Here is a 133,131-nt window from a genome sequence, read left to right as displayed (position 1 = left end):
AGCTTATTAGTGGTGCAACAATAATGAAAAATCCCAAATAAAGAGGAAAATCCGCCATTGAAAAACATAAAAGTGGCCCAAGTTTCTGTTCCGCTCATGCAAAAAAAGATCCAATCAGAGCCAGAAAACCAAAACTGGTTGACAGTGTAAATATGACCGGTGTATGAACGCTGAATGTAATGCATCAAAAAATGTCTTATTTGAATAGCAGGCTGCACTGCTGGCTCTCTGCCTGACTGTCTTTGTGTATTGCTGAGTTTCATTTCGCGCGAGAGATCGAAGCTCTTCTTTATGGCTTGAGTGCGACCTTTGTCAACCCCTGTGAATTAGCTAGAAGCGTATCAGCTGCGCCGGGCTTTTTCTCGACCGTCCTATTAGCTGAGTAAAGCAAAGCGGGGGTCACCTTTAAGTAACCTTATCTTGTAATTGGGTTCAAGGTTAAGTGACCTGGGAGCGGAGAGGTCCAGGGTTAAGGTTGGGGTGACGGGGAGGGAGGCAGCATTTAATCACATATGGGGGAAGAAATCAAGGAGCAGGATTCAACTGTCTGGGTCAGACCCGATCTGACCGCGGGGGTGAAGGGAAGTTGTCGAGCAGCCCGTATTCAAGCCAAGGTCCTCGAAGCTTTTAACCTTAGCGCAAATCGATACGGCCAGCGACGGGCTAATATTTATCTTACAGATGGGAGTATTAAACGAGGGCTTCGCCAGAGCTTCCCTTGGCCGACCAGTAGCATCCCAAAGCTCCTCTAATTGAAATGTATGCGGGAAAACGGGCGATGAATGAAAAACAGCCCTGACAGCTTTTCGCTCCAGCGACTGCCCCACATTAGCTGCCCCGCGAGGAGATGAATGACCAGCGGCGCGGGTTCAGCCCGAGCGACCCATAGACCCGTCCACTGCCAAGGACAAGGAAATTGGCCAGATTAAAGAGCTTGTAAATAACAAGACATAAACATCTGCCTTATAAGCTCGTCCGGCCATGCGGGTCTCCATCTAGAGATGGAGTTTTTCATCTGGCCATTGAGCTCTGGGATAAATTGAATGTGCCACAGTATATGTTGCATTTTTTTCCTTCATCCTTTTCTTTAAAATTACTATTTGTACTAGTTTTACTTTACTTTTATTATTTACTATGACAATTTCATACAACTGTGAATATTTCAGTCATCTACACATTTTTTTTTTTTTTTTTACGTGATTAAAACTGATTTATGTCTATGCATCAGTTCTTTTTTTTTTCTGAAACGTTTTATGCATTACACTTACAGCAATACACATCAATACACCATTTTTAGTTTTACAAAAATATAGGTAAGTTGATACTGCTTTTTATGGTTATGTATTATGGTACTAGTAGTACTAGAAAAATACATAGACCAGGCCAAATAATCATTTTCTTGGCCTTTGATAATAACTGTGCCAGCTTGATCTATTTACAAATGAAATTAATATAATATAATATAATATAATATAATATAATATAATATAATATAATATAATATAATATAATATAATATAATATAATATAATATAATATAATATAATATAATATAATATTATTTTAAGTGTAACTGTTTCTTTGATATTCAGCAATTTTGTGTCTTAACATAAAATTATATAATGCATATAACAGCATTAAATACCTACTAACTAATATATATGAATAAACGAACTCATATAGTGACCAGAATTATTATAGTTAATTAAAACTAAATCCATAAAAATGTTTTCATTACTTGAAATAAAAAATAAATGTTAACTGACATAAAATAAAATATATTTTTTTTATTTCAGCTAATTGCCAAAGCTACATTTAGGCCCTATGAAATCTGTTTTATTTTTTCCCCAAATTCATTTTTTTTTTTCAAATTCTGTTTTATTCTTTCTGGATTCAATTTTTTTAATTTTTTAACAATCTGATTTAAAAAATATTAATCAAAAAGCATGTCTAAATAATTGAAATCATGAAACGTACACAACTTAACAGCAATTTATTAAAAGTTGATCGAAAATTAAAGTTTTAAGGCCCAATGAAATTTGTTTTATTTTTTTTTCTCAAATTCAGTTAAATTTTTTTTTTTAACCAAATTCTCTGTTTTGCATTAATTTTCTGGATTCCATTTTAATGTTTTTTTATTAGATTTTAATAATCAAAATCATGTCAAATTAATTGATTTTATAAATAAATGATTCCACAATTCTGTCTGCGTTTTCCACATCCCAGAAATCATAGGACCCTGAACATTTATCATTTATGTACTAAAATAACTAAAACTTAAATAAAATTAACAAAAAATTACATAGACATATTTTAAATAATAAAAAAGACAAAAACACAACATAATTAAGAACACAAAATGAGAAAGTAAAATGTTAAAAACTCATTCAAAAAAGAAAAACTATAATATAATATTAATGGTCCTGAACTGCTATAATACTTAATGAAAAACAGCTAATGCTGTTGACATATTCAGTATTTTAAGATTTTAGTTTTGCATCAAACCGTGGTTTGGTCTAAATTACTACTTTTACAGTACAATGTACATGTGTTTGTTGCACCTAATGTCAAGAGTTGATATGCATGCCTTGTACTTCTAATGTGTGGATCTAATAAAAGATGTGCTTACTTTGTGTATGAATATATGTGTTGATAGCACTCATATAGCTGCTGCAAGGCATGCAAAACTGAATGCCAGCTAAGAGCTTTAAGAAAACACTTATTGATTTTATTGAAATTCACACTATTCTAAAGACACATTCCCTATGCGACAGCAGTCTTACCTTTATGCACATCTGCAATGCATGTTTACTGTGAAGCAAAGTTATTGATTGTTGTGTTTAACACACATTTAATTGTAAACTCTATTACAGGCTCTATAATCCCATAAACCGTTTAATAATTCAGAGATGCTGTTATGTTTGTGCAAATGCAATACTTTCAATTATTCTGCCCTCTGACAATTTGCTTTAAACACCCTCTCCCTTCTTTTTCCCCCTTCAATTTATTGGCTGCCATCTCTGACCCAAAGAGTGACCCCTATCTTAAACACATTTCAATGCAGCCAACAAAATTAATCGGACAAATAAATCACGGTCTTACAAATGGCGAGGAAGACAAGGTCAAAGTCACAGAGGGAATATAAAATTAAGCTAGAATCAGAGTAGCATTATAAAATCTACTCCATCTGAAAATATCTGAGGTTAAGAGATGAAGGTACAGATATTCTGGACTGGTTGTACCGGTTCGCCGTCTGCTGTCCCTGCTCTGTTAATAGGCCGGGTCATTTTAAACAGCTAGTACAACCAGCAGCTGATTTGATTTGTATGACAAGTCAAGCAATCGAGCATATTTTCAATGACCTTTGAACTCCAAGCTTTCCAGTTGGCTGCCTGGGGATGCCACCTTCACTTGACCCCTCACCCTACACAGTCATTTCATGCTCATGTGAGAAAACAGGGCCCACACAGCACGTCAAAAAGAGCCTGTGTTTATCTATAAACCTGCTTCTATTCTTTAATACGTTTAGCACAGACTGTAAAAAAAAAAAAAAAAGATTTTTCAAAGGTTTATATAAAATAAAGATCACTGGAATACATTTTTACAAGAAAATGTTACTAGGCTTTTTTTTTTGCAATTATTTGTGAAAATTATTTCTGACTGTTATGTATATTTATTTTATTTTATTTTATTTATTTGTGTGTGTGTGTGTGTGTGTGTGTGTGTGTGTGTATGGCTGGACTTAACTGTGCCAGCCAGTGTTATTTTAGCATTTAATTTGTATTATTTTATTAGTTTTTCATAATCTGTTTTATTTCATTATCAGTTTAGTTTTTATTGCTTATTTTTATTCCATTTTTAGTTTTAGTACATCAACTTAATTAAAATGATGAAATAATTTATTTTAATAATTTATTTTAATAATAATTTAATAATTAACAAGTCAACATTTATTTTATTTCAAGTAATGAAAATGGTTTTTAATGCTTTTAATTTTTTGTATTTTTTTTACTATAATAATCAATTAACATAAAGTGAAGTATAAAACAATATAATAAATATATAATATAATATAATACTGTATAATATAATATAATATAATATAATGTAATATTAGAGTAACATATTTTAGTGAGTTTTACAAACATTTTGTTAAACTTTCTTTGATTATTAGCAATTTTGTCTGCCTTAACATTAAATTATATAATATAACAGCATATTATTCTAGCATATAACAGCATTATATTTGAAAATCAGTCAACTAAATTATAAATATAAATAAATATGAATTCTCAAGTACCATTTAATGAAAAACAGCAAATGACAATCATTTTAATCATTTTCAAGATTGTTACAGATTGTAGTTTTTGCATTAAATGGTCAAAATTGTTAGTTTTTTTTTTTTTTTTTTTTAATCAGTGTACTATGGAAGCCTGTTTCTGCCACTAAATAAAGAATAAAACTGTTTTTATGACTTTTTGTCTCACAATTTTGACTTTCTCTCTCACAATTGCAAGTTTAGATCATGTAATTCTGACTTTTTTTTCAGAACTGTGAGAAATAGTTGCAATTCTGAGAAATAAAGTTGTGGGATAAAAAAAAACAGAATTCTGTGCTATAAACTTGCAATTGTGAGGAAGAAAGTCAAATTTGTAAGATAAAAATTTGCAATTGCAAGAAAAAGTCAGAACTGTGTGATATAAACTCACAATTACTAGAAAGTCAAAATGATGAGATAAAAAGTCACAACTGCGAGAAAAAAAGTCACAACTGCATGATACAAAATCGCAATTGTGAGAAAAGTCCGAATTGTAAAATAAAAAGTTGCAAATGTGAGGAAAAACTCAGAATTGTGTGATATAAACTCACAATTGTAAGTCATAAAGTCAGAATTGTAACTTTATAAATCGCAATTGCAAATGTATATCATGTAATTCAGACTTTTTTCCTCATAACTGCGACTTATAATCATGAAATAAAAAGTTGCAATAAACTTTTTGACAAAATTGTTTTTTTAAATCATTGTACTATGGAAGTCTGTTTCCGCCACTGAATAAAAAATAAAATGGTTATTGTGACTTTTTATCTCGTAATTTGGACTTTTTTTCTTGCAATTGCGAGTTTCAGAATTGTAAGAAATAAAGTCAGAGTTGAGAAATAAAAAGTCAGAATTGCGTGATATAAACTCTCAATTGTGAGGAAGTCAAAATTGTGAGATAAAAAGTCAGAATTGCAAGAAAAAAGTCAGATTTTTGTGATATAAACTTGCAATTGTAAGAAAGAAAGTCAAATTTGTGAGATAAAAAGTCAGAATTGCAAGAAAAAAAGTCAGAATTGCAAGAAAAAAGTCAAATTGTGTAATATAAACTTACAATTACTAGAAAGTCAAAATTGTGAGATAAAAAGTCACAATTGCAAGAAAAAAGTCAGAATTGTGTGCTATAAAATTACTAGAAAGCAAAAAGCAAAATTGTGAGATAAAAAGTCAGAATTGTGTAATATAAACTCAATTACTAGAAAGTCAAAATTGTGAGATAAAAAGTCACAATTGCAAGAAAAAAGTCAGAATTGTGTGCTATAAAATTACTAGAAAGCAAAAAGCAAAATTGTGAGATAAAAAGTCAGAATTGTGTAATATAAACTCAATTACTAGAAAGTCAAAATTGTCAAAAAGTCTGAACTGCATGCTATTAACTCACAATTGCGAGAAAAAAGTCAGAATTGTAAGATAAAAAGTCGCAATGGTGAGAAAAAACACTTAGAATTGTGTGATATTAACTCACAAAAAGTCAGAACTGCAAGAAATAAACTTGCAATTCTGAGAAAAAAAGTCAGAACTTTATAAATTGCAATTGTAAGTTTATATTTTGCAATTCAGACTTTTTTTCTTGCAATTGCAACATTTATTTCACAATTCTGAGAAAAAAAAAAGTCAAAATTGTGAGATAAAAAGCTGCGGTAACCTTTTCAATTTTTTATTCGGTGGCAGAAACTGTGCATATATTTGATGCACTAAATATCCAGACAAAGTCTACACCGTTTATTTGTGTATGCAAAAGGCTTTATCTTTATATTTCATTGGCATTATTTATAAGAATGCTTTGTACAACTACGCATAAACGCACACATGTTTAGAAGTCATATCAAATTTTAAATAAATAAAACTTCTGCCTATTTTTTGACCAAGCCATTTGTGTGATCTATTCCAAGTCTTTAAGATGATGTGCTGCGATTAGACAGGACTGTGCGCAGCTACTGTTCAGCAACCCAAGGAATATCCTCCTCACTTTACAGCTGGAGGGATTAAAGGGGCTTCCTGTCCCATGACTGACCTTAAAAGCCAATCCAGATGTCCTACAGCCCTCGAGACAAAGAACTCAGGTGACATGTCTTATCTTGAGGGCACTTGAGCTCCTCTTCTGAAGAGGCGGTTCTTTTTAGTGCTCTGTCATTCTGGCAAATACCTTTTCAATTATTGCACGAGTTTCTCGCTCGCTTGTCTGCAAACACCGTAATTGTTCGGGAGACAGCATTATGCATTCAGAACGGCTTCAGAGGTTTTTCTGGGGTTAAAAGTGGCACATCTCTGAATATTAGATAAAGGGAAAGGCCACACAAATAGAAGCTCAAAGAGCGGTTAATGCTCATGAAGAGATTGAGGGATTAGGTGATCCTCAGGCTCAGGTTTTATGCTGAGCTCATGGTATAGTTCTTAAACCTTCAGAAGACTGACAAATAGAGAACAAAAAAGACAAATATGTAGAAGCAAATCTACAGAATCTGACAAATTACCATTCAAATGTTTGTGGTCAGTAAGATTATTGAATATTTTTGAATAAAGTCTCTTACGCTCACCAATGCTGCACTGAATACAGTAAAAACAATAATATTGTGAAATCTATTTACTAATAAAAATAGCTGTTTTCTATAGAAACTTTCTACCACAGGATAAAAAATAAAAAAGGTAGTTGTGACTCTTCATCTCACATTTTTGAGATTCAGAACTGTGAGATGAAGAGTCACAACTACCTTTTTTATTTTTTATCCTGTGGATAAAATATTGTGGATATGTGGATATAAATTCTGAATTGTAAAAAAAAAAAAAACATATTCGGGACATAAACTCAAAATTGTGAGATATAAACTCAGAATTGTGAGGGGAAAAAGTCAAATTTGTAGGATATAAACAGAATTGTGAGGGAAAAAAGTCACATTTGTGGTATATAAACAAAATTTTGAGGGAAAAACCAGAATTGTGAGAAAAAAAGTCAAATTTGCAGGTTATAAACTCAGAATTGTGAGAAAAAAAGTCTAATTTGTGGGTTACAACCTGAGAATTGTGAAAACAATTTTAAAATTTGTGGGATATAAACTCAGAATTGTGAGAAAAAGTGCCAAATTTGTGGGCTGTAAACTCAGAATTGTGAGATATAAATTCAGAATTGTGAGGGGAAAAAGTCAAATTTGTAGGATATAAACAGAATTGTGAGGAAAAAAAGTCACATTTGTGGTATATAAACAAAATTTTGAGGGAAAAACCAGAATTGTGAGAAAAAAAGTCAAATTTGCAGGTTATAAACTCAGAATTGTGAGAAAAAAACGTCTAATTTGTGGGATACAACCTGAGAATTGTGAGAACAATTTTAAAATTTGTGGGATATAAACTCAGAATTGTGAGAAAAAGTGCCAAATTTGTGGGCTGTAAACTCAGAATTGTGAGATATAAATTCAGAATTGTGAGGGGAAAAAGTCAAATTTGTAGGATATAAACAGAATTGTGAGGAAAAAAAGTCACATTTGTGGTATATAAACAAAATTTTGAGGGAAAAACCAGAATTGTGAGAAAAAAAGTCAAATTTGCAGGTTATAAACTTAGAATTGTGAGAAAAAAACGTCTAATTTGTGGGATACAACCTGAGAATTGTGAGAACAATTTTAAAATTTGTGGGCTGTAAACTCAGAATTGTGAGATATAAATTCAGAATTGTATGAAAAAAGTCAAATTTGTGATATAAACTCAGAATTGTGAGAGAAAAGCCAGAATTGTGAGAAAAAAAGAGAACTGTGAGGAAAAAGGTCAAATTTGCAGGATAAAAACTCAGAATTGTGAAAGAAAAGCCAGAATTATGAGAAAAAAAGTCAAATTTGTGGGATATAAAAAGCCAGAATTGTGAGGAAAAGAGTCATTTTTTGGGAAATAAACTCAAAATTGTAAGATATAAACTCAGAATTGTGAGGAAAAAAGGTCAAATTTGTGAGATATAAAGAATTGTATGAGAAAAGCCAGAATTGTGAGAAAAAAAGTAAAATTTAAGGCATATAAAGTCAGAATTGTGAGAAAAATGCCAAAAATTTTTTTAGAAAAAGTCAAATTTGGAGGATATTAAAAATTTACAATTGTGAGAGAAAAGCCAGAATTGTGAGGAAAAAAGTTACATTTGTGGGATATAAACTCAAAATTGTGAAAGAAAAGACAGAATTGTGAGGAAAAAAAGTAAAATTTGTGCATTTATTAGAAATAGAACATTTTTGCAACGTCAATTTTGTCTTTTGATCAATTTAATTAATCCTTTCTGAATAAACCTCTTAATTTCTTTTTAAAAAATCTACTGACCCCAAACTTTTGAACTTTCCTGCCTGAATTCTGTAAAAGTTTTAAGGTTATTTCCTAGATCAGTGGTTTTAGATGCATGCTTCATGGAAATAATTCAATGCATCTAACCACAGTTCACATATTTTTAGTGGACCTATCAAAGAATGTAAGTTAATTTCAATTGTTTTTGATGTAAATTTATAAGAGATCAACAAGAACAGGTTGTGTGATGTGCCCTTGCCTTTGAAAACATAAACAAAACTAATCAAGAAAAAAGAATACAACCCAAACTACAGTGAGGATAAACATGGTTGACACCAACCACAAGGTTTTTTTCAAGATTCATTTAGAAACCAAAACCGTGTTTTACTCTTTAGTTTGTTAATGCTGTATTTGAATATTTAAATATATAATCACAGTTACACAGTTCATATTAATATTAATAGTTTTTTTGTTTCAGTGAACAATTTCGCTTCCGTTTCGAGTCGCCACTTTAAAGCAAAACAAGTTGACAAGACACTGTAATAGTCACTGTACTTTTTCCCATCCCACATATTTCCATTTTCCCCGGTCCTTCAAATTCCCCTTGTTCAGTTCATAACATCATTCTACCCCTCCATTTCTCCTCGCTTCTCAGTATAAGGCTGTCAGAGTTTTTTGGGATCCAGTGAGCTGTGAAATCGCACAAATTGCTGTTGCTTTACGTCTGGCCTGGTGACAGAAAGAGAAAGAGGAGGAGGAGAGAGAAGAGAGATTTTCTGCTCCAACACTTCTGAACCTTTCCTGCCCCCCGTAATCACACACAGACACAGAAGCACACGCACAGCTGCAAAACTGCATCACCCATAACCCCCCCTCCACCTCCATCTCTAATCCACTCTCATCATACAAGACCCCCCTCCACCCCTGTTCCCACTCCACAACACCTCCGCCACTTTGCTTTAGAATCCGGGTCACTTCACTGAACAACCACGCGAAGCCTCGAGAGTGATAAAACCTTCTGACATGCTACTGCATCCTCTGATAAAACCAACACTTTCACCAACTACAAGTGTCACTAGCACTAAGACTGGGGAAAGTGCGATGTTTCAGACTAGCATTTGCACAAACATTTGTAAATAATGAGGCTTTTGGTGTGTTTTGAAACTATATAAGAATTAATTAACTCAAAAAAAAAAAAAAAATTATTCAACTCACTCGTTGTTTCAAACCAGTGTGATTTTTATACACTACCAGTCAAAAGTTTTTGAACAGTATAATTTCTTTTTTTTTTTAAGTATTGTCTTCTACTCACCAAGCCGGCATTTATGTGAACTAATTTACTATTTAAAATAACTTTTATTTAAATATATATTTTAAAATGTCATTTAAAAAAAAGACAGAAAAAAAGCATCATTTGCGGGATATAAACTCAAAATTGTGAGATAAAAAAAGTTGCAAACCATTTGTTATGTTTATTAAATAAAATTAAATAAATATTCAATAAAATGAATCCTGTTTTAATAAATTTTAACATGTAATTTATTCCCTCAGGTTGTTTCAAACCAGTATGACATTTATACACTATCGGTCAAAAGTTTTAAACAGTAAGATTTTTAATGTTTTATTTTCTTTAAAGAATTGTCTTCTGCTCGCCAAGCCTGCATTTATGTGAAATATTTTTACTATTTAAATAACTTATATTTAAATATATATTTTAAAATGTCATTTAAAAAAGACAGAAAAAAGTAATATTTGCGGGATATAAACTCAAAATTGTGCGATAAAAAAGTTGCAAACCATTTTTTATTTTTATTAAATAAAATAAAATAAAATAAATATTAAATAAAATGATTCCTGTTTTAATATATTTTAACATGTAATTTATTCCCTTAGGACGTTTATACACTACAGTCAAAAGTTTTTGAACAGTATGATTTTTAATGTTTTTTTTTTCTTTAAAGAATTAAAAAATTATCAATTAAAAAAAGAATTTAAAAAAATTATCTTATCTGCTCGCCAAGCCTGCATTTATGTGAAATATTTTTACTATTTAAAATAATTTTTATTCAAATAAATATTTTGTAAAATGTCATTTAAAAAAGACAGAAAAAAGTACGATTTGCAGGATATAAACTTAGAATAGTGAGAAAAAAGACAGAAAAAAGTATGATTTGCGGGATATAAACTTAGAATAGTGAGAAAAAAGACAGAAAAAAGTATGATTTGCGGGATATAAACTCAAAATTGTGAGATAAAAAAAGTTGTAAACCATTTTTTATTTTTATTAAATAAAATTAGATAAATATTAAATAAAATAAATCGTTTTAATATGTTTTAACATGTAATTTATTGCCTCAGGTTGTTTCAAATCAGTATGACATTTTTACACTACCAGTCAAAAGTTTTTGAACAGTATATATATATTTTTTTTAAGTATTGTCTTCTACTCACCAAGCCGACATTTATGTGAACTAATTTACTATTTAAAATAACTTCTATTTAAATATATATTTTAAAATGTCATTTAAAAAAAGACAGAAAAAGTAAGATTTACGAGATATAAACTCAAAATTGTGAGATAAAAAAAGTTGCAAACAATTTTTATTTTTAATTCAATAAAATAAATATTACATAAATGAATCCTGTTTTAATATATTTTAACATGTAATTTATTCCCTTAGGTTGTTTCAAATCAGTATGATGTTTATACACTACCAGTCAAAAGTTTTTGAACAGTATGAGTTTTAATGTTTTTTTTTAAAGTATTGTCTCCTGCTCACCAAGCCTGCATTTATGTGAAATATTTTTACTATTTGAAATAACTTCTATTTAAATACATATTGTAAAATGTAATTTAAAAAAGACACAAAAAAGTATGATTTGCAGGATATAAACAGAATAGTAAGAAAAAAAGTAATATTTGCGGGATATAAACTCAAAATTGTGAGATAAAAAAAGTTGCAAACCATTTTTTATTTTTATTAAATAAAATTAAATAAATATTAAATAAAATTAATCCTGTTTTAAAATATTTTAACATGTAATTTATTCCCTCAGGTTGTTTCAAACCAGTATGACATTTATACACTACCAGTCAAAAGTTTTTGAACAGTATGATTTTTATGTTTTTATTTTGGAGAATTCTCTTCTGCTCACCAAGCCTGCCTTTATGTGAAATATTTTTACTATTTAAAAAAAAACTTCTTTTAAAATATATATTTTAAAATGTTATTTATTCCTGTGATCAAAGCTACATTTTCAGCATCATTACTCCAGTCTTCAGTGTCACATCTTTCAGAAATCATTCTAATATGCTGATTTGCTGTTCAAGAAACATTTATTATTAATATCAATATTTGAAACAACTGAGTATCTGGAATTAAAAACTTTTGTAACATACAATTTACCATTCCAAAGCTTGGAGCCAGTATAATTGTTTTTTGGCAAAGAATTTATAGAAATTACTAGTTTTATTTAGCAAGGATGCTTTAAATTGATTAAAAGTAATGTTAAAGACATTTAAAATGTTACAAAATATTTCTATTTCAGACATAATGCTGTTCTGCTGAACTTTCTATTCAACAAAAAAACCTGAAAAAAATCTACTCAGCTGTTTTCAACATAATAATAATAATAATAATAAATGTTTTTGAGCAGCAAATCAGAATATTAGAATGATTTCTAAAGGATGATGTGACTGTAATGATGCTAAAAAAAAAACACCTTCGAAATCACAAGAATATATTATATTTTAAAATATAATGAAATAGAAAACTATTATTTTAAATAGTAAAAATATTTCAGAATTGTACTGTTTTTGCTATGCTTTGGATCAAATATGTGACCCTGGACCACAAAACCAGTCTTAAGTCGCTGGGGTATATTTGTAGCAATAGCCAAAAATACATTGCATGGGTCAAAATTTTTGATTTTTCTTTTATGCCAAAAATCATTAAGAAATTAAGTAAAGTTCATGTTCCATGAAGATTTTTTGTAAAATTCCTACTGTAAACATATCAAAATGTAATTTTTGATTTGTAATATGCATTGTTAAGAACCTAATTTGGACAACTTTAAAGGTGATTTTCTCAGTATTTTGATTTTTTTGCATCCTCAGATTTCTGATTTCAAATAGATGTATCTCGGCCAAATATTGTCCTATCCTAACAAACCATACATCAATAGAAAGCTTATGTATTGAGCTTTCATATGTTGTATAAATCTCAGTTTTGTCAAATTTAACCTTATGACTGGTTTTGTGGTCCAGGGTCACATATATGCAGGATTGGTGAGCAGAAGAGACTTCTGTAAAAAAAAAAAAAAAAAAAAAAAATATATATATATATAATAAAAAAAAATATATATATATATATAATAGTAATAATAATTATAACAATAACATTAAAAATCTTACTGTTCCAAAACGTTTGACAATGCACTTGTGTCAAAAAAATAAATTATGACATTTTCTTTTCCACACAATGAAAAGACTGTAAGACTGCCATAATGAAGCATATAGTAGATACATATATTATTCATTGTTCAGCACCGCATAATGTATTGGCTAAGTATTTACGTCTTTTGTTTGTTTGAGTATGAAAAGTTCAAACGAACCTGAAACAGTCGAATGTCCGTGAGCTAGTCAGCTTTGTGTCCACTGCTGTTTGGTCGGATGTATACTTCCCTCTTGTGGTGGATTGGCGACAATGCAATTTCACCTTTTTCAAAATTTCCAAAAGAATATTCCTACAGTATAGGCTGTTAATTACTTCATCTCTGATGTTCCATTTCCCCAGATTTTTTTTAAAAGAACGTGTAGAAGAACACAAGAGTACCGTTTCTTGGTGGCTACAAGTAGCCTACGGGAAAACACACTTATAGCTTACTTAAAGGAGGCTAGTTTTGCTAACTGAGGTTTAGAAAGGTTTTAGATAATCTTACCGTTGTAAACTCGTCTGGCTTTTTTGTTTTCGTTAGTGCCTTTTTAGAACGCTAACGTTACTCATCACCTCAAGAAACGCGGGAACATCTTGGCGCGCAATGGTTTTCACTCTGTTTGAGCTTTTATCTACATTTGACGTATATAAAATCAACTTTAACCCTTTTCCTTCGTGTTGTTTATTGTAATTTACAACAGAAGTTTTAAATATCCAAAAGTGCCTCTTTCTGGTCGTCGACAGTGCAGCACAACGTTCTCCACTGTGAGGCGCTGTCTTGTGAACGTGACACCTGGCTCTGATCAACGGAAGAAGAGGGATGAGAGAAATACACAATTTTTGAAACGACGAAATCGTAGAAATTTAGATTGTTTGAATAGCCTAACTTGCTGATTCTAATAAAACGACATATGGACCAAATCAGAGCTTTTGGTTATAGATACAGAACGTAACCTACTAACGTTTGGCTAAAACCGCGTTCATTAACGTTACATAAAGAGAAGTTCAAGTTTATCTGCTTCAAGTTGGCGCCTTGATACAATGAAAAGACTTGAGAACCTAGGACTGCTATTGGATTTCTTTACTTAAAATGACTTCTTATTCAGGTCCCGGAGAAACAGAAGACGAAGCTTGAAGACAAAGTTTAAGATGTATTAAGAAACACAAAGAAACGTAAGAAGAAAACTAACTTTAGTGCATTAAAAATAAAAAAATACTCGCCCTATATTATCTAAAATCAATTTTGTCGAGAGCTCAGAGTCCGCGGGAACTGTTTTGTTCACTAAGTTTCGTCAAAGAATAAGTAATACGATGTTTTGTTGTTCACTTTGACATTGTTGCATTGGAAATGTTTTGTCCGTCCAAATATATTATTATGCTTATGCTATAATAGAATGCTAGAAAAAAACAGTAGAACGTGTCTATATACGTACATGAGCTCTGCACTTGTGAATTTTGAAAACTACTTAACAATGGTGGATTTTCACTGCAGGCTGGTTCATTTTATTTTTCAGTGACTCTGGGAACGTGAGGACAAAATAATCAAACTGACAAATCTTAGGTAATCTAACAGATATAAAGAAAACCACACTGCATGATCTTCCCTACCTATACACATCCTAGAAAAAAAGATGGAAGTCACAGAAATCCTGCAGCACCATGGACAGTACCCAACACAGAGAGAACTCCCGTTATCTGGCTGGGATTTTCCAATTATGTCACATGCCTCAAATGTATTAGTATACTGTATGAGTGAGTGCTGAAGAAGTCTTAAAAGACCTTCTTCTCTGTTTGAATAATGGGACTGAATGGGACATATAATGAGAAGTCAAATATTCCCTGATCTTTTTCCATTACAGTTATGTTACAGTCATAATAAGTACAATATATACTTTTTCTTAAACATCAGAAAAACATTCTAGTACTCCAGATTCTATGTAATACTGACAAAAAAAAGAGATATGGGTAAATACATAAAGGGTTTTGATGAACAGGCATAACACACTTCATATGTGGGATATTTAATCACGTTAAATGCACAACCGACAATTTTATATGCAATTTTTACTTAATTTGTATATCCATGTTGTTATATTATGTAATCAAAACCTTATTAACATTAGACACATGAAGTAAAAGTGAAGACAATAACTGCATATAAGGTGGAACAGGCTTTATTTTGCATTTCACAATACAGCATGTCATGTGTCAGAATAGTATTTATTATAAAACACATTTTAACTCAGCAGTGTTACACAGAGATACATTTACTCACCTCTATGATTATTCCTGCAATTTGTTGTTGAATATAAATGTATCCAGTGGTTTGGCTCTATTGACAAGATGGTGTCAGAGGAAAAGTGTCAATTTCAGTCAAAACCTTTTAAGGGTATTCAAAACATTTTCAAAACAAATATAAAACATAAATGCATTTTTAGACTTGATACTTAACAAAAAAAGACACTTTTAATATCTTGCCTACCAGCCTTTGGGACTGTTAATGAACACTTATATCTATATATTATGCCAATACTGTATTTCTGTCAGAACAAAGACAAAATGCACATTAGTCTGCCCAGTATAAAGTTTTTGAATTGTTCAAAAAGTATTGCACATTCTGTAAAAAGGAGAAGCTATGTTATAAAAAATAAAACATACCTTAAAGAAACGGTTAGGATTTTCCATTAACGAAAACACAAAACCTAAAAATAAATAAACAACTCATAAAAAACACCCAATTTTGAATGTTAGTATGTAGATATACTTCATTTTACTCTTAATTTCAGCTGTAAGCAGTAAAAGAATCTTTAATGCAAGTTAGGTAATTTCATTATATTTATGTATAGGATTTAATAAATGTCTGACTGATTAAAGTTTGTATTAGGTTTATGTACATACAAATACACCCAGTTCATTATTTAAATATTAGGATATAGAATAAGGACACTATTACAGAATATAGAACACTTCATACCATTTTTACAAATGAGGACGTCTCTGAAGGTAGATTTTGGGAAATTTTACCAGGTTTTGCTCACTTCTGTGTACAAATTGTGCATTCGGTTTTAGTATTACTGCGCTGAGGTCCATCAAAATGACGGACAGACGCGACACATAACAATCTCAGAAAGCAATCTATGAACATCAAGCCTGTCTGTGAGTCTCGGTTTGACATTATGTTTTATCGTACCTTTATCTATGTTGTTTTAATTACTGGCGTCATATCAGAATAATCATTTCCAGACGATTTTGCTAAGTTTCGCATTAGATCATTAGATCTGTTTTCCAGGCCGCGTGTAGCCTACCTGTATTGATGGCGCACTATTGTTTGTTTAGGATAACAACACATGGCGTCGGGCCGTTAACGGATGCCTGTCTAAAAATAATCCTACCCTCAGATGTTGGATGGTGCTCATCCCGATACTTACACATTTTAAATGTTTAAATTACTTAATCCAATGTAAATATTTCCAATTAAATATATAAAAAATCCCACTGCGGCTATCTGGATTGGTTTGGCGCACCTGACATTTTCCTTCAGTTTTTGCGCGACACCGGTAAGCGTTTTTATTATTTAGTTCATTCAGTTTTGTTTCTAAGCATGCTTCAAGATAAAGTGCACACTGCTACTGCACATATGAGTGAAGTGACAACACCTGTTTACCCAGTTAAAAACCAGGAACGGGGTAAAATCACTCATTTGACCACCACAATTTTGGAACGTGTGAATTTGCAGGTTCTTATATATATATATATATATATAAAACCCACATAAGGTTTTCATCTTCATGCTAAAAAACAGAAACTTAATTGCTGAACAGATTGGCAGGGTTGTAAGACCTACCAATGTATTTTTTGGACTCAAATAAATGCACAACATGAGACAGTGTGTATAGACTTAAATTTGACTAAACTGTGAGAATGATTACACCCTAGTCAGAGCCTTTTATTTGCTCTTTTGAATTGAAATATCTTCTATATGATTACCATTGAATCAAATTGGTGATGGAATAATAATGATTTTAAAGCAGTATACTTGCATGCTTACCACAAATGATGTATGCAAAATGTATTTGAAATACAGGCCATCCTGCTATTGAGACAGAATTATAGCACAATCAATCTCTGTACTTGACATAATCCAAACTGTCAATTTATAAAACTACACTAATTAGTAGATAAATATGCAAATATTATATTAAATGTGGGACACATAAAAACAATCTATGCATATGCCTTTTAATACCCATGTCTTCCTTTTTAACAGCTGTGACCTTATATACTCATCCTGTGGCTTCACAGCTTTGTGCACTCAGCTAGATTTTTGCTTCTGCTGGAGTTATTTTTGGTTTTAGCAAACATCATAATGCGAGATGTCAGAATATTCTAGCCATCACAATCAAAACACACATCCAGTGTTTGCACCATTTTGCAGACAAAATGGCCTGCAGTTGTCTGTTTGTAAGTCTAGAGCAAAAGCAAAGACAGTATTTGCAAGTTACAGCACAATATGAGGCATAATCCACAGAAATTCAACTGGTTGTTTATGATTTCTTATTTTATTGAATGATTTTTGTTATTGCATGCTGATTCTTACATTACAGAGATTAATTGAACAGCTAATTTTAGAGCATTTTGTTGTCTTTAAAGGAACAGTAGCTTGGGAATGTCTGCCATCAGAAATGAAGATACAAAGGCGTTTCATACTGATATTAAACAGTGATTCAACATTTATTGTACTCTAATTTATACATATATACCTGTTGATCATTGTACCTTAAAAAATATATATAATTCCACTGCTAAGGCTCATTCCAGCTTTTTTATTACAGCTAGAAACAGGTGTCCTATTTGGAAACACATTGCCACCATTGAAAATGTGTCCTTTTTAACTCTGCGCCAGTGTATGCATTAGATGGCTCATATTTCAGTCCCCCATGTTAATGCATTTGGTTCATTCTAACCTTTAATTAATTATTTAAAGCCTTATTTTTATTAAAAAAGTCCCCTATGAATAGCTTGCACCCACTGTAACTAATGGCAGAGCTTGGCAGCTGGCCTCTTTAGAGATTGTCTGCGCCCTCAGCTGCCTCCAGAAGTGACAGTCGGCTCTCTGTGTAGACTATCTGACTGTTGGAAGCCTGAAATATTTGAATGTCACTGGGGGAGGTCATCTGTGGCTTGAGGAGGTGGCTGGTCAATAGGGGTTCATATATGCCTCTGCAATGGAGCAAGTGGAGACTTACATTATATAGTGGCCAAAGGGCCCTTTTTGAGGCTCCAGGGCCATCTGTACACCAGTTTAAATGGTATAGTCCAATTTGAACACCCCTCCATATTGAGCTAAAATGGAAGTGCCTCTTTTGCAGTGTTTGCTGGGAAGAAGAAGTACAGTCGGGATAGGGACTTTGGAGAGGAAGGTAGCAGTCTGAAGAGGTAAGAGGAGCTTGTTCTCCAATGGCCAGGCCACTAATGGATGGATGGGCTCATTGGGATGTAAATTGGCCCTAATGCATGTCAGTATATGGATTTTTACAGGTCTTGGCCTGGTGTCTGTATAGGGTGAGAATAGATATCATGGCTAGCATAACAAGGAAATATGGAAGGAGCTGCTAGGGGGAGCTATAACAGGGCAGACAGCAGCTGGCTAAAGTGAGCTACTCCAAATGGGCTGTTGACTTTTAAAAATACTCACATTGGTTGGGAAAACACAGGAAGATGTTGTATTGTTGTGTTTTGGCTTGATAAAGATGGTCTGCAATTGTTGTTTCTTGATCCCTTGGCTGCCTGTCCAAGGGAAGTGGCCAATTTGGCATACAGGCAATGCTGTGCAAAAGAAGAGAGGAAACATGTTAATAAGGGTGCTTGATGAATAAAACACACTTAAATGTACTATAAACATGTAAATCATAGATATTATTGTGTATTTGTGTGATTTTGCAAGATTATTTTGACAAATTAGCTTGTCTGAGTGAACTGTTAGAGAGCTTTAAAGATGGCCGCTCCTTGGAGTAGTGAATGCTGTTGGGACGGGTTACTTCCTGACTCACTCGACACACTATTTTGGTTATCACGGTGCTAAAGCATGTATATCTGTTTTCAATAGAACTGCATGAAAAAAAAAATTCAGTTAAGTAATTAATAACTAAAGTTACGGTTAGTATTGCTAATTTGAAGAAACCTTTAAGAGATCAGATTCTGATCTGAACTAAGTGAGTGTGGAGTGTAAACATATTTGAATTGCTTTTCTAGTTAAGCATAGAGTTTTGGACTAGTTAAGCATGTACTGTAGTATGGACTAATCTCTGATTAGTCTCTTCAAATGGCCCTTGTTTAAGTTTTGATATGGGCTAGTTATTGCAAAGCACAGCTTTTGATTATTTATCCATTCATATAAAACTTTATAGAATATAAATCCATATCAACATTTTGCTGTTAAACTGGTGTTGGTGCAGATGACCTATTAACCCTTTCATTTATGCTCATATTAATCAATAATGATTTACCTTTTGATTGTATATATCTCTTTCTTGTTGAAAGTGAGGGAAGTTGCATTATATTTAAAAAAGTGAGTAATTTAGTCAATAGAAATGAACCTAATCATATTTTTAACACAAGGTAAGACCGATAACCCAAAAGGGTTAAATACTGAAAGAACAGAAGAATGGAGGATGTAGGTGCAACCTCGCTATTCATATCCTAAAACCATCCAGCATTTAAACGGTTAAATTTTAGTCCTCTTGGGGGCATCAAACTAAGTGGCACCCTTTTACTTTGTCACAGCCTGCTGTTTTTATCAGAAATCTGAAAATGTAAATTACTGCCCCCTCTGGATGGATCAGGAACAAGGGTCTGCGTCTCTAATGGGAAAATGAGAACAGTAAACATGTGCACCCATTCTCTCATTTAGAGTTGCAACCCTTTTACTTTTGCTTAAAAAAATTGGTCCTCCAAACTCTCAGTACAGTCCTATCAAAGACAACAGTTCGACACTCAATGAGTTTTCAATCCCTAAAGGCAGCTGCATTATAGCTACTATCAAATTGCAAGACATAATTGTTCTGTGAAGTTTAATTCACACCCTCTTCTCTCATAAACTAACTGCTAGAACAGAACTACTACTAAATTTTGTCCCATGCACAAGTGTAAAAGTTAAACTTCCCTAGTTGAGGATAATTGTGAGTGCATGAATTTGACAAAACTTCATACAACAGTCTCTAATCTGTTTAAAAAGGATGCTTTTTAAGTTAACATACATTACATTTGACATATATATGACCCTGGACCACAAAACCAGTCATAAGGGTCAATTTATAAGCTTAATAAATAAGCTTTCTGTTGATGTATTATTAGGATAGGACAATACTTGGCCGATATACAACTATTTGAAAATCTGCAATCTGAGGGTGCAAAAAATCAATTGTAATTCTATTCTTTTGAAAAGATATATCTTTATTGGGGCCATGAAGTGATATAAAAACTTTGATGACCTGTTGAATTGATACTATATCTTGTTTTAGTAGCAGAGATTTTTACAATGGACACACACAAAATCTTTGCTAGTAAATGTTACTTTTCGTCACAGTTTAGGTAGTTTTCAGTGTCAGTGGAACTCTTTAATTGTATCAGATTTATTTTAGATTTCAAAATCTAAAAATGAAAATTTCTGCCCCCTCTGGATGGATCAGGGGGGAAAAAATTTGCGTAGAAGTCAAAATTGTGGGACATGAATTTAAAGTTTGTCATGGGGCTTCCAGTTTCCATAATACTAGCCTGTTGGTTCTCTGAAAGTGCTTTTTGAGTTTTAACAAAAATGAACTATAACTAATATATTTTTATGGCCATACATGATATTCTGATGAAAAGTCATTATTTAATAGGCCAGAGTGTACTTTGACATCAAAAAACATTGTTAATATGTCACTGTTTAAACCTAACAGAGTTCTATGAGGGGCAGGAATGAATTATTTTTGAATTATAAAAAATACTTTTCTTACTTAGATTTTTTGTCTTGTTTCCAGTAAAAATATCTAAAAATTCTTAAATCAAGGAGGGTTTTCTAGACGAGTACAAATTATTGTCTTGTTTTCAGAAAAAACAAGTCAAAATTAAGTGCGTTTTTGCTTGAAACAAGAAATAATCTTGCTTAATTTTTTTTTCTTACTTTTTTTCTTGGTAAGTGCTGGTTGTTAAATTGTCATTTTATTTGTTAAATATGTTACACTTGTGAAATTTATATTGTATCTCTCTAATTGTTTTTAAATATTTATTTATTATTAATATATATTTTTTATTATTATTTCTCCTTTACATTTTGTCTTTGTTCATTGTTATTATTTATATAAAAACAAAATAAAAAATAAATAAAAAAAGCAATTAGCAATAAGTTTTTTTCTCTCAAAAAAAAGTAAAAAAATAAATACACACCTTTTCAGGAAAACGATAGCATTCGGTGTGAAACATCTGATAACATTTTAACTGATAATAATGACTAACAAGATCATCACTAGTCATTCTTACAATTTCAACAGACAACTGACTCGAAACTTTCTAAATATGCTTTTCACTAAAAACTCTTTCCTTTTTTTATCTGTTCTGCCAGGCACTTGAAAAGAAAAGAAAACAAGATCTCCATTTGGGACATCCTGCAACGTAAGACTTCAATTTCCTGTCTTAACTGGTTAGAGGCGACACTCATTCTCTGTTAAACAAAGTAAAAATGTGACCTTTTCCTCCAAGTATACAATGCAGATTTCGTTAGCGATTGAAAAAAATCTGCCGGTACTCTGTTTACAAAACGAACCCACACAAAGCCCATCTCACAGCACGCATCTGTCATGAACTTGACTCTCATACAGCTGTTCAAATGACAGCTGACATGCACAGTTGCCCGACAGCCTCTCCTTTCACCCTATATTCATTCTTTGTTTATGCTTCAGTGGGTTTTTCTCACTTAACCAGAAAAGCCACAACAGGACATACCTGCTTCCTAAATTTTTACACACTCGCGTCTCATTCATGAAGCACGAGAGGAATGAATAAAACCTTCTTATGTAATTGTTGCATTTAAGTGAGTGTAAGAATGTGTGTTTGATATCTGAGGCCCTTTTTTTCACACACACGTGCTATATATATTTTTTGACTCATGCATTAATATTAGATTAGTCAAAGTGAGGATTTCCTCTTTTTTTTATACACAGACCAAACATATGTTCTCTAATTTACTCATCCCTAGTTATTCATTCTTGTCTACAAGTGACAAGATCCATAACTGAACTTGGCAAAACGCATTGCAGCCATTTTCCATCCAGGGTGTGTGTGTGTTCTTCAGAAAGGGGATTGCGGAAAAGCTGCATACTTTTTTTCCCTCCTAAACCAATCAGCATTGCTTTGCTATGAGTCACTCCCACACCCTACCCTTATATGACAAAGATGGGAGGGGCTGTTTCTCAGACCGGACAGTGAAATGGTGGCTGCTTTTACAAAAACAGCAGCAGCACCATTAGGAACTGAGCAGCTACAGACGCATTTACAGGTAAGATCCGTAGCTTAGAACATTATCCTGCTTCTCGGGTTTCTATACTTGCATCCTATGACATGGATATGAAATAACAACGCTGCTTTATGTAACTGAACAATGCTGTTTGTGTAACCTCCCTTTTGAGCTAATCGTGTTAGCCTGTTTACAAGCCATCCTGTCATTCATTTTAGAATCGGCCTAGAAACCTATTTTACCAAACCGATGAACTGAATGTTATAGAATTTAGAATTTAAACTGTTTTGCATTTAGATTATATTTTCATTTATAGTAAGGAAAACTTGAGTGAAACCTCAATTATGACATCATTCATTATACCATGTGGTTTAATAGGTATGTCAAGCTCAACATGCTTATCAGCCGCATTGTTTTAGTTGTAGAATTACTAGTTTTGTTTGTTTTCCTGTGCAAACCGGTTTACTATTAAATGTTCTGACATTTTGTGTGAATTTGAGTCAACACTTCCTGTAAACTTGCTTTCTGAATGCACAAAAACTTGTAAATAAGATTAAACGCTGTATGTAGGTTTAGATCTTTTATGGTATGTACTTTGTATGCTTAAATATTTAATTTTTGTTACTTATTAGGTAAAACGATACAGTTGAAAACTAGCACTACCACTCAGGACAGAGCAGATTCAGAACTGGACAGCAGCCTTTTACCCTCAAAGATAGAAAATATCATCCTATTAGAAAACCTACACCTGTTTTTTAAGGTAGAATCTAACGAGAATTAAACCTTACGGCCCGGTTTCACAGACGGAGCTTAGACTAAGCCAGGATTAGGCCATAGTTCAATTAGGACATTTAAGTAATTTTTATAAACATGCTTAGAAAAAAAACATTACTGGTGTGCATCTTGAGACAAAACAAAGGCACTGATATATTTTAAAACCAATCAGTGCAATTTTATTTCAGTTGAAACAGCTCAGACTTACATTTTAGTCTTGGACTAGGCTTAAGCCTTATCTGTGAAACTGGGGGTGAGAGTAACCGATATGGGAAACTACATGGGTGACTCAAATAAACCCACAGAAATGACTCACAATTGATTCCAATAGAGATTGATGTTAGTATGTTGCTAAGCTAACAGCATGATACTCTAATATGCAAAGAAATACAAAATTTGTGCAAATACACTACCAGTCAAAAGTTTTTGAATAGTAAGATTTTAAGTAGTCTCTTCATGCTTACCTAGCCTGTATTTATTTAATCCAAAGTACAGCAAAAGCACTAAATTTTTTGTAATATTTTTACCATTTCAAATAACTGAGTTCTATTTGAATATGTGAAAATTTGAAAATTTTATTTATTCATGTGATTACAAAGCTGAATTTTTAGCATCATTACTTCCAGTCTTCAGTGTCACATGATCCTTCAGAAATCATTCTAATATTCTGATTTGCTTCTTAAACATTATAATTTTTTGGTTAAACAGCTGAGTAGAATTTTTTTCAGGTTTTTTTGATAATTAGAAAGTTTGGAAAAACAGCATTTATCTGAAACAAATCTTTTGTAAGGTTATATATCTTTATCATCACTTTTAATCAATTTAAAGCATCCTTGCTAAATAAACGTATTAATTTCTATAATTTATTTCCCCACGAAAAATATATAAATAAAAATATACCTACTCCAAGCTTTTGAATTGTATAGTGTATAATGTTAAAAAAGGGTAAAATTTCAGATAAATGCTAATCTTTGGATCTTTATATTCATCAAAGAATCCTGAAAAAAAGTACTTAACTGTTTTAAATATTGATAATAATAATAACTATAATAAAAAAAAATTTGAACAGCAAATTAGAATTATTTCTGATGGATCAACTGATAAAGAAATAAAGACTGGAGTAATGATGCTGAAAACTTAAATTTGATCACAGTTATAAATTATATTTCAAAATGTATTCAAATAGAAAGCATTTATTTTAAATAGTAAAAATATTTTGAATCAAATAAATGCCGGTTAATAAACAATCTTCTGGTACCTGGTTGTGTATTATGTAAAATAGTCCATTTTGAATTGTACTTAACAGTTTTATAACGTAGTACTAAATGGAATGAAAGTTTGCATTTAAATTTAAAATATAAATGTATACTCGATGTAATATATCAGTATAAATTTATACTCAAACAGAGAAAGCAATTCCACAATGCACTTCTCTATTTAGACATCCAAAGTTCAGTGTCACAATACTGAATTACATTGTGGAATTGCCATTTCTGTTTTCATTTTTTCCAAAAACATGATTTTTTCAAAGTAAATACAGCTTTTTGGAGTATGTTTCACAAGAATTGTTTAATTTAATGTGTTGCTTGCCACATTTCTAAATGAAAATAGTTCTCAATCCATTTTTTGATATATAAATGAAATCAAAAATCTAAGGGAGCATGCCAGTTTTAAACTTAAATGTTGTTTAGAATAGAAGTGTTGAAGTATCATTATGGCCTGTGCTGTTTTCATTAGTTTCATTAACAAACTGTTTTCCTTTCATTTTAGAATCAGCCAAGACTGAAAGCCTAGAAGAACCCAAGTCCAAGATTCAGACCCATCTATGGCAGAAAAACAGCAGATCAAAGTGACTGCGGTCAAAGTGCTGTGCTATGTGGAGAAAATCTCCTCCTTCGCCTCCAACATAGATCCTCTCTTCGGGATTGTGACTTCAATAGTCGGGGTTGTCAGAAAAGGCCTCGTGGAGGAGGAGGACAATGAGATGGCAAAGGACTTCAAACAGATCCATGAGAAGCTGGAAACCATCTCAGAGAAGAACAAGCAGACCCTGCGACAGATCCGCATCGACGAAATCAACGAGAACTACGGTAAACACGAGGAAATCATCAAGCATCAGTATAACGCTTTCAACACCATGGTGGAAAGAGTAAAACTGGATCCTGAGAACTCGGATCGTCACGTGGACGAGTTTGTGAAGATCTACGAGAGGGATGGGATGGACATGAGCTTAGATACGTATTACCGCGGTGTGAAGGGTGCCACTATGTTTGGGAAGCCCATCCTGCAGGTTTACCTGGAGAACTGCCAAAGAAACAAAAAGGTGATGGAAGCCCGCTGCTCGCACATCGCCCACCTGTTCTACATCGGCCTAATGGCGCTGATGGCCTACTACGCCGCCAGCGAAGATGACGAGGACGAAGTGAGAGACAAATGGGCCCCGAGGGTTATTGAAATTCAAGCCAAGATGCAAGAAGTTCTGGACCAATGCACTGAGGAAAACTAAAGTGGGAACGTTGCACTGAACGATTGCTGAGACAATTCATTTCATATGATACGCTGAAAGTTTAAACGTTGTGAGCAATCTTGACATAGGAAGTTCAAATAAATCGTGTGGGGTGGAAAATGGGTATTTTTTTTCTTTCCTGCTTGCCAATGGACTTTTCAATGCAATACCAAAGTAGTGCAAAGCTCTTAATACAGTATATCAGTTTTGTTTGTTTTTTTAATATATATAAATGTATATTAAGCATGTTTGGTCATTATTTTGACTGAATATATTGTGAAAAGTTATTTCTGATCATATGAGCCTTTGATGTGAGTTACGCGTTATTACGAATTATTATATAATTGTTTGCTTATGTTTTATGTTTTGTGGAACAACTCTTACTGTTTGCACAATAAATGAATCTATTTTTTCTCTCAATGTTATGGTAGTCTCTTCATTTGTCATTTTATATGAGCAAATGTGATTTCTGCCTAGTTGGTTCATGATGTGAACACTAAAGACTGCAGATTGCCGAATGCAGGTGAATATGGAAATGGCTTTGATTTGCATTAAATGCAAACTTGTCGACGTTTCAGAGGCAGAATGCTGTGGTTGGTCAGTCTAATCTGAAAAATATTTTTAAAGAAAAAATTCCAGGTTTAGTAGAAGTTAAGCTAAATTTATGGCATCACGTTGATTGCAATTTCCACTTCTTTCGTTCTAGGTTACTGCCATTTAGTGCACAGTGGAAGTGAATGAGGCCAATCCTTGCATATTTACAGTATATACTCACTGTTTTAAAAGTAAAGCTTCAAGTCTTAACAGCATGCATGTTAGCAGGATTTTAGTGTTTAAAGTGATATCAATTTTTTTGTCAACATAGTCATTGACAACAAAATGCCTAAAAAATTAAATATTACTTTAACAGATTTACAACTCAAATAATATGAATGTTTTAACAGAATTAATGTAAGAACTAAATTAAAACGCTTGACATTTCTGCTTTCAAATACTCCAAAAATTGACCTCATTCACGTCAGTGTAAGTGTTTGACTGTAACTTCATTTTTTTCTTTTAAGAAAACAAGGAACCAGATTATTCTTGTGATAATCAACATTGCACCACAGATGCTGATTTAGCTTAACCTGTATTGAACCCTGGTAATCTTAGTTTTATTGAGATACTATTATAGTTCATTATAATTATTTAATCAAAAGTAGTTTTACTAATATTAGTTTTATTCATATTTTAAATCCGTTTTTATTTTTTATATATTTCATATTCTTTTAAAGTTTTAGTCATTTTGTGTTTTTGTCTTTTTTTCTTTGTCTGTATAGTATTTATTCATTTTTATTTCAGATTTTAATTATTTCAACACACCAAATTAAACTAAATGAAAATTAGAAATTAGCTGAAAAATATTTCAAATAAGTCATTTTTTGTTTTTAGATTTAGTTTGTTTTTACATTAATTTTTTTAATTAGTTTGTCATTTTGTGTGTTTGTAATTATTAGGTTTTTTTGTCTATATAGTCTTTATTTAAGATTTCAGATATTTTAATACATCAACTTAAACTAAATTAAAATTAGAAACTAGAAACTAGAAACTTAGAAACTAGCTAAAATTATATATTATATATATATATATAATTATATTTCAGTTTATGACTTATTTACTTTCAAATAAGTCATTTTAAATGGTTTTAGATTTATTTTAAGTTTGTCGTTTTGTGTTTTTGCCATTTTTGTCTATATAGTCTTTATTCATTTTTATTCCAGATTTTAGTACACCAACTTAAAATTAAAATTAGAAACTAGCTAAAATTATATGTATATATATATATATATATATATATATATATATATATCATGTTTATTTTATTTCAAATAAGTCATTTTTTGCTTTCAGATTTATTTTCAGTATTCACATTTATTAAAGTTTGTCATTTAATTTATTTCAAATTAGTTGTTTTTAATAGTTTAAGACTTAATTTCAGTTTTGAAAATAAATTAAAGTTTGTCATTTTGTGTTTTTGTCATTCGTTTTGTCTATATAGTCTTCATTAATTTCTACTTTTTATTTTAGATTTTAGTTATTTTAATACACCAAGCTAAACTAAATTAAAATTAGAAACTAGCTAAAAAATAAATTAATACTATTATTATTGTCACTTACCATTTATTTTTATTTCAAGTAATTTTTTTATTTTATTTATTTTTAGATTTACTTTTAGTTTCAGTTAACAATAATAACCTTGATTGAACCTAGAATGTGTTACAGTGATACATTGTAAATAAGTATTTTTGCTAGAAATTCTAACTTTTAAGATTGTAATCTGTTTCCTTCTTCAGGTGAACTAACTGATAAGACTATCCTACAATCTTCCTCCAAACAAAATGGCTGACAATGAAATATTCGATGACCCAGAGAAGCTGAAGAGAGGTCTGGTGAAGGTTCTTGAATGTGTGGCCACCATCTCATCAGCGGCAGCGGTGGTCAATCCCATCTTCGGCGTGGCTGGTTCTCTCATCCGGGTGGTGCTGCACCACGTGGACGATGAAGACATTCAGAAACTCAAACGGGAGTTTGGCAGCGTGAATCGAGCCCTGGACGAGATTTCACAGCAGAACCGTCAAGCCCTGCTGCAAATCAGGAAGGATACCCTGGACAAACAGTACCACGAGGTGGAAGAAAACATTCGCAATCAGTTCCGCAAATTCATGGAGATCGTGGAGGCCAAACCGGAGCAGGTGCAACGCAAGAAAGATGATTTCGTAGAGAGTTTCATCAATGATAAAGACGACCAGAACATGTACACGCTTTACGACGGAGTGATGGGGAAGCGCAAACTCTTCAGCCAGCCCATCCTTGACATATACATGAAGCATTCGCAGGGTGACCAGCGCATCATGGAAAACCTCTGCACCCGACTCGCGTACCTGTTCTGCATCGGTTTCATCGCTCTGATGGGCTACTACGGCATCCTGGGTGATGACTTGGAATCCCGAAACGAAGAGTGGGAAGAGAATATGAGGAACGTGCAGGAGAAAATGCAGGAGGTGCTGAGGAGTTGCAAGTGATCGTGAAAGCTTTCTAGACAACCGACGCTCTTTGTTGCCTTCCTGCTTTGCCTTTTCCTTTTACTCTAATAGACTTCATCGACCTGCAGCATCTAATGCAGCTTTATCTTCCTGATGACCGTAGATCATGCTGAAGTGTACACACTCATTTCCTGTAATCCAGTTCTTGTTTTATAATCACACAATCACATTTCTTCATGCCTTGCCTCAGTTTAACACTACATGACCACGATATTTCACACTAATCTACAGAATGCTGGTTGTGGTTATAGAAATATTATTAAAGTTCATAAGCATTCATAGGCAGTGTCATCTTGAAAATTGTTTGTCAAAACTACACAACTTGTTTCCTGAAGTATATACAATTATAAAATATATTCTATAAAATCTATCTATCCATAAATGTTGCAAAATAAAGAGCGTACAATGTACTGTCTGTGCATACTAAGAGCGAAATTTCTGACATTTTTGTGTTTATGCATATTTTGGCACATTAGTAATAGATTTAAGTGTGCATTTAATTGTATCCTATGTGTCTTCATTTTTTTTAGTGCCATTTGAAAAGATTATCAGAGCATATATTTTATTATGAGTGGTGACATCTAAACTGAAGGTTACTTTTTGCATTCCTTTGACTTTTTTTTTCGGTCACTGTGCAGTGCTGCACATTAAGTTCATCTATATAATCGTGTGTTTCACGTTTATCGAAAGCACTCGAATATACATAAATGTTCCTAAATTATGTGTTGATATAGTTTTTGAATGCCTCAACGATTGCAACACATTGCCTTCCTAATCATTATTAATTTTTTTTTTTTTTTTTTTTTTGCTCAGTCTTTGGAATGCTGTTGCACTTATAACGCTGTACAATATTGTTACATTTTTCAATAAAGTACAAGGAATGAAAATAAGTATTACAAGTTGTTTTGATTTACATTGAAACACTACATAATACAATAAATAATTTAATCATATATCTATTTAGATTGAATTTAAAGATATCCACCTTTTTCTTCAATGAGGTAGAAAGCTTATGGGTGAAACTTCAGGTTCATTAGTCGCTATAGGAAAATAACGAGAAGAATAACAACATGCTGTAAGCTGTAAAACTGTTAGCACTACAAACCAGTGTGGTCATAATTAAGATTTAAAAGGTAAGACACACCAATTTGCAAAACAAGCTGTTTGTACAGCTAAAAACAGCTGGACATGGATGAGACCAATCCAGACCCATAAAATTTACAAATGGCTCCATCCACTCTAACGGTAAGGAAAAGGGTGGATTTTTACAATCTAAATATGTAAAAGGGTTAAACATTGGACGGAGAGACCATTGAAGGGACCTTTTCCTTGTTAAGTGTTTTACTGCCACTAGATGGCAATAAAAGTCCATAAACTGAGCTCAGCCTTTAAACCTAAAATATGACTGCTTAATGCATAGTTTGTATAGCATAGTTTTGATAAATATTAAAACAACATGCACTATGCAGCTAAAATCAGGTTAAACTGTCATATGATCTCACTACGGTATCATTTGACTACTAAAACTTGTTATATTGCATTTTTAAATATATTTCATAAATTTTGTGTAAAAAAATCTACATACAGCCTTTTATTGTACTGTGAAGATGTGTACATTTACACATCTATGCATCAAATGTAGCAGACATGATATATTTATATAATATGTATGTATATATATATATATATATATATATATATATATATATATATATATATATATATATATATATATATATATATACATATCATGTCTGCTACATTTGATGCATAGATGCTTCAAATGTACAGCAAAATTAAAAGGCTGTATGTAGATTTTTTTTTTCAGTATTTTTGCATATTTTGAACCCTTTCCAACAATGACTGGTTTTGAGATCAATCTTTTCAAACTGAGGACAACTGAGGGACTCATATGCAACTATTACAGAATGTTTCTCACTGATGCTTCAGAAGGAAACACAAAGCTGGAGGGTGAAAACTTTCAGGGTAAGATCAGGGTAAATTCAACTTATTTTGTACAGGTAAGTATGTTCTGTAGCTTCTGAAGAGCAGTACTAAATTGAAAAATAAATATATTTAGGCAAAATAAGAAAAATGTACACATCCTCATTCCATTCAAAAGTTTTTACCCCCAGCTCTTTAATGCACCATTTTTCCTTCTTGAGCGTCAGTAAGCTTTTGAACCTTTCATAATAGTTGTATATGAGTCCCTCTGTTGTCCTCAGTGTGAAAAGATGGATCTCACTATCATACAATCATCATTGGAAATGGTTCAAACACAAAAATGCTAAAAAAACAAAAAAAAACAAATAGGATTTTTCAGAATCAGAAGAACAGCAGGCAGTTTAACTGTTCAGGACAAATGATTGACTCATGAGCAACTATCGCAAAACAAAAAACAAAACAAAACAAAAAACAGCTGTGGATTATTCAGGTGACAACACAGTATTAAAAATCAAGTGTATGTAAACTTTTATTATAACTATTATTTTTCCCTAGTGGACTATACGTAAACATCTTTTATGTAAAATGTCTTATTCAGGTCAGTACTAAATAAAAAATACCACACATTTAGTATGATCCCTCTTATTTTGATAAAAAAATAAGTAACTTTTTGCAGATTCTGCATGGTGCATGTAAACTTTTGACCGCAACTGTATAAGTTCCGACAAAAAATTGACTCTGGTAAAACATCTATGCTACAATAAAAACTGTATTGTTAGAAAAAAAATGTTTAACCTTTCATGAAAGTTAAAAACCCCTTGCGAAAATTAACCATGGTTTTATCATAGTAAAAGTGCATTTTTGTATAACCATTGTTTTACTACAAATACCATAGTTAAACTATGGTTAGTGTAGCAAGACCATGGTTCATTTTTGGTTTCCACGGTTTAACTCTGTTTTTTTTTTATTATTATTTGTAGTAAAACCATGGTTAATTTTCGTAAGGGAACGTAGATGTTTTTTGCCTACATAATAGAATTTAATCAAGTTAGACGCCATATCGAATTTAACACGTATGAAAACAAGCCTGTGAGGGATAGTCTTTCCAATGGCACACAGTGAATAGAGCCTAAGTCATGTAAGTTAAAGAGTTAAAGGCAGGCATCTTCCCTGGATTAACTCAGCTTTGATTAATCTTTTAATATTTTTTAATAGACGACAATATGTTTCATTTCAAGGTTCAAACTCGGATTACTTGGTTGTTGATAAGGGTGTTCCCCAAGGATCAACCCTAGGTCTTTTGCTTTTTTGTTTATTTATTAACGACCTTCCCAAAATCTGCTTACATTCGTCTATTCAGATGATGCAGATGATACTGTTATTTATTTTTCTCATTCTGATATTTCATATATGTGACCCTGGATCACAAAACCAGTCTTAAGTCGCTGGGGTATATTTGTAGCAATAGCCAAAAATACATTGTATGGGTCAAAATTATTGATTTTTCTTTTATGTCAAAAATCATTAGGAAATTAAGTAAAGATCATGTTCCATGAAGATTTTTTGTAAAATTCCTACTGTAAACCTATCAAAATGTAATTTTTGATTAGTAATATGCATTGCAAAGAACTTAATTTGGACAACTTTAAAGGTGATTTTCTCAGTATTTTGATTTTTTACACCCTTAGATTTCAGATTTTCAAATAGATGTATCTCGGCCAAATATTGTCCTATCCTAACAAACTATACATCAATAGAAAGCTTATTTATTGAGCTTTCATATGATGTATATATCTCAGTTTTGTCAAATTTAACCTTATGACTGATTTTGTGGTCCAGGGTCACATATTCAGTCCTCTCTGCAGTAAGAATTCAACTCCTTACAGGATTGGTTTTATAAAAATAAACCTATTCTTAATAAAAAGAAGTCCTGTAGTATGGTGTTTTCTAGAAGATGCCATCGTTCTCACTCTTTTGATTTAGATATTATTTAAATTTGATCGATTCAAATATCTTGGTCTTTGGCTCGATCCCGAATTGTCTTTTAAGCATTTCAAGTTAAATTTCATTTCAAGTCAGGAAAAGATTAATCTCCCAATTAATTCTTCGTATTATTGACTATGCAGACATTATTTATCAAAATACTTCTGATACCAACTTAAAACCTATAAACATTATTCATAATTCTTTTTGTAGGTTTGTTTTGAGATGTCCTTATAGAACTCATCATTGTACATTGTATGAAGCTCTTGATTGGCTTCAACCTAAATCCCGAAGGCAATATCATTGGCTTCAGTTTCTTTTCAAGTGTATTTATTTTAATTTTCCTTCTTATTTAAAACAGTTTTTAGTTTCATCTACATATATTTATTCCTTTCGTCATATGCAGTATCCACATTTTTCTATTCCTAGAATCCTTACTGAAGTTGGTCGAAGGTCTTTTCAATTTAAAGCTCCATATGATTGGAACAATCTTCCTTCCTTCCTTCCTTCCTTCCTTCAATCTTCCTTCTTCCCTTAAATCCCTTTTCATCTTTTTAGGATCAACTTAATATCTCACTTGAAAACAACCTGTTTAGGTTTTTAACTTTAGGTTGAGAACTGCCTACAGGTAATATATATTATGTATATGTAAAAAAAAAAAAAAATTTCTTCTGATAAACTACTTATATTTATATTTGGGTTTTCATTATTGTACTAAAATGTATATTATTTTGTATGTACATGCCTTTTTTGATATAGTTGTAGATTAAGGGTGGGTGAATAGGGAAGTGAGCTGTGAATTTTTTGTATGTTTCGTTTTGTTTATTACTTGTGTTGTATTTTGTATTGTTTTATGTATGCGTTATAGGGTCCCCCTTGAAAATGAGATGGAGCATCTCAAGGGGCTTTCCCTCAATAAATAAATTCAAATTCAAGTAATTTTCACATTTTTTTAGCGGAAAGAAGTACAATCAATGGTGTAATTACAGCATCTGCCAGCAGGGGCTACCTGGACCAAGTGCAAAGCTCTCTATGGATTTTCCAAATCAATGATCTTTAATAAAGAATAAATTTACCTCCCAAAATATTCAGGATTAAACCTAAGCAGTTTTGAGGATATTATTACTTTACCCTTATTTTTCTGCTGTACTAAACTCCATATATCATTTAAGAGAACATAAACATTAATAAGCTGTACTTTACCCCTTGTGACATCACAGAAGGCAGATATTTCCTCTTATTTCGCGACATCAGCCAGCAATGGTTTGCAAAGACTCTTATGTCAAGTCAGAAAGGCAATCATATGGACACGATTCTGCAAGAATGAAAGAAATAGAAAAATGTTAATCTGGATAAGTTATGGTCCACAAAAAAATTAAGAAACAGCCCAAATGGAACAGAAAACAGCAATGGGTTTAGCATTTGACTTAAAGAAAAAGAAAGTGTAATTAATGTATTGGGGGAGAGATCAAATGTGAGAAATAGAAACCCATAGCAGTTTATCAAAAATACATCAGTTCAACTGAATGTGTGTGCCAGTTTGGCTTTATTATGTTGATTAAATTATTTTGTGTGATTTTTGTTCGGGAGACAGAAAATACTAAAATATTTCTAATATAAGAGGGTTTATGTGATTAATTAAAGGCGATGGAAAAAACTGTTATATTACACTTAAAACCTTAGTAACTGAAATATGACAACTTCGCCATATGACTATCTCTGGTCTCCCCAATAAAGTAAACAATCAGAATTTGATTTAATAATGGACCTACACAATATTTCAATTGCTCATGTATTACGTACCAATCAGTAGGCTGAAAAGCTAAAAAAAACATTAACATGCAAACACCTTCTCTGTCCTCTGTTGGGTCTCATGGGAATAAGTCATCATGTTCAGCAGTGTCAGCCGTCCATGACGCATATTTAGACACAAGGTCACACCTGACTAATAAACGCTTATTTGTGGATTGTCATAAAATAAATGATTTGCATATATGTACAATGATGCGAATGATTTCATTTTTCTGTTTTTATTCGCGTATGATATATGCATTTGGACCCTCCTTCATCAGCACACGCTCAGAGAAGAAAACATTAGGCTACAGCACAGAATTGCTATTTATAAGATTTCCCCCAGGATGAAGGTGGCAAATATGATGTTATTTTAAAATAATACAACATAATATAAAACTCGTTAAGCACTGAAATACATTAGTAGCGTGAGAAATACCTGCTATCCCTGTTTGGAAAATATCTGCGCATGTTTCTTGCGATCCACTGGAGCTGCTCCATGTTGCGCATTGCGCGCAATTTTCCTCTTGATGCACAAGCATTACGCGCTATTTTATCTCTAGAAACAGTTTAGAACACTTCTATCTTTTGTCATACCTTGAATAAAACGCAAGGTAGAGCCAACCACGTCAAAAACGAGACATTTATCCGGCCACTGCCAATGGCTTTCCAAACCAAAATCTTCATAACGCATACTCAGTGCGCGCAACTGCCTCTCTGCCGCGCGCGCGCTCGCTGCCTCTATTCATTTCACACTCACTCAGATCATCTCAAATATCCTCCTCAAGCCAATACCTAAGGGAATCCTGAATTTCGGACAGGTGTTTCGGACAGCAGATCGTCAACCTGCCAGACGTGAGAAACCTGTTTGAAATATTTTTTTTGCTGGGGTAAATTGCTGATGCGCATGTAAGATAGGCTACTTATGAGAGGAGACTGCGCTTTAAAATGCTTTTCGAGGTGTGTCCTTTACGGAATAGAAGATGGCACATTCAGTGTTGCCATATAGGCAACACGATTCTAAGCGCAAGTCGTTTTATTTCTGCTCTTAATGTAATTGTTTAGAGATTTAAAATGTGCCTGGACTTGGTTTAACATGTTTTTTTCTCATTACCATGCATGCAGATTTGAGATTGAAGAAAATGCTGATGGCACAGTTGGCCATCGGCTAAAATTAGCAACGTGAGGACAGTTTCATATATGCTTGGAAACACGTTTCTGAGAAAAAGACAATATATTTACAGCAAAAATATTATTATAAATTATATGTCTGACCGAATGCACTTTAGTTTTTTTGTCACTCATAGGCTATATTTGGCTGTATTGTCTGAGATAAGTACAAGTTTTCTGAGATTTATTTACAACCTAAGCATCTCAGCAATGAGAATATGGAACAAATGGAGACGTTCAGTTTTCTTAAGCAAAACGTATTCTGAGCTTATGAAAGCCTTATGAAACCTCTGAACAATTAAATTACTTTTGCAACTTTTATTTTGAATTAAAACATACCCATTGCTACTGAGAATTTTTTATCTGATTTTAATAGCACCAGAAACTATTTATTTACAGGCATTTATTTTTGTTTGTTTCTAGAAATGTCCAATCCACTAGAGCGGGTTGTTGCCCAGAAGAAGGAGGCCATTGAAGCCGTAATGGAGATGTTTGAGAGAGGAGCCGAGGTGCTGGCCAGTGCTGTTGGAGGGCTGTGTCCTCTTTTTGAAGCTTCAGCACCAGTTTTGAGGCTGGTTTTGGATAATGTGGAAAGCAAGGAGGTCACATATGTCAAAGATCAGTTTCTAGTTGTGCGGAGCAAACTGGACGTCCTCTCATCTCAAATAGAGGACATCAACTGTGAGATTAAAAAAGGGCGTTTGGATTCTCAATTCTTCTCTGTGGAAGAAAACATATGCAACCAGTTTAGAAAATACATAGACATTCTGGAGGCCAAACCTGAGTATAAAGAGGTCCGAAAACGCTTGTTCTTACAGCATTTTCCCAAAACTGGAGGAGAGAAGAATCTGTACATGCTTTACGATGCTGTGATGGGGAACAGCATATTTGGGGAACCGATCTTAGATGTTGTGGAACAATATGAGGCTAGAAACAGAAGAGTCTTGGAAGACTTCTGCGTCAGACTGAAGGAGCTGCTCTGCTTGGGAATCATCGCTCTGCTGGGATATTGCTTCCTTACTCAGGGTGAGGAATCAGAGCAGGAGAAGAATCAAGAGTGGAGCACGAAGATCCAAGAAATTGAGACGAGAATGAAGGAAAGCATAGAAAAATGTGTGGATTCCTTTCCAGAGCAAGCTGAATTGGACATCAATAGGCTTGTGAAGGAAAAAGAAGATGAGAACCTTCAGCAAACGGCTAGGGAACTGCTGGACTTCCTGGTGAAGAAGTACGACTGGGTGAGCTGGTCCATCAGAGTCATTGGCAACTTGGGCAAAATCAGCAACTTGAGAGCCGGACAAAACTTTCAGTGTGTGGCCGGACAGAATTATTTTGAAGTATCTCAAGGAAATGACACCAACCTGGTGGTCTCGTTCAGCAGCAACCCTCAGCCTGTGCCTGACGAGAGCATCAAGCAGATGATGGAAGGTCCTGCGAGGAAAGGAGACGCCAAAGCTGTCGTAGAGCTTCTGGAGAAGCAGTTAGCCGGGTTTCTGGTTCACGCCGTCAGTCGTCACAAAGATAGCTTTGCTCTGTCGAGTTTTCCTGAAGAAAGTCACTACTGGGAGAAACATAAGAATGTGAATGTTTGTGTGCATTCAGAGTAGATTTAGTAGAAGGTTCATCAGGATCATTATTTAACAGCATTTTAAATTACACTAAATATACAAACCTACTATACCTGCACTTTATTGTATTTATCCATGATCTATGCCTTGAAAAACTGTATTTATATGGCATTGTTCATTGTCAGCTTACTGTCTCTAACAAATTTGCATTTATTTGCATCTATTGTAGTATTGTTCTAAACTGAAACCAAAGTGATCGTGTTCAGACTAACCAGTTGAACTAACTAGACCATTTGTGTGTGCACTTTTATAAGCAATTATATTACGTTGATATTACTTTATGTTACAAATCTGTCTGAAATCATGCCTTTAAACCAGAGATTTTCAACCAGGGAACCAGAGCCCACTGGGGGCCTCAGCAAATTGAAGTGGTCTGAATTAAAATTATTTAAAATAAAACAAAATGAACAATAAATAAGCTCAAATCATTAAAAAAATCTGTATATATTTTTTATTAACCCCCTCAACACCACAAAGAGTTATTTTTCATTGAAGAACCATGGATTTTCACAGAAAACATGGATATTTTAAACATTATTTAAGAAAATGTGATTTCTAAACCTGGAAAATTAATAGAAATTGCCATTAAATATAGGAAATTGAGTTCTTTGCATAAAATTGGAAAAATTAAATGGCATAAAATATTTATTTTAGCAGGTAGAAATGTAGTAAAAATGTACTAAATCGTTATCCAGTAATTCACAAACAATTGGAAATTGTTTGTTGTGAACACTGAGGGGCTTTGGAGACATAATGGTTAAAAGAAGAAAAAATGGCTTTTGGACCAAGTACATTGTATTTAACTGGTGCCAGAACTAGCAAGTTGGCCTTTGTGAAAATGACCTACATAGTGCCAACAGAATAAAAATGCCCTACCAACCGTGAAAAGAGGCAATGAACACATCTCAAGTCTTTGTGTCTTGTCTCAGCAGCCCATACAAACTGTACTTTCAGTAAAAGAAAATGGGGACCTTTTGGAAATGTATTATATTTGCAAGAAATCGTTTGACTGTGATATACCACCCAAAGGCACATTTAATTAAATTACAGTTTTTGTACACAAGTCAGCATTTTCTGGCTAGGGGCTGCAGAAACATGGTGAGTAACGTTTCACTTTGTTAATACGAAGCCGACGAGCTCCAGAGTGCTGTGATCAGCTCTCCAGATCCAGTCATTAAAATCACTGAGGTGCCGAGCGAGGGAACAAACCATCATTTAACACTCTGGGGGGAGGATCCATTTCCATTGTATTCTTTTACTCTATTCTGTGTGTTTATTTTCAGTTAATGCTAAAAATGTTATTGCAAATGCATATTTACAGTTGAGGTCAAAAGTTTACATACTGTACACCTTGCAGAATCTACAAAATGTTAATTATTTTACTAAAATAAGAGGGATCATATGCTCACTGATGCTTCAGAAGGAAACACAATGCATTAAGAATATTTGGGTAAATGTAACTTGTTTTGTCTTTTGGGAAACATGTAAGTATGGTCCGTAGCTTCTGAAGGGCAATACTAAATGAAAAAGATATGACATTTAAAAAGATATGATATTTATGACATCTTCATTTGGCTCAAAAGTTTTCACCCTCTGGCTCTTAATGCATCGATTTTCTCTTTTGAAGCATCAGTGAGTGTTTGAACCTTCTGTAATAGTTGCATATGAGTTCCTCAGTTGTTCTCAGTGTGAAAAGATGGATCTCAAAATCATACAGTCGTTGTTGGAAAGGGTTCAAATACACAAAAATGCTAAAAAAAAAATAATTTGTGGGGTTTTTTTTTCTGAAAAACAGTGAACATATATGTGAAATATCTAATTCAGGTCAGTACTAAATAAGAAATAACATGCATTTTGTATGATCCCTCTTATTTTGGTAAAACATTCAACATTTTGCAGATTAAAACTTTTGATCTCAACTCTATATTCAAAACAATATTTAAAAAACGACATTATTAAAAGCGCATTTTGACCTGCTGGTGCAAGATCATTAAAAGTCATTTATAACCGTTCAAGTTATGACCTTACAACCAAACCACCATGGGAGATGACCTTTGACCCCTACGCACATAATCCAATATTCTAGTCCTCTTTACATGTCAATAAGTTTTTGATTAATGACAAAAACAAATCATTATAGTACCTTTTATAGGTTCATAAAAATTGCAGTTGTTCAACGTTACTGGCTTAAAAAAATCTTTTTCTTGCCTACTGACATTAATGAAGCAAACTTCTCATTTAACAAAAAAATCTGAAAATGTAATAAAGTTTTTTTTCTTGTTCTGTGCAGTTGTTACGCTTCTATTTCACATTCTGAATTGAAATGCATGGCTCAGCCCGTATTCATTAGCGGTTGAGGCTTCAGTCCTGGTTGGAGCTATTGATCCATGTGGCTTCTGTCTCTGAAAAAGGGCTGAACCTTAAACCTGTCTGTTACTAGACCAAAACAAACATCTATAATTCCAGTCTGACACAGCGACATGTTTTGCTGGACTGCTTTAAAACTTTCAAATACAGGCAAATCAAACCGCAACTATTTCCAGAAAAGGGCATCAGTCAATATCAATATTTAATAAATAAATGAGTGATTTTATGAATCTCAGCATCGCAGTAGTGCCGAGGCGGTCGATCAGTCCCAGGATACCTCACTCTGGTTGCATCTGCCAATCACAGCCTGAGCTAATGACATTACCTTTTCGACAGAGTGGACCATCGACCGGCTTCCTGGCCTTAAGTGGCCTGATCTGATAAAAAGCATTAAAACATTTGTACCGTGACACACACCAGCTCACCCTCAGCTTCCACACTGGATTCAGCTTTCTGATGTGTCTGACTGTGCCTGCAAAAACCTTTGCGAAAAAATCTTACTGTTATTCTCCACAAAATTAGTATACATCATGCTGCAAATAAACTTTTTGTGCAAACTAAAGACTAGCTCACATTCAGTATTTCTAAAAAAAATTAAGCACAACATAAAACAACGCAAAACTGCGTCAAACAGAACTGCAAACAAACCTATAGTCATTAATAATTATCAGCAACACCATAATTAAATATTCATGAGCTTATGGCCACACCCCTCAAACGCAAAGCAGACAGGACCTTGTTTTTTTCTGATTGCCTTGAAATATATTTTATGAAATTGTGTACATCAGGTTTATTATAGTTAACTAAGACTAAAAATAATATTATTTATAAAATCCACTTTTTCAAAAATCAAATTGAAAAGCTAACTTTTTACATTTTATTTAAATTTATGTTACATTTATTTAAACATCATTTCTCTTTTTCATTTATCTTGATGCATTAAAATAACTAGTAATAACTATAGTAAAACTAAAATAAAAATGACAAAAAGACAGCAGTTTAATAAAATGCTAACCAATATTAAAATTAAAAATATTCTAAAATAAAAATTACATAAATAACATATTAAAACTGTAATTTATCTATTTATTTGTAAATTCAAATTCAATTAAAATAATTTATTACAAATTTATTTAAGGCCAACTTCTTTTTTTTTTTCATTAAAAGATAATTACAATTAATTAAATTATTAAAACTTATTTAAGGACAAATTCTTTTTTTTCTTCATGTTTTTTTAATTAAAAATAATTAAAATTAATTAAATTATTAAAAATGTATTTAAGGCTGCTTTGTAAACTTAAATTAAATTATTCCAATTTCATTTAAAATAATTAAAATTAATTAAATTATTAAAATATTATTTAAGACCAAATTCTTTTTTTCCTTCATGTTTTTTAATTAAAAAGAATTCAAATGAATTAAATTAAGATTTAAAATGTAGTTAAGGCTGCTTTGTAAATTCAAATTAAATTATTTCAATTCCATTAAAAATAATTAAAATTAATTAAATTATAAAAAAAAATATTATTTAAGGCCAAATTCTTTTTTTTTCCTTCATGTTTTTTTTTATTAAAAATAATAACAATTAATTTAATTATTAAAAATATATTTAAGGCTGCTTTGTAAATTCAAATTAAATTATTTCAATTATATTCAAAGTAATTACAATTAATTAAATTATCAAAAATGTATTTAAGGCCAAATTTCTTCATTTTTTTTTTTTTTTTTCTTTTCTTATTTTTTAAAGCGGAAACATGTCAAAAAAAGTACATGTATTATGTAGACAAAGAAATTATTATTATTGTAATTATTAAAGTTTATGTTTAGGTCATATTTGTTGGGGACGCATGGAAACTTAATTTCAATAAAGGGAAGTTGATTTAAAGAAAATAAAGTGTCAGTTTCAGTCTTTGGGAGCAGGAGGTAAATGACACTCTGATTGCGCTCATGGGTTTATTTCTGTCCACTCGTTCGCCAAACCATTAGCGTATTAAGGTTCTAATCGGTATATTGATCTTGTTTTGGCTCCATCTGCACTCGCTCTAATTTCACACAATGTGTGAGAGCCTCATAGTGCAATGCTGTTCTCTGTGTTTCTCTCTCTTCTGACCTTTCTGAAGGTCAACAACATGTGTTTGTGCATATATAGCAGTAATATAGTGATGACAGCACTTGTAATAGAATCAGCCTGGACATTTTTGGGGGGGGCATGCCACACAAAATTCCAAAAAGTTTCTCTGTGTGTTTTTTGTTGGACCAGTGTTTCGGATTAAATGTTTTTTGTTAAGATCTGATATTATTGACTATTGTTTTCTGATTTTTTATGACTAATTTATATATCCAAATGGACATCATGATTAAACAAATAGAAAATAAAAAACAAATATCTATATATTTTAGTAAATGCAAAAGCATAATTAAAATTATATAGAATTTATTGACTTTTCCTTTATTTTTCCCCTTTATTTTTTAAATTAAACATGAATAAACTTCTAAAAATGCTGTATTGTTTGTATATATAATTATGTTAATATGTTTCTACCTTATTTTCTGACCAATTCTACTGTATAACAGTGTACATAGTATTTGTATTCTATTATACTTGTATTTTTATTTTTGATTAGCTTCTATATTTTCATTTTTTATTTGTAGTAATTTTGTTATGCGTGTTTCAGTTTTAGTTTTATCATTTCAAAAACGACAAAAAACACAGCAGTTTATTAAAATGCTAAACAATATTAAAATGAAAAATATTTCTAAATAATAATAAAAATCAAATAGAATCTCAACAACACTTAATAACATAACATATTACAACTGTTATTTATTTATTTGTAAATTTAAATTCAATTATTTAAATTCAATTAAAATAATTCAAATTAATTAAATTATTACAAATTTATTTAAAGCCAACTTCTTTTTCTTTTTTTTTTCAATTAAAATGCATGGGATGCATTTAAATTAATTACAGTTAATTAAATTATTAAACATTTATTTAATACTTGATATTTTATTAAAAATTCAAGCTGCAATATTTTTTTATTTTTTTATTAATTTTCAAATTTTCATTTAATTATATAGAGTTATTTATCATATATATATATAACAAAAACTGTTTTTATTATAAAGTTCAAGCAGCCTCTCTGCACAAAGAAAAACTGTAAAGCGCTGGTGTTCACTGTTAATCAGAGTCTTGTGGTGTAGGGTTTGGGGATTGAGGTTTCATCTGTCGTTTTTAAGAGCATCAAAAAACCCGCTTAGGTGAAATGGACTGCAATCCATATAAAGCCTCCAACAAGCCACTGAACATTTGCCTGCTTCCTGTGATCTGGACGTCTATCGATCTCTTGAGTCTAAAGAATGGACCTAATGTGCAGAGAGCGGCAGGTTGCCTGTAGACTGTCTAGTACTTAGATTAGACTGATCAGGACTGGAAACAACAGTACTAAAGCACAAAAAACAACTGGCAAACCTCTAAGGGTGCTATACAGTGGTGGTCAAAATTATTAGAACACTAGTATTTTCACCAGCTGAAAAATGGCTTTAAGTCAGTTATTTCATTGAAGAGTGTCAGTAGAAAATATCAGTTTACATTTCCAAACATTAATTCAGACATTAATTGTAATAATCCAGTGAGATTTTTGTTTGCACAAGCAGCCAGTGTTCCACACAGAGATCTCATCATCATCCAGTCTGTCTAGAATGACATGAAGAAACAGAACAAACTGAGATGGACTAAATCCAGAGGAACTGTGGCAATATCTCCAAGGCGCTTCAAGAAACCTACCTGCAAAGCTACAGTACTGTTAAAAGTTTTAGGCACTTGTGCAAAAATGCTGTAAAATGAGGATGCTGTCAAATAAATAGACTTTTTCAATTAACTTCTATTAACTAAATGAAATTAACTCTTGAAGCATCTTGGGGACATTGCCACAGTTCTTCTGGATTTAGTCTGTCTCAGTTTGTTGTTTTTCTTCATGTGATTCCAGACAGATGATGATAATGATGATGATGAGATCAGATCAATGTTTGGAGCACTGGCTGTTGTCAGACTCCTCGAGCAAACGAAAATCTCACTGGACATACATCTCACAGATACACACTATATTGCCAAAAGTATTGGTACACCACCTTCTAATGAACAGGTTTGACTACTTTAGCAATTTCCATGAGTACAAATCTTAATGTTTAAACCTTGTGCAAACTTATGGACATTTTTGTCCATTTCAGTTTTGTTTTTTGTTATAAGTGTGCCTGTGTTAATGCCAACTGCATACATTTTGGCTCAGGTGTTTATTTTTATTGAAATTTTAATATTTCAACCTCATTTCCTGTAAAAAAATCAATTTTACAAATCTCCGTACAAAAAATACTCACACTCAGGACCTTAAGGACAAAAATGCACTTTTTTAACCCAGGGCCATTTGACTATAAAATGATGCAATATTTGCTAATAGGCATTCATTCTATCGGCAAGGCTTCAATCTAAATCTAACACTACATAACAAATATAAATGCCTCAAAATTAATGTTGTTGTTCTTCACTGACACACCCAAGAATCTAATAAGCAAAGAAAAAATTCTGCTTAGCATTTAGTATATGGAAACTAACTACTATTTTTCATTTTTTCATAAAAAACACCTGTGACATTATGTAAACAAACCAGCATTTAAAGGTTTACAATTCTGAAAATTAATGAATGTTTGGTATCTATGGATAGAATAAATGCTGGTTAAAAAAAACAACATTAGTGGAAGTGGAAAAAAACATTAATAAATCACATTTTTATGACAGTTTAAGGACATGGACATTTTTGAACATTTTTCACCTATGTGTAACGTTTTTTTTTTTTGACCGCACAAGGGTTGAGCATATGATGATATTCTAGGGAATTCGTGCTTCTAATTTTATAGCAACAGTTTGGACAGGACCCTTTTCTATTCTAACATGACAATGCCTCTGTGTGTATAAGGAAAGGTTCAAAAATAAAATAATTGATTCAGTCAGTATGGAAAAACCTGAAGGTTTTCAGAAAGCAAAGTCCTTATCCTAGCTGAACACCTCTGGTGTGACTTTAAATGCAGACCTTGAGCCAAAAACTCATCACCAAACACCAATGAATTGTACATACGGCTACAGTCATCTTAGACACTTCCAAACTGGTGCAACAGAGATGGAAATAAAAATTTTAAATTCATAAATTATGTTTATCTTTGTTGCCACTGTTTTAGAAGTGCCGCTTTCTGTTCTAAAGAAGGGGGTGTCCCAATACTTTTGTCCATATAGTGTATGTACAAGTCATTGGTGTTTGGTGATGAGTTTTTGGCTCAAGGTCTGCATTTTATGTCACACCAGAGGTGTTCAGCTGAGATTAGGACTTGGCATTCTGCAGCACTGACTGAATCAACCATTTCTTTTTGAACCTTGCCTTATACACAGAGGTACTGTCATGATATAACAGAATTTTTTTTTTTCCCAAACTGATGCTATAAAATTAGAAGCACACAATACCCTAGAATATCATTATATGCCTAAACATTAAGATTTGTAGTCCCAATACTGTTGGCAATATAGTGTATATATAACAATATATAATATATATAATAACTGACTTTATTGCCATTTTTAGCTGCCGGAAATACTTGTATAAAGTATAAAGGAAATAATTATTAGTATTATTGCTTCAATTACTAAAGTCAAATTGCAAAACATGGCCGCAGGCAGGTTCATGCAATCTCAGCATGGAGGCCACTGCAGTGAATTTATTTGAAATATCTGTTTTAACAAATACAAAAATGACAACGAATTTGACTTCAGAAATTGTATTCACTTCCTGCTCCAAAAATCTGCCATGTCAATCAAATGCTACTACAAAATAAAACCCAATCTGCCATGTTATTTATAAAACAAATGATACAGACACAAAACAAGCTTAGTTAACTGAAAGTGTTTCTATTCAGTTAACAGGACAAACTAGTCTGATTTCCCATGACCCCACAGATCCTCATCACACATATCTGAAATCATGCTGATCATTGTATATTTAGTTATTATGAACACTGCTGCATTAATTATGAGCTGAAGTGACATCTTGTGGCTAAAGGCATACATAAACCATACTGATAAACCCAACCATACTGATGAATTGCAAAATTAAAATAAATAAATAAATAAAGTATGAAAAATTTGTTTATATTAAAACAGTACATTATGCCATATTTTTTAAGGATTTTTAGAGTGTAATTTTATATTTAGAATTCAATTTTATTTTTATATTTTGTCACATTAATTTTAATTAAAATTCTTAAATGTATAGTAGGATTTTCTAGACAAGTAAAAATGATTGCCTTAGTTTTAGAAAGAATAAGTAAAAATTAAGTGAGTTTTTGCTTGAAACAAGCAAAATAATCTGCCAATGGGGTAAGCAAAACAATCTAGTTGTCTGCTTGAAATAAAATTATTTATTTTACCCCATTGGCAGATTATTTTGCTTGTTGTTTTAAGCAAAAACTCACTTAATTTTGACTTATTATTTCTGAAAATAAGATTTTTTTTTTTTACTTGTCTAGAAATTCTTCTTCATTTATGAATTTTTTGATATTTTGGCTAAAAAAGACAAAAATCTAAGTAAGAAAAGCATTTTTTGTGTTTATTTATTTATTAGCATTTTTTATTTATTTATTGGTTTAGGTATTTTAGTACTTTAACTTAAATTAAATGAAAATGAGAAAGTTTGTATTGGCATCCAGTTGAAATGATTTTAATCTTGATCACTAATTATAGTTAGTGATGAGCTGCATTCTAGACTATTTTTAAACAGGTTTACTCATTTTAATACTCATGCTGTCAAATCAATGAACTAAATGTCAGAAAAATCTCTTACATTTCAGTCCTTGTCTGTGTCTTTGCTATCATCCGATTGCAGGGTCTCCACTTTGGATAGCCATTTACACTCATTTTCATCAGTTTTAAGAGTAATTTCACTCTAAAAGCGGAGAATCAAGAGTCCTGCATGACAAACTGCTCTTATACAGCGTTGTGTGACAAAATAACAGGAAAAAGATTATGTCTGTCTGACTTTGTCTATGCAATCTGTGTCATAGGGCTGCCAACCACTTCCTCATCGTGTCTGAGTTTTGGTGCACAAGTTGGAAAACAGGAACTTTAAGTTTTAGGAACTGGCTACATGCATTTTGGATTACTCCACCTTTAAAAGAACATACATTACCAGCAATATCATTGTATAATGTCTAAAGCAGGTCTACGTCCTTTCACAGTGTGCATGAACACAGAGCAGCATGACAGGTCACATGACACATCTGGAGTCTTGCAGCATCACAGACAGCATCTACGATAGATAGATAGATAGATAGATAGATAGATAGATAGATAGATAGATAGATAGATAGATAGATAGATAGATAGATAGATAGATAGATAGATAGATAGATAGATAGATAGATAGATAGATAGATAGATAGATAGATAGATAGACGAATTTATTGCATCAAGAATATTTGAAGGTCAATGAAAGAGCAAATCTGTTTCATTTACCAGGTCCCTGTAAGATAATGGTATAGTCCATCTGTTCACCCCTCCACGCTGAGCTCAGATGAAACTGCCCATCCTGCAGTGACTGCTGGGAAGACGCACAGTCGAGGGAGGTTGCAAACTGAAGAGGTAAGAATAGAAAAATTTGTCACAGGCAACAAAATGAGGCAAATGCCAATGGGTAAATTTTTAGGTATTGTTTGTTAAAGTTTGAAAATGGCAGAAAGAGGATATGATTCTTAGCATGAACAGGAAACATAAAGCAGCAGCTAGGGGGAGCTATAACAGACTACAGCAGCTGGATGAAGTCATCTACTCTAGATGTGATGAAGATCTTTCCAATACTTACATTGCTTGAGAAAAAACAGAGAGGTGTTGTATTGAAGTGTCCCGGCTTGATAAAGTTGTAAATGTTTTCTTCATCCCAGAGCTGTAAACAAACATCCAGCACTCTGTAAAAAGAGAAATCTTTGGATAAGAAAAATAAACCTGAAATGCTAGAGAAATATTAAAATAAAAATGGTACTAAAAAGTGTTTACACTGTTCACAGTCTATAAAGTAATGTTAGATATATTTCTGGTTATTTTTAACCAGTATTTTAATCTATTGATTTCCAATATTTCTATACATTTTGTAGATATAAGCTTGGTTATAATTCATGTGTGGCCTATTTATGCAATAGTGTCATTAAATTGTTTAATTAATTTTTTTTTTTTTTAAAGATTTGTACACTTACACACTTTAAATGAGTTGATATCACTGAATTGTACTTTATCTCAGTTCTATCAGGTTCTTGAAAATACATCCATTTATGATATCAGAAGCAACTTGCCTTCATCCCAGAAGACATTTCAAAGTAAGACCTAATTTTAGCATATTGAAGATGATATTTGAGGAACATTTAAATAAATAAATATTTAAAAAAAATAATAAAAACATACGTCATTATTTACTGTTGACATTTTTTAGTTGACATTTTTTCTGTGGAACACAAGAAGAATTTAAGAATTCTTCAGTTCTTTTCACATCCATTCTCAAAAAAGGGCAAGGAAAGTTCAAAGTGGTCCATAAAAAGTCCAAAAATGTAATAAAAAAAAAAGTCAAGTCTTTTCAGAAGTGGCAGGAAATTTTCAGTGACTCTTTCTGCAAGTTAAACAGACGCATCAGTAGGTGACGACAAGTGACTATTTATGTGAGTGAATCATTCAAAACGATTAATTAAAGGGATGGTTCGAAGTAGAATTGACTTCATTGCTATGCACTCTGAAGCCCATGTAAATACCCCATCCGAAGTTTTTTTTTACCTTAGTCAAACATTTATGGAGATATTAGAGTTTTTCGAATTGCTTGTTACAGGAGTGAATGGTACATGTGATGTATCTCGTAAATTGCACCACTAAACGTGCAAGTAATCTTACCAAACTTGTACAGTAGTGTAAATAGGTTATGTACTCACAAAACGCTGCATCAGAACATTCGTAAGTCCACCATAAGTGTTTTAAAAACACGTTTTACCCGAGAACTACTAGTCTCAAAAACTACAAATGGCGACACGTCGACATCACTTCCCTGGTTTGAAAAAAGCACGTAAAAGTCCTCCTACAAGTTGACATGCACACAGATGTAGTAGGAGGACTTTTACGTGCTTTTTTCAAACCAGGGAAGTGACGTCGACTTGTAGGTTTTTGAGACTAGTAGTTCTCGGGTAAAACGTGTTTTTAAAACACTCATGGTGGACTTACAAATGTTCTGATGCAGCGTTTTGTGAGTACATAACCTATTTACACTACTGTACGAGTTTGGTAAGATTACTTGCACGTTTAGTGGTGCAATTTACGAGATACATCACATGTACCATTCACTCCTGTAACAAGCAATTCGAAAAACTCTAATATCTTCATAAATGTTTGACTAAGGTAAAAAAAACTTAGGATGGGGTATTTAGATGGGCTTCGGAGTGGATAGCAATGAAGTCAATTCTACTCCGAACCATCCCTTTAACGATTCATTTATTCGGGAATGAAACACCACCTACTTCTGCACATAGACACAAACAGTCTAAAAAAAAATAATAAAATGAATGCATCAATAAATATAAACAAATAAATGACAGCATTTGAAGTGATAATATTGTATACCTTTGTATCATCAGTTTCTTCTTCAGGCAAACATCACTGGGAAGGGCTCTTCCTCCAGAAGCAATGGCTGAAAATGAGATTTTAGAAGACCAAGACAAGCTCAAAAGGGGTCTAGTTAAAGTTCTTGAATGTGTGACCACCATCTCATCAGCGGCAGCGGTGGTCAATCCCATCTTCGGCGTGGCTGGTTCTCTCATCCGAGTGGTGCTGCTCCACGTGGACGATGAAGACATTCAGAAACTCAAACGGGAGTTTGGCAGCGTCAGTCGAGCCCTGGACGAAATTTCACAGCAGAACCAGAACGTATTGCTTCAGATCAGGAAGGAGACTGTGGATGGCCTGTACTGTCGTTTAGAAGAAAACATTCGTAATCAGTTCTCCAAGTTCATGGACACTGTGGAGGTATCAGCAGCACATGAACAGCGCAAGAAAGAATTTCAAATGAGCTTTGTGATCAATCAGTGTGACCAGAACTTGCATACGCTGTATGGAGGTGTGATGGGCGAATCCAAGATCTTCAGCCAGCCCATCCTAGAGGTCTACATGAAACATTCACAGGGCGATCAACGTGTCATGGAAAACCTCTGCACTCGACTCACATACCTGTTCTGCATCGGCCTCATTGCTCTGATGAGTTACGCTGCCATTGTAGGAGATGATGAGGAAGCTCTGCGCATCGAGTGGGAAGAGAAAATGAAAGATGTGGCCAGAAAGATGTCGGAAGTGTTAAACAGTTATGAGTGACTTTTCCCACAACTTCTCTTTAATCTACCTTTCTGTGTTCTCTATCTATTTTATCTATCATTGCCTTAGTGACTGCTGTCCATCTAGTTGTCTGTCTTACTCAAAACATTGTAGCTGCTACCTTGCAACCACTGTGAACAACCTGTTAACCCATTCCTAATGTTTTCCTGCAAATACTTGCACTTTTAAAACAAAAGTGATATTGAACTGTCATACACTGATGTTATTTTTTTAAAGTCATGTATTTGTCTTTCCGTACAGTGCATTAAAACTGAATCTGCCCAAGCCAAAATCCAAATAGTTATTTATATTGAATGCAAAATCTCTAATTCTAATTACATGTAGCCCCAAAATACTTTTCTCATTAATCTCTATATAGAATGTAATTTGATTGGTATGTTTTTTTGCCATTGTCTAATGTACTCTGCAGTATTATAAATAAATAAAGATATGAGAAATACGTTCTCTTGATTTAATTTCAAGACACAGTCACACAGCCACAGTGTGCAATAGTGTCAAATAGTGTCATCATAGCGTTTATATTCTTCATAAATATCAAAAATATCACAATTGTACATTAAAAGGTTTGTTTTTTTATGTATGTATGTATTTATTTTTGGATGTACATTACCAGTCAAAAGTTTTTGAACAGTAAGATTTTTATTGTTTTTTAAAGAATTATCTTCTGCTCACCAAGCCTGCATTTTTTGATCCAAAATACAGCAAAAGCTGTAATATTGTGACATTTTTACTATTTAAAATAACCACTTTCTATTTGAATATATTTTAAAATGTAATTTATTCTTGTGATCAAAGCTAAATTTTCAGCATCATTACTCTAGTCTTCAGTGTCACATGATCCTTCAGAAATCATTCGAGAAGCATTTAATTTACTTTTAAATTTTATTTAAAAGATCCAAAGATCAGCATTTATCTGAAACAAAAAGCTTTTGTAACATTATACACTATACCATTCAAAAGTCAGTTGAATTTATTTTTTTATTTTTAAATTATAGAAATTATTAATTTTATTTAGCAAGGATGCTTTAAATTGATTAGAAGTGATGAAAAAGACATTTTTGTTATAAAAGATTTCCATTTCAGATAAATGCTGTTCTTCTGAACTTTCTGTTCATTAAAGAAACTGAAAAAAATCTACTCAGCTGTTTTCAACATAATAATAATAAATGTTTTTGAGCAGCAAATCACATGTTCCTTCAGAATGATTTCTGAAGGAACATGTGACACTGAAGATTAAAGTAAAGATGCTGAAAATTCAACTTTGAAATCAGGAATAAAATACATTTTAAAATATATTAAAATAGAAAAGAGTTACTTTTAAATAGTAAAAACATTTTAAAACTCTTACTGTTTTTGCTGTACTTTGAATTAAATAAATGCAGGCTTGGTGAGCAAAAGAGTCAATAAATATTATAAATATAATCTTATAATAAATCTTACTGTTAAAAAACATTTGACTGGAAGTGTATAAATATGTTTACTTTCACTCAAGGAGGCTTTGACTACAGTAGAATTGAGGAAAAATATGATACCACCAATGCACCCATAGTACAATTCACTGTTTTTGCATGCATACCTGATGAAACTTCATGTCTATGAAGGATATGAAGAATTTTTTCTGTATGCAACTTCTCATCCTGACACTAGATGTCCCAGATTACACACAAAATTGAGCATATCTAGCTATTCTTCACATAAGCACAAATACACACCCTAAAAACAAATACATTATGATCAAGCTAATAATAGTAGCAGCTTCTTTTTCATTATGAAAAAAAAAAAGATTAAGTTAAGAAATTAAGAGGTTCACTTTACCCATTGTGACTTTCTGTCAGACAACTCTTCAGCCAAATCCTGAGCCATAACTGGCCAGAGATAGAGTCCTCCAACTGGATACACATGACTATAAGAAATAATAACAATAATAATATAAAATAATAATAATAATAACATTCTAAGACAATGTGGCAAGGTGTGGAAATGCCATTTAAGAATAATGCATTACATTAAAAAAGTGTTCTTCGAAGTGCCACAGACCAGGGCAAGTTGTCATAAAGGCTTTATATAATAAAGTCATAATATTGAGTAATAAAAATAATACATGCATACATGCTTTTGTCTAGCAGTGGTTATCTATAAACATAAAATAAACTATAAAATTAAGACATTTTACACTCAAAATTAAAATACCAAAATCATCTGATATGTTTTATCAGGTAAACAAGCGCAAACATAAAAGCTGTGCTGAAATGCATTCAGCCAAAATGAAGCTAGACTTAACTGGCTGTTCTCAAGGTCAATTTTCACGTCGGGGCAATTTCACGTCACATTGTTACTGATATAGCAATTATGTTGCTGCCTTCTTTCCTTTAAATTAAAAAATAAAATTATTGCAAATGAAAGTGAATATATATATATATATATATATATATATATATATATATATATATATATAGATCTTATTTGATCCAAAGTACAGCAATAACAGTAACATTTGAAAATATTTTTACCATTTAAAATAACTGCTTTCTATCTGAATATATTTTAAAATCAAATTTATTCCTTAAAGCTACATTTTCAGCATCAATACTCCAATCTGCAGTGTCACATAATCCTTCAGAAAGCATTCTAATATGCTGATTTGCTGTTCAAAAAACATTATTATTATTATTATTATTAATATTTAAAACAGTTGAGTAAATTTTTTCAGTATTCTTTGATAAATAAAAATATCCAAAGATCAGCATTTATCTGAAATAAAAAGCTTTTGTAACATTATACCATTCAAAAGCTTGGAGTCAGTATAATAATAAAAAGCAGTTTTCAACATAATAATAATAAAAATAATTTTCCTGGACAATTATGGTTGAAACATCAACATTTATTTATTATATTATTTTTTTATTTTAATTTATTATTTGACAGGGACAATGGACAGTTAAACACTGCCCCAGAATTAGCTACAGAACTAAATGTCATCTGCTGTGCATCTGCTATTTAAAGTACTTCTGTAAAAAAAACATTCTTTTTAAAAACAAACCTAAAAAATCTCTGGATGAAAAACTGTGACAACTAGCCCCAGTCTAATGCGTCAAATATAGGCTATATGAGCCTACAATATAGTGATAAATACTTCAATAAATAATACCTATAATATGCATTTATTAAAATGAAAGTGGCATCTATTTGTAACCATTGCGCTATCCATTACCACACTTACGCACAATCTATTAGACACTCGAATATCGTGTTATGTGTCAAATACAACAAATGCAATACTACAGAATAGGATAATGATATTATACTAACTACAAATGTGTGATAAAAAAATAATCCGTGAAATACCTTTTCTGGTATACTGGGATGTGAAAATCCCAAATCTGCGCAGGTTCGTGTTAATCCAGTGGCGCGAGATGTTGCGCAAGACGCAAAATAAAATGCAATTAAACAGTCTCGTGTAAAAAATTATCCCTGAGCCATACATCACAGATCCATCTGTAAACAAACTATAAAAATACACCGCAGTCAAATATGAATCATTGATCCGACAGTTACCAACAGCTTTCCAAACCACCCCAAACCTACCAGTGCGCGCAACTCACCCTCTCTCTCTCACCGTCTGTCTCTCTCTCCATCACACACACTCACGAACACGCACATCTTTTCCACACTGAGCATATGATCACGACATTTTGGTTTGAAGTCGAACCTAAAACTGTGGGAATAATTTGGAAACTTGGAGGTCACACCAGCAGCTCTTCATCCTGAGAGACGTGAGAAACCTGTTTTACGTATATTTTTGCTAGGGATGATGATGTGATGTCAAGGATGCGCATAATTAGGACACAATCATGTGAGGCAGACTGCATTAGAGCTTTAGACAGATTAGCAAGGTGTGTCCTGAACTCTGGATTTACGAATACAGCCTAAATGATTCATTATGTGTTTTACTGAACAAAATTATTATAAAATCATCTATCGTTATTTTAACGTTAATTTATCCTTACTGTGCATGACTGATCTTTATAAGCTACTTTAACGATTTAAGGGTGATGGATTCAAACCTTAAACATTTTCTCACATTTTTTTATAACTGTCCTTTGTACTGTATATATTGTGTTTTTAATAAAATACTTACAGATAGATAGATAGATAGATAGATAGATAGATAGATAGATAGATAGATAGATAGATATGCATTAAAAGAGTTCATTGGGCCTTTTTTGAAAGGTCCTATGAAACTGCAGTCCTATTGTTTAATTTGAAGAAAATTGAACAAAATAATTTGTCTGCATCAATGATTCATTATGTATTTTATTGAACAACATTATTTTATTTTTTAACATTTACTTTTAATAATTAAGGCAGTAAAGGTCCATTTGGCTATTTTTAAAAGTCTCAGTCCGATCAATTAATTTAAAGAAGAGAGCTAAAAAACTTGACTATCAAATTTAATTAAAACACATAATAATAATTTGGAAACTTGGAGTGTTTTATTGAACAACATTATTATAAAATCATCTATAGCTATTTCAACTCCTCAAGTTATTTATCCTTATTGTGCATGACTGATCTTTATAAGCTAGTTTAACCATTTAAAGGTGATGGTAGATTCAACCCTTAAACATTTTCTTACATTTTTTACAACTATCCTTTGTACTGTATATGTCATTGTGTTTTTCATTTATAATACCACCTATACCTACTATAAAATACTTATAGATAGATAGATAAATATGTATTAAAAGAGTTAACTGGGCCTTTTTAAATGTCCTATGACGGTGCAGTCCTATTGTTTAATTTAAAGACAACTGAACAAAATAATTTGTCTGCATTAATGATTCATATTGTATTTTATTGAACAACATTATTTTATTTTTTAACATTTATTTTTTAATAATTAAGGCAATAAAGGTACATTTGGCTATTTTTAAAAATCTCAGTCTGAACAATTAATTTGAAAAAGAGAGCTGAACAAAAACTTGACTATCAAATTTAATTAAAACACATGACCTTTTGCATTTATGTGAACATAAAGCAACAAAAATCACCCACTGAGTGCATTTTGAAATCAAAAAGAACTAAATGTACATGCATAATGCAGATCAGTTATGAAAACTAGAGGGTTGTACTAAGATATAAGAAATTAAGAAAAAATATATTTCATCACGCTTATACATCACTGTTAGCTTAATTCAAATTGCATACATCATTTAATAATTTACCTTAAGTGCATTATAGATCAAATGAAATGAGTTTTTTTGTGTGTGTTTTGGTTTTGCTTTTAAAGAAATGTCCAGTCCACTAGAGCGGGTTGTAGCCCAGAAGAAGGAGGCCATTGAAGCCGTAATGGAGATGTTTGAGAGAGGAGCCGAGGTGCTGGCCAGCGCTGTTGGAGAGCTGTGTCCTCTATTTGAAGCTTCTGCACCAGTTTTGAGGCTGGTCTTGGACAATGTGGAAAGCAAGGAGGTCACGTATGTCAAAGATCAGTTTCTAGTTGTGCGAAGCAAATTGGACGTCCTCTCATGCCAGCTACAGGACATTGACTCGGAGATCAGAAGGAGGCGTTTGGATACCCAGTTCTTTTCTGTGGAGGAAAATTTGCGGAACCAGTTTAGAAAATACATCGACATTCTAGAGGCCAAACCTGAGTATAAAGAGGTCAAAAAACGCTTGTTCTTAGAGCATTTTTCTATAACAGGTGGAGAGAAAAATCTGTGTGCGCTTTACGATGCTGTGATGGGGAACAGCACGTTTGGAGAACCGATCTTGGATGTTGTGGAACAATATGAGGCTAGGAACAGAAGAGTCTTGGAAGACTTCTGCGTCAGACTGAAGGAGCTGCTCTGCTTGGGAATCATCGCTCTGCTGGGATATTGCTTCCTTACTCAGGGTGAGGAATCAGAGCAAGAGAAGGTTCGAGAGTGGAGCACGAAGATCCAAGAAATTGAGACGAGAATGAAGGAAATGATAGAGAGATGTGTTGAATCATTTCCAGAGCAAGCTGAAATGGACATCAATAGGCTTGTGAAGGAAAAAGAAGATGGGAACCTTCAGGAAACGGCAAAGGAACTGCTAGAATTCCTGGTGAAGAAGTACGACTGGGTGAGCTGGTCCATCAGAGTCATTGGCAACTTGGGCAAAATTAGCAAATTGAGAGCCGGACAAAACTTTCAGTGTGTGGCCGGACAGAATTATTTTGAAGTATCTCAAGGAAATGACACCAACCTGGTGGTCTCGTTCAGCAGCAACCCTCAGCCTGTGCCTGACGAGAGCATCAAGCAGATGATGGAAGGTCCTGCGAGGAAAGGAGACGCCAAAGCTGTCGTTGAGCTTCTGGAGAAGCAGTTAGCCGGGTTTCTGGTTCACGCAGTCAGTCGTCACAAGGACAGCTTTGCTCTGTCGAGTTTTCCTGGAGAATGTCACTACTGGGAGAAACATAAGAACGTGAATGTTTGTGTGCATTCAGAGTAGATTTAGACATGAACATATAATTACTATTATTTCATATCTATCTAACATTTTGCAACTGTAGCACTTTTACTTGCTATATATTATGTATATGCCTTGAAAAACTCATTGTCAAAGTCATTGTTATATGTTCATTGTAAGGTTGCTATCACCATTCCATCTGTAAATTAAAAAAAAAATGTTTTAACAGTTTCTTTTACTCTATGAAATAAATGCATTTGAACACTTTAACGGAATAGTTCACATAAAAATTCTACACATTATATGGAAAAAAGGTATTTGTCTAGAACCGTTCTAGACTGTTTTTGCTTGTAAACAGTGCTTGATCTGAGCATATTTATCAAGATGACTTTTTCATCCAAGAAAGCAGTGTTATAGACAGAGGACTCATATTTCAGCTGGAAGCAATGGACTGAAGTCACAAACATCTTAAGGGGAGATACTGCAGGCAAAAACAGTTTTTTCATGCACCTGTTAGGTTTGAGATTTTGGGTTTTCGGTTGTTCATAAAGTGTTTTTCCAGACTAGTGGAAAGAAAACATCTAAAATACACTGTTACGTGTTTCTTTTATAGCACTTTATCTATTTGTGTCAATAGATTTCAATTACAATCCATATTTTTAAAGGCTGTTTTCTCAAAATGAGTTTTTTTCCTCCTACACTGGGCCATAAATCTCCACTTCAGTAACACTTACACGCACCAAACTTCACATTTGTATTCCTGTCTATATCCTGGAGTTTTTTTTACAGAGGGATTTGTTTATATATAATTTGCTTGATTATATACAATTTTATTTCCCCCAAAATTGCAGAAAATATATTGTTTTCTGACTGTTTTTTTCTAATTTATGGAGTGACAAAATGAGATACCCCAAATTCCCTCTGTAAACACTTTTGACTCTAATATGTCAAAAAAAAAAAGAATCTGTAAACACTTTTGACTCTAATATGTCAAAAAAAAAAAAGAATTTTGAAACTGACTTCATTCAGTGATTTTTGTACTAGAAATGTATGCAAATTAGCGCATATTTCATTAAACAATGCCTCATTTGCATATTTAAACTTAAAATTTTAGAAAACTAGTAATACAAAAATGTTTGCAATTATCAATGTAATCAATCAACTATGTAAGTAAGGTGATAATTATTTATCGTATTTTTTTTAACCCTATTCACCTGCAGTGTCTCGCCTTAATGATGGATCTGTTTCTTACAAACATGCACTTTTTGGCTTTACAGAATGTAAATGGACTTTTGTCTGGGGATTACATGTGGATTATTGTGATATTGTGTTTTCATCAGCTTTTTGGACTCTCATCCTGATGGCACCCATTCACTGCAGATGGTCCATTGGTTAGCAAGTGATGTAATGCTACATTTCGCCAAATCTGTTCCTATAAAATAGTCATCTGACTATTGGATGGTCTTTGTGTGAACTATTCCTTTGAAAATATTAAACACTACCATGTAAATGGCACATTTTCAAACAAAATAGGTTGAATATTTGTGCTTTATTACTGAGCATGTCTGCATCATAATGTTATAACATTCCCTTTAAATGCAGTAGGCAGTTATGTAAACAAATTCTTTGTAGTAATAAAAACTAAAGCAATGAGACTGGAAAGTAATGGCAAAGAAAAGTGCTTCCCCATTTAGCCTGCATGATAATAACATGAGCTGACAGTATCTGTTCCTCATCAGCCATAAAAAAGCCTACAGCAAGACGTCTCAGGAAACTAATGCATGTCTTGCACAGCAGAGACCGCATGATAGACTAAAATATACCCTTTAAAAATTCATGTTGGTTCAAAGTTGAACTTCCATATTGCCAAGAAACAACTGTGGTTGAATCGTTTACAGATTTAGCTTTTTCAAGATTATAGCCAATAATAAATCTAACTTCAGTTTTCCGTCTCATATGGCATGTTTCACATTAACATGACTTACAAGCGATTGTTGACATTCATTGCTATTAACTCTCTGAAGTGGACACATATAGCACTCAAAGCCACGTCTAATTAAATTACTGCTTTTGTACATAAGTCAGCAGTTTCTGGCCAGGGGCTGCAGAAATAGAGGGTGAGTAACCTTTCGCTGTTAATATACCGGCGACGAGCTCCAGAGTGCTGTGATCAGCTCTCCAGATCCACTCATTAAGATCACTGAAGTGCGGAAACAGGGAACAATCCATCATTTTACACTCAGGAGGGCCTTAAGCTAGTATGTGATCATATTATATGCTGCTGCTATTATTATGCTTTTTAAATTATGCTGTTTAAAGCAGATCAGCTGTTAGCATTATAACATGAAGACTGAAAAATAGCATTAATAAACAGCTGAGGTCAAAAGTTTACATACACCTTGCAGAATCTGCAAAATGTTAATTATTTTACCAAAATAAAAGGGATCATACAAAATGCGTGTTGTTTTTTATTTAGTACTGACCTGAATAAGATATTTCACATAAAAGACGTTTAAATATAGTCCACAAGAGAAAATAATAGCTGAATTTATATAAATTACCCCGTTCAAAAGTTTACATACACTTGATTTTTAATTCTGTGTTCTTACCTGAATCATCCACAGCTGTTTTTTTTTTTTTTTTTTAGTGATAGCCGTTTATAAATCCTTTGTTTGTCCCGAACAGTTAAAAGGCACACTGTTCTTAGGGTCCCACCAATTCTTTGGTTTTTCAGCATTGTTGTGTATTTGAACCCTTTCCAACAATGAGTTGGAGATTTTGAGATGAGAATTTGAGATCCATCTTTTCACACAGAGAACAACCGAGGAACTCAAATGCAACTATTAAAGAAGGTTCAAATGCTCACTGATGCTTCAGAAGGAAAAACATTAAGAGTCAGGGAGTGAAAACTTTTGAAAAGTATGAAGATGTGCACATTTTTCTTTTTTGGGCCTAAATATAATATTTTTTTTCATTTAGTACTGCCCTTCAGAAGCTACAGAAGATACTTACAAGTTTTCCATAAGACAAAATAAGTTAAATTTAGCCTGATCTCTAAATTCCTGCCTCTTAATGCATTGTGTTTCCTTCTGGAGCATCAATGTGTGAGTGTTATAACCTTCTGTAATAGTTGAATGAGTCCCTCATTCTTAATTTGGTAATATAATTAACATTTTGCAGATTTTGCAAAGTGTGTGTAAACTTTTGACTTCAACATTGTTTTAATTTGTAGTTTTATTTTAGTACTTCAACTTAAACTAAACAAAATGTTGGTTTGAAAACTAGCTGAAATAAAAGGGGTTTAAGTTTTTTAATATAATACTTTAAGGAATGGAATTGTAATGGTCTTTAGTTAATGATGGTAACCCTAATTTCCACTCATTTTACTCATCCCTGCTGTAAAAAAAAAAAACAGCTAAAACCAGCCTAGATTTGAGGTTTAAGATGGATTTAGCTGGTTTTAGCTAGTCTCCCAGCCTGGCCAAGCTGGTTGTAGATGGTGGTCTCCCAGCCTGACCAGCTAAAACCAGCTTGGCCAAGCTGGGAAAGTGGGCAAAACCCCTCTAAAACCAGCCTGCTGACCATCTAAAAGCAGCCAACCAACTTATGCTGGTTTTAGCCGTTTTTTTTTTTTCAACAAGGATTTTATACTCATTTGATTATTAATACAAAACAATAAATTTTTAGGTTATTGCAAAATAGTCAATATATACAAATACAGAAGTAAGTATCCACCGTTTTTCCATTAGAACGGTTGCAGGCATTTGTACATTTTATGGGTCAGGCTTCCGGTCAAATGCGTCCAACTATTTTTAGCTGTACAAAACAGCTCGTTTGCTGATTGATTTTGCAGATTGGTGTGTCTTACCATGTTATTTTAATGTATTATCTTAATTATGAAGACACAGTTTTGTAGCGCAAGAAAAAGGTGGATAGCCTACTTAAAGTAGTCAAACTACTTAAGTTTAGAATGGTTTTAAACTTTTTTAAAGGCATTTACATCACTTGAATACTGAATTATTTTGCAGATTTGAAACTTGAATGTGCTTCCGGTGCCATTTGCTTCCAGTTATTTTACATATACATACAAGATAGTCTATTATGCTGCTTGATACTGCACATGTTATCATGTTATTTCAATTTACGAACATAAATTGATTTGTAGCATAAATAGTTTTACCGTTTACTGCACTTTGTTATCCTTTTAGTCATTTAATGGATCTGAATGTTCGCGCATTAAAGGAAAACAGTTTAGTTTGCAATTCTTACTTACACTGCAAAAATAAGGTGGAGAAACTCCTGTAGCCTTTTCATTAGCGGTTGAGGCTTCTGTCCTGGTTGGAGCTATTGATCCATGGGGCTTCCATCTCTGATGAAGTTTTTCAGTTACACCCGTCTGTTATTAAATTTAAAACAAATGTATTTTATTTTGGTATGACATAGTGACAGTACAGATGAAATACAGTACGTTTGACACTAAATAAAAATAAATATTGTTTGTTGTTATGCACATTCTTCAGGCAGATGGCGCTAAAACACATAGGAACTAACGGATGACTTTCAATATCATCAAACCCGGAGATAATGACTAGAAAAAGCTCTTTAGTTCCTAAAACAGTTCTAATATATACTTAAACAGATATTTTACTACAAACTGCTTCTGACTTTGTTGTTATATATTGAAAATAAAAGCCCAACCTACTCCAGGAAAGTCGATATCAATATTTAATAAACCAATAAGTGATTTTATGAAGCCCAACATCATAGTACTGCCAAGGGTTGGTGCATCAATCCCATGATACCTCACTTTGGCTGCATCTGCCAATCACAGCCTGAGCTAATGACATTACCTATTCATCAGAATGGACCATCGACCAGCCTCCTGCCTTTAAGTGGCCTGATCTGATAAAAAGCATTAAAACATTTGTACTGTGAGTCTGTGACACACACCAGCTCACCCTCAGCCTCTGCACTGGATTTACCTTTCTGATGTGTCTGACTGTGCCTACAAAATACATAAGGGTAATGGTAACTGAGGAATTACATGCATTCCTTTGCCACAAAACTTGCTCAGTAATTTCAAGCTCTTGTTGTAAAGCACATCGCTCACTATCTGTCTCTAGAGACACGTCAGCACTCTGGAATCTCTCTGTCTCAGTGTTTTCTCTCTGGTGGTGAGATAAGCTCAACTCCTCCGCTCTGTTGACTCTAAACAGTGTGTGTGTCTCCTCAGCACCTGCAGTACATCAGACTGTCAATAAACCTCCCTCCTTTCTGCCTGATTCATTCCCACAACATTTCCAACTTTGACAGTCGGTAACTGCTTCCCTTCCATCTCACTTTCATGCCAGTAATAATAAAGAAAAAACACAAGGTTTGAGAAAAGTGTGACAATCTATTAGAATGGACTGCATTGTAGATATAGCCCATTTGTGATCAACTTCTTTTATTGATATTCACACTTTTCCACTATGGGTATTATTGGTTAGTTAAAATCAGATCTGCAGATTGATGCCATCTAGTGGGCTTCTACAGAATAAACAACCCAAGAACTGGTTTACACAATCAGCCTTCAAAGGTCAGTTAATTTATATGATATAATTAATATTTATAACACTACCAGTCAAACGTTTTTTTCTGCTCTGAACTCTTCCTGCCTGTATTATATTATATAGCCTGCAAAAGCAGTAATATTGTGAAATATTTTTACTATTTAAAATAACTGCTTTCTATTTGAATCTATTTTAAAATGTAATTTATTCCTGTGATCAAAGAAAAGTTTTTAGTATCATTACTCCAGTCTTCAGTGTCACGTGGTCCTTCAGAAATCTTTCTAATATGCTGATTTGCTGTTATTATTATTATTTTCAATATTATAAACAGTTTAAGGATTCTTTGATGAATAGAAAGATCCAAAAATCAGCATTTATCTAACATAAAAAGGTTTTGTAACATTATACTCTAAAGAATTCAAAAGCTTGGTTAGTAGGGGGAAAATTATAGAAATTATTACTTTTATTTAGCAAGAATGCGTTGAAAATATTATAAAGATATAAAGCTACAAAATATATCTTTTTTAGATAAATGCTGTTCTTCTGAACTTTCTATTCTTTAGAGAAACCTGAAAAAAATTCTACACAGCTGTTTTCAACACTATTATAACACTAATAATAACGTTTTTTTTTTTAGCAGCAAATCAGAATATTAGAATGATTTCTAAAGGATCATTTGACTGCAGTAATGATGCTAAAAATTCAGCTTTGAAATCACAGGAATTAATTACATTTTAAAATATATTCAAATAGAAAAGGTTAATTTAATTAGTACCTATATTTAAAATTTTACTGTTTTTGCTGTACTTTGGATCAAATAAATGCTGTCTTGGTGAGCAGAAGAGACTTCAATAAAAAACATTAAAAATTAAACTGTTTAACTGGTAGTGTAAATCATTAAACCTTCAACAAAGAGATGAAGAGCATCTGGGATCTGGAAGTCAGTTTAGGATTAAATTGCATGGTAATCACTTAACATAAAAGTCTTTAATAAACCATTTACAGTCCAGAGATAAAGTTCACTGGAATCCACACCAGATCTGTGCTCAGCTCCCAAATGTTGTAATAAATATATATATATATATATATATATATATATATATATATATAATGTAATGCTATTTTGAACGCTTTTATTTTAACTGTATGTTATACTAAACTTAAATACAGAATAATGATTTCCTAAATATTTATAGTTTCTGAACCAACATTTTTTCCTGTTTCCAAGACTGAATAGAAATGTATTTATGCAAAGAAGCAGTAATATGTACACAAGGTATTTAAGTTGGTATAAATTAATTTACATTTATGTAACAGCCAATCATGTCCAAAAAATGTTCTGCAAATCATCTCATGAGATGTGATTAATCTTTGTTGTGCTCTCTGTGGTTATTTATTTTGGGATGCGAGTTTAGTTTAATCTGAATGTGATGGGGTCAAGAGCGTGAGAAAGTAGAGGAAGGAAATAAACATCAATGCAAACTAGAACATGGAGGAGGAAACTACTGGGATTAATAAACTGCAGAATAAAATTAACTTTACAATCAACTCTCTGTGTACTGCAGTTTATTCAATGAAAAAAATACTTTGTGAAAGCATCCACAAAGATGGCTGCTGCATCGAAGTTGTAAATGATGTGTTGATCTGTCTTTAGGAGTGCAGACAGCTGGATTTCACAACTTGTTTTACCAAGTTCATGTTAACAGTGTACTGGATCGCATTTCACAATACATACAGATGTCCAATACAAAATATCCCTATGAGGCACTTTTTTTTTATATAATATTTGTCTTTCAAACTACCAAAACAAAACATAGTGTATAGATGAAATTTGAAACCAACAACCCTTGGCTAAAGCACACAGTGAAAACTTGTCTGACAGGAACTGGCCAAACACACATGGGAGTCATATGGGAGGTGAGGACAGATCTGGTGTGGATTCCAGTGAACTTTATCTCTGGACTGTAAATGGTTTATTAAAGACTTTTATGTGTTCGGTGATTGGCATGCAATTTTTCCAGGACTGACTTCTAGATCCCGGATGCTCTTGATCTTTTTGTTGAAGGTTTAATGATTTATACATACAGTTGAGGTCAAAAGTTGCTCTGCAACAATTTGTATTGTAAAAAGCGCTATACAAATAAACTTGAATTGAATTGAATTGAAAAGTTTATATACACCTTGCAGAATCTGCAAAATATGGTGCATGTGAGCCTTTTCCAATAATGACTGCATGATATCCATCTTTTCACACTGAGGACAACTGAGGGACTCATATGCAACTATTACAGAAGGTTCAAACACTCACTGATGCTTCAGAAGGAAACGCCGTGCATTAAGAGCCGGGGGGTGAAAACTTTTGAACAAAATGAAGATTCTAAAGATTTCTCATTTTGCCTAAATATCATATTTTTTTCATTTAGTACTGCCATTCAGAAGCTACAGAAGATGTTACATGTTTCCAAGAAGATAAAATAAGTTAAATTTACACTGATCTTCAAATTCAAAAAGTTTTCTTAATGCAGATTTTTTTCCTTTTGGAGCATAAGTGAGCATTTGAACCTTCTGCAATAGTTGCAGAATTGAGTCCCTCAGTTGTCCTCAGTGTAAATAGATGGATCTCAAATACAGTCATCAGTCTTAGTTGGAAAGGGTTAATCTGAAGAACAGTAGGCAGTTTAACTGTTCAAGACAAACAATGGACTCATTAACAACTATCACTAAACAAAACACACCTGTGGATCACTCAGATAGCAACACAGTATTAGGAATCAAGGGTGTGTAAACTTTTTGATTTTCTTTTGTGGACTATATGTAAATGTATTTTATGTGAAATATCTTATTCAGGTCACTGCTAAATAAAAAATAACATGCATTTTGTATGATCCCTCTTATTTTGGTAAAATAATTAAACATTTTGCAGATTCTGCAAGTTCTATGTAAACTTTTGACCCCAACTGTAACACACTAAGTACACTTTTTTTAAATATATAAATAAAAAGTTTTATTGGAATATGTTTTACAAGAAAATACTGTTTCAGTTTTTCTAGAATGTTGTGTTTAATTCAGTGTCACTTGTTATTTTTTTGGTTTGTGAAATCTACCAATTTCTGAGTCACTTTTTCCCCTACACAAGATGTTTTTTTTAGGTGTACTAAAGTAATATTTTAACAGTCAACAGGGCGGGGAATTTTAGACCTGTTGCTTAAACATTAAGTAATATTTAATCAGCTGGCAATGAACCACCTCCTTTTTATAGCTTCTTTCCTGACAAAACCACAAGAGTCATCTGTAACGCACAGCTTTCCTCTAGTTTTCTATCTGTCTGTTGCAGTGCTGACAGTCTAACGTTCATGCCGATACATTTTATCTCTGAGTTCTTGGTAGAGCATCACATGATCACCAAAGTGACCCTGTGCTGTGATAAAACCCAAACAAAGTGGATGACAATAAACGTCCTTCAGGCAATAACATTGGATTCCCATAATGACTTCTGTGCAAATGGTCAGACATCACATTTTAAATTCACAACAATGAATCATCTGTGTTTCTGAGCATGAGGACAACCAGAATGAGATGACAAACTAAGGTTAAATGAGAAATGATCATAAATTAACTTGAATGGCCTTCACAGGACAAAAGAGCCAGGCATTAATGAAGAACCGCAAAGCGGTGATCATCTCTTTTCATCACCGTCTGGGCTGTAATCGCATTTCCCATTTGCATAAGGTTGAGGTTTTTAAAGGGCAGAGAGAGAGATGCTTTAAGAAACCTGACTGAAATCAATACAGACATACTTGAACTCAGCCAAAACACTGCTAAACAAACTGGGATCACATCAACTGGGATGGTCAAGATGGAAACTCAACAAATTGTTTAGTTTGGTTCGATGCATCCTGCTTTATTCAGCTACTTTGTTATTTTTTATGTTTGTATTACAACTAATACAGAAAAAAAAATTCTTTAAATATGTTTTTTATATGGAATAAAGTGGCATTTTACTGCCATTTCCTCTGAAGCTGTCCAGACCAGAGGAAGCAGAGATATTCAGGTCTGTCATTAAGCAGTGTTCATCCTTTGCCTTAAGCGAAATGACATGTTTTTCCATTATTCACTGAAAGCTCTCTGCTCATGTCCTGCGACCTGGAAGCAGCTGTTCCCTTACACTGCTTAGTAAAAAAGGAAAGGATGGACAAAAAATGAAGCCAAAAAGAATTAGTCTGCCAAAAAAAAAAAGAGAAATAAATTAAATAAATCAATAAAAATTACATACGGTTCAAACGCTCACTGATGCTTCAGAAGCAAACATGATGCATTAAGAGCTGGGGGGTGAAAACTTTTTGAATTTGGAGATCAGGGTAAATTTAACTTATTTTGTACATGCAAGTCTCTTCTGTAGCTTCTGAAGGGCAGTACTAAATGAAAAAATATATAAATATTTAGGTAAAATAAGAAAAATGTAGACATCTTCATTCTGTTCAAAAGTTTTCACCCTCCGGCTCTTAATGCATTGTTTCCTTTTGAAACATCAGTGAGCATTTGAACCTTCTGTAATAGTTGTGTATGAGTCCCTCAGTTGTTCTAAGTGTTAAAAGATGGATCTCAAAATCATACAGTCATTGTCGGAAAAGGTTCAAATACACAAAAATGCTGAAAAACCAAAGAATTTATGGGATTTTTCTGAAGAACAGTTTAACTAAACAAAACAATAGCTGTGGATCATTCAGGTAACAACATAGTATTAAGTATCAAGTGCATGTAAACTTTTAAACAGGTCTTTTCTTTTTATAAATTGAACTCTTGTGAACATCTTTTGTGTGAAATATCTTATTCAAGTCAGTATTATATAAAAAATAACATGCATTTTGCATGATCTGTTATGAAGAGACCAGTGCTAAAAACTTTAACACAACACAATAATATGCAGCAGCTCATTTGCATTAGATATTTCCTCATTTGCAGATACAGTACATCTTGTTTGTCTCGCATGACAGACGTTGGCACATTTACAATGAAGCACGCATTGAATCTATTCCAATGAAACATTCAGAATGCACTACAGTTTGGTAGGCAAGACAAACCACATGATTACGTCTTGATGATACTTGGAAGACCGACCTGAATGATCCTTTAGTTTCAGTTAAGAGGACAAACCTGTCTGAATTATTTCTACTTAACAGCAGTTAGTCAACATGGCCTGCAGCTAATTCCCACATAAAATAATTCCCACAATTTACTCTTACACCTTCCCAGCAGGCATGTTAATACTTGTTTACTCACAGAAAACCAGTCTACTAGCACAAATTCATAAAATGAACATTAAAAATCTAGATCTTTTTATACTGCATCAGATTTTACTTCATGCAAACAATATCGATGTGAACCAAAGTGACATCTTGTGGCTGCATACACTTCAAGACTTCAATACTTACTCAATAGTAAACATCACAGATTCTGAACTTTAGGTGATCATTTTACCTAATAAATGTTACCAGTTTTATATTTAAGATGAGAATATGATAAAAAATAAAAAAAATTATATGGCTTAAAAAAGCTAAATGGCGAATGCTGAGGCAAGCAACACGATAAGTATTGCATTTTATAAACATATCTGTTCTTCAAAACCTAAGCGTAAGCAAAAAACTTGTGTCGGGTATAACTCACATCCCAGATTTTCCATTTACTTTAATTAAAGGCTAATAATAAATATTGATGATAAATTCATGCACTGAACTATACTCCCCCTTTCTGCACACTTTGCATAACTGCCAATCTGACAGATTTGTTGTTGATGTTTAGACTAAAGTAACAACTTAATCCACTTTTTCAAAAACTTGACATCATGACTCATGCTAAATTTGACAAAATAAAGCATGGGCAGGGATTTCAAATACAGAGAACGGCTATTCAAAAGACTCACCTAACAAGAAATTTAAGGTGAATTTTTCAATCAGTGCTTCAATATTTTAGAGCATCTTTTCCTAATAGTGTATAGACCTTTCATGTGAGACTTTAGACTAAGAAACCTTAACAATGCAAACTATATATATTTTTTTTTCTTTTTTCTTTCTTTTTTTCTTTTTTTTTTTTTAAATATAAGCCTATGTATACCACCAAGTCAACCAAGTGCTTTCTAAGTCATAGTTGAAAAGTAATAGCACTCTTGTCAACAAGCTATGTAATTTGAGGTGTCATTCATGCCTGTAGGACAAACATTATACTTCTACTAGATAGTTTTGGAAAGAATAGATCCTAAATCTGCCACAGCACACTCCAGGCCCTTTCTACCGTTTCTCATGCGTGTGCACCAGCGATCACACCCTGCATTACTGTTTACGTCATTGTTTATGAGCACAACTGATTTGCATAGTGCAAAATCTAACAGTGACATGCAGATTTGAAACGCTAAAGCCAGACCCTCTGAATCCACAACAGCCCCCTACTGTTCTTCTACAGACGAGTCAATGCATGCCAGCGTGTCCCAGCGACCGCTTCAGCACAAAGGCTCTGGGTTTGTCCGCCTGCCATGCCGAAAACAGTAGAGTCTTTCTTTGGCATGTAAAGCAGGGTGACGGAAGTGACCCAGAAGCATCGGGCCCGCAAGGGCTGTTTTCACGCAAATTTTGGATTGCCATGTTGATCAGCAAAGTCTCTACAGACTACAGCTTATTTATTTGCATGAAAAACAATGGATTTAACTCTCTGATGCATGGTGTCCACTACAGTTTGGGCCATTTTAAGTGTGATATTATATGCAAACTGATTATGCTTGGTCCATCACCACGTCATTGTGGTTTTTATGACAGCATAAATTGCAGTGGACAAATTAATATAAAATAAAACACATTTTAATGCTTTTTAAAGTCTTGCATGCTCACCAAGGCTGTATTTATTTGATCAAAAATGCTGTAAAAATAGTTCAATTTTTTACAGTTTAAAAAACTGTTTTCTATTTCAGTTTTTTTTTTTTTTACATCTTATTCATTTGGTTTAGCATATCATCTCACACAGAAGCCACTATGACTGTCTGTACCCATGACAACTCATGTAGAAGGGCAGAGCATGCAGGATGTTTCAAAAGAAAAAGACGCTTCTAAGCCTTTCTGGCACTATAACACTGCATGATGATTTTTCTCAAAGAAGGCATGTTTACAGGATGTTATCTGTCTGTGTGCCTGTCCCTCGTCTCTTCTAGTGGGCTCAGAGGAATGCTGGCAGGGGATGGAGTTAATCTGAAGGGGGAGTGCCGCAGGAGAGAGTCTATATATACATGTGGACCCTGGGAGGCTGGTGCTTTTAGTTGGACTCTGTTGGAACACTGGAGAACACCTCTGAACATTTCACTAGACTAACGGTAAGTCTCCTTTTTTTTTTTTTTTTTTTTTTTTTGGAATTGTCCATTTCCATTTATTATCCTTTGCTTTTTTCTTTTTTCATCTTTTTGTATTTTATTGGAATAAATTTAAATACTTTATTGAGCATTTAATAAAAAGTAATATAGATACCAAAAACTGGCCTTTAAAAAAATAGCTGGCCTTTGATCTATGCTTTTTGTCATGAACATTTGGAGAAAACACTGTGGGAATCTTTGTGATGTAGATGGCAGTCAATATTGACTTAAGCAAAACATCCTGCTATATTATGACCATTTAATGCTGGATCTTGTGCTTAAGTCAATATACTGACTGCCACGAAGCTCTAAGCAGCATTTGGATAGAAATAAGGGATGTGGCTCTGAACTTGAACAGTTCCTCTTTTTTAGAATCAGTTGGTTGGTTCCTTTCCTTTTTTCCTCAGAGAAGAAGCATCAAAAACTGTTTTCTTTTACAAATTATTAGACTGAATTTCTTTTATACTTTTTCCTCTACATTTTGAAGTCATTTTCTTTCTGAAATCGGATTCATCCTGGAGTTTTAATTTCAAAGCCATCTTAATTATTCTTACAAAGGAGGACTTGAAACAATCAGGATCATTGTATTGTTCAGTAAGTATTGTTTTGCTCCTAATTCCATTGAGATCTGAATGCTCTTCTAAAAGATGCATTGTTGAGTCATAAATTCCAAATACGAGTTCTACATGCTTATCATTCATAATAATAGCTACTGAATTCCCATAATGGTTCACATAATCCACTAAATCATTATGAGACACACAATGCCAAATCAAGTGTTTGATCTTTGAAAAACGTTTATCAAATGTCAAGTTTAGTCTTGTATTTTTATTTGTGTTTACTCTGCATGTAAAAATCTGAGTCATATGGTGTAGAATATGGTTTCACCGCAGGACAAGTGTATTGGTTACAGATTTTCTCAGATCTGGGTGTGCCTTTTTTCTGTATATTGAGTCTTGGGAAATTAGATACGAGTGTGAGATCATCTCCCTTGTGTAATCGAAGTGCCCAGAAATGTCCTGAAATGCTTAACAGCTAAAGCCGTCAAATATATTCTCCCAGCAAGCCCTGCTGAAAACATCTGCTTTGCTATACATCTGGGGTTTAAATGCTGAATTATTCCCCAAAGAAGGGGAGTGAACAGCTTTCCAATTCATGACGACTGTGTGCTCATAGTACCACAATAAAGTGTGCTTTGAAGCTCAAAAGACTTTTAACATGTTTGCTTTTAATTCCAGTCAAAATTCTTACACCTGATCTCACTGAGCTGTCTTTATTGTTGTATAATTTGCCGAGACTTAGTTGGCGGGGTGTAAGGTGGAACAGGACATGCCCGAACAAGACCAGAATTTTTTCTTTTTCTTTTTTTTAAATGGCTCCAGCCCATGGAAAACATGTATAAATGTACAAACACTCTGGTATTTCTGCCCCTGTGGTCTGGCTGTCCAATTCATCTCAGGTTGCTGTTAAGGTCCCATCCTGAGCAAACAAATATGACCCTTAGAAATGTCTGCATTGATTTTAGTATTGATTTTTATGTTGTGGCTTCCACTTTATGATTCATATGCCTTGATCTGTTACAGACAAGGGTAAGAAGGATAAGACGGCCTCTCTGCTTTGAACCACAATGAATCGGGTGGAAGAATGGGTTTTGGAGAACAAGGACAAGATCGAAAAGGGAGTGGAAATCATGGGCCAAAGCTGCGAGGTTTTAGCAGCCACCGTGGGACAGTTCCACCCCATCCTGGAGGCCGTGTTTTTGGCCTCGGCCGAGCTCCTCGGTAACCCAGAAGGCAAAGAAGCCAAGTTTCTTGCTGAGCAGTTTGAAAAGATCAACCAAAAACTTGAAGGTATTCAAGATGAAATCGAGCAAATCGCTTTGGAGTTGCAGCGGACGACCATGAACAAGCAGAACTTTGACCGCGAGGCGAAGATAATCAGTCAGTACGAGAAGTTTCAAGACTTTGTCAATGCTAAGCCCAAGTTCAAGGAGAAGAAGAAGGAGAAGTTTATAACCCAGTATGAGAACACTGGTGGCGATCTGAACATTGACTCCTTGTACAATGCTGTAACTGGAGAGAACATCTCTGGAGATGCCATGTTGGACACGGTGGTGACCACAGAGCAAAGGAGCAGGAAGCCAGTGGAGGAGTTCTGTGCCAGGCTGAAGAAGCTATTTGTCATGGGAATTATAGCAGTCATGGGTCACGCCGCCCTGAAAGAGGGAGTGGTAGGCGAGGGCATGGTGAAGAAATGGCAGGATCGCATGGAAGACGTAGAGACACGCATTAAAGCGGCGGTGGATGACTGCATTGAGAATTTCCCTCTGCAGGCCAAGACGGATGTGGAACATCAGCTTCTGGAGCGCCAAGCCAACGTTGACCCAGAGTTCACAGGATTTATACTGGATATCCTTGCGAAGAAATATTACTGGGTTTCCTGGTCTGTTCGGGTCTTCAACCACAGTGGCATATTCTTCTGGAATTGGCTCGCTGGCAAAAAGTACCACGGAAGTGGTGGAGGTGGCAACTTTTTTGATCTTCTGACCTCGAACAACGTCAGAATCGTGGTGTCTTTCAGTGCCAAGCCGCAACCGATTAACAAGAGCCAGATTGTAGATCAGATAGAGATGCAAAAGTTAAAGGGGAACATGCAGGCTGTGGCTCAAACGCTGTATAAGATGCTTCCCGACACTGTGGTCCATGCCATTAGCTGCTATAAGAAAGTAGAAGAGAAAAACAACTTCCAGCCAGAATGTTTCTACTTCGCAAGGCACAAACGAGCATACCTGTGCATTCATTCTGAATAGCAATGCGAAACACTAAATTGCCAATCTACGTATACATCTGATTTAGAAATTGTGATTGTATTACATTGTCGATGACTGAATTGTTACTGCACACCTACAAAGACAAAACGTATATTATCGCTGGTTCACTTTATTTTTGCACGTCAATGCATAAAAGAACCATATGTGTGTGTGACCAAACATAAATGTGTACATTTTAGCTAAAACCAGTATGTTTTGTAGTTAAGAGTAGATTTGAAACAGCTGTTGTGTGGAGAAAACTTCAACGATCAACAGACTCATGGGGTTCTATTGTTAGTCGCGGTGTTTACAATCAAGCATTTCAACTTTAGATTGTAGAAAAAAATCTTTGCTTGACTTCTTTAAAATGTATTTCCAAATTACATATAATGAGCTTTTCACTAGCTATATATACTATACTTGTAATCCAAAAACCATGTCTATTTCTTGTTTATGATGGTATGTATTCACAAATAAAACAAGTATGATCTAGAAATTTGTTTCAAAGTATCAGCCATTCAGATGCGTTTAAGATATGTATCTTATTCCATATACTTTTTAAATCCATTACAAACTTGTCTTCATTTGCAAGGATAATATAAGGTATTTTAAAGGTTTAACAGACTCATAAAAATATTTCCCCTTATAAAACGTATTAATGTAAACAATTAAAGGACATCACTTTCATTCTTCAACTGCACTATGGTATTTTCTGAAAACTCTGGTTACTGTGGGAAATTCTAAAGGGAAACTAATGGACAATACTAACAAAAGTTGTACTATAGTAATTTGATGCAACCCATGGTACATTTTGTACTTTTTATACTTAAATATTTCTTTTACACCAGATCCATAAACCATACTTTGGTATTTTAATGGAAACTTTGGTATAGTTTAGCAAGTATGTTAAATTTTCTAATGGATAAAGGACAATACTTAAAATTCCTTCAGAGTGTAGTTAAAGGGTGTGCCACATGCTTTAGAGAAGAACCAGCGCATGATCAGACGTTGAGAGCGAGACAGTTCAGCCTGAACTTTTGCTTTATTTTATTCAAAGCCATTTGTGATCGATTGGAAGGTGAGTTTGCTTCATAACAGAACGTAATTGTTCTCTAAACGTCAGTAACTTCACGATTTCGCTGTTCTGTGCACTGTAGTTTCAGTTTTTGCACATGAAAAGTTTTTGGGCGTTTCTCTTCAGTCTAATGTCCGCCTGTGACATTTTTATTCAGCTCACAACGTCGATGTGTTTTAAACACGAGTGAGTTGCATAACTGATCGATTTTTCACGCAAAAATGAATTTAATCGCATTAGTTATCGTTCTGAAGAACTCTGAGGGTTTGTTTTACTATCAGCAGGGCTACAGTCTCAACCAGGAAGTGTTTATGTCAAAAGGCGTTGTTTTAACTTTTCCAGCCTGATATCTGAAGGGAACATTTATTCGCTTTATTTTATTTTTTTATGTGCTAGTGGTAATAGTTAATGCTTTTATGAACTAATATGTATCCTGAGGGAAAACGAGAACCGATTAACCTACCTTTCTGTCAGTGGGGTGCAGGTACGGGGCAACGTAGGGTCAGTCGGTCGTTATCGCAAAATAAACCGCGACAGGGGTCTTGTATCTCTCTGTAGCTGTTTATTTTGTGAAAACTGCCAACTGACAGCGTTTTATACCAGGACTGCTTAACAAATAAACGTAAAAGTAAATAAAAATACACGTTAAGTATTTATGTGAAATATTATTCATTTAAATCATTTGTAAACAAAAAGTTTTCTGAAGGAACCCTCGACGACGTTTATGGAAAAATATTTAATGGCCCGCATTTGATTGACCAATCAGAATCAAGTATTTGAGACAGCGCCTTTAATGTTGTTAAATAACAATACATTTATCCCAGATATATCATAAATCTTTAAATAATTTGACTTCTTAACAGACAAAGGTTCTTGTTCAGCTACATTAACTATACCTAAAATGTGTGTTTTCACTGAAACGGTGTTATGTTGGATTGCACCCCATTTTGGAGATCTTTTTATTATGTGTGTGTTATGAATTCAGGCTATAAGCTAATGGGCCCACTTAGTGTATTAAATTAGTCATTCATTTTGTATGATCCATGCCAGCAGATCTTTACAATGGTCAGCATTTCAAAAATGAATACAGGTCTATTTGGTTAAGTGGGGAACACTAAGAAATTAGTGAGATTTCATCTTGTAACACTGGAATTTTGTAGCTACTGCCCAGTGAAAAAGAGCATAATGTGTATGTCTGGACAGAAGCTGACGTGGTGTTTTCCTTGTCTTGTTTCTATGGTTACTGGGGTGCTTTGGAAAAAAAAGGATCTTGCTCAGCTAGTTGAACTAGCCTGCTAATCATTTCCACACCTGTGTTGGCACCAGACAGAAACGTTAATGGAAAACCATCAGTTGTTTAGGTGAATGTTATCATAATCGTGTCATTATATAGAATATTGTAAACATTTGTTGTAAGTACAATAGGATCTCATTCTATTTCTTTAATATTACACTACCAGTCAAAAGTGCACACACCTACTCAAAACATTAATGCCTAGGAATAGATCACAAGATATTAAGTCAGTAACATATGGTCTGGTAGTGCATATGATCTTCTCGGAAGTTCTAAAATGACCTAACACACTATTTTGTTCCCTAAACAAAAAAAGCAAAGCTTTGTATTGGCCTACTCTGTGTTGCATCATTAACATTTGTAAAAGGGGAAATGCATTTGAACCGTTTGCAATTGAAATGTCTGTCCACTGTATTTTTACATATTGCATACTGTGTGACGAAGAGTTCAATCATTATTTGACAATTCTTTTAGTGCATGTTTGAGTTGAATGAATGCATCTTGCTCATTTCTTTCATGAATGTGTAGGTGTGGTTTTCTGGAAGAGTGAGCCTCTGTTAGCATGTGTACATACACCTGGTGTATATTGTTGCTGCTTTTATGATTTGTAAAATACATTTCTCATTTCCTTTATCTTTTTACAGCAAGCCCACCCTGACACACACTGACCACTCAAAGGTTGAGAGGAAACAAGAACTGACACATGTAAGTTTCTTTCATTTACCATAGACAAAGGCCTGCCTTACTAAAGCTGACTTATTTTTTCAATTAAGAAGATAACATGTTTCGTCTGTTTTTACAAAATGAAAATGTTGAAATGCATGGCTAACATTTGGTATTACCACATGTAAAAGCCTCCTTTAAATATGGGTGTGGTTTTAGATATTTCATAGTAAATCACCTGCAATATGGCCTTCAAGCACTATGCAATTTGTTAGATTGCACAAGCAAATTAGTAGCCTTAGTAAATCAGAGCCTTAGAGGAACCAGAAAAAACAGCTGGAAATCTACCCTCAGGCTTTCAAGATTTAAATGAGTTGCTTCATCATAGAAGATTTTGAGAAATGTAGCATTACATCACTTGCCCACCATTGGATCCTCTGCAGTGAATGGGTGCCGTCATAATGAGAGTCCAAACAGCTGATAAAAACATCACATTAATCCACAAGTTATCCACACGACTCCAGTTCATCAATTAACATCTTGTGAAGCCAAAAAACTGCATATTTATTTTAAACAATTCCATTTATAATATGTTTTAACTTCAACAGTTAAAACAGTCCAAGCAGTTCTAAACAAATATGTTGGTGGATTTTGATGTGACAGGACAACAGGAGATGAACTTGTTCACTGGATGAAGCGCTATTATGGATAATGGAGTCATATTTTGGCCAATAAGCATGCGGCTTTTCACTTTTCGAGATGTTAATTGATGGACTGGAGTGGTGTGGATTATTGTGATGTTTTTATCAGCTCTGACGGCACCCATTCACTCTAGAGGATTGACTGATATAATGCTAAATTTCTCCAAAACTGTTCTGATGAAGAAATGAACTCATCTACATCTTGGATGGCCTGAGGATAAGTACATTTTCAGCAAATTGTCATTTTAGGGTGAACTATTTCTTTAAATTATGGTGGTTTAAGCAGGACTCAACGCTTACTTTTCTTGTTCAGAGCACTTTGACTCCTTAAAGTGATTTACAAAGGTAATTTTGTTTTTACCTTTGTTTCTACCTTTCCATATGTTTAATGAGGTGGCATGAGTGCAATCAAATTCATAAATAAATGTTGAGATTAATGTATTAAATTTACAATTTTAAATGCAGAAATATTAAAGATTTAAATAACTGAAAAGATCTGCAAGCAGGTGGCGGCAAGACACTGATTAAATTACGGAATCATATCATTCATTTGATTCAATCAAATTGCTGGTTCATTCAGGAATAAAGCAAGTGACTGTCTTTATGAAAGGGAAATTTAATAATTTCACTAGATTTTTTTAAAAACACACGTTTATTGATAAACGAAACACAGCTGTGTTTGAATGGAGATGCGCAGCGGCTCAGCTTACTTTTGACGACAAAATAGAAAAAAATCAGGCAATAGTGTTATAGTCAGACAATGTAAGTCACTTAATAATAACTTCTTGTTATTTAACTGCTGTATTAAATCAATATCTCATTTACAAACTCCCTTAAATATTATTAAAAGCTGTCACTCATCTTGGTTCGCAATATCACAAAGCTCTCTATACTGCACAATCAATCTCTTATTTACACTCTCTTTACACTTTGTTTATAAAAGGTTTTGTGAGATATGTCCATGATACATTACTCAATGTTACAAAAACACGAAACCTTTGAAGCTCCCCTGAGCGCAAACGAAAATATGCTGATCGGGTCAGTCAGTCACACTGTAGAGCCCTGGATTAAGTATTATTTCTAATTATGCAATGATCTTATTTTACACAGAGACATTTTTTGCTGTTAAAACTGAAAGATGGCCGAGCAGCTGCAGAAACTTGTTGCACAGAAGAAGGATGTTGTCGAGACGGTCATGGAAGTGTTTGAGCAGGGTGCGGAAGTGGTGGCCAGCATAGTTGGAGATCTGTTCCCAGTCTTCTCCATCGCAGCTCCGATCGTAAGGCTGGCACTAGATAATGTGGAAAGCAAAGAGGCCGAGTACATGAAGGAGCAGTTCCAGAAAGTGCGAGATCGCCTAGAAGTCGTCTCTGAAGAAGTCCAGCAGATAAACCAGGAGATCAAGAAGAGCGGCGTAGATGCCACCTACTTCTCCGTGGAGGAGAATCTGACCAACCAATTCCGCAAATTCATGGACGTCCTGAATGCGAAACCTAAATTCAGAGAGGTCAGAAAGAAAACATTCCTGGAGCACTTCAAGAGGACAGGCGGGGATAAAAACCTGCACACTTTATATAACGCCGTAACCGGAGATAACTTCTCAGGAGAATCCGTGCTGGAAATCACTCTGAACTACGAGCAAAAGAGTCGCAGGGCGGTGGAGGAGTTTTGCGCCACTCTTAAAAAGTTATTCTGCGTCGGTTTGATCGCCTTACTGGGACACGCAGCGTTACAAGGCGATGGCGATGAGGAGAAGCTGCTTCAAGACTGGAGTGAGAAGATGAAAGTGGTGCAGGATAAAATGAGCGTCGTGATCGAAGACTGCATCAACAGCTTTCCGACACAGGCCGAGCTGGACACCAAACGCATTGTGAGAGACCAAAGCGACAAAAGCAACCAGCAATTGGCTGATTTACTGGTAGAGCACCTGAAAAAGAAGTACGACTGGGTTTGCTGGTCAGTCCGCGTCTTTAACTCTCCCACCGGCTTGTTCACCAGCAAGAAAGACTTCCACGGTTTGACTGGAAAGAGTCGCTTTCAGGTACCGTCGTCAGATGACAAGCTAAACGTTGTGGTTTCCTACAGCGCCTCGCCTCAACCTATCGATAAAGCCCGGATACAGAGCCTGATTTCGGAGCAGAAAAAGGTCACGATGACGCCGTTGGCTGAACTGCTTTTTGAGACTATCCCTGTCAGTGTGGTTCACACGATCAAGACCTCATGCAAAGATCTGGGCTTCTCCAGCAGCTTCTCTGACGAGCTGCACTTCTTTGAGGAGTTCAAGAACTACTGTGTCGTTCTTCATTCTGCCTAAACAAGGAGGGGAAATAGAAATACTATGATTAACAGAAATACTATGATTAAATCAATATAATTATACTACTTAATCTCTAAGGTTATTCCTTATGACCAAAATCAACTATTGTACTCTACACTCTTTCTTTTTTCATCTTTTTTTCCTAGTATTGCCTTTATATCTGCTTGTTTTAAAGCTGAAAATGAACACTTTATTATATCAAATTTGTGTTTTAATATACCAAGTGTTTTATACTCCCTTATTAGTGTATTTTTTGGGTGATAGTAGGGTTTTACGGACTAGGCTGGTAAAATAGGTAGTCTCAATCGGCTACCCAACAGTCCATATTCACTGATTGTATGCAAAATGTTTGCACAGTTATATATAAAAGTTGTGAGGAAAAGTTTTCCAGGTTTTTAACATCACATTTTTGACAGAAATACTACTAGGCATCTATAAAAAAAAATACCTAAATATATGTATAAAGTAAAGGGTAAGATTAAATACATAAATAATAAAACCAACAAAAGCATAGCAAAGCATAGAAAAAGGTCAACAATTTGTTTTGGTTTCTTAGTTTGTCTGAACTTTTAATAGTTTTTGGATGGAATATTTGGATAGACTTTTGATTACAAAGTCTGCTCACATTTTTCAACTGTGTTTTTCTAACAGTATGTGTCTATTATTGTGCTTGAATATATTTTATATTTTACTCGCCCCTAAACAGCATGGCAAAACAACACTTTACCAGTAAGTCAGGTCTCTTTCTGTCTAAGTAGGCAGTTCTTGGCTGTAATTTACAAGTGAACCAGACTGTCTGGGGAGGTTACTCTAGAACAAATTTCACTAGACAAAAACCTGCACAAGTGACCACTATAGATTCTGACTGAGCATAGTGTACTCTGTTGTTCCTAAACTAAATACTGATCTAATACTGAACTAAATAAACTGATCAAAACTGACAGTTAAGACATTTATAATGTTACAATTTTTTTTTTACTTCAAATAAATATTCATCAAAAAATCAACCATGGTAATAAATGTTTCTTAAGCAGCAAATCAGCACACTGGAATGATTTCTGAAGAATCACGTGACACTGAAGACGAGTGATGGTGCAGAAAATTCAGCTTTGCGTCATTTACAATATTATTGTTTTTACTGTTTTACAAATATGCAGTTTTGAGGAGTATAAAAAACTTTTTAAAACGTTAAAAAATTATACCTACCTCGATTTTCTGAAGGGTTAAATGTTATATGTGACCCTGGACCACAAAACCAGTCTTAAGTCGCTGGGGTATATTTGTAGCAATAGCCAAAAATACATTGTATGGGTCAAAATTATTGCTTTTTCTTTTATGCCAAAAATCATTAGGAAATTAAGTAAAGATCATGTTCCATGAAGATTTTTTGTAAAATTCCTACTACAAATATATCAAAATGTAATTTTTGATTAGTAATATGCATTATTAATAACTTAATTTGGAGAACTTTAAAGGTGATTTTCTCAGTATTTTGATTTTTTTGCACCCTCAGATTCCAGATTTTCAAATAGATGTATCTCGGCCAAATATTGTCCTATCCTAACAAACCATATATCAATAGAAATCATATTTATTGAGCTTTCATATGATGTATACATCTCAGTTTTGTAAAATTTAACCTTATGACTGGTTTTGTGGTTCAGGGTCACATATAATCATATTAGCACATTCCTGTAGTCAACTAAAGTGCCTTCTACGCATGAGTATAATCTGTCTGTTACTATCAATGTGTGTTGAAAAAGTATGCAACCTACATTTTTTTCCTGCTATTGTTCATTAAAACAATCCATAAATCAGCCTAACATTATATATATATATATATATATATATATATATATATATATATATATATATATATATGTTTATGTCTGTGTGTTTAACATTATCACTGTTCAAGGGATCATGGTAGAGATACAGAATCCCCTACCACCACATTATTGGATTTGGACCCTTCAAAGATTCTGTTACAGACTGTTTCAGATGAAATCTGATAACTTGAGCTCTCAGGGAAAACATTTGCACACATGATCAGTTCTGCACATCTTATAGTCTTTGGAAGGCAGGACTGTACTGATATTACTTTAACATTTTTCTCAGGGTTTGTTCTGACATAAGCTTTTAACATTTAAGCCTCGGAGTCTTGCATAGAATGTTTAGCATTAAAAATGTAACCATAGAGCCATCGTGACATTTGCGTATATATGCATACTGAAAAGTAATTGGTATTGTCTTCCATGCACACTACTTACAGCTATCCTTATACACTGAGTGTGTTGATAGAAACAATATATAATTGCACCATATATAACAAGTGATGCAATGAGTAGATTGTTATTTTACAAAGAAAATATCACTGCTTACATTTGCAATGATTGGGTTGCATCTACAAATGCATTTGGATAAATTCTATAATGGAAAATATTAAGTATTCATGATTTGCACCATAAGACAAGCAGTGATATGTTCTTCATAAAATAACAATCCAATCATTGCATCATTACTTATAAACATCATTACCTATAAACAATACTTATTGTTTTCCATTATGGAATTCTTCCAAATGCATTTTTAGACAGTCACTGGACAGTTTTGATGTTGTACGTCCTCCTGCACTTCATGTTTCACTGGGCGTAGGAATAGATTTTTTTCTGTGAAACACCCATCAAACCCTGTAATTATGCAGAGGAGCCACAAACGGATCTATTATTATCTCAGGATTTGTCCCACCCTATGACAGTGGTCAAAAACAAACCTAGAATAGAAAACAAAAATGCCAACGCTTTACATTTAAAAGCAAAGACAACAATATAACAACACCACAGATTCATATAAAATCACTGCTACACTTTACAAAATTTTGTAAAAAAAAAAAAAAAACAGGGCAAAATGTAATGTGTAAAGAAAATGTGATGGAATTTATTTTGTAAAGGCGTTTTACCTGTATTTTGAAAAGGTTTTACAAAAAATGCTGGGTTAAAAACTGGGTAAAATATGGACCAAAATGCTTAAAAATAACTATATTTCTTGCTTAAAATGTACCCAAAATAGGTTGGTAATTAACGTTTATTAATAGTAATTGTGTGTCTGATTTGCGATCTATTTTGGGTTCATTTTAAGCCAACCATATAGTAAGTTTTAAACAATAGTTGAGTTACATTAAAACTACCCAGAAGGCTGGGTAAAACATTTAACCCAAACTTAAAGAAAACTGTTTCTACACCCACCATTTCTTAAGTGTACTGTAGATGGGAAAATGTTCTAAAATACATAACATCAAATCATGACAAAACATAAGCTAAATTAATGCGTTTAACAAATTAACCTTAATATGACTTTAAAAAACCTGAGAAGAACTTAAATCAAGGCAATAATTATGATGATCCCCAAGTCTCATTCTAAGGATGACAGCCCTTCTCTATTGCACAATTGCTTCACCGGTCACTAAGGAAGAAAACTGGCGTTTTGGTACTTTCCACATCCAGCAGCTCCTCATCAATGCATCTGGACTGAGTAAATACTGCAGCAGCTGTGCTTGTCAGTAGTATATTAATGCCAAAAGCCTTTAGCTTACGTCACAGCCAAGCAAAACCACATGTGACAGGACAAAAGCTATAAAGACACTTTCAAAATCAATAATTCAATCCATTTCCTTTACAGCGAACCAACTGGTGGTTGGAAAAATGCAACTAAAACACACCAACAAATATGCCATTTACAACTGCTTGCCAGAAACAAGGCACTAAAGCTCATCACTGACAAATCTAACCATTCTGGATTTAAGGGTACAACTCTAGCACTTGTTCACAAGTGATTTCAGTGGAGTTTAGGTGCGTTCACACCATGTTGGAATTACCGTAATTATGAGATTACAACTTGTGTGTTGTTCACGTCCTAGCAGAACTCGTAATTACACCTGATAAACTAGGACTTTAGAGAGCTACGAGTTGTTAGCCAGACTTGTTTCATCTGACTGGTGCAGATTCGGCCTATTTAGGCGTTAAAGGGGTCATTGGATGCCCATTTTCTACAAGTTCATATGATTCTTTAGGGTCTTAATAAAAAATCTATAATATACTTTGTTTCAAAATTCTAAATAGTAGAGTAAAAAACACCCTTTTACCTTGTCAAAATCAGCTCTGCAAAAACTCAACTCATTTTATTGCATGGCCCCTTTAAATGCAAACGAGCTCTGATGTTTACGTGATGTTTACTTTAGCCACAGTTAGCCGCGTTTAGCTGCAAACAAGCACATTATTGAGAAAGGCCATTTGCAAAGATGCATAAAAACCCTTATACTCACTTCTGCTGAGGGTTAAGCTGCATCAGGAATGATTCACACTAACAAACACGTATGTACATCGGGATCGGCGCTTTCCTTTTAAAAACGTAAGAAACGTTATCCTCTGCGTCTTCGGCAGCTCAGATGTCGGGAGTTATTACATCTAACAACAGAACACCTTAATCGCTCAATCTGAGACATTCTTGTCTTCCTCTGCTCCCGAGTCGACAAAATGGCGATCAGAGTCGGACTGTTTCAGCTAAGTGAGGGCGGGTCTAAGTTAAGGCGCTCATGTCAATCTGCTATTGTGGGAGCGGTCTCTGTCTGTGTTTCGTCACAACGACAAGAAGCTGAGAATGACCTGATTTTAAAAAGGGGACATTACTTTTAAAGATAAAAAAAAAAACACTGGGTGGATCATCATATCATATCATTGTAGGGTGGTTGTGTACACAAACTGCCAACACACATTAATGTTCAAACAACAAAAGTTAGTTTGCATCCGATGACACTTTAAGGTGAACAGCACCAAGTAGAACGTAATGTTGTAATCTCAAAATTACAGTAGAGGGTTTGCACTTACATCACGATTTGGTCAGTTCCCCAGATGCACAGCCATATTGGCAATATTTGGATGGAAACAATAGCATGGATTGCAAAGTTAATGTACTACTAAATATGTTGTTCTGCTAATTGATGCTCTCTAAACCTCAGAAACAAATGTGTGAAAGCTGCTAAATCATATAGAGAAGGACTTAGTAAGCAGGAAAGAGCACAATTTTGACAAACTAAAGTCAATAGGTGGTAAAGTTGCATATGATTAGTATTAATTAAGATATTAGCCTAATATTTTCACCTGCCTGACCAGAAATTATAAGAACAAACATGAAATTTGTCAAGATTCTTGCCCTAGAAATCCTGGTTCAGTTTGGCCAACCACAAATGCCTATTGTTCCTCAGACAGTTTTTTGCACTCATCTCCTTGATTTGTTATAACTTTTGGCAGTCTATTCCAAATGTTTTTTTCTCGGTCTGACCGGTCAACACATGACAGTAATGGACTATTTTTAGTAGCAACAATCAGCAAAATATCAGAGTTTAATTCAGTTAAGTTGCATTGTTTATATTCGATGACGCATCGTAAAAAAATCACTCCCAGACTAAAATGTAAGTCTGGGCTGTTTCAGCTGAAAGAAACTTGCCCTGATTGATCTTAAAATATGTCTGTGCTCTTGTTTTGTCTCAAGATGCACACCAGTAATGTTTTTTTCTAAGGCATGTTTAAAAAAAATGACTTAAATGACATAATTCAACTACACTGTAAACCCCACTGTTGTCATTAATAAAGAGATTAAGTTAATATAACTTGACATTACTTAAAATACCAAGTTTTGGCATCAAAACTTAAACAGGTGTGGTTAACTTACTCATTTGGCAGCAAAAAACTTTTTAATTGATATTTTAAGTTATCTGAACTCAACATTTTAATTAATTTGAAAGATTCACAATGTCTATTTAAAATGATTGGTCGCACTTGAAATTCTGCTTTGACAACCGCGCTGATTGGTCGATATAAGTTATATGACACAAGGCGGTATTTTTTCTCGTCATGCTGAATTTTGCTGAAGAACCAGCAGGACAGACGCACTAGCAGAAACCATCTGACACAAGAAAGACAAAAGTTAAATCAGTAAGTAGAGATTTAAACGCTCATATACATTTTTTTAAATTGATTTACACGTTATTCCAATGCTATTTTTTGTTTTGCTCCAGTAGCAGCACAAGTAAGCTGGCGGTAAAGCAGGTGGGAAGAAAGCCGTCGTGAAAGATTCATTAGAGTGAAGTTACACAGGTAGGTTAATGGTAAAATATAAGTGTAAATTTTGCTTGGTTCCGTTTTTATTTTTGGAGTATTTTGTACTTATAAATATGCCGGAGTTTCTAAATTTCTATAAGAACATTTGAATTTCCCGCTTAACTTTTTTTCCTCCCCCAGCGGCACTTGCAGGCAGGCGGTCGTGAAGCAGGCAGGGACAGGGATGGAGTCGGTCGTGACGAAGGCCCATGGATTACGCTGGTAAGTTAATGTTTAACACGCCTGTACGTTGTGACTTGCTTAATTTATTCATGTTTCTTTGATGTTGTGTTTTTAAAAGCGAGAATGAGAACTTGCGCTGTTGTGTATGCGCTTATGAGGGAACAAAACACGGACATGTACCGTTAAAGTTCGCTTTTACCTCAAGGTGCGCGCATAAACGGTCAAATGCACGCAAAAATATTTCAAAATGAGGCTCTCGCTTGGTGATTCACGTAAACCCTTGTCAGTTATGTCTTAAATGATCATAAACAGTTGAGAATGAAAATACGTTTGTAACAGTATATTGCATCCGTGTGGCTATTAATGCAGGTTTACTAAAGGTTTCATGAGGAGAACAATGCAAAGCTAAAAATTAACGAAATTGTGACACATTTACAGAGATAGGCCTATGTTTTTAATTAATAATTCTGTTCATGTAATGTGTTCTTGGTGCATAATATTAATTATTCGTTTTTAATAGATTTTATAAAATGTATTCAATCCTATCTGCATTTTGTTTTTAATCAAGTTACCATTAGCAGAGCTGTGACTGTTTTACATGTCCCTGTGAGCGATTTGTTGACTTTTTACTGTCGGGAAAGACGTGCAAAAATGTTGTAACAACGTTAACTTAGTTGGATCAGGTGTGTTTAATTAGGATTTCATCTAAACTCTGCAGGGCTCTGTCCCTCCAAGAATTGACACCCCTGATTTAAATGCTGTTATGAATTTCATTAAAAAAAAAAGTAGTAATAGCCAGTGGTTAGATTTAATATAATTGTTTTTTTGTTTTCACACAGAAGTTGTCAGAGCCGACTGAGGACCGAACTCTTGTGCTCCAAGGACCACCTCTTGTGTTTGGAGATGTTTGGGGATTTCTTCGACATGTTTGGTAAGTATTCCATGTAGAAAATAATGTCAAAAAGACAAGCACACATTAGATCACTCACACTCATTATATAAATTTGAATCTAAAGTGTTATTTCACTCAAAAATTAGAATTTTGTCAGTAGTTACCCTCGTGTCATTCCATATTCGTAAGACTTCCGTTCCTCTTTGGAACACAAATGAAGATTTTTAAAATAATTTTCAAGAGTTTTCCATTTCTCCATAGACGGACAAGAAAAGGTAAGAAAGACATGTGGTTCCAGTGATTTAACCTCAATTTTATTAAACAACGCACATGCTTAGGTTTGCATGAAACAAACTATAAAAACTATTAAAAATACAGATCCCCAATGCATGTTCACGAGAGCATCACAGTGCATGTGTTTTGTGTTCACGCAAGATCTGAAATCTGAACAGGCCTTGAATAATTTTATTTTGTAAGTGGTAAATTACATGTTTTTGCACTAAACACTCGTGCTGCTTCATAAAATTGAGTTTAAACCACCGAAGTCTCATGGATTTTTTTTCTAGACCTTGAAAATGTTACATTGGATCTCTGGAGAAACAGAAATCTCTTGGGTTTCCTTAAAAAAATCTTAATTTTTGTTTGGAAGAAGAACAAAGGTGTTAGGGGTGTGGAATGACATGAGAGTGAGCAATGACAGAATTTGCATTTTTGGGTGAACTGTTCCTTAAGATTAAGTTGCACTGTTTGAAATCTACATGAGCTTGCATGCATGTGAATTAACTTTAATTTGATAATGTTTTTTCATCTTTAATAGATGTCTGATGATCACAGCTCAAATCTTGCTGTTGTCAGTGGGGATTGTAATAGTTGAAGATGGGACTACTCTTCAGCCTCTCAACTCTTGGAAAAGTGGTGATGGACAATCTAAGTGACCTTCCTGAATCAATGTGCCTTCTGTTTGGACAAATTTATGTTACAGGTTTTGTGCTTTTCTTGTCAGCTGAGGAAAAAAAAAATGAAAATGACCTTTACATTGGAAATTAAAAACATGTTTATGTTAACAGTCAGTAAGACTTTCACCAACAGAGAAGAAACACCTTTTTTTTTTTTTTTTGTATAACACACACTCCAAGGAACTGGTATATCTCAAATTTGTCTTGTAAAAATGTGAAAAAATAAATAAATAATAGGTTTACATTTAAAACAGTTAACTGTTAAAAAAATGCTTATGTTGTTGTTCATGTCTTTTAAAAATGTAAGCTTACTATTAAAAATGAGCTGTTTTGTTTAAAAATGTGATATTAAATGTGAGTTTACAGTCAAAAATAGGAGTTTACTGTTAAAAAATGTGAATGTACTTTAAAAAAATGTAAGCTCATGATGCTGTTCATGTCTTTCTGGAAATGTGAGCTTACTGTTAAAATTAAAAATTAGCTATTTTGTTGTACATATGTCTTTTAAAAATATGACAGTGTGGGCTTACAGACAAAAATATGAGTTTACTGTTAAAAAAGGAGCTCATGATTTTGTTCATGAATTTTATAAATGTGAGCTTACTGTTATAAGTAATGTAAATGCAGTATAAGCCTAATAAAGTGGTTGATGTGGAAAAAAAACCTTGTTTTAATGATTTATAAATTATTTAATACAAGTAGAATATATATATATTTATATATAAGCTGAAAATTTAGGAAGTTTAGTCTGTTAGCCCTTTTAAGTTATCTGTACTTAAACATTTAAGTTAATTCAATGAAGAGACCACATTCGTTCAACTCAATAAATCGAGCTGTCATTTTCCCATTACTCAAACGAACTGAGGGAATCACTTTCCTCAAATCATTTGAGTAGTCTGAACTTATTAGGGTTTACAGTGATGCCCTAATCCTGGTTTAGTCTAAGCCCTGTCCGTGAAACCAGGCCTATATGGCATGAATGTAGTATTTAACACTAGCATATTGTTTGGATAATCTATCATTATATACTCTAGTTAGTAAGCATAAATATACATAGCCCACAAACAAATATCAGGCAGTTTACTAGGACTAAACTATGTTGTATGTCCTTTTTTAGTACTGAATGGAATGTCAATACTTAAAGTCAACAGTATAATTCTCTTACCTTGTTTTACATGTTGGATTTTACCCAATAGGAACATACGTAAACAGACTAATGTAAAGTTACTAACAGTAAGGTTAACAGAATGTTCATTTAAAGTAATCAGCGTGTTTGCACAAAAACTGACATGCAGTGTTTTTCTGAAACATTTTAGATCTCACATTTTTTAAATGTTACTAGTTACTACTTATTTTGGATGATTGAGAGAACATTCAAAAATGAATGTTTTCTCTAATGTTCCATAAGCATGAAAAAAACCATACATCACTACAAATGTATTTTTGTGCAGTCTGAGGAATGATAGAAATGATTAGAAATGATGTTTTCATAACCTAAAGGTTAAGAACGCATTTTTGGGCCTGAGCTTATACTGCAGGGCATTTTGGGGTTTCATTCATTGTAAAGGATGTGATTCTACCTCTAAATTTGGCAAAAACTTTGGTACCGTTTGCAGCAGACTACTCTGACTTTGCAGAATAATGCTGTCTAAGTAGCTCAGGAGGTTTTAGAACAAAACTACAGTTTGGCACATCTCTATGTCTACTTAAAATGAAAGAGTGTGCAGTTGCTTAGAGAAAAAAATGTTGACATATAAGATTTGTCTTCAGCATCCTTTCACTTCTCATCTAAAGGGTATAAGTGGGATCTCCAAGGGACTTTTGGCTGTCTGGTTTTATGTCTGTGCAGTCTTGCATCATGACGCAGGCTTAGTAAGCGTGACTTGCTTGTTTTCAGGCTTTGTGTTTTTGCAACTCCATTGGCAAGGCCACAGGGCCTCAATATGACCTCCAGCGACAGAACAGCAGCAGGCAACAGAATAAAAAGTTACATTTAGGGTTTATTTCAGACAAGTTGAAATTTGTCATTTTTAAATGAGAATTAGCAACGTTCTTTCCTCTAGAAACATTCCCAACTAATCGCAAAGAAACTCAACTCTGCCCAACCTCGGAATGAGCATGCACTTCGTCTGCTTGTAAATAGCTTAAGAGATTCTTTTAATCAGTCCAAAATGACTTTTCCATGAATATGATTTGGCCACAGTGCCTCACATTGAGTCCGGCCCCATCAGGTGACCTCAGGAACGCAGAAAAACATCACGTGTGTCAGAACGGTTTCGCGTGAGATGCAAAAATACATTGTGCTGCCATTTATTGCCTCAATGTTACCTTGGTTCTTCCTTAATGCAGTCTCCATTGAAATAATTTCATTTTGGGCCAATTTCAGCCTGAAAAAGATCCAATAAATGTTTATTAGGTGAGTGGCTCCAATAATGCACAAGCTCACCCGACAGGATTGGATGCTGATGTGGAAAATCCTCAGTATCCTGAGGTTCTTCCTGGACTAACAAGCTGAATACAAAAAGTCTAAATGTTTACATAAAAAGTAAACTTGGTTTTTCTTGAGAGGTACCCATGGCTCTTGGTCAGAAGATCTGGAAATATAGCATATGCATGACAAAAAGCAAACAGATTTGGCATTTAAGTAAAAAAAAAAAAAAAGAAATCAATAATGACTAATCAACGTCAGGGGTTTTATTAATTTTACCCTGGAATATGAAGTTTACTGTCAGTAGGCCCATAGTCCATAACGAATCCATCTAACACACAATCTTAATAGTTAGTTCAAAGCTGGCATTATGGAGCATCTATAGGTTTATAATGCCTTGAAAATATAGAGAAGTTAAAGGGTTGTGGGCACCAAAACATCCAGATATAAGAACATCTTTCCTCACAGGTCACATTTTTCATAAGCAATTCATATTTACTTATTTGTATATATGAACATGCTCTTACCTTCGAAACTCACAGTACACACTATTCTGTGCCATTTTAACTGTAATTATGTCATTCTGTGTTTATAATTACTGTGTTTTCCAAATGCTGACGCTTCTGGCACCAACGGCAGAAGCTGATTCTGATTAACTGAAAGGAAAAACGCCTATTAAAAAGCAAAGAAAAACTATTTGTTTCTTGATGCAAAACTTCAACAACTTAAAATCCATCTGGACTGTATAAATAAGACCACAAAGCATACAGACAGCGTAAATCATCACATCATCACATAAATGTAAAAGTATCAAGCAGCTGTGAATGAACCAAGCACGGAAACTACATTGCAGCAAGGATAAACGCCTTTGTATGGATATGAAAATACTATAATTTGAAGCTCTGACTCTTGCTGATGGTTTCAGCTGCTTTGAATTAGTGAGTCTCCTGCAAGGAACAAAAGTGGCACCCAGTGATTCAGCATCAAAGTAATTCCATTGAAGCTCAACCACAGACATACCTGTGGTATGAAATCTAAAAAAAACAGCTACCTTGATATGTTTGTTCCTGATCAAGAAAACTGACCTCCCAGAAACAGTAATTATTGACTGCGGGAGGAAGCACGCGTAACAGAGCTGGTTTACGGTTTCATGCATCTTGTATCATTTCACAACTTCTTGCAAAAATATTTTTTACTCAGATCAATATTTTTGTCTTTATTTAATAATAGGTCTTCTTGATAAGAAAGATAGTGGGACCGTCCTTACAGCAAAAGAAATGTTGGTTTATTTTGTGATGATATATATAAAGTGCTGTGATACAATCAAAATTATTAATTTTGGCATATTAATCTTGTCAGTGTCAGAAGTGGTAGCAAACGTTGGCAAATGTAAGACCAACCATTAAGAAATGCTTAAATTTACACAGTTACAATAAAGAAATCTAAACAGAAATAGAAAAAATGGCCATATATATACTGTGTTGTTACCTAAATGATCCACAGCTGTTAAGTGATAGTTGTTCATGAGTCCCTTGTTTGTCATGAACAGTTAAACTGCCTGCTGTTCTTCAGCTCACACAAATTCTTTGGTTTGTCAGCATTTTTGTGTATTTGAACCTTTTCCAACAATGACTGTATGATTCTGAGATCCATCTTTTCACACTGAGGACAACTGAGGGACTAATATGCAACTATTACAGAAAGTTCAAACGTTCACTGATGCTCCACTAGGAAACAGTGCATTAAGAGCTGGGGGTGTAAACTTTTGAACAAGATGTAGATGTGTAATGCATCGTTTTTTCCTTCTGGAGCATCAGTGAGCATTTGAACCTTCTGTAATAGTTGCATATGAGTCCCTCGTTTGCACTCAGTGTGTAAAAATGGATCTTAAAACGACACAGTCATTGTTGGAAAGGGTTCAAATACACAAAAATGCTGAAAAACCAAAGAATGTGTGGGATCTAAAAGATTTTTCTGAGGAACAGCAGGCAGTTTAACTGTTCAGGACAAACAAGGGACTCATGAACAACTATCACAAAAACAAACAAACAAACAAATGGTGGAATGTTTTCCCTACTTTTAATAATGTTTAACAGAATTCTGTCTGGTAGCCTTGGCAAAGTTATGTATCTTTCAAAGGCAAATGATTTGCATAAAACTCAAGCATCGTTACACCACCTGGTGGTGAAATCGTGCAAACAGCCACAAAAAGATAATACAAGTGAAGTCACTGTTGTTCTGAAATGTTTTGTACCTTTATGTAAGCAAAAGACTTTCAGTATCGTTAAATGTGAAAAGTGATTGAAATATTTTTACTACATTAAGGCTCAGTGACATAAAGGTAGATTCAGAATTGTAGAAATGTGTTCTTTGGAAACACTTTTCTCAAAGAAACAGTTCAGTCAAAAATGGAAATTTAGCCTAAAATCACCCTAAGGACATTCCAGGTGTAGGACTTAATGACGGATATGTTTCTCACAAACATGCAGCTTTTCACTTCACAAGATGTTAGTTGATGGACTGGAGTGGTAAAAAATCTGTTCATTTAAAGAAATAAATCTACTGTAAATCTTCGATAGTCTGATGGTAAGTAAAGATTTCAATTTTTGGCTGAACTATTGCTTTAAATGTCAGATTTTTATTGTGTTTTATAAGATTTCAATTTTTTATTGTGTGAAAACATTGTTAATCTAAGATCAGATTTGAACGGAGACAAATAATATAAATTTGTACGCATTTTAAACTTAATATAAAAAGAACCAAAGTGCTCAAGACATTCATTTCAAAAAGCAGCCCTCATTTTCTAGCAGTAATCAAACGCTTAAGGAAAACACCTGATTAGAATAAACATATTGGAAATCATCTCATTACTATATTGAGTGGTGTTGTATGTACTGTATATATTTGTTGCTCTATATCTTGTCTCTCTAACATGCAGGATCAGCAGTGGCATCTTCCATAAGCGGCTTGTGAAGTTCTGGATCCTCCACCAACTGCAAACACAGAGCAAAAGAAACAGAGCAGTTTTTGAAACTTTCTTGATGACAGTGGATTTGACTGATTGATTGTTGTAATAGTGCTGATAATACAGTACCTTGGCATCCTCATCCTTCTTGCACAAAGCTTTCCCAGTCAAAACACAGAAACTGATTGTCACACAGAGCAGAAGGACGGACAGCACTATCATCATGATATCAAGTCCTCCGAGGATGATCTAGAGGTGGGTAAAGATCAGAGTGTCATTTGAGGAAAGTAATGGTCGATAAGGCCTACATGTATAAGATAATGTATAAGATAAGAAACACAGTACGAACATCAACTCTAATTCAATCTGAAATAATATAATTCAAGAACCATCAGTGTTTTACAGAGTAATACTGCTCTGATTGAAATATAAATTACAGTTGAGGCCAAAAGTTGCATACACCTTGCAGAATCAACAAAATGTAATTGATTTTATCTAAATAAGGGGGATCATACAGAATGCATGTTATTTTTTATTTAATACTGACCTGAATAAGATATTTCACATAAAAGATGGAAACACAATGCATTAAGAGCTGGGGTGTAAACATTTGAACAGAATAAAGAGGTGTAATTTTTTCTTATCTTGCTTAAATATCATTTTTTTTTTTTTTAGTACTGCCCTTCATAAGCTACAGAAGGTACTTATATGTTTCCCATGAGACAAAATAAGTTATATTTACCCTGATTTTAAATTCAAAAAGGTTTCACCGCCCGGCTCTTAATGCACTGTTTTTGCCTCTGAAGCATCAGTGAGCGTTTGAACCTTCTGTAATAGTTGCATATGAGTCCCTCAGTTGTCCTCAGTGTAAAAAATGGATCTCAAAACAATTCAATCATTGTTGGAAAGGGATCAAACACACAAAAATGCTGAAAAACCAAAGAATTTGTGGGACCTAAAGAATTTTTCTGAAGAACAGCAGGCAGTTTAACTGTTCAGGACAAACAAGGGAATCATGAACAACTATCACAACAAAAACAACAACAACAAAAAAAACAGCTGTGGATCATTCAGGTAACAACACACTATTAAGAATCAAGTGCATGTAAACTATTATTTTCTCTTGTGGACTATATGTAGATGTCTTTTATGTGAAATATCTTATTCAGGTTAGTACTAAATAAAAAATATCACGCAGTTTGTTTGATCCCTCTTATTTTTGGTAAAGTAATTAACACTTAACAACAAGGTGTATGTCAACTTCTGACCTCCACTGTATGTTATATATTTTTCTACTAACCCACTTTAAGTATAATACTTAGATTAGATTAGATTCATGCAATAACTCTGAATTAGCAAGAGCTTGTGAAACCACAAACTAAAATAGCTTCACCAACTTTGGTCTTTTGATCCTACAAAATCTAATAAATAAAACGAAAAAAAATAAACATTACCTTATTGAGATACTTGTACTGCATACAGATCTCGCTTAGCCTCATCCATTCAGGGGAAGGTGTTGCATTGTCGTAAGACGAGTAATAACCGTTATTGCAGTATAGGTTATTTCCAGTTGCCAGATCCACTGAATACAGTACAACAAATGTGATAGCCAATGCAGCGCTGACTATATTCAGAATCACTGTGATGACCAGCTGTAAAACACAAACAATATAAACTGGTGATGTTCAACATAACTTTTAAAAACACTGATAAAGTGTATATAATATGGCTTTGATAGGCACGTACCAGAAAAGGACTGGGAAACTTAACTGCAAGAATAGTCACGATTCCAATTACAATGACCTAAAAAGAAAACTATTAAAAACCTCTGTGTATCCAAACATATTGAAATTAAAAGTGTACATTAGGTTTAATCATATTCATTGGATCCATCACAACTGATGACATAAAACACTAGCAAATCAAATTCAATGAAAATACATAGATAACAAGTCCTGAATGCTACCCGCCCAAAATAATTAAAATTGCACATGCATTTTACAGTAGATTTCTTCCTTCTCATCTTCTCAAACATATATACAGTCAAGCCCAAAATTATTAATACCCCTGGCAAACTCTGACTTAAAGTTACTTTTATTCAACCAGCAAGTTTTTTTTGACCAGAAATGAGACAGGCTTCTCCCAAAAGATAATAAGACGATGTACAAGAGGCATCATTGTGGAAAAAAATATTTATCATCTTTTATTTACATTTGAACAAAAAGTGGCATGTCCAAAATTATTCATACCCTTTGCAAACTGTCACAGTCTATAGGAAAATCCAAAGTTCTATACCATTCCAAATAGTCCAAACTGTTTTAAAGCATCCTAATTACCCTGATTCACTGGGAACAGCTGTTTTAATCAACTCAACAGGTGAAAAACAGAAGCTCTCTGCTGTTGGTTTGTGGACAGTCATGGCTAAGACAAAGGAGCTCACTGAGGACCTGCGGCTGCGCATTGTGGCTGCTCACAAGTCAGGAAAGGGCTATAAGACCATATCTAAATGTTTTGAAGTTCCAGTGGCTACAGTGCAAAGTATTATTAAAAAATACAAGACGTTCCGCACTGTGAAAAATCTCAGAGGAAGTTGGAAGGAAGCCAGAAGTGACACCTGTGCTGGCCAGGAGGATAATGAGAGAGGTAAAAAAGAATCCAAGGATCACCACCAAGGCCATCCTGATGAATCTGGGCTCTGCTGGTGGCAACATCTCAAGGCAGACACTGCACACCACTGGGTTCCACGGACGCAGACCAAGGAGGACACCACTTCTCCAGATAAGGCACACAGAAGCCCACTTGGCCTTTGCAAATGCTCATCTGGACAAAGAAGAAGACTTCTGGTCTTCTGTTTTATGGTCAGATGAAACAAAAATTGAATTGTTTGGCCACAAAGGTGTAGCCTTCATTTGGCGTAAAAAAGGAGAAGCCTTCAACCCAAAGAACACCATCCCCACTGTCAAACATAGGGAACCAGGGAACCTAATTACAGTACACAGCACCATGAAAAAGGAGCAATACATCACAAATTCTCAACAACAACATCAGGCAGTCTGCAGAGAAACTTGGCCTTGAGCACCAGTGGACATTTCAGCATGACAACAACCCAAAACACACAGTAAAAATGGTAAAGAAATGGTTAGCAGACAAAAACATTAACGTTTTGCAGTGGCCCAGCCAGAGTCCTGACTTAAATCCAATTGAGAATCTGTGGAGGGAGCTAAAGATCAGGGTGAACCTGAAAGAGTTGGAGCTCATCGCTAAAGATGAATGGGCAAAAATACCAGTGGAGACATGCAAAAAGCTGGTCAGCAATTATAGGAAGCGTTTGATTGCTGTAATAGCCAATAAAGGCTTTTCTATTGATTATTGAGAAGGGTATGAATAATTTTGGACATGCCACTTTTTGTTCAAATGTAAATAAAAGATGCCTCTCGTACATCGTCTTATTATCTCCTGGGAGACGTCTGTGTCATTTCTAATCAAAAAAAAAAAAAAAAAAACGTTCTGGTTGAACAAAAGTAACTTAAGTCAGAATTTGCCAGGGGTATGAATAATTTCGGGGCTTGACTGTACTTGTTAATAAATAAGCAGAATAAGACAAATTCTTACCACACCACCTAACCAGAAAACAACCCCTGAATATGTAAGGATGTTCCATATCTGAATGCTTTGTAGCAAAATCCCAAACACAATACTGATGAATCCAACTATTATCTGCATAGTCTGTGGCATAAAAAAAAAACAGAAGATTTTTGTTCATACACATTAAAAATCAACGTCAGATGTTAGATGTCTTTTAATGAAAGTATTAAAAAACAGAGTTGCTTAATTCACCCCAAGAGCTGTGTGGATGTTCGTCAGCTTCTTTTTCATATTCAGAGACACAGAACACACTGGACTGCAGCAGAGAAAACCCAGAATCTGACACAATACGGGCCATTTGCTCTTTGGGTTTGAGGCGATGGCGATGACCGTCAAACCCTCACCTTTAGACACCGTCACAGCCATGATGCTACAGACTTTAGCCTTCCAACAGGTGATAAAGGCCAAACGTCCTGTGTAAAGACAAGCAAATTAGCATTACAGTGCATCACAATTGGTATACATCAAATCATTAAATCAAGCTTTGAGGGAAAACAAACAAAGCTTGTTTAACTCTGGTAAAAAAAAAAAAGACATTTCACTACATGCTTGTCTTTCTCAAGCAAAATTGAAACATAAATCATGATAAAATTCAGTCAGCTGCAAAAATCAAACAGGTAACCACTACTTTGTCCAACATTCCTTTTTTTATTAACTACACTACCAGTCAAAAGTTTTTAAACAATACAATTTGTAATGTTTTTTTAGAAGTCTCTTCTGCTTACCAAACCTGCATTTGTTTGATCCAAAATTTTAAATATTTGTACTATTTGAAATAAGTGTTTTCTATTTGAAAATATTTAAAAATGCATTTTTCCTGTGATTTCAAAGCTGAATTTTTAGCATCATTACTCCAGTCTTCAGTGTCACATTATCCTTTCATTTCATAGAAATCATTCTAATATTATGATTTGCTGCTCAAAAAACATGTATTATTATTATTTTTCAGGTTTCTTTTACGAATAGAAAGTTCAGAAGAACAGCATTCATCTGAAATAGAAATTGTCGTAACATTATAAATGTCTTTATCATCACTTTTGATCAATTTAAAGCATCCTTGCTAAATAAAACTATTAATTTCTATAATTCTTCTATAATTTCTACTTTTGACTGGTAGTGTATTTAACTACATATTTGTTTTTCTCAAACTAAATTTATCAATCAACTGCAAAAATAAAACAGGCAATCTACTTTGTCCAACAGTTTTACTATATCCAGTAACAACATTTAAAGCACATGTGACAACCTGCTAGAAACAAGAAGAATTTAGGTAATTATACTTTTGAATTCAAATCTGACAACTTAACCCAATCTTAATAGAAATCTTTCACAAACATTCTAGGTTAAATTTAGTTATTGACAGCTTATTGATGGCGGAAGTAGTCATTGCGAACAAAATAGAAAACTGTGTAAACATCCACCAGTGACGTCGAATTTATACTTTGCTGTATTACATATTTCAGAAACCTCTTAAGAAACAACTCAGACTTACCCTGTGACTAACAGTCCAGAGTGCTGTTACTAGATTTGAGGAAAACGTCGAACTTTGGGAGCAGAAAACAGGCCCAAGACACCGATGTTAGTTAATGATTGCTCTTTTGATTCGGATATTTTCCAAGAATCTTTTGATCCAGTTCAGTATGCAGCCAAAGATTCATTCGCGAATCAGACTGAATCACATAAAAGTGACTCGCTGAACCGTAAACCGTTTCCTTCAGACTGTCTGCTTAATAAGTAACACAAACATTTCAGCCAAGAGATGTACATTAATTTAAGCATTGTGAATACAAATGATATTTATGCAGGATGAACGGAAACTGTGACGCATTGCGCGATGACGTAAAGGAATCACTGAATCGATTTTGTGAACCGATTCTTTAAAATGAACTGATCAACAGGAACGATTCAACTTGTCCATCCTGACCTGAGTACGATCCGGAAAGCCTCGTTTTCCCGTCAAAAGGCGGAGCTGTTTTCCTGACAATGATGTTGTTAAACAGTCAGATATCCTTTTGCTTATACAGAAGTGGTCTAATCTACAATAACATTAAAGGCACAATATCCTTAACGACAAACATTACACCTGAAATTAATAATAAAGCAATTAGCTATAGATTTCAAAGGACCCGCTGACTTACCTTTACCTGCCTTTGCAAACTTTAGCTAAACTTTTGAGTGGCATCCTTAGCACTTTCATTTATTAAGCATTTTAATTTATTAAGCATTTATCTGGTGGCTTTGTTCAGTTTTTACACTTTCGACTTGTATAGCATATGCTACATGCCATCTAGTGGTGAAATAAAGCAATTTACAGCCATATATATCTTTGGCCCATAATTAAACTTAGGTTAAAAACAGAAGAAGATCCTTGTTTTTTATGTCCCCTTTAAAGAATAAAACAAAACTAAAACAAACAAAAAAAGACATAGTAACCATTTACTCCGTTTTTTTTTTTTTTTTTTTTTTTTTTTTACATTTTGTTCATTGAAATAAAGCTAAAATAAAATAAAATAATCAAACAAAAAATAATGTTAGACCAGATGTCAGGTAGACTCTCTCTCTGTTATATTATCTCAGGGCTATCTTGATGGGAATATTAGCAAAACATTCTTAGAACATATTTTTGCCCATTGCCTGTTAAAAAACATCACATGCTGGTTAGGTTTTGAAGTATGAGCTGGTTTTAAGCTTGTCCTAAACTGGTCTTGGTCAAAAGCAAAATATACCACTCTATGCCAGTATATAAACTGAATTTCGTGGAACAGATAATAAAATTACAGATAAAACTGACCCTAAATATGTTTGTGTTAATCTTAGAATGTCAGGTATAGCATCTCTTCTTGCTGCTTGTTGAAATGCTTGTGTTGTGCTCTTCTCTTACAATAACTGGTGCTGACACTCACCCTAATTTTTCACACATATTTCCGCACATTACTCACGTTATTTCTGTCTTCATCAATACACTTCCTGTTTGCATTGATTCAATGGTGGACCTAATACACACTTTTTCACCTTTTTTACTGGACATTTGATCTAACTCTATACGTATTTTTCATTTGGCAGTTCACAGCAGCATGTGCCTGAATGTCAGGGTTCTGTCACTTTAGTTGGTCTAATTCTTAATTTAGTGAGAGGATTCTGGCACTCACATAGCTTGTTGTGCTCCTTTGGTTGTATTGAGGTGCCCCTCCGAACCTGATTTTAAAAAAAAGTCTTCTTCAGCCTCCCAAATGCTAGAGCTAGCCCTACACAGTTGAATAGATTTGAACTTAAACTAGGTGAACTACCAATTTTGTTTGATGTATTCTGTGAACTTTCCCTGAACATTGTTTAAAGAAATGGAAAGACCTTTTTATGTTTAACCGGCGCCCCTATTTTTGAGCATTTTCTGAAAAACGACTTATCCAAATAAAAATGTCTGTAGCTCTTGAACCCTAAGGTCTATATTTATAAATCTGGTACTGATTGAAAGTAGACACCTTAATCTTTGTTACTCTGGAGTTAAAATAACTCAAAATTAGTATAGCAACAGAGTAAAACAAGGTAAAACATACATGAAAGTGACTTGCGATATCTTTGAATAAAATATAATTAGGGAAAAAAGGATGAGGATTGGATGATAGGGCTTTGAAAACACCAAAAAGATAAAGCTGAATGTCTGTTCATGCTTTGATTCAAATTTGAGGATGATACTCCCAAAAATGTAGTTTCTGTAAGCTTTTATTTAAAAAAAGCCTAGGCGTCCTTTCAAAAAAGCCATTTGGAGACCCCAAGTGGACACCTGGTAACCAACTGACCAAATGAGTCAAAACAACACATTACATTTATGTATATCAATTCAGAACTGCTCTGCCCACCAAAACACTCAAGAAAAAAATATTTATGGAAAGCATTTGTAGTTTTTTTGGTTACCAAGTCTCCAAATGGTATTTTTTGAAAGGACACCTAAACTTTTCCTGAAATAATTAGTAATATGTATTTTTTTTTTTTTTTATAATTTTTTTTTTATATATAATTTTTTTTTCTTCACGTTTCACTTACAGAAACTAAAATGTATTTTATTTCAAGAAAAGTTTGGGAAATGTCATTTAGAGCTTTTATTTCAAGAAAAGTCAAGGAATCCATTTGTTTACATTTGTAAATGTCTTTGTCTGCTTATTACAAATACCCAACTACTGTAAAACTAAATACATTATTTATAGTATTTTCAGTGTATGAAGACTCAAGGCAGTCACAAAAAATGTTTGTTCTCTGACCAACTGGATGCCAGTCACTGAAAATGTTTGTTCTCTGACCAACTGGATGCCAGTCACTGAAAGACAGGAAAGAGAGAGAAAGAAAGAAAGTGTGTAAACAAAACAAATCAAATCCACAACACTGTGTTTACATATATTGTATTATCTCTCTCTCTCTCACACACACACATACACACACACACACACACATACACACACACACACACACACACACACACACACTCTCTCTCTCTCTCTCACACACACAGACACACACACACACACACACACACACACACACACACACACACACACACACACATCCAAACCCAAACAAGCGCACACACTCAAATCTCATACATACACATGGCACGCACAAACAAACACATACATACCTCATGAAGTCCTCTCACTTCCTCCACGTTGTCATGTTTACAATCTAGAACAGCACATGAACAAAACACATCAGACACATCATAATACATAACATATAAACATTCGGAGAACGCTGTTGACACTTACGTGCTAATGCTATCCATGGCTAGGGTGCATCTCAGTGCGTCTTTCTGCTGTTCTTCGCCACGAATTCTAAAAACCACACACAATAGCACTAAAAACGCCACCAAACTCTTATAAAGTCGACGTTCTATGATGGAGAGACTCAGATGTAAGCTTTTGCAGAAAATCCGTTCGCTGACTATGGCGTTCATCCGGGGTCAAATATATGACGCTGCAACGTGCACTCGTCTCACTGAACGTCTCACTGACGTCTTAAATTTTTTTTTTTTTTTGCTATTAAATCCATTCATTTTAAGACGCAGACGAGACGTAGACGTGACGTAGACGTCACGCAGACGTCACGTAAATCACGTGTGGCAGTGAAGTGTTGAGCCAGACGTCACGCGTGATTCACGTGTAGCAGTGAAGTAATTTATTTATTTTTTCTCTAACACGTATCATAACACGGTGCTCACACGGCTCATTGCAGTGTGTGAGCCAATGCACAATTTACTTGCCCTTCATTCATTCCTCTCAATGAACGTGACATCTGCGTCTGACTTGTAACGTGACGTCTGCGTCTCTCTCTCTCTCTCTCTCTCTCTCTCTCTCTCTCTCTCTCTTTTTTTTTTTTTGCAGTTCCAAGCATCTTTTTCCCGATTAACTTATACATTAATTACGTGCATATTATTTTTCTTTCAAGATAACAAAGTATACAAGTCTATAAGTGCTGCTGCTCCGATTTGATTGTTATTTTATAGCAATAGCAGGAGGATTCCTCAACAATGATAATGCACATATGTTATAGGCCACGGTCTGTTTTTTTATAGTATAGGCTAAATAAAATCCATGAGCCAGCACGTTTCAGTGACCTATACATAAGACTCGCTCTGAAAGACTCTGAAAGACATTAGTTTTGCATGTACTGTATATACAATTAGAGGAGTATGCTACATTTTGAGAAAAAATAACTTTCTATACAATCTTTTCCAATTAACCTATCTATTCTTTTTATTAACTGACAATCCCAAACAACTCTGCGCCCTGCGAGCGTTTTGGTGCAAAAGTCTTTGCAGATTTTATGTCGATGTTGTTAGCGCAGGAATATTTCCAATATTAGAAAAGCTAAACTGGACAGTCCTCCTTGAAACATTGTGCTCCGGAGAAATGTCTTGATCACTTGTGAACGAACGAAAATGTACGGCAAAATCCTGTGACAATCCTGATATAAGCAGCTACAATAATTTTATGTTTTAATATACCCTATGCCAGTATAATTTGTAATTGTAATTATAATTGTATAGTAGCCTATATTTTATAATATTTTAATTTTAATAGAATTATAAAATAAATATAATGGGGCCTGTTTTAGGCTTTTCCTTATTTTTATATTTTAGACATTCATCAATAATGGAGATGAATAAAAAAATTACTTGCCATCTCTTCATTGGACGTGCCTTTATATAGAAATATCTTTACATCTTTACAGATAACCTAATGAAGGTTTCTATTTTCGATTTGAATTATTTCGTTTTAAAGTGGTAATTTAAAGCTTTCTATGTTCATTGTGAAGCGATGCTGTTCAAGAACAGACGGCAGAAAGCGCATCTTCTGTTTTCCTTTATTTTATAAACGCACAACGAGTTGTTTATTGTGAGTGCACTGTGCACTAAAAGAAAAATCGTCCCGTTACAGGTCAGAATGATTTTACTCCTACCTTTATGAGCATAAATGAAGACATTATGTTTTGATAGTTTTTACACAAAAAAAGTGATTGCACTGGTGCCTCCATTTCAAGCTGCTTCAGCTGCCTTCAAGTCTCCACACAAACGATATTCGTCCAACAGCGCGCAATTATCAAGGTTAAACGTTTAAACTAACATGTGTGATATGCTTGAACTGTATATTATATATAGATTTTAATTTAGGCAAGTCCTTATGCTTTGAGAAGGCTAAATTGATCAAATATATATGATCGACTCACTGCTGATGGCCGCTTCTCATCATTACTTTAAAAACATACAATTAACGAACAAAAATGCTTCAAAAGTTTTGCTTAATTAACTCAATAAAAAAAAACTAAACGAAATATAATCACTTTTCCATTTTTAAAACGAACTAATTTAATAGCAGAAACTAAGCATGCTTTTGATAGATGTATTCTACCATTTTGTTTTGTTGAGTTTGAGCCGTCATCATTTGACCTTAACAAAAAAAAAAAAAAAAAAAAAAAAACACTGCGTACCCTTGGAAGAAATCCTGTATGTGCGTATTTTATATATATATATATTTTTTTGTTTTGTTTTTTTGTTTTTTGTTTTTTTTTTTTTTTTTTGGTGAGTGAGATTTGCAAGGTTAGTGATAATGTTTGAATAACTTGAAATGAAACGTTAAAATTATCAATTTCTAATGTTTTTATTAAATTGTAATCACATTAAATACAATTCAGTCCATTAAAAATATTTTATTGGCCTACGTGACACCTGCGTCTATTTTCTTTCCTAAAAAGACGAGTTTATGAGTTAGCCTTACCCTAGAGCTGGTTCACCCTCCGCCTATGACGACTTGCCTAAAATAAAATCTATAGATATTAAGGAGTTCAAGCATATCAAAATGTTAAACGTTTAACACATCTGTGCGCTCTTAGACTCATATATTTATCTTTATAGTGGAGGCTAGTGCGCGCTTTACTAGACATGGAGGAGCAAGCGCGAACACTTGCATTGCAAATATCTTAAAATAGGCCGACTTTTTTTTGCACGTAAAGGTAAGAGTAATCGGCTACATTATTCGTAACTTTAAAGGATCTATGTGTATTTGCGTGCATGCACTCACAAACAATATCAACAAATTGTTGTGCTTTTTCTATTTAAAAAAATAAATAAAGAGGATGGGCTCTCTTGTTCAGGAACAGGAATCTTTAGGCCAGGGGTCTCAAACTCAATTTATCTGGGGGCCGCTGGAGGCAGAGTCTGGGTGAGGCTGGGCCGCATCAGGTTTTCCACAAGAAAAGCTTTGTTAAAAAATTGTCAATCTTCTCAAATCTCTGTATTTTAATTTTTTAACAACATAAGATGGAAAATATAAATAAATAAAAAATTAATAAGAAAATAAATAAATCAATCAGTACTTAATAATATTAATAATAATGAAATTAATAATAAACAATAATAATAATAATTAGATTGCGCTAGTCAGCGACTATATGCGGTTTCTTCAATGTTCTATATCTGCTGTATTCAGATTCAAAAGACTGTATTAACAATTCTTTAACCTTTAACCTTCTGAACATGAATTTTCCTGAACACGAATGAAACATTGAAGAACTGTTCAGAAGAAGACTGTTGTTCTGAACATGGCTTCTCTTGCTTACTCCTTGCTGCTAGAGACCTGGCAGCTCTTCCTCTTCGAATTATTTATTAATAAACTAGTATTTTCTGAGTCAGTGTCGCAAATATGAAGTTGACGATTGTGACTCGGCATCTGCTCACTGGACGCGCTTAAATGTATCTTTATGGATTCGGCCTTTGGCTAATGAAAGAGTTTTGTTTTCGATTTTAATGATTTCGTTGAGTAGTGAAGTAATAATTTAAAATAAATGTATTACTCTTACCTTTATGAGAAAAAAAAAAAGGTTTAACATAGCGCTTTTATATTTATGGATTTTAATTTAAATCGTGAAGGCTAAATGGATCTGTCTGCCGTTGCCGCTTGTTCGTTACTTTAAAAAATAAAAACTTGAATTTCACAAACAAAACGTGTTCCAAATATATTTCTAAATTAACTTTATAAACTAAAGAAACGAAAATAAATGTTATTACTTTGCTATTAAAAACAGCAGCTGTGCAATGGGGAAGAGAAAGAGAACTCGGCCAGTAATTCTGATGCGCTGTCGAGGTTGTTAGGATTTTTTGCAACGAATGTTTGTTTAATAGCCTATATTTAACACAGTCATATTTTTACACTGATTTATTTTAGCGTTTTGTGCTTGTTCACTGACGGAATTGCTAAAATAAACACGCACGTTCGTTAATACTGTTTGAACCTCATTTATTTTGAGTTTCAATATAAAAACACCGTTTTTACGTTGTGCTGAGTGTTTACTGTCTCCTTGTCTGTGTTCCAGTCTGACACGCTCATTTAGTAAAGATTTAAACTTAACACAGACTGTCAGAATGGACTTTTATGCATAAATGGAAATGCTCGTTTGAATTTGTGACATTGACAGATATAACGATATGGCCGTAAACTGAAAGTTTTAATGCTACGGATCTGTAAAAGCGCCTCACAGGGCAAGCCACAGCTATTAGCTTCAAGTTTAAAATAAGGAATTCTCATGTTTTGGGCAGCTTGGATCACGTAACTCTCCTGCAGCATCTCAGTTCGTTTACTCCACTATTTTTAGATGCATATTGTCTTTAGAAAGGCGTCATTCTGTGCTTTAATTTGACGTGATCCTCTGAAGTTGTACGTGCACTGTGGGCGGACCTGATTAATCGATAATGATAATTGTTGTCGTAGTTGTTGCAGCACTGAGATATTTATATACAATTATATACGTAACGTATATAGGCCTACGTCGTATAATGTCCCGCTGGGCAGCAACTTAAAAAACTTTTTAAAGTGCTGTGAATGCAGCGCGCTGGGACAAATATCTGCGTGTGCCCAATAGAGGCAGCCAGCCAGGCATGAAAGAAAACACTCCATGGCAACGCTGCTGTAAATTTCACTCATTGAGAAATGTTGCTCTGCTTGCGTCAAGCCCTGCCGATGTCCCGCCCCCAAAAGCCATATTCCTCACCGTGATTGGTAGGTTCGCTCACCTTCGCACACAACACTGTAAAGTCCCATATACATCAAACTCGCGGGCCGCAGTAACATTAAACTTTCATATTAAGGCGGGGGCCACAAACTATTGTCCTGCGGGCCGCAATTGGCCCGCGGGCCGGGAGTTTGAGACCCCTGCTTTAGGCAATCTTTAGCCTTTTATGTGCGCTTGATCGTGGATTTGTGGAACTCCTGAAAATGCGCTGAAGGCGCGCTCACTGGTGCCCGTTGGGCTCGGGCAGGGCTCTGGTCACTTGTATTAGGTTTGTGTCTATTTTGATGAGTAAGCTTATTATTTTGTAAAAAAAAAAAAAAAAAAAAAAAGGCCACTATTAAGTATATATATTTAAGTGTCTTAGTTTCTTTTGATATCAGCTAAGTTGACGCATCCTTTCCGTGAGCCAACCAGGGGTCTGGAAATGACGCGCAGCTTCTGCTCCCGCCTACCGTGCAGAGTTCAATAGTTCGGAAAAGTGTATGGATGCAAGCTGTACTGTGATGACTTTTCTTTGCTAAAGTTGTGTGTGTGCGTGCCTGCCTATTAAAAAACAGACACATGCAAGCTTGTGGTGACAATAAATGGGTTATTCCCCCAGAAGTCTCTGACCGGACGCTTTGTGGTGGATCTGTTATCAACCGGCATATTCAATTAAAAGAGATGAGCTATAAGTAGACACTAATTTTTACATATTTCTTGTCAGTTTTAAATATAATTTTGAAAGCCATTTTAAATATAATTTTAAGAGAAGAGAAAAGAAAACAAAGACAGTCTTGATCTGGTAACCACAATACCCTAAATAAAAATGGATGAACTGCAATAATACAGAGAAACGCATGAACAGAAACGGTAAAATACAGATTCTGCTGAGAGTTTTGTTGTTGTTGTTGTTTTAAGCCATATCAAAGCATACAGCCCCACACATGACATGCAGGAAAAAAAAAAAGTCAGCAGGAATTCGTTTTCTTATTTTACTAAATTGAGTGCATGAATATTCGTTACCTCAATTTAATGTCGTGCACACGACATTGCTAAATTGTGACCAGGATTTAGTTAAATCAAAGCAACGAACGAATTAAGCCTGAATTAATCAATGATGGCCAACCCGTTGATCGCAATCGTCTGTTAGACCTGAGACTGTTGCTGTAAAAAAAAAAAAAAAAAATTCAGTATGCCTTCCTGAAAAAAATACATAATGTTAATTTTTTTTCAAACGCCTAACTTTTTTTTATCTTCTTTGCTTTAATTTACGTTTAAAACATAATACGATTCTTTGAAAAAAAGAGCGACACTTAGCCTATCTTATTGTTCTTTTATTTATTTTTTCCATTTTCTTTTAAAAATTGAATATTTTTACTCAGCAGTAATTTTGTATTGATAAGATGTCTATATTATGAAAAATAATATGCAATATTAAATCAATAAATCCAGTTAAAATGCAGAAAAAATATTAAGCAGCACAATTGCTTTGATTTTTTTTTTTGGTATAATTCTGTCAGATCGTCTGTCAAACAAACTTTGGTGAAACTATAAAACTTATAACGTTTACAAATGCAATCTTTTGTATTGGTCTAGAGACTCCTATTGGTAAATACATGCTAGAACATCTTTTTAGGGCAGACGCAGACGTCACGCAGACGTTCAGGCAATCGAACTGTAGTTTGGCAGACGCAGACGTCACGTTCGGCAGACGCAGACGTCACGTTCGGCAGACGTAGACGTCACGTTCGACAGACGCAGACGTCACGTTCAGTGAGACGAGTGCACGTTGCAGCGTCATATATTTGAACCTGGATGAACGCCATAGCTGACAAGCACTCAATGTAGCGCAGAGACGCCGTATATATGTACGCGGCGTGCGTAAACGAGAGCGCACGAATGCAACGTAACTTTGCGCAAGGGTATTCCTGAATCCTGCTTACGCAAACTTTCACTCGTTGTAAACGTCCTCGTGGTTGGCTAACACTTCCATCCATCAAAACTTTGCTGGCTATGCATTGGCTTGCTTGAAACAGCCAAAATTTATGACCGCATGAGTGACAACCCAGTGAGCCAGTCAGTACCTCTCCGGAGACTTTGCGTCATGGACTGGGCTCTGATTGACTGAGAGAGACGGGGGAGGACTCATTTTACTCGGAAGAGTCTATTCTATGGGAAATGTATGGCAGTTCAACGCTGGAACACGAATTAGAATCGATATTTCTTTGAAAATGGACGTTATCGATAACTATAACTCGAATCGCTCATGTAAACAAAGGATGATCTTTCGGTTTTTACCCCATTTACTCTTTGTTTTGGATTAAAAACTGGGATGCATTTTGAACAGTGAACCCTTACCTTGAAATGTGTGCTGTTGTTTCTAAGATTAGTCGGAGCTGATCGGAGCTATAGGCGATGAAACGGAAGTAGTGCCGTTCAGTTTTACAGTTTACATGGCTGTGACCCTTCAGCATTTATGTTAACCCTTTCCTCTCTGGTGTTTTGATTTCGAAAACAAGCTCAGAACATGAATCTTGAGTGTTTTAGCTTTCAACTGATATATAGTTTTTGATAGTTGATTGAATATATTTCTAAAACAAAGGTAATTAAAAACGTAGAGACGCCTAAACACGCCCTTCCGGCCCGCTCGCGGGCCGATGCGGGTTATCAGGTTAAGTGTTTAATCATGTTGGACACTGAAAAGAGTATTCTGAAAAGATGCCATTTTTGTGCTGAAGAGGAGTCATGAGCTTGTGCCTAGTTTGTAAGTATGCATGCATATTATAAACTGAACTGTGCAAATGTTGTGCTGGCCTTACTTCTATTTCAGTTAAAATGAATGTCCAGCATAGCATTTGCTCACGTGCTAAATGTAATTATTTTAGCATACAAACAGGGATTTAAATTAACTTTTTCACTCACCAGCCAATTTGGCTACTAAATTTTTAAGTTACTGGCCATTCATAACTTCTACTATCCACAAAAAAATAGAGGCACAGAATCCACGTTGCTTGAGGTCCAGTGTAAAGTTTCCACAGTCAGTGATGGTTTAGGGTGCCATGTCATCTGCTGGTCCAAGGTCAAAGCAGCTGTATACCAGGACGTTTTAGAGCACTTCATGCGTTCTGCTGCTGACCAACTTTATGGAGATGCAGATTTCATTTTCCAACAGGACTTGGCACCTGCACACAGTCCCAAAGCTACCAGTACCTGGTTTAAGGACCATGGTATCCTTGTTCTTAATTGGCCAGCAAACTGGCCTGACCTTAACCCCATAGAAAATCTATGGGGTATTGTGAATAGGAAAATGCGATATGCCAGACCCAACAATGCAGAAGAGCTGAAGGCCACTATCAGAGTAACCTGTCAAAAAAAAATTGTCAAAATGATGAACACCTTTTTCTACATATTCCAGCCCTATCAAAACACAGCAAACCCGATTCTAAATCAAGTCATTCGGTCAAAACTTTAGCACTAGTTTCAACCCAACAGAAACAAATATTCAATCATAGCACAGTGACTGTCAAAATACTAACAGATGATGGCTTTACAAAAACTGCATTAACTGTCATGTTTCAGTTCTACCTGCATATAACAGACAATATAAAAATCCATTGTTTTTTTGTAATTTAGCCTTCAGTTTACCTAACTGAAACCCATTTTTACAGTTTTTTTCAACTGCTTACACACAAAATCTTTACTTTACAGACAAATTCTGAAAGCTGACACTCAAACACCAGAAGCACACCAAATCCGCAAAACCATATGCTAATAATGAATACCAGGTACACACACACACACACACACACACACACACACACACACACACACATACATACATGTTTGTTTCTGTGAGTTGTGGAGACTGTCCATTGACTTTTACAGTATTACTTTTATACTGATCAAACAATATTCTGCATCTCCCAACCCAACCCTAAACCTACCCCTTACAAAAAACCTGTTTGCATTGTTACACTTTCAGATTAACATCATTTACTGTACTATCTTTACTATCCCCAGCTTTGTGCTGTTTGGTCGATTGTATACTTCCCTCTTGTGGTGGATTGGCGACAATGCAACCTTTTTCCAAATTTCCAAAAGAATAATTCTATAGGCTGTTAATTACTTCATCTCTGATGTTCCATTTTCATAGATTTTTTAAAGAACGTGTAGAAGAACACAAGAGTACCGTCTCTTGGTTGCTACAAGTAGCCCAGGGGCGTTGCTAGACCCTTTTTACTGGGGCACGTGCCCCTGTAAAAATAGACGGTGCCCCAGTAAAATCTCAAATTTGAGTTATAATTTACATTGATAATCCCAAAAAAAGACATTAAACTATATGCAACAACTGAATTAACGAGTAATGGGGGCCTGTGCACCAGTAGAGCTTTAGGTCTAGCAACTCCCCTGAAGTAGCCTACAGGAAAAACACACACATAGCTTACTTAAAGAAGGCTAGTTTTGCTAAGTGAGTTTTAGAAAGGTTTTAGATAATCTTACCGTTGTAAACTCGCCTGGCTTTTTTGTTTTCGTTAGTGTCTTTTTAGAACGCTATCTCACCTCAAGAAATGCGGGAACATCTTGGCGCGCAATGGTTTTCACTCTGTTTATCTACATTTGACGTATATAAAATCAACTTTAACCCTTTTCCTTCGTGTTGTTTATTGTAATTTACAACAGAAGTTTAAAATATCCAAAACGAAGTGACTCTTTAGTTTCTGTTCGTCGACCGTGCAGCACAACGTTCTCCACTGTGAGGCGCTGTCTTGTGAACGTGACACCCACTGATCTATATAATATATTATTATTATAGATCAGTGGTGACACCTCAATGGCTCTGATCAACGGAAGAAGAGGGATGAGAGAAATACACAATTGTTGAAACGATGAAATCGTACATTTAGATTTTTTGTTTGAATAGCCTAACTTACTGGTTCTAATAAAACGACACATGGACCAAATCAGAGCTTTTGGTTATAGATACAGAACGTAACCTACTAACGTTAGGCTAAAACCGCGTTCATTAACGTTACATAAAGAGAAGTTCAAGTTCATCTGCTTCAAGTTGGCGCCTTGATACCATGAAAAGACTTAGGACTGATATTGGATTTATCTACTTAAAATAGCCTTCTTCCTTCTTATTCAGGTCCCAGAGAAACAGAGGACGAAGCTTGAAGACAAAGTTTAAGATGTATTAAGAAACATGAAGAAACGTAAGAAGAAAGCTAACTTTAGTGCATTAAAAATAGAAAATTAATACTCGTCCTGCTATTATCTAAAATCAGTTTTGTCAAGAGCTCAGAGTCCGTGGGAACTGTTTTGTTCACTAAGTTTCGTCAAAGAATAAGTTATAAAATGTTTTGTTGTTCACTTTGCCATTCTTGCATTGGAAATGTTTTGTCCGTCCAAATATGTTATTGTGCTTATGCTATAATAGAATGCTAGAAAATACAGTAGAACGTGTATATATGCGTACATTAGCTCTGCACTTGTGAATTTTGGAAACTACTTAACAATGGTGGATTTTCACTGCAGGCTGGTTCATTTTATTTTTCAGTGACTCTGGAAACTTGAGGACAAAATAATCAAACTGACAAATCTTCTAATCTTCTAGTAATCTAACAGATATAAAGAAAACCACACTGCATGATCTTCCCTACCTATAAAAATCCAAGAGAAAAAGATGGAAGTCACAGAAATCCTACAGCACCATGGACAGCACCCAACACAGAGAGAACTCCCATTATCCGGCTGGGATTTTCCAATTATGTCACATGCCTCAAGTGTATAAGTATACTGTATGAGTGAGTGCTGAAGAAGTCTTAAAAGAACTTCTACTCTGTTTGAATAATGTTTATTACATTAAGCCCTAAAGCACTGAATGGGACATATCATGACATCAAATGTTCCCTGGTCTTTTTCCATTACATTTATGGTGCAGTCATGAAAAGCAGACTATATACTTTTTTTCTTAAACAACAGAAATACATAATTGCTCCAGTTTCTATGCAATATTGATAAAAAGACATATGGGTAAAGTATGGCAATGGTTTTGATGTACAAGCATCCATAACACACCATATGTGGAATAATTAATCATGTTACACAACCAATATGGAATTTTTTTTGCATTTTTTACAGAATTTTCATATCAATGTGGTTACAGTGTATATACACAACCAGAATAACTTGGACACATGCAATATACGGTAGGTTAAGACAACTGCACATAACTTGAAACAGGCTTTATTTGGCATTTCCCAGTACAGTATGTCATGTATCATAGTATAATATTTATTATAAAAAAAAAAAATTATTGACATGATATTGATGGTGTTACACAGATATACATTTTACTCACCACTATGATTATTCCTGCAATCTGGTGTTGAATATAAGTAAGTTATAAAGTGATTTGGCTTTATTGACAAGATAATGTGGGAGGGTGTCAATTTTAGTCAGGAGTTTTGAAGAGTATGTAGTGTTTTAAAACCAATATAGAGGATTAATAAATTGTTAGACTTGATACTTCACAGAAAAACATTTTAACACACTTCTTGGATATCACCAACTGGGATTGTTAATCCACATTTATATCTTGTTTATCTGGTAACGTACCATATTTATGCCAATACTGTATACTGTATTTCTGGGAGAACAAAGACAAAATGTACATTAGTCTGGTTACAAGGTGCTTCACGATGCCATTCAAGAACATTTTTTGTCTAAATGTTTCCATAAAGAACCTTTAACATCTGATGAATCTTTCTATTTCACAAAAGGTTCTTTGTGGCAAAAGACAGTTCTTCAGATTATAAAAAAGTAAGAAAGAGATGGTTCTTTAAAGAACCTTTGACTGAATGGTTCTTTGTGGAACCAAAAATGGTTCTTTTATGGCATCGCTTGAAGAACCTATTAAAGGACCTCTATTGTTAAGAGTGTATACAGTTTTTGATTTGTTCTAAAATGATTACACATTCTATAAGAAGCTATGTTACAAAAATAAAGCATACCTTAATGAAATGGTCATGATTTTCATTAAATGAAAACACAAAACCTAAAAACAAATAAACAACTCATTAAAAACACCCAATATTATATGTTTGTAAGCTATGCAGATATAGTTCATTTTACTCTTAATTTCAGCTGTAAGCAGTAAAATAATCTTTAATGCAAAGTAGGTCATTTTATTATGTTTAGGATTTAATGAATGTCTGACTGATTAATGTTTGTATTATGTTTATGTACATACAAATACACCCAGATCATTATATAAATAAAAGGCCTATAAAAAAGGACACTATTATAGAATATTGAACACTATACCATACCATAACACTGTACACTGTACCATATTTACAAATGAGGACGTCTCTGAAGGTAGATTTTTGTAGATTTTACTAGGTTTTGCTCACTTCTGGGTACAAATTGTGCATTCAATTTTAGTATTACTGCGCTGAGGTCCATCAAAATGATGGACATAGTGCATTGTAAATATACCCATTATTGGCGCTTTATCAAAAAATCCCACCACGGCCATCTGGTTTGGTTTGGCGCACCTAACATTTTCCTTCAGTTTTTGCTTGATGCCGGTAAGCGTTTTTATTATTTAGTTAATTCAGTTTTGTTTCTAAGCATGCTTCAAGATAAAGTGCACACTGCTACTGAACATATGAGTGAAGTGACATCACCAGTTTACCCAGTTAAAAACCAGGAACGGGGTAAAATCGATCACTATCATAGGACCACCACCACCTTAGAACATGTGTGAATTTGCAGGTTCTTTTGTTTTATTTGATATATAAACCCACATACGGTTTTCATATTCATGCTAAAAATAGAAACTGATTTGCTGAATAGTTTGGGAGGGTTGTAAGACTTACCAATGTATTTCTTTTGGACTCACAAATGAATGCACAACATGAGACTGTGTATAGACTGGCTCCCTATTAAACATTGTATAGATTTTAAAATCTTGCTAATTACTTATGAAGCCCTCAATGGTTTAGCTCCTCAGTACTTGAGCGAGCTCTTATCATATTATAGTCCCTCACGTCCGCTGCGTTCTCAAAACTCCAGCAATTTGGTAGTACCTAGAATATCAAAATCAATTGCGGGCGGCAGATCATTTCACATCTAGCGCCCAAACTCCAGAAACAATCTACCTAACATTGTTCGGGAGGCAGACACAGTCTGTCAGTTTAAATCTAGATTAAAGATCCATCTCTTTAACCTGGCCTACACTTAATACATTTCAAAATCCAAATCCGTTAAAGGATTGTTAGGCTGCATTAATTAGGTCAACCGGAACCAGGGACACTTCCTATAACACCTGATGTACTTGTTGCATCAGAAGAAGAATGGCATCTTCGCTAATATTAGTATCTTTCCTTCTTATTTCGAGGTCACCGTAGCCACCTATATCCAGATCAGATGGTCACTGCAGTCCCCCGGATCTAGTTCCTACCCATCAGCACCCAGAGATATCCTCTACAGCCCTGAATGTCAGCAGAGACCACATCAACTAGATGAGCCCCAGAGACAGATCATCAGTGAAGACCTCATCACCTAGACGGCCATCGACGCAAGACCGCGAAAACCAGATGAGTCCTCTCCAATCTGATTTTGTGGCAACTTGGAACTCTTGCATCTACATTAATATTAGTCTGTTTGTTTCTTATTCCCAGGTCACCATAGCCACCAGATCCAGTCCGTATCCAGATCAGATGGTCACTGCAGTCCCCCGGATCCAGTCCAAACCTAGACCAGATGGTGGATCAACACCTACAGACTAATTTCAACGGATACTGTGTCAGCTAGATGAGCGCCAGAGACAGATCATCAGGAAAGAACTCCTACCCTAAACGGCCACCGGCACAAGGCCATGGGAACCAGATGAGTCCTCTCCAATTTGACTTTGTTGCAATATGGAACTCTTGCATTATTAATTTATTTTATTATTTTAATACTGTAAGGTTGCTTTGACACAATGTGTATTGTAAAAAGCGCTGTATAAATAATCTTGACTTGACTTGACTTGACTTAAATTTGACTAAACTGTGAGAATGACTACACCCTAGTCAGAGCCTTTTATTTGCTCTTTTGAATTGAAATGTCTTCTATTTGATTAACATTATGAATCAATTGGTGATGGAATAATAATGATTTTAAAGCAGTACATGCTTACCACAAATGATGTATGCAAAATTTAATTCAAATACAAACTATACTGCCTCATACTGGGACAGAATTATAGCCCAATCAGTCTCTGTACTTGACATAATCCAAACTTTTCAATTTATAAACTACATTAATTAGCAGATAAATATGCAAATATTATATTAAATGTGGGACACCTAAAAAACAACCTTATGTAAGCCTATGCATATGCCTTTTAATACCCATGTCTTCCTTTTTAACTGCTGTGACGTTATATACTCATCCTGTGGCTTCACAGCTTTGTGCACTCAGCTAGATTTTTGCTTCTGCTGGAGTTATTTTTGGTTTCAGCAAACATCATAATACGAGATGTCAGAATGTTCTAGCCATCACAATTAAAACACATATCCAGTGTTTGCACCATTTTGCAGACAAAATTGCCTGCATTTGTCTGTATGTCTAGAACAAATGCAAAGTACAGTACTTGCAAGTTACAGCACAATATGAGGCATAATCCCTAGAAGTTCAACTGTTTTTTTAATGATTACTTATTTTATTGAATGATTTTTGTTATTCCATGCTGATTCATACATTAAAGAGATAATTAAACAGCTAATTTTAGAGTATTTCTGTTGTCTTTAAAGGAACAGTAGCTTGGGAATGTCTGCCATCAGAAATGATGATACAAAGGCGTTTCATATTGATATTAAACATTGATTCAACATTTATTGGACTCTAATCTATACATATACACTGTGTGCATAATTATTAGGCACGTTGTTATTGTGGTCATGTTTTTTTTTCCAAGCACATTTGACCAATTCCAAACCGCATCAATCTTAATAACTACTATTCATTTTGTATTTAATTATTTATAAGTGATATATAATTGTCCATGAAGGCTGGAAGTGAAAAACTCCTTCATATTCAGGTGTGCAGAATTGTTAGGCACATTTTCTTTTGTGGATAAAATGAGCCAAAAGGGATTTACCTCAGACTGAAAAGTCAAAAACTATTGAATGCCCATGAGAAGGATGCAATACTAATGCAATATTGGAATTTGCAAAGTTAAGGCATGACCACCGGACAGAAAAACGCTCGTTGCGTCTGCATTGTCAGAAAAAACAGGTGGAGGAGAAAAGATGCATGTTAATTGAAAAAAAGTAAGAGTTAATGTTAAGAATTAGATATGAAACCATCAGGAACCATTTAGTCTCCAGCGCCACCATTTTCCAGAACTGCAACCTACCTTGAGTCTCCAGAAGTGCAATGTGTCAGGTTCTCAAAGACTTTGCTTGGGCAAAAAATCCTAAAAAATGAACCTCACTTAATAAGAATAACATTCTGAAGTGTTGTGAAATACATAAAGACTGTTTTTTAATAGGCTTCATAGACAGATGAGTTGAGAGTGGCTCTTGAAGGACCAGCACCACATCCTCCTTGAGTTTATCCTCCAGAATCTGCCAGTAAATGTTGGGACTTCAGTTTTAGTCCATCTCCTATCCTGAAATGTCTGTCTTGCAGAGATGGACCAAAATTAACTCTTAAAACTTACTGCCAGATTCAGGAAAATATATTTTTGAAAGAGTGCTACAAGAGGATGTGGTAACTAAGTGACACCCTTTTACTTTGTCAAGGGTCTGTGTCTCTATAGGGAAAATGAGAACAGTAAACATATGCACTCATTCTCTCATTTAGGGTTGCAACCATTTTACTTTTGCTTAAAAAATCCTCCAAACTCGGTACAGTCCTATCATAGACAACAGTTCAACACTCAATGAGTTTTCAATCCCTAAAGGCAGAGCATTATAGCTACTATCACATTGCAAGACATAATTGTTCTGTCAAGTTTAATTCACACCCTCTTCTCTCAGAAACTAGAACTGCAAGAACAGAACTACTACTAAATTTTGTCCCATGCACAAGTGTAAATGTTAAACTTCCTTAGTTGACGATAATTGTGAGTGCATGAATTTGACAAAACTTCTTCAACAGTCTCTAGTCTGTTAAAAAAGGGTGCTTTTTAAGTTAACATACATTAAGTTTAACAAATGTGTGACCCTGGACAACAAAACCAGTCATTAGGGTCAATTTATAAGCTTAATAAATAAGTTTTCTGTTGATGTATGGTTTGTTAGGATAGGACAATACTTGGCCGATATACAACTATTTGAAAACCTGCAATCTGAGGGTGCAAAAAATCAATATATTGAGAAAATCACCTTCATAGTTGTCCAAATAAAGTTCTTAGCAATGCATATTACTAATCAAAAATTAAGTTTTGATATTTTTATGGTAGGAAATTTACAAAATGTCTTCACAGAACATATTTTTTAATATCCTAATGATTTTTGGCTATTGCTACAAATATACCTGTGCTACTAATTACTGGTTTTGTGGTCCAGGATCACATATGAACTTTTATATGTTAATACCTATTGTACAATAGCTTCACTTCTGAAGAATTATGACATAATATTCCTGTGAAGTTGTATTGTTGCTTTATAATGTGCTATAACACCAAAAAAACATTGATAATGTGTTGATGTACCACTGTTGAATTGCTTTAAGAAGTTGTAGTTCAAATATTTACTTGCCTCACCTCAAAAAAAATAAAATAAAAAATAAAATAAAATAAAAATTGCAAAAAAAAAAAAAAAAAAACAGGGTTTAGCAATAAGTTTTTTTTTCCTCACCAAAAAAAAAGTAAAAAAATAAATGCACACCTTTTTTGGAAAACGGCAGCATCTGATAGCATTTTAAATGATACTAACAAGATCATCACTAGTCATTCTTACAATTTCAACAACATGCTTTTCACTAAAAATTATTTCCTTTTTTCTGTTCTGCCAGGCACTGAAAAACAGGCAACAAGATCTACATTTGGGACATCCTGCAACGTAAGACTTAATTGTCCTGTCCTAACTAGTTAGAGGTGACACTCATTCTCTGTTAAACAAAGTAAAAATGTGACCTTTTCCTCCAAGCATACAATGCATATTTTGTTAGCTATTGAAATAATCTGCGGCACTCCTATTAAAAAATGTACCCACACAAAACCTGTCTCACACCACGCATCCGTCATGAACTTGACTCTCATACTCTCATATCTGCTGTTCAGATGACAGCTGTCATGCACAGTTGCCACGAAAGCCTCTCCTTTCACGGTAAATTCATTCTTTGTTTATGCTTCAGTGGGTTTTTCCTCCGAAAAGCCACAACAGGACATACCTGCTTCCTAAATTTTTACACACTCGCATCTCATTCATGAAGCACGAGAGAAATGAATAAAACCTTCTTATGTAATTGTTGCATTTAAGTGAGTGTAAGAAGTGTGTTTGATATCTGAGGCCCTTTTTCACATACAAGTGCTAAATATTTTTTTTGGACTCATGCATTAATATTAGATTAGTAAAAGTCAGGATTTCCTATTTTTATATACAGACCAAACATATGTTCTCTAATTTACTCATCTTCTCGCACTAGTTATTCATTCTTGTCTACAAGTGACAAGATCCATAACTGAACTTATAGTTCCTATATTTACTTGCCTCACCTAAAAAAAAAAAAAAAAAAAAAAAAAACAGTTTACTGTTTATGCTTCAGCAGAGTTGTAATGCCATTCTTTTGAAAAGATAAATCTTTATTGGTGCCATGAAGTGTTATAAAAACTTTGATAATCTGTTGAATTGATACCATATCTTGTTTTAGTAGCAAAGATTTTTTACAATGCACACACAAAATCTTTGCTAGTAAATGTTACTTTTCACATTTTAAGTAGTTATCAGTGTCAGTGGATCTCTTTCATTGTATCAGATTTATTTTCCATTTCAAAATCTAAAAATGAACATTTCTGTCCCCTCTGGAGGGATCAGGAATAAAAATATTGGGTAGAAGTCAAAATTGTGAGACATGAATTTAAAGTTTGTCATGGGGCTTCCAGTTTCCATAATACTAGCCCGCTGGTTCTCTGAAAGTGCTTTTTGAGTTTTTACAAAAATGAACTATAACTAATATATTTTTATGGCCATAAAGTTTAGCTTATAATTATGATATTACATGATATTCTGATGAAAAGTCATATAATTTAATAAGCCAGAATGTACTTTGGAATCAAAAAACATTGTTAATGTGTCACTGTTTAAACCTAACAGGGTTCTGTGAGGGGCAGGAATAAATTATTTGACCAAATCTGGGACTTCTTTTTGAATTATATAAAACACTGCAAAAAAATTATTTTCTTATATAGAATTTTGTCTTGTTTCCAGTGACAATATCTGAAAATTCTTAAATCAAGAAGAGTTTTCTAGACGAGTACAAATTATTGTCTTGTTTTCAAAATTAAGTGCGTTTTTGCTCGAAACAAGCAAAATAATCTGCCAATGGGGTAAGAATTTTTTTACACTTTTTTTTTCTTACCACATTGGCAGATTATTTTGCTTGTTCTAAGCAAAGACTCACTTAATTTTTACTTGTTTTTTCTAAAAATAATAAAATATTTACTGGTCTAGAAAATCCTTCTTGATTTAATAATTTTGAGATATTTTGGCTGGAAACAAGACGAAAAATCTAAGTAAGAAAAGCATTTTTTGCAGTGAAACAGTACCGATTTGATAAGTGCTGGTTGTTAAATTGTCATATTTTATTTGTTAAATATGTTACACTTGTGAAATTTATATTGTATCTCTCTCCTTGTTTTGATTTATTTTATTATTATTATTATTATTATTATTATTATTATTATTATTATTATTATTATTTCTCCTTTCTGTTTTGTCTTTGTTTGTTGTTATTGTTTGGAAAAAACAGGGTTTAGCATTAAGGTTTTTTTGTTTGTTTGTTTGTTTTCTCACCAAAAAGAAAAGTAAAAACATAAATGCACACCTTTTCTGGAAAACGGCAGCATCTGATAACATTTTAACTGATATTAACAAGATCATCACTAGTCTTTCTTACAATTTCAACAGATAACTGACCCAAAACTATCTAAATGTGCTTTTCAATAAAAATTATTTCCTTTTTTCTCTGTTCTGCCAGGCACTGAAAAAAAGGCAAGAAAACAAGAACCCCATTTGGGACATCCTGCAACGTAAGACTTCATTTTCCTGTCTTAACTAGTTAGAGGCGACACTCATTCTCTGTTAAACAAAGTAAAAATGTGACCTTTTCCTCCAAGCATACAATTCATATTTCATTAGCTATTGAAAAAAATCTGCGGCACTCTGTTTTACAAAACGAACCCACACAAAACCTCACACCACGCATCTGTCATGAACTTGGACTCTCTGTTCAGATGACAGTTGACATGCACAGTTGCCCGACAGCCTGTCCTTTCCCCGTAAATTCAATCTTTGTTTATGCTTCAGTGGGTTTTTCTCACTTAACCAGAAAAGCCACAACAGGACATACCTGCTTCCTAAATTTAAAACCTATAATATAATAAAACCTTCTAATGTAATTGTAGCATTTAAGTCACTGTAAGATTGTGTGTTTGACATCTGAGACCCTTTTTCACATACAAGTGCTAAATATGTTTTTGGACTCATGCATTAATATTAGACCAAACATATGTTCTCTAATTTACTCATCTGCTCGCCCTAGTTATTCATTCTTGTCTACAAGTGACAAGATCCAAGTGTGTTCTTCAGAAAGGGGATTGCGGAAAAGCTGCATACTTTTCCCCCCTCCTAAATCAATCAGCATTGCTTTGCAAAGAGTCACTCCCACAACCTACCCTTATATGACAGTTTTTTTTTTGAAAGTTGAAATCAAACTGATAGAAATCATATTGATTTCAAAAAATATTTTTAAAGAAGAATTCCAGGTTTAGTAGAAGTTACGCTAAATTTATGGCATCATGTTGATTGCAATTTCCACTTCTTTCATTCTAGGTTACTGTGAGGCATTTAGTGCACAGTGGAAGTGAATGAGGCCAATCCTTGCATATTTACAGTATACTCACTGTTTTAAAAGTATAGCTGCAAGTCTTAACAAAATGCATGTTAGCATGATTTTAGTGTTTAAAGTTATATCCTTTTTTTGGTCAACATGGTCATTAAGACAACGAAATGCCTGTTTAAGAAAAAGGGTGCTTTTTAAGTTAACATACATTAAGTTTAACATATATGTGACCCTGGACCACAAAACCAGTCATTAGGGTCAATTTATAAGCTTAATAAATAAGTTTTCTGTAGATGTATGGTTTGTTAGGATGTACTTGGCCGATATACAACTATTTGAATATCTGCAATCTGAGGGTGCAAAAAAATCAATATATTGAGAAAATCGCCTTTGTAGTTGTCCAAATAAAGTTATTAGCAATGCATATTACTAATAAAACATTTATTTTTGACATTTTTATGGTAGGAAATTTACAAAATGTCTTCGTGGAACATAATTTTTACTTAATATCCCAATGATTTTTGGCTATTGCTACAAATATACCTGTGCTACTAATTACTGGTTTTGTGGTCCAGGATCACATATGAACTTTTATATGTTAATACCTATTGTACAATAGCTTCACTTTTGAAGAATTATGACATAATATTCCTGTGAACTTGTATTGTTGCTTTATAATTTACTATAACATAAAAAAACATTGATAATGTGTTGATGTATCACTGTTGAATTGCTTTAAGAAGTTGTAGTTCAAATATTTACTTGCCTCACCTAAAAAAAACTGTTTACCGTTTATGCTTCAGCAGAGTTGTAATGCCATTCTTTTGAAAAGATATATCTTTATTGGGGCCATGAAGTGTTATAAAAACTTTGATAACCTGTTGAATTGATACCATATCTTGTTTTAGTAGCAAAGATTTTTTACAATGCACACACAAAATCTTTGCTAGTAAATGTTACTTTTCACATTTTAAGTAGTTATCAGTGTCAGTGGAACTCTTTCATTGTATCAGATTTTCAAAATCTAAAAATGAACATTTCTGCCCTCTCTGGATGAATCAGGAATAAAAATATTGGGTAGAAGTCAAAATTGTGAGACATGAATTTAAAGTTTGTCATGGGGCTTCCAGTTTCCATAATACTAGCCTGCTGGTTCACTGAAAGTGCTTTTTGAGTTTTTACAAAAATGAACTATAACTAATATATTTTTATGGCCAAAAAGTTTAGCTTCTAATTATGATATTACATGACATTCTGATGAAAAGTTATATAGTTTAATAAGCCAGAATGTACTTTTGGAATCAAAAACCATTGTTAATGTGTCACTGTTTAAACCCAGCATGGTTCCATGAGGGGCAGGAATAAATAACAGGCAACAAGAACCCCATTTGGGACATCCTGCAACGTAAGACTTAATTTTCCTGTCTTAACTAGTTAGAGGCGACACTCATTCTCTGTTAAACAAAGTAAAAATGTGACCTTTTCCTCCAAGCATACAATTCATATTTCATTAGCTATTGAAAAAATCTGCGGCACTCTGTTTAAAATGAACCCACATAAATCCTATCTCACACCACGCATCCGTCATGAACTTGACTCTCATACACCTATTCAGATGACAGTTGACATGCATAGTTGCCCAACAGCCTCTCCTTTCCCCGTTAAATTCAATCTTTGTTTATGCTTCAGTGGGTTTTTCTCACTTAACCAGAAAAGCCACAACAGGACATACCTGCTTCCTAAATTTAAAACCTATAATATAATAAAACCTTCTAATGTAATTGTAGCATTTAAGTCACTGTAAGATTGTGTGTTTGACATCTGAGACCCTTTTTCACACACAAGTGCTAAATATTTTTCTGGACTCATGCATTAATATTAGACCTAATATGTTCTCTAATTTACTCATCTGCTCGCCCTAGTTATTCATTCTTGTCTACAAGTGACAAGATCCAAGTGTGTTCTTCAGAAAGGGGATTGCGGAAAAGCTGCATACTTTTTTCCCCTCCTGAATCAATCAGCATTGCTTTGCTATGAGCCGCTCCCACACCCTACCCTTATATGACATTTTTTTTTTTTGTAAGTTGAAATCAAACTGATTGAAGTCATATTGATTTAAAAAAATATTTTTAAAGAAGAATTCCAGGTTTAGTAGAAGTTAGGCTAAATTTATGGCATCATGTTGATTGAAATTTCCACTTCTTTCATTCTAGGTTACTGTGAGGCATTTAGTGCACAGTGGAAGTGAATGAGGCCAATCCTTGCATATTTACAGTATACTCACTGTTTTAAAAGTATAGCTGCAAGTCTTAACAAAATGCATGTTAGCATGATTTTAGTGTTTAAAGTTATATCCATTTTTTTTTTTGTTAACATGGTCATTAAGACAAAGAAATGCCTGTTTAAGAAAAAGGGTGCTTTGTAAGTTAACATACATTAAGTTTAACATATATGTGACACTGGACCACAAAACCAGTCATAAGGGTCAATTTATAAGCTTAATAAATAAGTTTTTTGTTGATGTATGGTTTGTTAGGATAGGACAATACTTGGCTGATATACAACTATTTGAAAATCTGCAATCTGAGGGTGCAAAAAAATCAATATATTGAGAAAATCGCCTTTGTAGTTGTTCAAATAAAATTATTATTATGACATAATATTCCTGTGAACTTGTATTGTTGCTTTATAATGTACTATAACATCAAAAAACATTGATAATGTGTTGATGTATCACTGTTGAATTGCTTTAAGAAGTTGTAGTTTAAATATTTACTTGCCTCACCTAAAAAAAACTGTTTACTGTTTATGCTTCAGCAGAGTTGTAATGCCATTCTTTTGAAAAGATATATCTTTATTGTGGCCATGAAGTGTTATAAAAACTTTGATAACCTGTTGAATTGATACCATATCTTGTTTTAGTAGCAAAGATTTTTTACAATGCACACACAAAATCTTTGCTAGTAAATGTTACTTTTCACATTTTAAGTAGTTATCAGTGTCTGTGGAACTCTTTCATAGTATCAGATTTTCAAAATCTTAAAATGAACATTTCTGCCCTCTCTGGATGAATCAGGAATAAAAATATTGGGTAGAAGTCAAAATTGCGAGACATGAATTTAAAGTTTGTCATGGGGCTTCCAGTTTCCATAATACTAGCCTGCTGGTTCACTGAAAGTGCTTTTTGAGTTTTTTACAAAAATGAACTATACATAATATATTTTTATGGCAATACAGTTTAGCTTCTAATTATGAAATTACATGACATTCTGATGAAAGGTCATATAATTTAATAAGCCAGAATGTACTTTGTTAATGTGTCACTGTTTAAACCTAACAGGGTTCTATGAGGGGCAGGAATTAATTATTTAATCAAATTTGGGTCTTCTTTTTGAATTATATAAAACACTGCAAAAAAATAGTTTTTTCTTTTCTTAAAATTGTGTCTTGTTTCTATTAAAAATATCTGAAAATTCTTAAATCAAGAAGGGAGTACAGATGAGTACAAATTGTTGTCTTGTTTTCAAAATACAGTGCGTTTTTTCTCAAAAAGCAAAACAATCTGCCAATGGGATAAGACTTTTTTTTTTACTTTTATTTCTTACCACATTGACAGGTTATTTAGCTTGTTCTATTCAAAAACTCACTTACTTTTTACTAGTTTTTCTTAAATAATAATAATCCTATTATTTTCTTAAATAATAATAATCATATTATTATTATTATTATTATTATCATTTCTCCTTTCTTTTTTGTCTTTGTTTGTTGTTATTGTTTGAAAAAAAAGCAAAAAAAAAAATTGCAAAAAAAAAAAACACAGGGTTTAGCAATAAGTTCCCTTCCGGGAACTCGAGCCGCGTCTAGAACGCTATGGGGAACGCCATTGGCGGGCCGCACTCTGAACTGTGTATAACAACCAATGAAATGACGGGAGTGACGTCACAGGCGCGGTGACGTCATCGACCGGGAAGTATAAAACGCGTGCGTTTGAAGCCGGCGGCAGCTTTTGTCATTCAGCGAGAGCGCTCTGTGTCTGTGTCTGTCTCGGTCATACTGCTGTTTTTTCGTGCCAGTTTGCACGGCTTTTATTTGAGTAGTATGACCTTTAAAATGCAACCATGGGGGAAAGAAGTGTTACGAAACTAGGCGGTACAAGCAGCCACATAGATAGTGTGTTCCTTCCTGCCAATGCTTCATTGTTGGTGGTGATACACACAGTCTATGTGTGGTCTGCTTGAGTGTAGAGCACGCACAGTCAGCCCTCGAAAAGGCTGACTGTCCACAGTGTGAGCGTAGAAATCTCCACTGCGGGTGTTCCACAGAAGGCTCTCTTCGAGGAGGGAGCTTTCGCCAGCGTTTCTCGCGGGTCTGGCCCCGCTTCCGCCGAGGCGGAGCGGTTGCTTCACTTGCTGGGATCGCGGCTCGATCTATTAGAGGGACTGGAGACGGGTGTTTTAATAATACCCTATCTCCTCTCCTATCTGGTGGATCAGTAAACCTTTTTTCTGGATGAGGAAGCCCGCAATGCGGTTACTTCCCTCCAGGAAAGGTTTCCAACGCTTTCCATATCTTCCTCCGAGGAGGTTGATGTGAAGTGCGTTGTCAAAAGTATTCAACCGCCCCCCCCCCCCCCCCTGATCGCCTCAGTATATGAGCTGGTGGTTGTGCTGACTGTGCATTAGCTAAATAAGCAAACATGAGCCGCAGAAAAGCAAACGTTTTGCTTCCTGCGGACTAAGTCAGCACTTCCAAACGGAGCTTTCTGTCCTTCCCGATCTACATTGAGTTTTAGATCTAGGAAAAACTAGAAAGTAAAGATGACGCCGCGGGTTGAACAGACGCTATCAGCCTCTGTCCCCCGGTCTAGGCATCATTTTTGAAGGCTCCATCTTTGCTCTTCAGGCCGCTTAATAAAATTAAAAATCAGGTTTGATGAGCAAATGAACACGTGTTGGGGTTCCTGACGGGAAAGATTTAAACCCCAGCCGTGTACCAGCTCTCCACATCAGAGGCGCAGAAACAGAGCGTTGCCGCCCGCGTTCCTCCGGTTGTGCCTAGAGGACCCGGAAAGCAACGCTCTAAGTCGGGGGCTTCCAAGAAAAAGAAGAGGTTCAACCCGAGGGTCGTCCTCCAATCTAGGAAGTCCTCGGCTAAACGGCTCAGGGCCGTTGAGGGCAGCCTCTCGTGAGGGGGTTTGCACCGTACCTCCGGGTGCGGGTTTCAGACCCCTTCGTGGCCCTCAGGAGATGAGTCAGCTAACCCTGCCAGTGTTACAGGGCGTGGCGATCTCCCGCGAACATCCTCTAGCTGTCCCGCCCGGAAACGTAGCGGCCCTGGAGAGTTCGCAGCCCCCACGGGGGACTTCCGAGGAGCTAGTTCAGGAGCTTCCTGCCAGCTTGCTGTTACAGGTCTCCGAGTTAGTTCCTCGAGTAAATCCAGACACCAGTCTCGAGAGGCTGGTACCCTAAGTAAACTCTCTGGCAGCGTGGAAACTACTGCCAAATGTTTCAAGTGGGTCCTGCGTACTGTAGAGAAAGGTTACACTATTCAGTTCGGCGCTAAGCCGACACCTTTCAGCGGGGTAAACCCCGAGCAGGGTCTGGAACAGGAAGTCAGTACAGGAAGTTTCTCAGGCTCGCTTTCGGGGGCAAAGCTCACCAATACAGAGTACTTCCTTTCGGCCTAGCTCTCACCCGAACTTTCACGAAGTGTGTGGATGCTGCTCTGGCTCCTCCGTGATTCCAGGACATCCGCATACTCGACTGGTCGATTCTGGCCAGCTCAGAATAATTAGCGGCTCAACATCGAGGTGTTGTTCTCGCTCTCATGAAAGAATTGGGGTTGAGACTCAACACCAAGAAGGGTGTGATTTCTAAAAACCACTTATCTAGGTGTAGTCTAGGATTCGACCACGATGCAGGCACGAATGTCACCTGTTCGGTTCGAGTAGATCCTTACTGCAGTAAATGCGGTCAAGCTAGGCCCGTCACCCACTGTCTACAGTCCCAAGTACTGTTAGGTCTTATGGCAGCCGCTTCCAACGTTATTCCTTTTGGACTGCTGCTTATGAGACCACTTCAGTGGTGGCTCAAACCAGGCGGTTCTCCCCGAGGGGAAACCCGTTTCGCAAGATCAAGGTCACGCGGCCCTGCCTACGTGCCTTGGCCATGTGGAAGAAACCCTGGTTTCTCTCTCAGGGTCCGGTTCTGGGAGCTCCTCGTCGCCGCGTCATGCTAGCGACGGACGCATCCCTCACCGGATGGGGAGGCGGTCATGAGTGGCCGCTCAACCCAAGGCCTGTGGAGCAATCCCATCTCTCCTGGCACACAAATCGCCTAGAGATGCTAGCCGTGTTCCACGCCCTGAAGTGTTTCCTTCCAGAAGGTATCCGCTCACGCCCCTTATATAAGCTGGCGTACCGGATTCTCCTTTGGTCTTAAGGAAAGACTTCTCTCCCTGAGAGAGCAGTCCAGTATCTCTGGACGTGGGAGCAGACGTCCTGCCAGGCAGGGGCTGAGGCCCGGGGAATGGATGTTTCACCCAGAGGTGACCTGGTATCTCTCCTAGACGGCTCTCCGTGGGAGACTCCCGTCAGGAGGGACCTCCTGTCTCAGGCTGGGGGCGCAATATGCCACCCCCACCCAGAGAAGTGGAGGTTATGGGTGTAGCCCCTGAGGGGGCACAACTCATAGGAGCGGGTCTCTCAACCGAGGTTGCTGAGACCCTTCTCCAATCCAGAGCTCCCTCTACGAGGAAACTGTATGGCCTTAAGTGGAACTTATTAGCGAGATGGTGCCGCGAGCACCACCTGGACCCAGTCAACTGCCCGGTCGGTACAGTTCTGGAGTTCCTACAGTCTCGCCTTTCCGCAGGGCTAGCTCACTCCACCCTGAGGGTTACGTGGCGGCTATAAGCGCCTACCACGCCCCTCTAGGTGGCCTCTCAGTGGGCAAGTGCCCCCTGGTCACACGTTTCCTCCACGGTCGGGAGATGGAGGCTTCATCAGGAGGTAATGAAGCATGGAGACTCAGAAGTTGGGACCTCTGGCGACTCGATAGATATCGCAAGGTTCTCTCTGGTTCTCCTTAGTGCCTCCAGGTCCGCCCGGACTGGACGCCATAGTACAGACGTGGCTGAGGCTGCGTCTGTACACATTCTCCCGATCACTGTGCACCCTGGAGTTCTGGAAAGAGCATGCCGGCATCGTCACGGCTAGTCCAACCATGCCTTGGACCTTCCCTCTCAAGCTGGGGGCGCGGCCTGCTACCCCCACATGGAGAGGTGAAAAGTTATGAGTATGGCCCCTGGGGGGGCGCAACTCATAGACTCGGGTCTCTCAACTGAGGTTGTTGAGACCCTGCTCCTATCCAGAGCTCCCTTCACGAGGAAACCTTAAGTGGAACCTGTTTGCTTCATGGTGTCACGAACACCATCTAGACCAAGTTACTGCCCGTTGGTACAGTACTGAGTCCTCGCAAACCCACAAAACCAGCTCACTCCATCCTGAGGGTGTTCGTGGTGGCTTATTGGCCTACCACGCCCCTCGTGGTGGCTCGTCGGTATGGTTTCCTCGGTGGTGCACTCAGGTTGAGACCCTGAGGGGTCTCAAGCCTCTCTTACCTCCATTCCTGGAGTGCGACCAATGGGAAGTATATCTGTCCAGTATGCGCACTGGGCACATACGGCCACAAAGAAAGCATGTGGCACGTTCAGAGCTATCAGTAGATGGATCACAGATGCCATTCCTACTACTTCCAAGTCCTCTGGTCTCCCAGCTCCATGGGGAGCCAAGACTTACTCCTTCTGAGGCTGCCTGCCTCCAAAAGCTCTGACAGCAGGTGTCCCCCTCCAGGACATCTGCAATGCTGCGGGTTGGTCCTCGCCCCTGACAATTGGTCCTCGCCCCTGACATCCGTCAGGTACTATGAGCTTGACCTCAGAGCCGCTCCAGGCTCGGCTGTACTCTCGGCCTAGTGCGCTAGGCCTAGAGGGTCAGCCACCTCCCTAGCCAGGAGGAGACTTCTCAAGGCGCATTCTTTCTGCGGAAAGAAGAGAAGTCGTTTTCGCCACGACGCTCCTCGAGTGCCCGAGGGCCGAGGAGTGTCCCTGCATCCTCGCGAGCCTGAGGGTCGAGGAGCAGACCTAAAAGCCTCTTGTCCGTGTAATGCAAGACAAAGGCTCATACTCTCGCGTCCCGGTATGCTTACCAGGCCGAGCTTCCGGTCCCTCTTGTTCTGGTTACCCCCAGACAAAGGACTAAGACTCCTCGTGAGCCCGAGGGCCGAGGAGTACCTCTCGCACTGGCTGGCGAACCAGGCAGAGGTCACGGTTCTCGTGTGCCTGAGGGCCGAGAACTGCACAGCCCTCTTGTCCGCGGAATGCTAGACAATGGCTTAATTCTCCTCGTGTTCTGACGCAGGATGCTATCAGACCGAGTGTACTCCGGTCCCTCTGGTTTCTGGCTTTCCCCAGACCAAGGACTAAGACTCCTCGTCTGCCTTCACAGAAGGCCGAGGAGTGCCTCATGCACTGGCTGGCTACCAGGCGGAGGCACCTACTGTCTTCCCCGTGAGCCCGAGGGCCGGGGATTGCAGTGCCCTCTTGTCCGCGTAATGCTAGACAATGGCTTATTCCCTCGCGTCCTGGCGGAGCTCCAGGCCGAGCCTTGGATCCCTCTTGTTCTGGCTGAACCCCCAGACAAAGGATCACCCTCTCCTTGTGTGCCCGAGGGCCGAGGAGCCTTGAGGTCAAGCTCACCGTCCTCGTGGGTCTGCGGACCGAGGACTTCCCACACCATCTGTCCGCCGAGTGCTAGACAGTGGTCATTCGGTCCCTCTTGTTCTGGCTAACTCCCAGACAAAGGACTAAGACTCTGCGTGTGCCTGAGGGCCGTGGAGTACCTCTCGTTCTGGCTGGCGACCAGACAGAGGAAGACCTCCATTCCTCGTGTGCCTGCGGGCCGAGGAGCACTCTTGGGGTCGAGTGCACTGTCCTCGTGGGTCTGCGGACCGAAGACTACCTAACACCATCTGTCCGCCGAGTGCTAGACAGTGGTCGTTGCAGTCCCTCTTGTTCTGGCCACTCCCAGACAAAGGACTAAGACTCCTCGTGTGCCCGAGGGCCGAGGAGCACCTCTCGCTCTGGTTGGAGACCAGACAGAGGTAGAACCCCATTCCCTGTGTGCCTGCGGGCCGGGGAGCACTCTCGAGGTCGAGTGCATTATCCTCCTGGACCAAGGACTACCTACACCATCTGTCCGCCGAGTGCTAGACAGTGGTCATTCGGTCCCTCTTGTTCTGGCTAACCCCCAGACAAAGGACTAAGACTCTGCGTGTGCCTGAGGGCCGCAGAGTACCTCTCGTTCTGGCTGGCGACCAGACAGAGGAAGACTACCATTCCTCGTGTGCCCGAGGGCCGAGGACTACAGGGCCTTCTTGTCCACGGAATGCTAGACAAGGGCTCTTTCCTTTCCACCCTGGTTGAGCAGACACTCGCAGGGCTCGGAAATTATGGGGGCGTTGGTAGTCTCGTTCCCCATAGCGTTCTAGACGCGGCTCGAGTTCCCGGAAGGGAACGTCTCGGGTTACTATTGTAACCTTAGTTCCCTGAGGGAACGAGACGCCGCGTCTCGGACCATAATTCCCGCACCCTGCGGCGCTCGCTTCATTCCTAAAAAGAGCTGCCGCCGGCTTCAAACGCACGCGTTTTATACTTCCCGGTCGATGACGTCACCGCGCCTGTGACGTCACTCCCGTCATTTCATTGGTTGTTATACACAGTTCAGAGTGCGGCCCGCCAATGGCGTTCCCCATAGCGTTCTAGACGCGGCGTCTCGTTCCCTCAGGGAACTAAGGTTACAATAGTAACCCGAGACGTTTTTTTCTCACCAAAAACAAACATAAAAAAAGAAATGCACACATTTTGTGGAAAATGACAGCATCTGATAACATTTTAATTGATACTAAGAAGATCATCACTAGTCATTCTTACAATTTCAACAGATAACTGACCCGAAACTATCTAAATATGCTTTTCACTCAAAATTCTTTCCTTTTTCTCTGTTTTGCCAGGCACTGAAAAACAGGCAAGAAAACCTCACATCTCACACCATGCATCCGTCATGAACTTGGCTGAAAAGCCTCTCCATTTCCCGTAAATTCATTATTTGTTTATGCTTCAGGGTAGTTTTCTCACTTAACCAGAAAAGCCACAACAAGTCAAGTCAAGTCAAGTCACCTTTATTTATATAGTGCTTTTAACAATACAGATTGTGTCAAAGCAACTGCACAGTATTTAAACGGAACAATAATGTGTAAGTAACGCATTATAGTAGATAATCAATTTTCAGTTAAAAGCAGTTTACACACTCGTGTCTCATTCATAAAGCATGAGAAGAATGAATAAAACCTTCTTTATGTAATTGTTGCATTTAAGTGCGTTTAAGAATGTGTGTTTGATATCTGAGGACCTTTTTCACATACAAGAGTTTAATCATTTTTTTTTTGACTCATGCATTAATATTTGACCAAACATATGTTCTCTAATTTACTCATCTGCTCGCCCTAGTTATTCATTCTTGTCTACAAGTGACAAGTTCCAAGTGTTTTCTTCAGAAAGGAGATTGCGGAAAAGCTGCATACCCCCCCCCCCCCCCCTACCCCCACCTACCCTTATATGACAAAGATGGGAGGGGCTGTTTCTCAGACCGGACAGTTAAATGGTGGCTGCCTTTATAAAAACAGCAGCAGCACCATTAGGAACTGAGAAGCTACAGACGCATTTACAGGTAAGATCCGTAGCTTAGAACATTATCCTGCTTCTCGGGTTTCTATACTTGCATCCTATGACATGGATATGAAATAGGATATGTGAATTTGAGTCAACACTTCCTGTGAACTTGCTTTCTGAATGCACAGAAACTTGTAAATAAGATGAAACGCTGTATGTAGGTTTAGATATTTTATGGTATGTACTTTGTATGTTTAAAAGTTTAATTTTTGTTAGTTATTAGGTAAAACAATACAGTTGAAAACTAGCACTACCACTCAGGACAAAGCAGATTCAGAACTGGACAGCAACCTTTTACCCTCAAAGATAGAAAAAAATCATCCTATTAGAAAACCTACACCTGTTTACTAAGGTAGAATCTAACGAGAATTAAACCTTATATTTTTACTATTTCAAATAACTGTGTTGTGTTTTAAAATGTCATTTATTCCTGTGAATCAAAGCTGAATTTTTAGCATCATTACTCCAGTCTTCAGTGTCATGTGATCCTTCAGAAATCATTCTAATATTCTGATTTGCTTCTTAAAAACATTTTTATTATTTTTATGTTGAAAACATCTCAGTGGAATTTTTCAGGTTTCTTTGATAATTAGAAAGTTAGGAAGAACAGCATTTATGTGAAATAGAAATCATTTGTAAGATTATAAATGTCTTTATCATGACTTTTGATCAATTTAAAGCATCCTTGCTAAATAAAAGTTTTCATCTCTATAATTTCTTTCCCCAAAAAAATCTTGGATCTTTGGATCTTTCTATACATCAAAATATCCTGGGGAAAAAATATTGATATATTGATACTAATAATAATACAAATGTTTCTTGAGCAGCAAATTGCAATGATTTCTGAAAGCCCATGTGACACTGAAGACTGGAGTAATGATGCTGAAAATGTAGGTTTAATCACAGGAATAAATTACATTTTGAAATGTATTCAAATAGAAAGCAGTTATTTTAAATAGTACAAATATTTTGGATCAAAAAAATGCAGGTTTGGTGAGCAGAAGATATTTCTCTAATATTAAAAATCTTCTAGTATTTGGTAGTGTTTATGTAAAATAGTCAGTTTTGAATAGCACCTAACAGTTTTATAATGTAGTTCTAAATGGAATGAAAGTTTGCATTTAAATTAAAATATAAATTTATACTCAATGTAATATATCAGTATAAATTTATACTTAAACAGAGAAAACAATTCCACAGTGCACTTCTCTATTTGAAAAGTTCAATGTCACAATACTGAATTACATTGTGGAATTGCCATTTAATTTCATTTTTCCCAAAAAGACATCTACATTGTAAATCATGATTTTTTTTTTTTCAAAGTAAATACAGCTTTTTGCAGTATGTTTCACATGGAGTTCTTTAAGTAAATGTGATGTTTGCCACATTTCTAAATGAAAATAGTTCTCAAGCCATTTTTTGATGTACAGTATATATGAAATCTAGAGTCTAAGGCAGCATGCCGGTTTTAAACTTAAATGTTGTTTAGGATAGAAGTGTTGAAGTTTCATTATGGCATGTGCTGTTTTCATAAGATTCATTAACAACCTGTTTTCCTTTCATTTTAGAATCAGCCAAGACTGAAAGCCTAGAAGAACCCAAGTCCAAGATTCAGACCCATCGATGGCAGAACAACAGCAGATCAAAGTGACTGCAGCCAAAGTGCTGTGCTGTGTGGAGAAAATCTCCTCCTTCGCCTCTAACATAAATCCTCTCTTCGGGATTGTGACTTCAATAGTTAGGTTTGTCAGGAAAGGCCTCGTGGAGGAGGAGGACAATGCGCTGGCAAAGGACTTCAAACAGATCCATGAGAAGCTGGAAACCATCTCAAAGAAGAACAAGCAGACCCTGCAACAGATCCACATCAACGAAATCAAGGAGACCTACGGTAAATATGAGAAAAACATCAAGCAACAGTATGAGTTTTTCAACACCATGGTGGAAAGCGTAAAACAGGATCAAAAAAAAGAAAATTGTATTGTGACGTTTTTAGAGAACTATAACAAGGATAAGATGGACATAAGCTTAAATGCGTTTTACCTCGGTGTGACGAATCCACCTATGTTTGGGAAGCCCATCCTGC

The 133,131-nt window shown here is 34.9% G+C and overlaps 9 protein-coding genes and 5 long non-coding RNA genes across 17 annotated transcripts in view; 9 read left to right on the top strand and 5 right to left on the bottom strand.

Annotated features, from left to right (window-relative positions):
- Positions 1-17,561: 17,561 nt before the first annotated feature.
- On the bottom strand, positions 17,562-37,250 carry LOC141342194 (uncharacterized). 3 transcript variants are annotated; one of them, XR_012356673.1, is made up of 4 exons: positions 35,025-35,162; positions 33,998-34,109; positions 18,707-18,837; positions 17,562-18,231 (listed from the first exon to the last, which is right to left on the bottom strand). It is a non-coding gene; the product is annotated as an uncharacterized lncRNA (long non-coding RNA). The 3 variants fall into 3 exon arrangements; XR_012356674.1 differs by lacking the exons at positions 17,562-18,231; positions 35,025-35,162 and adding an exon at positions 37,117-37,250 and having other exon boundaries at positions 18,457-18,837; XR_012356672.1 differs by lacking the exon at positions 17,562-18,231 and having other exon boundaries at positions 18,457-18,837.
- rpz (rapunzel) lies at positions 18,381-29,219 on the top strand. Its single transcript, XM_073846592.1, has 3 exons — positions 18,381-18,447; positions 21,614-21,663; positions 28,118-29,219. Exon 3 carries the CDS (start codon positions 28,163-28,165, stop codon positions 28,844-28,846), a length of 684 nt encoding a protein of 227 aa, XP_073702693.1. The 5' UTR covers positions 18,381-18,447; positions 21,614-21,663; positions 28,118-28,162; the 3' UTR covers positions 28,847-29,219.
- rpz2 (rapunzel 2) lies at positions 22,410-26,204 on the top strand. Its single transcript, XM_073846593.1, has 2 exons — positions 22,410-22,546; positions 25,049-26,204. The coding sequence occupies exon 2, from the start codon at positions 25,104-25,106 to the stop codon at positions 25,782-25,784; it is 681 nt and encodes a 226-aa protein (XP_073702694.1). The 5' UTR covers positions 22,410-22,546; positions 25,049-25,103; the 3' UTR covers positions 25,785-26,204.
- rpz6 (rapunzel 6) lies at positions 35,320-40,699 on the top strand. The gene is made up of 2 exons (XM_073846591.1): positions 35,320-35,440; positions 36,179-40,699. The coding sequence occupies exon 2, from the start codon at positions 36,181-36,183 to the stop codon at positions 37,360-37,362; it is 1,182 nt and encodes a 393-aa protein (XP_073702692.1). The 5' UTR covers positions 35,320-35,440; positions 36,179-36,180; the 3' UTR covers positions 37,363-40,699.
- A 5,716-nt stretch (positions 40,700-46,415) lies between these two features.
- On the bottom strand, positions 46,416-49,581 carry LOC141343029 (uncharacterized). The gene is made up of 4 exons (XR_012356703.1): positions 49,442-49,581; positions 47,652-47,754; positions 47,306-47,423; positions 46,416-47,099 (listed from the first exon to the last, which is right to left on the bottom strand). It is a non-coding gene; the product is annotated as an uncharacterized lncRNA (long non-coding RNA).
- Positions 47,359-50,620, top strand: LOC141343028 (protein rapunzel). The gene is made up of 3 exons (XM_073847626.1): positions 47,359-47,431; positions 48,084-48,159; positions 49,456-50,620. Exon 3 carries the CDS (start codon positions 49,505-49,507, stop codon positions 50,183-50,185), a length of 681 nt encoding a protein of 226 aa, XP_073703727.1. The 5' UTR covers positions 47,359-47,431; positions 48,084-48,159; positions 49,456-49,504; the 3' UTR covers positions 50,186-50,620.
- On the bottom strand, positions 49,662-53,734 carry LOC141343030 (uncharacterized). The gene is made up of 4 exons (XR_012356704.1): positions 53,552-53,734; positions 52,022-52,109; positions 50,045-50,110; positions 49,662-49,785 (listed from the first exon to the last, which is right to left on the bottom strand). It is a non-coding gene; the product is annotated as an uncharacterized lncRNA (long non-coding RNA).
- A 109-nt stretch (positions 53,735-53,843) lies between these two features.
- LOC141343310 (protein rapunzel-like) lies at positions 53,844-58,071 on the top strand. Its single transcript, XM_073847904.1, has 2 exons — positions 53,844-53,979; positions 55,497-58,071. The coding sequence occupies exon 2, from the start codon at positions 55,499-55,501 to the stop codon at positions 56,678-56,680; it is 1,182 nt and encodes a 393-aa protein (XP_073704005.1). The 5' UTR covers positions 53,844-53,979; positions 55,497-55,498; the 3' UTR covers positions 56,681-58,071.
- An 11,418-nt stretch (positions 58,072-69,489) lies between these two features.
- Positions 69,490-79,446, top strand: rpz4 (rapunzel 4). Of its 2 annotated transcripts, none has more exons than XM_073846933.1 (3): positions 69,490-69,544; positions 75,403-75,463; positions 77,233-79,446. In XM_073846933.1, the coding sequence occupies exon 3, from the start codon at positions 77,261-77,263 to the stop codon at positions 78,434-78,436; it is 1,176 nt and encodes a 391-aa protein (XP_073703034.1). In that variant the 5' UTR covers positions 69,490-69,544; positions 75,403-75,463; positions 77,233-77,260; the 3' UTR covers positions 78,437-79,446. The 2 variants fall into 2 exon arrangements, with proteins under 2 accessions (XP_073703034.1, XP_073703035.1); XM_073846934.1 differs by lacking the exon at positions 69,490-69,544 and adding an exon at positions 73,032-73,467.
- Positions 69,874-72,885, top strand: rpz5 (rapunzel 5). Its single transcript, XM_073846932.1, has 2 exons — positions 69,874-70,174; positions 71,164-72,885. The coding sequence occupies exon 2, from the start codon at positions 71,208-71,210 to the stop codon at positions 72,387-72,389; it is 1,182 nt and encodes a 393-aa protein (XP_073703033.1). The 5' UTR covers positions 69,874-70,174; positions 71,164-71,207; the 3' UTR covers positions 72,390-72,885.
- A 5,100-nt stretch (positions 79,447-84,546) lies between the features above and the next one.
- Positions 84,547-86,802, top strand: LOC141343415 (uncharacterized). Its single transcript, XR_012356741.1, has 4 exons — positions 84,547-84,591; positions 84,736-84,816; positions 85,617-85,708; positions 86,487-86,802. It is a non-coding gene; the product is annotated as an uncharacterized lncRNA (long non-coding RNA).
- A 4,869-nt stretch (positions 86,803-91,671) lies between these two features.
- LOC141342579 (uncharacterized) lies at positions 91,672-97,314 on the bottom strand. The gene is made up of 7 exons (XM_073847064.1): positions 97,156-97,314; positions 95,856-96,076; positions 95,631-95,744; positions 93,765-93,821; positions 93,473-93,670; positions 92,148-92,267; positions 91,672-92,046 (listed from the first exon to the last, which is right to left on the bottom strand). Exons 2-7 carry the CDS (start codon positions 96,027-96,029, stop codon positions 91,981-91,983), a joined length of 729 nt encoding a protein of 242 aa, XP_073703165.1. The 5' UTR covers positions 96,030-96,076; positions 97,156-97,314; the 3' UTR covers positions 91,672-91,980.
- A 2,450-nt stretch (positions 97,315-99,764) lies between these two features.
- On the bottom strand, positions 99,765-100,516 carry LOC141342335 (uncharacterized). Its single transcript, XR_012356682.1, has 3 exons — positions 100,421-100,516; positions 100,294-100,337; positions 99,765-99,936 (listed from the first exon to the last, which is right to left on the bottom strand). It is a non-coding gene; the product is annotated as an uncharacterized lncRNA (long non-coding RNA).
- A 32,132-nt stretch (positions 100,517-132,648) lies between these two features.
- The window catches only part of LOC141342258 (protein rapunzel-like), a 774-nt gene continuing 291 nt past the window's right edge, over positions 132,649-133,131 (top strand). Inside the window, exon 1 of the mRNA XM_073846672.1 lies at positions 132,649-133,131. This exon is cut by the window's right edge and continues 291 nt beyond it. Coding sequence (XP_073702773.1) covers positions 132,672-133,131 — 460 coding nt within the window. The 5' untranslated portion in view covers positions 132,649-132,671.

Source organism: Garra rufa, chromosome 9, assembly GCF_049309525.1.
Source record: "Garra rufa chromosome 9, GarRuf1.0, whole genome shotgun sequence".
NCBI classification, from domain to species: Eukaryota; Metazoa; Chordata; class Actinopteri; order Cypriniformes; family Cyprinidae; genus Garra; species Garra rufa.
This window is presented reverse-complemented; position numbering and strand designations above follow the sequence as displayed.

Coding starts and splice junctions, on each gene's coding strand:
- rpz2 (XM_073846593.1), top strand. CDS start 25,104: ATGGCAGAAAAACAGCAGATCAAAGTGACTGCGGTCAAAGTGCTGTGC.
- rpz (XM_073846592.1), top strand. CDS start 28,163: ATGGCTGACAATGAAATATTCGATGACCCAGAGAAGCTGAAGAGAGGT.
- rpz6 (XM_073846591.1), top strand. CDS start 36,181: ATGTCCAATCCACTAGAGCGGGTTGTTGCCCAGAAGAAGGAGGCCATT.
- LOC141343028 (XM_073847626.1), top strand. CDS start 49,505: ATGGCTGAAAATGAGATTTTAGAAGACCAAGACAAGCTCAAAAGGGGT.
- LOC141343310 (XM_073847904.1), top strand. CDS start 55,499: ATGTCCAGTCCACTAGAGCGGGTTGTAGCCCAGAAGAAGGAGGCCATT.
- rpz5 (XM_073846932.1), top strand. CDS start 71,208: ATGAATCGGGTGGAAGAATGGGTTTTGGAGAACAAGGACAAGATCGAA.
- rpz4 (XM_073846933.1), top strand. CDS start 77,261: ATGGCCGAGCAGCTGCAGAAACTTGTTGCACAGAAGAAGGATGTTGTC.
- LOC141342579 (XM_073847064.1), bottom strand. CDS start 96,029: ATGGCTGTGACGGTGTCTAAAGGTGAGGGTTTGACGGTCATCGCCATC. Junction 95,745..95,855: donor ACATCCACACAGCTCTTGGG/GTGAATTAAGCA, acceptor TTTATGCCACAG/ACTATGCAGATAATAGTTGG. Junction 92,047..92,147: donor AGAAGGATGAGGATGCCAAG/GTACTGTATTAT, acceptor CTGTGTTTGCAG/TTGGTGGAGGATCCAGAACT.